The following is a 142,295-nucleotide window of genomic DNA, read 5'->3' as shown; positions in this document are numbered from 1 at the left end:
AACTTGTAATAACAAAGACGAGGGGAAAAAAATATCTAGTTAATACATCTTATAAACCAAACGCAGTATAACTCTTCTTAATGCTTCTTCACCCGGTTCCTGAAAAGGTAAAACTGTAGGGGGGTGAGAACCTAACCACATGGTCTCACCACAGAGTTTCAAAGTTGTCATAAGAAGATATTCAATAAGAAAACTGTTTTCAAGCTCAGTGATTATCAATGCCTTAGGAATCTTTTAAAAACCGATAGGAAATCGTTCAAAACCTTTTCAAAGAAACAATGTTTAATCTTTTAGAAATCCGAAACCTTTCATTTCTTAGAAGAAAATCTCAATCAGAAACCAACCACATAATCAAACAACACAATCATTAATTCAGCACCAAAGTTTATTCTCAAATGTAGCACGCCAGGACAAACACAGACAAGACAGACAAGGAAAGCACAAGTAGGTAGCAGTTACAGCAAATAGTTCAAGTAGCAGTTAAGAACAGTTTAGCAATTAGGCAAACCAAAACAAGTTCAAACCCAAGCAAAGCATACAAATGCATATGATGCATGCCTGTCCTATGGCTGATGAGGCTCATCTGTCGGTTATCCAGCCAACCCGACAAGTCTGAATTGTCCTTAGACTGTCCCCCGACGTGCATCCCCAAGAGTCTATGCATAGCTTTTTCTCAAATAATCAATAATACTCAATGGGGGTATCATTCCCGGGAATTTATATAGTGCCCGGTCACACTTACGTCGTAGGGTCAACAGAGTATCGAGTTTTCAACCTGGTACACGTGGTGGCAAGCCACGGCACTTAATCCAGGGAACCTCGTATCTCAGATATTTCAAATTCATAAGCCATATAAATAATTCATTCATCATTCATCAATATCTAAGCCATTCTCAATATCATCATCATTCATCAATCCATATCCCATTTCTAAATTCATTTAAAAATCATATTTCAAATCAATCCTCATCATCCTTCTTCCCGTTAATCAACAATCTCAATTCAAAACATAATTCTTTCCTTTCTAAATAAATCAATCTGAAACAAATAGCGTTTAAGAACCAAATCTTTTTAGACAATTACTTCAAACAAAACTTCCAATTTTATAAAATTTCGGCAGCATCTCCTCTAAAACTCGGACACTGCCACCCTTTTCGGGTCCCATCCAAACATTTCTCAAATCCTTTCTCAATCATTTCCAAATCTCAATCACTTTCCAAAATTCAACCAATTCCAGTATCAAAGTATTTTCAAATCAGAGCAATTCCAATAATAAAACTCTTTTTAAAGTCAAACCAGCTCAAGTATTAAATTATTTATAAAATCAGACCGACTCAAAATCAAACCACTTTAACTTCAAACCAAGAAAAAAACCACTTTTCATAATAATCAAGTAAATGACTTTCCAAATCCATTTCTTATCAACAACCGTAATTCACTCAAGCAATCAAACACCCAATAATTCAGTCCAACAAACCATCATATCCACAAGACAAATATAATCACAGAAATATATCTTTTTGCATCAATATCTATTTATCACAACTCTGTAATATAAATTAGATTTTAAGAAAAACCCCTACCTCGATTAACTGAGTCCGCGTAACTTATCGTGATAATCCCCTTTCCTTTTAATTCATGGCAGTAGCGATAACGTTAATCCCACGAGAATAGCAACAACTCTGGCGCCTCTTATAGTAATCGCATTATTACAAATTGCATTATTACAAATTGCAATTACAGTAGTTGAAACTGTTTCAAGAAACCCAGACAAAGACATATACAAAAATCAAATCAAAACAAGCATGGAAAAGATAGTAAAATATGTAAACAGCCTAGAATCGAAAAATATACCCGACCCGAATCATTAAGAACAGCTCTGGTATCTGCTCCCAGCGACAGAAAAAAAAAACAGAAATCAAACCCGGGCATCCGTCCTAACGGCAGTAACATCACTCCGAGCGATTAAGGCAGCAGAGACACCAACAATAATAAGAATACTGGAACAAAATAGAAGCAGAACAAATTCAAGAAAGGAAGAAACAGTTACCAGTAAATCTGGCCTGGTTTCGGCGACGACATATAACTAAGTAACTCACGAAAATAGAAACCCAAGAAGACAGAGGCTTTAGCTGTGGTCTCCGGCGACGCAGCAGCAACCTGGGTGCAACCCCGGCGGGCCCAACAGCTTCAGTGACAACTCCCGGCAAGCACAGCAACTCTAATCGCACACATAATAACCGAAACTCAATTATATAACAAATACCACCATAAATTCCTCAGTAACTTATAACAGAACGACGATTATGGATGTTCGGAATGAAAAATAGCTTACTGTAATTAGGGGACCCATGGAAACGGAACAGCGGCGGCAATTCCAGCACTCAGAAGAACCGAAACCAGCCTAAACAAATCGGGTCAGTACTAAAATTAGAACCAGATGGGGTTTGGAATGGTAAGAGCGTCCTTCTGCAACTGCAATAGCATTTTTCAGCATCCTTCAATGAGCAGAGATAGAACAGTAACGGCAACTCCCACCACCGTCACCTCCTCTCTTCCGGTGACCAGCTCCAGCGGCAAGGACGGTGAAGGCTTCAGCGGCGACAGCCATGGGAGCTCGGCGCGAAGCTGACAGCGACAGGAGACACGAACGGCGGCGATTCCTCCCGCGGACGCAGCTGGCGGCGCGAATCGTTCTCCCTCTGCCCGATCTCTCTCTCTCTCCTCTTCGCGGCATCGCCGGCGACGATGGTGACGGAAGCTCGTGCTCCTTCCTTCCTCAGCGACAACGACGCGGCTCGTGGCCCTCGTGAACGGTGACGATAGGGCGTGGGTCCTCTTCCGTCCCGTTGCGCCTTTCATCTGCGAACCTTCTCTCTCTCGCATGCGGCTGGACTAGCGGCGACGGCGGCAGCAAGACCCTCCGCGCGCCAGCGCGTTCTTACTCTCTTCCCACTTTTTCTTCTCAGTTTCCCCCTCTCCTCTCTGTCCCTTCTCTGTTCTCCCTCTTCTTTCTTTTTCTCTTTTTTTTTTTGTTTTGTTTTGGTGAAAGGGGTGAGTGGTTGAGGGTTTTGGGATGGTGGTGGCGGTGCTGTTAGTATTAGGAAGCTTAGGGTTTAATTTGGGAATATTTGGGTTAATTAGGATTTGGTAATTCTAATCAAATTAGGGTATATTTTATTAATTCGAAATCTAATTTAATCCCTTGAAATTACTTTAAAAAAAAAATATTACTTAATTATCAATTTGCTAATTAGATTTTAATCAAGTATCTTAATTTAAAATTAGAGATGATATAATTTATTTTTATGAAATTAAAATATTAAATTCTAAAATCTCAATTATTTAAACTAAATCATATAAAATTTATTCTTTTACGACTGCTAAATTTTATAATTTAAGTATAGAAAATTATTCAATAATAATGAAATTAAGTAAAATTTATATTTTAATTATCAAAATCTGATTTAATTATTTTTAATGAAATAATTTCTGAAAATAAAATCTCTAATAAATAAATAAATTTAAAATTGGCTCATAATAAAATTTTTTTCAAAATTTTTGGGTCTTACACCCTACCCCACTTATAAAAATTTTCGTCCTCGAAAATTAGTGTATTACAAAATACATTACATGGTTAACACTCTGTAAAAAGCAAAAAAACTTTAGCATTCATATTTATATAGTTTCAAATACTTTGTTTACCACATAGCATAAAGATATAAGGGTAGGAGTGCAATCGCAAGACAGAAATTACAAAGCAAGCTTGATGCAAATGACGACGTGGTTCAAACATGTAGTGGTAAGACAAGGTGGGGATAGGTCATAAAATAGGCTGGGGTCAAAACGACGTGCTTAACATTCACTCACTGATCTCGCACCAACTCAGATATTCAACTATTCAACTTTCAACATAACTCATCTCTACCATTCTTAATCGTATTTCATCGATCAATTCACCCGAGGGTTCTCAACTTTGTTAAACACTTTGCAAACCTTACTACTGGTCATAAGTCCCACATCAACATAACTCTTTCTCGTAAAACAAGGTTTCACAACTCCCTGTGATGTCATACCTCTACGAATTTTACCTTTTACGTTCATCAAACGTGTCCTAAAGGACTAATGTGTCATTTACTAAGTCTAACGGTCGCACAAGATACCAAAACTAATCTCGAGTATATTCAGAAGGATAATAGACCATAGAAAAGAAAGAACAGTAACAACGACCGTGTTCGCGAGAATTTGAAAGAATTGTGAAAATCACAAGTAGACAAGGATGAACAAGTAATAAAAAGTGCTGGAAAGAGAATCAACTGATAACTTTAAAGGTAACTCTTGAATCGAAGGAATTTAATAAGACCAATAAGATGAAAAACAATGCAGTATTTTGAAACGAATTCAAGCTGAGACCAGTAAATATGAGGTTTGCAGAAGAAGTATATCCAAACCAAAGACAAAGTTTATAGAACTCAAGAGTATGGTTAAAAATATTTTCAAATGCATTGTTCGTAAAGAATGAAAACTTAAGGGGAAATCATTTCATGTTCTAAAGAGAAAATGGGTAACAAACGTCCTTCAAAAGAGTAATAAAAATATAAATGTGGTATTATTTCAATATAAATTCAAGTGGAAATAGATTACACAAACTTTGTAAATGGAAAGATTAATTTGGCTAAGCGCAAAATTGTACTTTCTCTTCTTTTTTAAGCATGTATGAAAACTATAATCTTGTTGGAAGAAAATCTGAGATAAAGTTTTACTCATAAAAGAAAAGATGATGCATTACAATCAAACAGGTTTAAATCACATAGAAATTTTTAGAGTATAAGGTAAAGGAGTGTAAGCTAAATTGAAAGCGATTTTATTAAAACTTCAATAGATGTATCGCCCCAAAACAAGTTCAAATCATACCAAAGAGAGGCACTGCTCAAGTAAAGCAATTCTAATCAGGGACAACTTTGCATAAAAATAAATCGAAATTTGTTTAAAAAGGTTTAAAACAAAACCTCAATAATATACTTGAAGTCACAACTTTATAAGGATGTTCAATAATATTATTATGTGCTAAAAAGGAAACTAACTCATTTGAAGAAAGGGACTTAAATTAAAGGATTTCAATTAGGATTCATAAAGCATGTCACTCATAGAAACAAAAAGCTTAAGAAGAAACTTAACAACTTAAAAAAGTTGATTCAAAACTTAAATTTCTTCAAAAGAATTCAAAACCTTCTTAAAAATGGTTCAAAACAAAATTCTGAAAGTATATTTGAAATAACCACCTCGCAAGTATCATTTAAGAAGATCACGATGTGCTTAAAATGAAATCAACCTATGGAAGAAAGGACCTTTAAATTAAGGGAATTCAAACAAGAACTCACTGGGTATAGATTATCAAATGAGTTTCCAATTGGTCTAAAGGAATACAAAACGCGCCAGGAAGAAAACTCAATCAATAGAGAATTCTCAAGAAAGAACCTTTGACTAAAGAAAGACAAGTAAAAGGACAAATGGTGCATTAGATAGAAACGAGTTAAAGTTGACTCGGATGAGAATGAGATTCACAAAAAATGGAAAACTAAGACTAATGATGACGTTAAAAAAATAAATAAAAGAGTAGTTAAAAACATAATTAAATATGACATCCATAGAAATAAAAGTTTAAGAAAGAAATTGATCCATTCATGAGAATAAAGACATGAGTCCAACATTTTTTTTTGTAAGAACAACAATTGCATAAATAATATAGTATGCTAAACCAAATTCGAATAAAAAATAAATTAGGTAAAGCTTACCAAACAAAACCAACTAGAAAGAGACAAAAACCTTTCTTTGAAAAATATCTAAATATATAGTCAAATCAGGATATTCGTAAAAACTGTAATAAAATTGTTAGAAAATCAAATTGTATTTGAAGTATATATACATTTCCATAAATCAGTGAAAAAAACAGGCGAGGTATTGGAAACAACTAGTTTTAAACTATATAAGGAACTTTCAACATTTATATAAAGAAGTACACATCAAATTAAAAGCGGTTGTATATTTTAAATCAAAAACAGTTTTGTTAAGATTTAAAGAATGGCTGTAATTATTATAAAAAAAGAGGAAAACTAAATTACAATTTATTTACAAGGGACTCGAAAAATGAACTTAAAAAGGTGTCCTGCATCAAAACAGATTCAAATGTATATATAAAAAAAAATACATGATTCAAAAAGAAGTGCCTAAATAAAGAAGGTAAATACACCAAGGGTTTTAAACAGGCATATGCAGTTAGGATCAAACAAAAGCGTACGTGAACGAGAGTAGGATTGAAAGATAATCTGTTCATTTTCCAAGAAAAGTATCGCAGACAAGAACCTTAGAGCATACCAAGCAGGAACAAGATACGTGATATTCGCAGAGTTCAAGAAACCTAACCGAGTAACCTCGAGAATTAACTCCTAACGTTCCCAAAACCCGCAATTCGCATTACCCATGACTCGCATATTGTCTATGATAACCCATTAGTGGTTACATATACATAATTCACTAGTGTTAAGCTGGCCAAACTTAATACCAGGGATTATGCAATGCAAGACTAATGGCATTATTCAATAGACCGTCATGTGCATAAGCTCTAATTCTCGTTATTCAAACAAGACCTACTACATGACAGACTCTCAGAGTATGCAATTGAAGCATAATCGATCCATTCTTCAGGCTCTACAGGAAAGACCGCTCTGATACCATAATGTAACACCCTCATTATCAGAAGTCACGCTTCCGGCTGCGCCACTCTGATAGGAAGAAGTATTACGACTACTTTATATACTAAATACTAAAATAGGAGCCTGTGACTTGACACTGTATCGCTGATTTCTTAGAAAACCAAAAATAAACACTTTATCTTTAAGAAAAAAAAATACAAACAGGCATAGATTCATATACAAGACTCCTTACATAATAACTCATAATATACATATAAAAGATACAATTCCTATCCCTCTTACAAACTTGTAATAACAAAGACGAGGGGAAAAAAATATCTAGTTAATACATCTTATAAACCAAACGCAGTATAACTCTTCTTAATGCTTCTTCACCCGGTTCCTGAAAAGGTAAAACTGTAGGGGGGTGAGAACCTAACCACATGGTCTCACCACAGAGTTTCAAAGTTGTCATAAGAAGATATTCAATAAGAAAACTGTTTTCAAGCTCAGTGATTATCAATGCCTTAGGAATCTTTTAAAAACCGATAGGAAATCGTTCAAAACCTTTTCAAAGAAACAATGTTTAATCTTTTAGAAATCCGAAACCTTTCATTTCTTAGAAGAAAATCTCAATCAGAAACCAACCACATAATCAAACAACACAATCATTAATTCAGCACCAAAGTTTATTCTCAAATGTAGCACGCCAGGACAAACACAGACAAGACAGACAAGGAAAGCACAAGTAGGTAGCAGTTACAGCAAATAGTTCAAGTAGCAGTTAAGAACAGTTTAGCAATTAGGCAAACCAAAACAAGTTCAAACCCAAGCAAAGCATACAAATGCATATGATGCATGCCTGTCCTATGGCTGATGAGGCTCATCTGTCGGTTATCCAGCCAACCCGACAAGTCTGAATTGTCCTTAGACTGTCCCCCGACGTGCATCCCCAAGAGTCTATGCATAGCTTTTTCTCAAATAATCAATAATACTCAATGGGGGTATCATTCCCGGGAATTTATATAGTGCCCGGTCACACTTACGTCGTAGGGTCAACAGAGTATCGAGTTTTCAACCTGGTACACGTGGTGGCAAGCCACGGCACTTAATCCAGGGAACCTCGTATCTCAGATATTTCAAATTCATAAGCCATATAAATAATTCATTCATCATTCATCAATATCTAAGCCATTCTCAATATCATCATCATTCATCAATCCATATCCCATTTCTAAATTCATTTAAAAATCATATTTCAAATCAATCCTCATCATCCTTCTTCCCGTTAATCAACAATCTCAATTCAAAACATAATTCTTTCCTTTCTAAATAAATCAATCTGAAACAAATAGCGTTTAAGAACCAAATCTTTTTAGACAATTACTTCAAACAAAACTTCCAATTTTATAAAATTTCGGCAGCATCTCCTCTAAAACTCGGACACTGCCACCCTTTTCGGGTCCCATCCAAACATTTCTCAAATCCTTTCTCAATCATTTCCAAATCTCAATCACTTTCCAAAATTCAACCAATTCCAGTATCAAAGTATTTTCAAATCAGAGCAATTCCAATAATAAAACTCTTTTTAAAGTCAAACCAGCTCAAGTATTAAATTATTTATAAAATCAGACCGACTCAAAATCAAACCACTTTAACTTCAAACCAAGAAAAAAACCACTTTTCATAATAATCAAGTAAATGACTTTCCAAATCCATTTCTTATCAACAACCGTAATTCACTCAAGCAATCAAACACCCAATAATTCAGTCCAACAAACCATCATATCCACAAGACAAATATAATCACAGAAATATATCTTTTTGCATCAATATCTATTTATCACAACTCTGTAATATAAATTAGATTTTAAGAAAAACCCCTACCTCGATTAACTGAGTCCGCGTAACTTATCGTGATAATCCCCTTTCCTTTTAATTCATGGCAGTAGCGATAACGTTAATCCCACGAGAATAGCAACAACTCTGGCGCCTCTTATAGTAATCGCATTATTACAAATTGCATTATTACAAATTGCAATTACAGTAGTTGAAACTGTTTCAAGAAACCCAGACAAAGACATATACAAAAATCAAATCAAAACAAGCATGGAAAAGATAGTAAAATATGTAAACAGCCTAGAATCGAAAAATATACCCGACCCGAATCATTAAGAACAGCTCTGGTATCTGCTCCCAGCGACAGAAAAAAAAACAGAAATCAAACCCGGGCATCCGTCTTAACGGCAGTAACATCACTCCGAGCGATTAAGGCAGCAGAGACACCAACAATAATAAGAATACTGGAACAAAATAGAAGCAGAACAAATTCAAGAAAGGAAGAAACAGTTACCAGTAAATCTGGCCTGGTTTCGGCGACGACATATAACTAAGTAACTCACGAAAATAGAAACCCAAGAAGACAGAGGCTTTAGCTGTGGTCTCCGGCGACGCAGCAGCAACCTGGGTGCAACCCCGGCGGGCCCAACAGCTTCAGTGACAACTCCCGGCAAGCACAGCAACTCTAATCGCACACATAATAACCGAAACTCAATTATATAACAAATACCACCATAAATTCCTCAGTAACTTATAACAGAACGACGATTATGGATGTTCGGAATGAAAAATAGCTTACTGTAATTAGGGGACCCATGGAAACGGAACAGCGGCGGCAATTCCAGCACTCAGAAGAACCGAAACCAGCCTAAACAAATCGGGTCAGTACTAAAATTAGAACCAGATGGGGTTTGGAATGGTAAGAGCGTCCTTCTGCAACTGCAATAGCATTTTTCAGCATCCTTCAATGAGCAGAGATAGAACAGTAACGGCAACTCCCACCACCGTCACCTCCTCTCTTCCGGTGACCAGCTCCAGCGGCAAGGACGGTGAAGGCTTCAGCGGCGACAGCCATGGGAGCTCGGCGCGAAGCTGACAGCGACAGGAGACACGAACGGCGGCGATTCCTCCCGCGGACGCAGCTGGCGGCGCGAATCGTTCTCCCTCTGCCCGATCTCTCTCTCTCTCCTCTTCGCGGCATCGCCGGCGACGATGGTGACGGAAGCTCGTGCTCCTTCCTTCCTCAGCGACAACGACGCGGCTCGTGGCCCTCGTGAACGGTGACGATAGGGCGTGGGTCCTCTTCCGTCCCGTTGCGCCTTTCATCTGCGAACCTTCTCTCTCTCGCATGCGGCTGGACTAGCGGCGACGGCGGCAGCAAGACCCTCCGCGCGCCAGCGCGTTCTTACTCTCTTCCCACTTTTTCTTCTCAGTTTCCCCCTCTCCTCTCTGTCCCTTCTCTGTTCTCCCTCTTCTTTCTTTTTCTCTTTTTTTTTTTTTGTTTTGTTTTGGTGAAAGGGGTGAGTGGTTGAGGGTTTTGGGATGGTGGTGGCGGTGCTGTTAGTATTAGGAAGCTTAGGGTTTAATTTGGGAATATTTGGGTTAATTAGGATTTGGTAATTCTAATCAAATTAGGGTATATTTTATTAATTCGAAATCTAATTTAATCCCTTGAAATTACTTTAAAAAAAAAATATTACTTAATTATCAATTTGCTAATTAGATTTTAATCAAGTATCTTAATTTAAAATTAGAGATGATATAATTTATTTTTATGAAATTAAAATATTAAATTCTAAAATCTCAATTATTTAAACTAAATCATATAAAATTTATTCTTTTACGACTGCTAAATTTTATAATTTAAGTATAGAAAATTATTCAATAATAATGAAATTAAGTAAAATTTATATTTTAATTATCAAAATCTGATTTAATTATTTTTAATGAAATAATTTCTGAAAATAAAATCTCTAATAAATAAATAAATTTAAAATTGGCTCATAATAAAATTTTTTTCAAAATTTTTGGGTCTTACAAGTAATGTAAACGGGATGAGAGTACATGAAGAGTACACTATATTTATAAAGCATTTTTATCCTTCCAGCTAATTTTTTTATCCATACCAATTCAGCGAAAAATTCTGATATGATCTGATTTTTAATATGTAAAATAATACCTATAAATATATAATATTTAATTTGATAACTAATTTTTAATGTATATATAATGTACCATTTTCATAATTCATCAATTTATTTGGTGAATAACCAATTAAAATCTACTATCTCAGGTAGTTAATGTCTCTTGTATATATAATGTAATTTTTTTTATCATAATTATTTTATCTTCATATTTATTAATTTTTCTCTTATTATTTTTTATATTTACAAATATTATATTCTTTTAAGAGAAAAGGATAAATTAGTCCCTGACCTTTTAACCCGCGGACATTTTCATCCCTGACCATTGGAAAATACTTTTAAGTCCCTGACGTCCCTAAAAATTAGACGGATCAGTCCTTCCGTCCATAAGCCACCGTCAGACCTGACAGAAAAGGCTGACCTGGCTCCCCCTCTGCTTACCTAGCTTAACGGCGTTCCCATGTGGCACGTTAGTGGGATGGAGCTTTTAAAAAAGGGACACATAAGTCTCTGTCACTCAAAACGACGTCGTTTTGTGTGCTGTCCCTTATATACACTCTCATCCCTTTCCTTGTGTACAATGTCTATTACACCCACAGAGTTTTTACAGAATTACATTAAACCCTAAGGAAGACCAAAGATCAAACGCAGGAATACTCTGGTTCTCCCTCCAAAAAAAACCACCATCCAGACTGAGAAGGTTCCGGTCTGCATTTGTTGTCGAAGAGGGAGAACCATATACTCTGTTTCTCGTCTTCTTTATAGAGATTCCCTTCGTCATCAGTGATTCTTTCAGTTTTATTTCTTCTTTGTTGAGATGCCTGCTGATGAAAAAATCGAGTGTTCTTGTTCTCCGCATTCAACAAGTTCACACGAGATTTTTGGGCCCATTTAATCTCTTCTTGATAGAAGAGTTCGACTAAGTCTGCCTGTGCCCTTTTCAAATTCAGAATTGTTTCTTCAATTTGTGAGTGAGATGGAACAATAAGCTACACCAGGAAAAGAGAACAAAACAGAGATGAACAATATTCTCACTTCATATTAATATTAATATTTTCATATTTTAGGAATACATAGAAAATGAGTGATTATAAACAAGGTTGCGAGAACTGGACCGGTCAATGAACCGGTAAGGCAACTGGTTCAATGGTTCGACCGGGGTTCAACCGGTTTAATTAAATATTAAATAAAATTATTAAAAATTAATATATGTAATGCTTGATCACTATCTAGTTGTTCTATCTTCAAAAATAAAAATTTCTAATTAGTAACAACTATAATTTACAAACACAAATTTACACAAATTAAATATTAATTGTTGAACAGATTTACAGAATTTCTAATCACATCAAGAAGCAAAGAATACATGCAGCACTAAAAGTTCAAAACAGAAAATTATCAATTACATTCGGCATTAAAAGTTCAAAAAACAAATTCAGAAGTTAGAATCCAAACAATTAGACAATTAAATCAACAATTAACAATCAACAAAATTAATAAGTACCACAAAAAATTAACAAAATTATTTCAAAAGAATTAATTCAAATTGAAAAGAAAAGTGAACCTGAACAAAATCACTAAATGAAGTCAATCAAAATAGAATGGTTCTCAACAAGCAACTAGAGAGGGCTAATTCCATAATTTCTAGCCTTGAAGATGCCCACAGAATTATGTTGTAGTTGCTAATCATTTTGTGGCTGTTCCATCTAAATTCAAAATGACAGCAATCTAGAATCCATAAAAATATATTAATCCATATAACTCATACGACATTCATTCAACATAATTAACAGAGCATAATCGAATTTAAATTTTAAACCCCAAAATTCAACAGAGCAGTATTCAACAGAGCAGAAATAAACAAAACTCAATATAGCCAAATCCAACATAGCAGAATTGAATTTATATACCGAAATTCAAAATAAACAAAATTGAAAAAAAAAACAAGAATAATTAATAGAATAAAAAAATTAATTGAAAAACAGAACAAGAACCCATGAACAAGAACTCAGAAGAAGGAAAAGATTTGAAAAACAGAACAAGAACCATGAACTCAAATCTGTCCAATTCATACAGTTTTATCACCAAATAAACGAAATTAATTGAAAGAAGGAAAAGATTGAAGTACTGACTACTGAGTACTCACCGCGGGAAGGCGACCTTCGACCCGGACGCGACGGTGACCTTCGACCCGTGACGGTGATGCTTTGCTCCGGCGTTTGTTGGAGGTGACGGTGGTGTTTGTACTTTGGAGGAAGAAGGTTGAAGAGAGACTGAGAAAGTTAGGGTTGGAAGGCAGAGTATTACCGGCAGCGAGTAGGGGCGACGATGGAGGAGGCAAGCTCGGCGACGACGATGGAGGAGAGGAGCTCGACGACGACGAAGAGGGACTGTGGGACGGCGAAGAGGGGCTGCGACGGTGGGTCTGCCCGTGGTGGCTATGGTGTCTCTTGCGAGAGTGTGAAAGTTGAGAGTTGAGAGTAGAGACTGAGATTAGGATTAGGGTTGTGCGTTTAGCACTTTAGCTTCTCTCTTTTTTTTTTAACCTTCAAAACGATGCCGTTTTGAAGTTTAATATCCAAACTAAAAACCGCTAAAAAACTGGACGGTTCTCCCGGTTCATCGGTTAACCGCCAGTTCGACCGGTTTTCTCACCGGTTTTTTACAAGGCGGTTTCTGACCTTATCCGGACCGGCTAGGTGACCCGTTTCCAGTTTTTCCGGTTGAACCGGCTGGTCCGGTTCGGTTTTCAGAACCATGATTATAAATATTCTTCATATATGGATGCATCCTCAATCTTCTTAGCTGAGATGCTTAAATATTTTGGTGGAGTGAAACATAAACATTTTATGAGAATGATCTTTAGAAACATTATCAGAAGGTTATATTATATCATGATTCTTCTTCATTTAAAATCAAAATAAGGGTAATCCTCCAACTCTGAATGATTATTTAGTTCTTAGCACACACACATGCAAGCTCATGCGTTGATTGAAAAGATTATATATATATATAAAAAAAAAAGACAAATGAACATTACATGTAAGGCAATGTCATTGACAAGCATCCCCCTGCAGAAACATTCTTCACAAACTGCTCCTTCAGTTTCTTGTTATTTGTAAATATATATGCAGCCAGAGGCTTTGTTCCTAAATTGATCAGATCAAAACTTTCTCCCAATTTATTCACATGTTACCCAAAAATCATGTATCATCATTATTGATCTTCCAAAGCAGCACATATCAATTATTGATAACAAATTGCAAAAACAATGTCATATAAAACAGTTATTTAGGTGCCTTGATTAAATTATTCCTACCGTGATGATGGGAAGTAATGGACCAAATATCTCGTCACCCATGATCAGAGAATCATGTGGAACATCCAATAGTAAAGTGGTTGTGATTTACAATTCTGGATATATCTTTTGATTCCAACGGATTCTTTCCAAAGAAGTTCTCCAACTCAGTCTCCATTCTTGCAATGCTTTGTTGCACTTTCCTAGTTTCTCTTCAATCTGATCATAGTTCACAATCCAGCTTCTTTTGATAATCTCTTTGCATTCAGAGTCTCTAAGCCACATTCTTCGAATCTGAAAATATATGGCCTCTTCCTTTTTAAGCTCTCCCCATGAACATCGATTAGGATTGGACAATGGTCTGATCTGTATCTTTGAAAATGCTTTTCCACTCTTTCTAGGAATGCTTCCTTCTAATTTATTATTGCCACTGCTCTATCTAGCCTTTCTTGAATATTTGCTTCCCCAACCTGATTGTTAGACCAAGTGTAAGCATATCCTACAAAGCCTAAATCTAGTAATTGATTCACTTGAAGAGATTCCCATTTACCTGAGTATAAGTCATTGGCAGACAACAGTAGCAATAATGGTATTGTTAGACCAAGTGTAAGCATATCCTACAAAGCCTAAATCTAGTAATTGATTCACTTGAAGAGATTCCCATTTACCTGAGTATAAGTCATTGGCAGACAACAATAGCAATAATGGTATGAGAAACAGCTCCGAAATAAGGATGGAAAATCATAATCTGTAAGGTTGGGGCAAATGGGTTCTTCGGATGCAAAACCTGAAAAAGGTTGATGTCATTTCCCATTCTATCTGAAATCGAAAAGAATTGAATGGGGAAAAACACTTACGGAGCTGATTCCAGCGGCGAAGAACGGGATAGGACCAGGCTTCTGGTCAGGAGAAGCGGCAGCTTTTGCAGCGCGGTAAGCTTCTGGCGGCATGATCTCATAAACAACGGAGACATTAACTCCAGCCTTCTCCCAAATGGCCCCGTCCTGGAGAACCCTGCTAATGCCGCCACCGCCGCTGGGCCTGGACCAAACGTCATCCTTGAAGTTGGCCATGCCGTCGGCAGCCTCAAGGGCGGTGCAGACGGGGTCCTTACAGAAGAGGAGGAGGAAGAAGAATGGGTTATTTAGGGCCAAACGGGAGACGACATAGTTTTAGGGTTGAGGGACTTATTTGTCCAATTTTTGAAACTATCCTGTTGACTCATCAGTCCACGTGTGTATCTATGACGCCAAGTCATCAGAGCGGAGCCAGGTTAGCCTTTTCCGTCGAGTCTGACGGTGGCTTATGGATGGAAGGATTGATCCGTCTAATTTTTAGGGACGTCAGGGACTTAAAAGTATTTTCCAATGGTCAGGGACAAAAATGTCCGCGGGTTAAAAGATCAGAGACTTATTTGTCCTTTTCTCTTCTTTTAAAATTAATTATGATTCACTTTTAAATGCTAAAAGATTTTGAATGTCATGGATAATAAAAAATAAATAACTTTGTTAGATAAACATTAAACAAGAGTAGCTACATGATTAATCTCAATCAAAGTCAAATAGAAGTAGCTACAGTTTCTTCTTTACCGAGAATTATGCAGGCTTGAGACTTTTATTCCATAATCAAAATAGACGAGTTAGTAAGAAGATTGGTGCTTAAAATTTTTATACTTATAATTCTATAGAAGTTTGTGAATTGAAAGTAATACTACATATTAGACATTTATATATAATAGTTAAATACAGATTTTAATTTATCTCAAAAAAATATAGAATCTATAAATGACAATTATGAGTTTATCGCCAAAATATTAACTTATTTCTTTTGCATACTGATTTTCATGTACATTATATTTAATAGTTTGTGCCTTAATGTTTTTATTATACAAAACTTTTTAACATTTACGTTAATCAAATAAATATTTCATCTTTTAGTTATTTTTAATGACATTCGATTAATAGTTAAGCTAATTTCTTCCACAAGAGTTATACACAAATTAATTGAAAAGTGTGTGTTAGAATGGCACATTTAGTGGTTGAATTGCTATAGATAAAAAATTAGCTGAGAGTGCAAAAGGATAAAAATGTTATATAAATATCGTGTACTCTTGATATACTCTCATTCTGTTTAGATTGCTAAGCTTTTAATAATGTAATTCACAATTTCTTTCAATTTCATTATTATAGTTATGTTTTATTAAATCTTCATAATATCAGAACTTCTATAGCTCAATATCAAAAGGATGCAGTTCCAACGTGAAAACACGGTAATTATCTGAAGGAGTTAAAAGCTCCATGTAAAACTCATTTCCTCCATTGAAGCAACTATTAGCATTCCTATACATTCTTCCTCATTCTTGAGTTCTCTGCCATAGAAGTTATAGTCCTGTGTTAGTAAAGGAATGTTATTGGATTGAAGGTGCTGAAGATCAGTGGATTGAAGCCACCTGTGTGACGCTGATGCTGCACTCCGGTTCACTAAATATAGTTTTATATATAACTATTGAAAAAGTTCCTCAAACATATTATTTAAATTTAACACAACCAATCTTAAACATTCAAAATAGTGTATTAAAGAATTTTTCCTAATAAAGGCATGCAACTATGTGTTTGTGATATAATATTTATCTACACATCATTGTTAAAAAGGTAAGAAAAAACGATAGAAAAAAGGTTTGAGTGTATTCAAGTTATGTAAAATGATACAATATATAAAGGTATTTATACCTGTTAAGAGGATCGGATCGAAATAATAAAGATGTAATCTTATAATAAATATTCAGATATGTTAAATAATTCTAATAAATGCTAGTTGATGCTAATATATTCTAACAACTCCCACAAACTCAAGTGACAACCTGAGTTTCAAACTTATTTAAAACAACAAAATAAAGAAAAAAAACTGTATAAACTAATGGGACGAGTGTAAACTACCAGACCAGAACGTAGAAAAAACTATCGGAACGGAACACAGATGAAACTGTCGCAAGGAAGCGCAGACAAAGCTGCTGCAAGAAAACGCAGACAAAACTACCGCAACGAAAGTGCAGACAAAACTGTCGCAACGAAAGCACAGACAAAACTGTCGCAATGAAAGCACAGGTGAAACTACCGCAAAAAAAAGTGCAGACGAATTGTCGAAAAGATGGCGAATTGTCCGAAAATTTCCGAAAAGGTGCGAAAATGGCAAAGAAATGGTAAAATGCCAGAGGATGACGAATTATTGGAAAGTGACGAAAAATATATAGTTTCTTCATGAGAATAGGTAAGCAATGGATGACAATGGTGTTTGATTCATTAGACTCAGAAAGACACAAAATAGAGAGGATAGACTAATTGATGAGGTGAAAAAACAGTAAAGGAGTGACAAAAGGTAAGGAAAAATGGCAAAGAGGAAAAGTGTAAAAAATATGTGATTTCATGATAAGAAAAATAACCTATTCTTTTCAAGAAGGATATCATGGCTCTGATACCATGTTAGAAAGATAAGAGAGAACAATAGAAAAAAGGTTTTAGTGTATTCACGTTGTGTAGAATGCCACAGTATAAAATGATATGTATGGGTATTAAGAGAATGAAAATAACAAAGACGTAATATCCTATAATAAATATTTAGATATGTTAAATAATTCTAATAAATACTAATTGATCCTAATATATTATACCAATTATAATATAACATTTTTCTATAAACTCAAAGTGCCTATTAGGGTTTGACCAAGTGCTATGCTAGGGCTTTCTTAGTGTCATATTGACGGCAGTCAATGACACAAATTTTCAATCAAAAACTCATATCACTCACTAATCAGATTGGAATGACAACAACAAATAGGAATCCTGATCCACACTTAGTCAACAATGAAAAATATGAGGAGGATGCAGTGGAATTTGTTAAGAAAGATTTTTCTAACAGAGTAAACATCTGTTCTAAAAGCTTGTTGGGCAGAGTTTTTGCAATAAAATGCTTCTCCATGGAACTATGGAAAACACATTGCGCACAATCTGGAATAAACCTGAGGGCTTTAGGGTTGCAGAAAAAGGAGGCAACCAGTTCCAATTCTTTTTTTATGAGAAAGTAGATGCACTGAGAATTGAGAGGAGAACCTCATGATTATTCAAAGATTATATTTTGCATGTTAGGAGATGGACAGAAACAGATGCATTGTCAAGGTTGAAGATCACGTTGTTCCCAATGTGGGTTCAACTCTGGGGAGTACTGGAATGCTATAAAATTCTGGACATGGGAAAAAAGCTAGGAAAAAAGTTGGGAGAAGTTCTGGATGTTGGAATATTTGATGTCCGGGAAAAAGAGTCTAGAATTCTTAAGGCAAATATTATGATTGATGGAGAAAAGATCGTGCGAGATAGTTTGAAACTAAAAAGCTATGACTAGAAAATGATGGAAATTGGCTTACAATATGAAAGGATCGGAATATTTTGCACGTATTGTGCTCACCTTGGCCACGGGCCCAAAGTATGTGGTGCTCTATTAGAAGACACAGCTGCGAACAAAATCAGAGAAGACATGGTGGGTGAATGGCTCAAGGTGGATTAAGTGGGAAGGCGGATTACAGTGAAAGAGAAACCAAACCCAACAAGAAATACAAATCAAGCTGCTAGCAACTTCCCCTTCTGGTCCCTTCACCTGTAAACCCCACGAAATAAATAAATAATTAGCTAATAAATTAATTATTATTTAAAAAATTAGTAAAATCAATATTTATAATCTAGAGGAGTAAAAATATTAAAAATATGAATTTTAACACTAACTTTAAAGATTTTGGCACAAAAGTGAACCAACAGATCGAACCGAGCCCAAGATCCACTTATATAAACTTAATTACCAACCCTTCTTGCCCATTGCTTTAGTGGAAGCACACAGAAGGGAAAAAATTACGTTAAAACCTAACCCCAACGTCTCCAAAAATTCAATCGTCCGTAACTTTCAATCAGAAGCTCCGATTGACGAGTCGTCAGCGACCACGTGTTCGTCTCAGAATTTTCTTCAATTTTGTCCGAACAAAGTGGTAAGAAATTTGTATTTCTCATCTAGTTCTTTCCTTCCTTAATTTTGTAAATTTTGAGTTTGGATATTGAGGAATTGAATGATTTTGATAGTTTAGGTGAACTCAAGTAGTGAAAAATTACTGAGTTTTGTCCAATTGATCTATGGATAAGGTAAGAAATTGTTGAACCCTTGTGAATAATTGAATTAGTGAACTATATGATGATTATAGGGATATTGTATGAATTAGATTGTGTTCTGGTTGATTTGAAGTTCAATTTGGCGGTTTGGAATGAAATCTAGGTAATTAAGTTTGAGAAATTGACGTTTGGAAACTTGGAGCTTGTGAAAAGATAGGTTTTTTAGGTATCCCAAGCTTGGGGAGAAATTGATCAAGGTATGATTTTGGTTTCTTGTAGTTAATGTTTAATGTCACATGAAGACTTAGGCTAGAAGACCTTAAGTTAGGAATAAACTAAATGAATTATTGATGGATTGTATATGGTATGTAATGTGTGATTCAATTTTGTAAACGGTTTGCTATTGGAGTTTGTTAGTTTTTGGAAAAGATTTAATATTAGAATTGGTTTGATTTTAAAATAATTTGATATCGGAAATGATTTGAATGACCGAGAGGTGTTTGGTTTGGTGGTTGGGACCCTTGAGAGGTGGCAAAAGTCTAAGTTTTAGAGGAAATGCCGCCAAAATTTTTATGAAAATTGGAGGCTTCATTTGAAGTGGTTATTTAAAAAGATTTGGATTTAATGATTCTATGATTTGATTTTGAGTTATTAAGAAAATGATTACATTTTAAGTTTGATTTGTTTAGAAAAGAATGAATAAAATTTTGAGTATGAATTTTGAGTTAAACTCAAAATGGTCCTTGAGATTGGCATCATGCACTAACATTGTCCTTGAGATTTTAATTGCACAAATTACGTCTCTGAGATTGACAAAAGTGCACCACGTTAGTTCCTGACCCATTTTTCATTAACGACGTGATGACATGGCTTGATGATGTGGGCTATTAGTGACACGTGTCAACCAGTGACACGTGGCATGCTGATGTGGATGGTTGTGCCACGTGTCGCAATAGTATTCGTTCACGTGTCATCCATTATGTCATCGTTGTAGATGAACTAAATTAGTCCCTCACTTTGTATTAAGTGACTCATTTTAGTCTATGAAATTGAATGTCGTGAACCAAACTAGCCCCTTCACCAATTTTTTTCTCAGTTTTTTAAAAATTTAAAATTTTTAATATTTTGGATGCACTAATTTCAGTTCTACTTTTTCACATATCGTTTAAATACAAGTGCTTTTTTAAAAAAATTTAAGATTTTTATTATATAATTTTTTCTATAAAAATTTAACATTAGTAAATTTTATAATATATAAATATGTTGTTATAAAAAAAAATTATATGATTGATTGAACACATTTTTCTTCAAAAAACATGTCTTTTTAACAAGAAATCAAGAATTAAAATACACATTTTTTCGGTTTTTATGAAATACATGTTTCCATTGTGTGTAAATAGGCTAGACTGAAGGTAATTCAAGCACCCTCACTACCATTTCCGACATCTTCAATCTAGACAAAAGAGGTTGAAGATGGTAGTGGAGTGCTTGAAATGTCTTCAAGTCAACTCCAAGATGGCGGAAAAAATATTTTATAAAAGTACTTGTATTTAAATAACATGTGAAAAAATAGAATTGAAATGAATGGATTCAAAAATATTGAGAATTTTGAATTTATAGAAAAAAGGAGAAAAAAACTAGTAAAAGGATTAGTTTGGTGCACGATATTTAATTTCAGAGACTAAAATGAGTCACTTAATGCAAAGTGAGAGACTAATTTGATGCATCTACAATGATGACATAATGGATGACACATGGAGGAATACTGTTGCGACACATGGCACAAAAAGACACATGGCCAAATAGCATTGTAACACGTGGCACAACTATCCACATCAGCATGCCACGTGTCACTGGTCAACACATCATCATACCATTACACGTGGCCAAACCATGTAGTGACACGTGTCACTAACAATCCACGTCATCAAAGCCATGTCATCATCTCACTAATGAAAAATTGGTTAGGGACTAATGTGGTGCACTTTTGTCAATCTCAAGGACGTAATTAGTGCAATTGGAATCTTAGGGACGATTTTAGTGCACGACGCCAATCTCAGGGACCATTTTAAGGTTTAACACTATGAATTTTTTATGAATGATGATGACATTGAGACTGATTGTTGACCCTCTGTCGCAAGATGTGATCGGATACTTTAACTCTTCGGGTTTCCCCATGGGCATATATATATATATATATATATATATATGGAGTTTAACTTCATGGAATATTGTATTATTGAGCTTGGAGTTTGACTCTATGGATATTATTTTTGAGCTTGGGAATGTGCGCACAGAAGGACTATCCAATGGTTAACTATCAGGACATGTCATGTTGGCTATATAACCGACAGATGAGACTCATTAGCCATAGGACAGGCATACATCATGTGCATTTGAATGTTTTGCTTGAGTGTGTATTGTTTTGGTTTGCTTAATTGCTTAACTTTGCTTATCTGCTACTTGTTCTACTTGCTGTAATTGCACCTCTATCTGTGTTTTTCTTGTTTGAATCATATGTATATTCTTCTAAGAGACCCTCTCTTGGCAGAGGAGTGAAGGAGGGTTGTTCTACCGGTGATTTGGGAGTTTAGAGTTGACAGAAGATGCAGAGTTAGAATACAGTTAGGATCCTTTAGTTAGATTACCGATATTATTGGTTTAGAATAAATTTTAAGATTAATTTGAGTGTTAAAATTCTAGGAATGCTTATTATTTTTCCGAGACCTTTTATATTAACTTTGCGGACACCTTTACCATGCTGAGAACCTACTGTTCTCATTCCATACATATTTCTGTTATTTTTCAGATGCAGGTCAAGAGGCACCTCGTTGAGCATTTGGAGACCCTCCTTACAAGTGAAGAACTATCTTTTGACTGTTCTAATTTGTTTTAGGCTATGTATATATGTATATAGAATCTCCGCATGTATGTTTTGTATTTTTTTCCCTACTAGAAGTTGACTTGGAGAAACATGTGTTTATTCTGTAGTTTGAGTTTCATTTTGGGTTGTATTTATAAATATAATTACATACTCTGGTTGGCTTTAGCTTCGTAGGTCGAGTTTGGAGCTTGATATCTGCATTTTGGAACTCCAATCAGTATATTATATTTTTAGCCTTCTTTTGATTTTATCTATCCATTTTACGATTATCCATGCGAATGTGACACGATTTTCTGTTTTTACTTTTGTTTAGCTTATTCTCCAAGGCTCCTAGATATGAATTCTTTCAATCATATTTATGTACATATTTTATTTTTAGAGGTCGTAATACCTCGCCACCTTTGCTTTACGACTTAAGCGTAAGGCTTTGTGTGGTAGAGTATTATATCACCCAATGGTGGATATCATCCATGGAAACCCTTAAATCCAGCCCCACCCGATGGATCCATCCCCAACTTCTTGCTATTTTCCTTTGGTTCATGTGGAAGAAACGAAAATCTTGGATTTTTTTAGCACAAACAGCCCTGCAGAAATTGTCTCTTTAGTCCGCAAGTTCTGCGATGAAATACAATAACTTTTGATCTCTATTTTTAAATTGGATAATACCATTCTCTCTTTCGTTTAAGAAAACACTTGTTCTTATCTTTATTTACTGAAGTTTTTGTTTGGGTTAATACCCTATTTTTTTTTTGTAAATTCTGTGGTACCTATAATTTTGGTGCTGAATTTGTCGAATTTGTCTTTTATGGTAAGTTTTAAATATTAAAAAATTATTTATTTTTATATTTTTAATTTAAATATTAATTTTTATCTTTTTTTAGTAAATTAGGTAAGTATATATAAACACCATAATATGTATTTTTTTTTCTTTAATCTTAATAGTAATGGACAATTGTACTTTTTTTTTCTATTAATAAAAGTTTATATCTTAAAAAAAAAAAAATCTACTCTACCACATGTAAGTCATTTAATCCATTCCTTAATTATTACTTTAACCATCGAAAAGAAAAAAAAAACTTTTAAGTTGTATCTTAATTTTAAAAGTCTGACTTTACCATTCTCATGTATATAATTTTTTTTTTCCTTTAAAGATATATTTTCTACTCAGTTTTGCTATGACCAAATTTTTTTGGGGAAGTCAACTAAAATCTCAAGTGTTTCAAACACATTAAATTCGTCGTTTACTCATGTTCCACGTATTAGTGTTTTTAATTTTGGTAGTAATAAAGTTATATAATTGTGTAAGATTGATTAAATTTGAATTTTCCAACGCCTATTATACCGTTGTTTGGATGATGTTTAAAGATACCTTCAATCACCTAAGTTTTTTTTCATTTCTTTTTAAAATTTAACAGAAAGGAAGATTCATTTGACCTTGGTTTATCTTTTGATTAAATTATAGATAAAAATAGGTTGCCATATATAGCTTTATTCATTCTAATCATTATGACTCCGAAATGAATCATTAAAGAATGGAGAAATTTAAAAAGGTGAGGAAAAAGGTGAAGAAGAGAGTCCCCAGGAAGCAAAGGGGTTATGGTGCTCTTTTCAATTTTGATTTACTTGGAGGGAACAAAGTGTGTTAAAGGCAACAACAGCAGAACTAAAAATGCACACAATAAGAGATTTTTTTCTTTTTCTTTAAAAAAAATTATTCCATTCTTAAACTTTTAAGAAATTATAGACATTCAAATTGAAGTTATGGTTCAATTATAAATACCAATAGTGCGTTAATGGGAAATTATTATCCTATTTTGTTTTTTTTTTTTAAATATTATGTAATATAAAAAAGTCATTAAATAAATTATTATGATTTTATGTATAAATATATATATTATTTTAATATATATTTTATACGAATAATTAATTTTGTGATTGATTTTTTTGTATTTGTTTGTTTTTTTAATTATTTTAGACAATCTTTGATAAAGGTTTTTACATAATAATAATAAAAAGAGATTTGTCTACGAAATTGTTAGCGTAATTTGTTTTGTTTGTTTTGTTGTAATTAATTTTTAATTTTTTATGTTTTAGTATGTAAAAGTAACTTTTTCAAGTCTCTCCATAGTCAATTAAAAGGTTGTGAATTGTCGGATTCGAATCTCCTATCTTTGATGTAAAAAAAAAAGGTAACCTTTTTTAGTCCACAATACAATTGTCTTTGATGGCATTAGTAAATCACCTACATTGGTTGGTGTTTTGTTGTTTGATCTCAAGGTGTTTTAGTTATTGTTTAATTATTCGGTTCTTATTATTTTTTTTAGATATTCTTAAATTCTACGAATTAAGAATTAAAGAGAATATAAGCGATAATCCAAAATAAACAAAATTATTAAGAAAAGAAAAAAACGACAATAAAATTTATTTATCAACTCCAAAAATAAAATTGAATAATATCTTTGTAGATAGAATTTTTAGTCCCAAATCCTTCCAAAACTCTCTCTAGTCTCAAGCCGAAACAATTCAGTGTTGTAGACCTTAATAGCTGTTTCTTTCCGTTCTTCATTAATTAAAACTGTACGAGATGTCTCTGGTATGGTTTGAAGGGTGGATCGGGAATTCGCGGATTGAGCTGGAGCCGGGTCGCTTGACTGGAGCAATGGGGGTGGTACCTGCAAAGACACTCCGACGCTCAAGTCAGAATGGATCTAAGAGGTAGAAAATGTGAGGGATGAATGAATACCTGGGGGAACCTGGGTCCTCTTATTTATAGGTGAATATCTTATCTTATCTTATTTGGTTAAGATAAGAGAGAGATATTTGGGTTAGAGGTTTTGAAGGGCCGGAGTTTGGGCCTTTGTGTGGAAGCGGGTTGTCCCCGGGTTACCGGGTATGCGGGATCCGTGGATCGGATCCGTAACAAAAACCATGATATTATTATATTTTTTTATGATTTTAATTTCCTTCTTTCAAATTTAGGACAAATCATAAATCATATTTGTTTTTATTGTTTTGTTTAATCTCATTCTGACGTGTTATTATGGATAATATAAAATAAATTTAATATAAAAGTACTTTCAAATATGTTAAACACATAAAACAATAGTATAAATAATAAAAAATTTGCTAATTCAATTCAATATCAATATAATATATAGAGAATGAATATTGTCACTCCAATTTTGATAATGTCATTTATAAAAAATCATAAATAGAAAAACATTATAAAGAATTAAAGTGAAATGATCTTTTCTTAACTACGAATGAAATATATATTTACTATTTAAATTGCCATGATCATTCTTCAATTTTTAATGTCTAAATGATTGTGTACTAAATTGCCATATACTGAAAAGCTGAATAGTAGCAAGGGTTGGTTTGTTTTTTACTGCATAACTGCATTTACTCCCTCCAAAAAATTAGGAACCTGAAAAAAACTAGGGTAGTGTGGGTAGAGTCTTTATGAAAGAATATGGTATTTTCTGACCCTATGATAATGATATAGCGACTCAATTTAAATTTGGGATGCTTATAGAATAATGCTAAGAAACTAAAACCAGTCAAAAACCTGTAAAATGCCTTTGGATGACGTGGATGGTACTTATGTTACGCATTAAGATGTTTTTTCTACTAGGCTGCGTTTGTTTATAGAGACAGGACACTGAGATAGAGACACAGAAACATAAAATTGTGTTTGACAGAAGAGACATGGATAGAGATAATGTGTCCAGAGACACTGAATTAGTGTATTTTGTATCCATCCTGACAGAAAGGACACAGAGACACTAACAAGGGATACAACTTATTTTTTATTTTTTCTTTCATTATTTTTGTTAATTTTTCATAATTATATTTTTTATTATTATATTTTTCATCTCAAATTTTTTGAATGGAAACAATAAGAATAAATTGGATTTTTATAATTTGTTCTAGTTTATTGCCAAACAGAATACAAGAACACAAAATTTTGTGTCTCTATCCATCAATGTCTTATCCTGTCTTGTTTTCAGTGTCTTGGAAACAAACGCAGCCCTAAGTATCAGAATGTTTCTTTTTCATACTAAATGAATGTTCTTTTATATATTTTATAAATTTTTTTATATACTACGAATCGAGATTGTTGGAAGTTCCGTGATCCCCGTCCCTATTTTTTCAACGTATCATTTAGAATTTTAATTTGGGGTGAGAAGCAATTAATATCAAATATTATAAATTAAAAATAAATAAAATTAATTAAATATAATTATAAATTAATTAAGTTGTTTACTTTTTTACTATCACCACCTCTTGGTTCCGTATACTTTTCTTATAGTATATGAACTAAAGTTATGGAAAAAATCATAAAACTATTGTTTTGAAACCCACAAAACAATTAGTTTTCTGATAAAATAATATTTCGAAAAGTGCTTTTTATTTTGTGGCATTTAAAAAATTAGTTCTACTCGACAAAGTCACTAAAAGTGAAGATTGAAGTATTGAACTGTCAATAACCTAATATTTGAAAAGAAAAATCTAATTCACTCAATATTAATAAGGTGAAATATTACAATCTCTTATTTATTTTCAACTTTTAGAAATTGTTTTTCAGGAATGAACATATTAATTTATTGTAAAATTAAACTTTATTTTTGTATTTAATTTGAAGCTTAGATAAAAATCTTTAATTTGAGGACTTCTAGTAACAACCAACAAGGAGGATCTTTTGCTTCTTATGATTGAAATTTACTTTGCCGATGTTTTCTTAGGATTCAACTCACTCTTACTACCAACTCCAAACCCTGCTAGGTATTTAATATCATAGAACACTTCGAATATCAATACCACATGCAAATTTTAATCAGAAAAGTTAGTAGCAAAAAAGAAAATAAAGCAAAAACTTCAAGTAGTAAAATGTTGTTTATTTTAATATAACGTTGCAAAAAGATACAAAATATAATAATTTATATATACGCATCCCCTATCAATTTATATGCAAATTTTCCACAATGTGAGTATAAATTATATCAATTTATGTATTTAAAAATTAATAAAATAAAAAAATTAATATGTCACCCAACGATCGACTAAAATTTATTCCCTCCAAATTTTTTGTTATTAGCATTTGTGGTACAAAGATATTAAATTAAGAAAAACTCTTGAGACCAGCAATTTTTAGTATATTTTATTATTATTTGATTAGTATAAATATTAATTTTTTTAATAGATAAATTTTACTAATTTATTTGTGTAAATTCTGTAAAATATGAGTGCAAACTATATTGATTCATGTATACAAATTTTAGTAATAAATATAAGTACAAACTATATATTTTTTGTGTGCTAAACTACTGTAAATACAAGTGCAAATTATTATTGACTAAGTATTAGCTAAAAATAATAATATTTGTTGGCCATATAGCAATTTTCTAAAATTAAATGTTAAAAAATAAGAGATTTATTCGATAAATATGAACCAACACAAAATTCTAATTGTTAGTTTGATAATAATATACTAAATATTTTTTATACTCGTATAAAATTACGATTAATATTGTTAATTAATTATATATTTAAATTATATTTTAATTAATAAAAAATACACATCATTTATAAAGAAAATATAGAGTGAAGGCATACCAAAATGTATAGTTTACTCTAAAATTGCTTCAAAAAACATTTGTATAAGAAAATGTGAAAAAAAAAATGAAATAAGAAAAACGTGGAAGGTAGCTTTCATGTATTTACTGAATACATCCTGAAAATTCAGAAAATTACAGAAATTGACCCTTCATGAGTCCTCTCCTTTCCGTTCTTCCCACTCTCAGGTTAATTTGAAACACAAAGCATTAACTCCATTTCCATCATCATTCATTCATTCATTACACTCTCACGCACAATTCGTGAAACACAAACGCGCTTCTTCTTCCTCTCTCTCTAACAGATCCCTCTGCCTCACCACTCAAATGCACCTCCATTGTTAACCACCCCTCACCGCCGCTAAACGACGCCGTTTCACTTAACCTTACATGCTTTGCTTCTTCCGCCACCTAAGAACTTAACCTTCTTTTTCATGCTTATGCGCCACTCTCTGCTTCTCCAAGTTAAATGTAACTTATTCTTTCTGCTTTCAATTCTCAAGCAACAACTTCCGTCAGCTTCTTCTTTCTTTAGTTTTACTGTTCCTTCTGATCTATTTTCAATATTTTAATTATTATTTATTTTTTGAATATTAATTATTAAGTAGTGCATTTTTTCATTTTTGTGTGTTTTTTTGTCGGCAGCTGATTGTAAACGAAGATCTGGAATCTTCTAGAAGCAGACTGCTGAGTTTGGATCTGTGTTTTTTCTCTCTCTCGAATGGTTCGAGTAGAGAGAATTTGTTAGGGTTTTCGATTTTTCCGTTAATATCTGTTTGCTGCTTTGTGTGCCACTGATGACTACCAAACGCGCCTACAAGCTGCGTATCCTTCAATGTGTTTATTTGATCTGTGAAATTTCAATTTCAGCTACTTACGTTTTACTAGAATATTGAATAGATCTCTGTGTGCTTGTGTCTCGAGCTGCATTGTTATGTTTATAGTTTTGTTTTTGTGAGTTGTGAGGTCCTTGATTAGTTGTGTGCAGAGGAATTTGTGGCGCATGCTTCCACTGTGAACTGTCTTAAAATTGGGAGGAAATCGTCTAGGGTTCTTGTCACTGGTGGTGAAGATCACAAGGTCAATCTTTGGGCCATTGGCAAACCTAATGCTATACTGGTTTGTTCTACTCTTCTCTACTCTTTTTTCAACTTTTTCGTTTTTGGATGTATTCTATTGTTTTTAATAAAAAATGTGGGATGTTTGTTTTTATCTACTGTGAGAGCTGTACTTTTTTGGCATTTTTGCAGAGTTTGTCAGGGCATACTAGTGGGATAGATTCTGTAAGCTTTGATTCCTCTGAAGTGTTGGTAGCTGCCGGAGCTGCGAGTGGCACTATAAAGCTTTGGGACTTGGAGGAGGCAAAGAGTATGTTGTTGCTTGCTCATTTCCTTTAGCAATATGAAAACACAGATAAAAAGAGATATAAGTAGTCTCATAAAACATTATATTTATTTTTAAAATTTGTACTCATACTGATACACTGTTGTTTGGATTGTGATGTTTCTTTTCTTTGGTAGTTGTTCGTACTCTTACTGGTCATAGGTCCAATTGTACATCAGTGGACTTCCATCCTTTTGGAGAGTTCTTTGCATCTGGTTCTCTAGACACTAATCTTAAGATATGGGACATCAGAAAGAAGGGTTGCATCCATACTTACAAGGGCCATACGCGTGGGGTAAATGCAATTAGGTTTACTCCAGATGGACGATGGGTTGTTTCAGGTGGAGAGGACCACACTGTGAAGGTTAGAGTTGCTTTCCCTTTTCTGCTATCATCAAATTCATACCAAGGTTGTTATGATCAATTAATTAAGACTAAAATATCTATTTAATCCCTTAAAAATATATGTAATGTTAGTTTGGTCTTGAAAAAATATATATTTTTTTCAATTTAGTTCCAGGGCCAATTTTGTGTTTATTTTTTTGGGATTAAACTGATATATAAAATGCTTTTTAGAGACTAAACCAATAGCTCTTGTATGTTATAGGGACTAAATGTAAAAAATTCTTTTAAGTTCCCCTATTGATGTCACATGTATTTTTGAGGGACAAAATAGTTAGTTTACTCTAAATTAAATAATTAAGTATGGAGGTATGAAGTTCTAAATTACGTTGGACCGAATATATAATAAAATGCATTTTGGTCACATATCACAATGATTTGATGAATCACAAAATGCTGTATTTGTTGCATATGAGTGAACACATCAAAGCAAGGCAGAAAATAACATGTATGATACAAATGTTCGGTGCTCAAGAAATCTTTTTATAGATCAATATTGCATTGGATGAGTGGACACATTATATATGAACTATGATTAGGAATGAAAGCATAGAGAGAAAGTTGGGTTTGCACTTATTGTGGAAAATATGGTACAAATACACCTTTGGTGGTTTGTTCATGTTAGAGAATACATATAATATAATGCCTGTACATAAAGAAGAGATTAGACAGATAGGAGCTCAAAATAGAAGGGGAGGCTAAGACAAAATTAAGGACCTACATACAAATGAGTTGTTTATAGATATAGTTCACAATTAGATATAATAGTTTTTGTTTGATCCATATAACCAGTTACAAGTTAGAAGAAGGCTTTATTGTTATTTTATCTGTTGTGCATTTATGCACATTAGTTAAAAATTTCAGCGATGGGATGATGTGTTGAACACTGGGTAATGAGTAATGACGCTATGGCCTTTCACATCTCGGGGAATAGGCTTATATTTCTCTACTGCACTTTGTTGTTTAGAAGACTCTGTTGATTTTTTTTCCCCAATATACTTCTGCAGTTATGGGATCTGACTGCTGGAAAACTCTTGCACGATTTTAAGTGCCATGAGGGCCAGGTCCAGTGTATAGATTTTCATCCCAGTGAGTTTCTCCTGGCAACAGGTTAGTCTTACCTTTATGACATTATGTTTCACTAGCTGGTGGTGGGAAGCATCATGATCCTACTTAGATAAGAAACAGCATGGATTGGTTCTTATTTGAGCATGACTTGTTAAATTAGGTGTACTGTCATAAATGCAGTTTAGCATAAGCTAATAGCATTTGGGTAGGCAATTCAAGTGTAATTGTTATTTTGTTCCTTTCTTTCTGTGCCCAGGTTCTGCAGATAGGACAGTTAAATTTTGGGACCTTGAAACCTTTGAGCTTATCGGTTCAGCTGGTCCTGAGGTACTCTCTGTTTTTTAGGGCAATTGTTATTTACTCTGGTAATGGGGGGTTTATCATGCAAGTTATATTTAAGAATTTTTGGGTAAGCTTAAGTATTTATATTATCTGTACTGTAGACAACTGGAGTTCGTTCACTTACTTTCAGTCCTGATGGGAGGACCCTACTTTGTGGTTTACATGAGAGTTTGAAGGTACACTCCATTGTTAGTTCATTCATTCATTTGATGTAATCATTTATCAAGTTAACAATGTACCACCTTCTTCTGTGTAGGTTTTCTCTTGGGAGCCTATAAGATGTCATGATATGGTGGAAGTGGGTTGGTCTAAATTGTCAGATCTTAATGTTCATGAAGGGAAACTTCTTGGTTGCTCATACAATCAAAGTTGTGTGGGAGTCTGGGTTGTGGACATTTCGGTAAATAAATTTACTTTAACACACAAGTTGCTGCATCTAATAATGGTTGTATTTGATAAAATTTCATGCTAATGGACCATTTTACATTTGACTTATTATCCAGCGCATTGAACCATATGCACTTAGTAAAGGAAACAAACTAAATGGGCATTCAGAAACTAAATCTTCAAGTGGAAATATGGCTGTACTGAATGAGATCACAGCTAAGCCTAGGCTATCTGTTTCTCAAAATCCAGATCCATTACTAAAGGAAACAAAATCTCTTGGAAGGTTGTCAGTTACTCAAGATCCAGATCCCTTGAAGGAGGGAAAATCTTTGACATGTATATATCCTTTCTCTTCTTTTTCTTCACTGATGTTTTCTTTTGGTGACTTTCTGGCATTTGCTTGATTGATTGTTTGTTTAATACCTCCATGATTCCAATCCATTTGGATACTATGGCCCATTATATCTAAACTTCCTCATTACTTTCATTTATGGTTTGCATGAAGCCACAGGAAGTGCACCAAGTACTCCTCAAAGGATCAATTTGAACTCTGGTCCCAAGACAGCAGCATCTGGTGGTTCAACAGCAGTGATTAATGCAGCTCAGAAGAGGAGCTCTTTGAAGTCTCATATAACATCCAATGTACCACTTATCAATAAACCAGATATTATACCTGTAATTGTCCCCAGAACTAGCGTGAGGCCAGAGCTTATAGTAGATTCCAGAAAAGAAGCCGGTATTGTTGAAAGAACAATGCCATTCTCTTTGCAGTCAAAGGCAGCAGATATACGCAAGTCTCCAAACAACAGAGATGATGTGGATAAGTCACGCCTCAGTCCTGTAACTGAATCTGCAGCTTCTAAGGGTAGTGAATTAAGTGGTTTTGAAGATAAAAATAATTTCCCAGTTGTAGTAAACTCAACGCAAGGTATTCTTATTTCTCAGAATACGGCTTTAACTATCATACCATGTTGCAATTGACACATTTAATACTTGATAAAGCTGAGTGTTGTTAATCAGCTTTGTATCTTGTACAAAATCCTCCATGTACAAGGTTGCTTGTTATTCAAGGATCAATATTTATGGAGTATACCTGATAAACATAGTTGGAAAATGAATTTGTGCTCAACATGTCTGTCCCAACAAAACGACCTTGTCTTTACGTGAGTTCTTTGCTACAAAGAAGAGTTCCAAATTCCAAAGATAGATATTAACTTTTACTAATCTATAATCCTTTCTTAATATACTTCGAACCACCATTAGCCCAAGACCAAAGATAACATGCAGTTATTAATTTTGCCATAGAGCATGGATGATTGCCGCTGTACCATGTTGTGCTTAGTATAATGATTGATGATCATTTGTTAAACTTTTATTCTTGTAATCTGTTTGATGGAATTTACTGATGTGATTTCTATCTTGCTCTAGATGAATCTCGGGGGCAGAAATTGAGTAGAGACATATCTTCTGTCGAAGTACAAAGAGGAGGTATGCTTGTAGAAGGTGTTCATATCATATATATGTATGGATTCTCAATTGACACTCTTTAAAATATGTAGGGAGAATGCGCTCACTTCTCAGTTTGGAAAAGAGAGAACGATCTCTGAATTATGAAGGACCTAGGCCAGGAATTTCACACAGGAGAATATCATCTGTACAGCTTCCTTTCAGTGGGGTATCATACTGTTTCCTATCAACTCTTCTTACCTTAGAGATGATTATCAGTGGATGATAGCATTGTTAAGAAATACAAAACTTAAAAAGAACACAAGATATATAGTTTTTGAAGGAGTATGGATATACTCAAACTTACATGTCAGCATTTGCAAAAGTTTTCATTATTTTGGGCGAGCATGCAAAATGTATGCAATATCTTATTGAATAAAGAATCAAGACAATCTTGGTACACTTGCAGCATTCATGGTTTTAAAAGAAATTTAATATCTGATGTCATTGTGTTGGGGATAGATTTCTTAGCCCTGGCATTTGTTATAGTGTGTGTGGGCCCCCGTTTTTTTTTTTGCTTTCTTTTCTCTCATTTTGATTTCCTTGAGGATATAAGTCCCTAATTTCTCAAAGCTAAACAGAGAGAACCTTCTATATCCACTGAGAAGGCCACAGTTTCTGCTAGTGATGAAGATTCTATTGCTGATGTGATGGAACAGCACGATCAATTTCTCAGTTCAATGCAGGCTCGCTCAGCCAAGTTACAAGTAGGTATCTGAACTTGTAATCATGATGAGTTTTTATTAAGTCACTTGAATGTGCTTTGACTTATATATTAACTATCTTGTGCCCCTTGTGATCAAGAATCTTTGCATGTCATTAAATAAATTGTCAATCAATCTGGGTTGGATGAAGCTAAACAACAAAGAGCAAAAAGTGATTCACCTTTTTATTTCTTCATCTCTTTGGATAAGAAAAGTAAATAAATTCAAGTAACAGAAACTACAAACATAAACTTGCATGTGCATAAAAAGGTGTCTCAAAAGAAAAAACCATTCTTAATTAGCTGTTACCTAAGCAGTGTTTAAGATTATAGGAGCCTAAGTCAATTTTATCCAGGATGTAGTCTGTAGTGGTTAACATTTTTCTGTGAAATTCTACTATACTTTATAAATAAGTGATTTCTTACCCTTCTCTTTATATGGGTATTGGTACACTTAATCTAATCAATGGTTTAAGATTTGTTTTCAAATTTTTTAATTTTTAAAAACAAATAATTTTAGTTGATGGGACACACGGCAATTTTTCAACCACGCCAACATAACAGTATTGGCACCCTGCAATTTTTTAAAGTACTATAATAATCCCTTTTTAATAATAGACGGTTAGACAACAAATCACTGCAACCAACTGAACAATTTTGAATTTTTCCTCTTATTCTTTTTGTGGTGGTTTTTTTTGTTTTGGGGGGGGGGGGGTTGAGTTAAATGTTTTTTAGGTTCTATACTTCCCTATAGAGTTCCTGAATAAGAACAATCCGTTGTTTTCCTACAAAACCTATTCCCTTAACAAAAAAAATGTTTTCTGTAACAGAAATAACGTTTTCTTTTTGGGTTTTGCTGTTTGGGGAGAAGAAAAATGGGGGTTTGGGACTGAACCAAACTTATTACTGGTTATAAATTTACTTACTTTATAAGGAACATGTTGCAGGTGGTCTATAGATGGTGGCAAAGAAATGATGTTAAGGAGGCCATTGAAGCAGTGTCGAAGATGAATGATCATGCTGTGAGCATTTTCAGTCGCTTTCCAATGTTACTATATGTGTTCTCACTTGTGGTATTGATGATCATATTATATTTGACCAAATTCTTGATACTCAAGATATTAATGTATTATGGTATTTATTCCAGGTGATTGCTGATGTTGTTAGTGTGATAACGGAAAAAATGGATATCGTTACGCTTGATGTGTGCACTGGTCTGCTGCCACCACTGACTGACCTTCTACAAAGTCAAATGGACAGGTAAGCATCTCCTCTTCTGCCATCTGATTCAAGGCAGCACTTTTTATGCCGTGTTGGACAAGTATGGTGCAGTGGGATTAGATCCTTTTACTTCTTTGAATCACTTTAATGAGAAAAGGGAAAATATAAAGATACAGATATATGGTTTATGAAATCAATGCTTTTTGTGTTATGTCAATTTTATCTTCCTTGTTTCCATCATAGCTAAAAGATGTCTAACTTATATCTCGAGTGTTTGATCATTATTATAAAATTCTGCAACCAACCACTGGCAAAATAATTTGGAGTTATATGTTAGATCAGCTGTGGACGCATCACGCGAATCATTTTACCCTTTTAGTTTTTATTGTGGTTACAATATTGTTATCAGTTTTGTGGTTTTAAACTAAAATAACACCAGGGATTTTCACATTTGCTCTATTTGCATGCATTTATAACATAAAACTATAAGATTTTGTTACATGTTATTGACAATCTGATATTTGTATGTCTGTAGACATCTAGAAATATCGTTAGAAATGCTATTGAAGCTGGTCAGAACTTTCGGTTCTATGATTTATTCAGCCGTATCAGCTGCACCATCCGTTGGTGTTGATATTGAAGCAGAGAAAAGGTGTTAATTTTACCATCTTGGTTTTCTTATTTCATGTCTTGTATATATTGTATATCGACTCAATCTTTTTTCTTTTTTTTTTTTTTTGCTTCTTAATGAGGACCAGGCTAGAACGTTGCAACGCATGCTTTGTAGAGCTTGAAAAGGTCAAACATTTTTTACCTTCTCTTACAAGGTATGCATTCTACTTTGTTCATTTTCTTTTCTTCATTTTCCTTTCATTAATACTAATTGCTAATACATAAAAACAATTAGCATGAAAATCCTATATCAAGCATTGGATAATCTTATCGTTTTTTATTGTCTGTAGAAGAGGAGGATCAATTGCAAAGTCAGCGCACGAATTAAATCTGGCTCTTCAGGATGTTTCATGATTCCGTGTATTCACTTATTTCCTCATGTGCTGCTCAAAAGTTTCAGGGGTGCTAATAGGGGTTTGTGCATTTTAAAGATTTCAACCTCTACATAAGTCACCGGATAGGTTTTGACTGCACTTGGATGAAGCAGCCCTGTATTGGTTAGGCCTTCAGATTCATGGCAAGTGAAAACACCAATAATTGGTGCTCACATTCATGATAAGAGTGGAGGCACAGTTAACTACTGATTCTACGACACAAGCCAAGGCTTTGAGACATGTCTTGTCACTCACCTCTGCTGATGGCTGCATAGTTCTGACAACTATAACCTTATTTGTCATCTGCTTGATGTAAAGATCTCACCCCAGTTTGACGACTGACCTCTATTGTGTAATGCAAAAGATACTCCTATGAATGATCTAATGTTATTTGAGAATTTGTCATGATTTTTGTAGCGGTTCTTGTTAAGTGCTGTTCATACATAATTTGAGTGGTGGCGATGTTCATATGTCTTATTTGTTATGCAGATATTCTTGTATGATTTCAATGCATGAAATCACAGCTTTTGGTTCTATCTTTTTCAGGCGAACTCGAATTTAATTTCTAATGTATGAAATGAATTTATATATATGTACTTTGTTTATCGTTGCCCCCGAGTCCCCGACGAGTTGCTTTGATAGTATACGGGTTAATTCAATTGCTCGAACATGGGTTTTTCATTAAGTAATCTTCAAAGTAACGGCAAAGGTTTTAATAAAATGACAGTTAAAATTAGAGTAAATTACCAATTATGCCCCCAAAATTGTAAAACGCTGACAATAATAACCCTAATATTTGTAAACGACAATTATACCCCTGAAAATTTTAAAAACGCTACAAATATGCCCAACCGTGAAGTGAGGCCTTCTCCGTTAAACGGAACATGGTGATGTGTCAAACGGGAATCCAACGTGGCATCCTCACTAGGCCATCCGTCCCGTTTCAGGTTTTCCCCTAATTCGTGAAACCCTAATTGTGCAATTCCTAGTAAATGACCAGGCTAACCTTGAGTGAAACAATCCATTTAACTATGATAATTTTGGACGCGGGAAACTGAAGAGTTTCTTAGTGTTGGTCTCTGTATCTCTTCGTCTCGTGTGTCTCTGCATTCGCGTGTTGAAGTTGTTAACATCACTTGCAATCTGACGTTTGGCATTGATACTAGGTGAAGAAATCTCCATTGAACAACGAAGGTTTCGGTAAGCATTCATTGTTTTCGTTCTTCTTGTTATCAGGTCGTTGGGGTTTGCATGTTGTTGGTGATGAAGTGAAACTTTTTTCTGATGGTTGTGTTCATGTGTTGATTTATCTGATTGTTACTTCTTTCATGTTTTTTGTTAGATGGCAAGTCATATCACGTTTGTATATCACCATCGGGGTTGGTTAGAGAAGGATGCTGATGGTGTGGTGAGGTATAACGAAGGTTTAGTGAGTGTCATCGACAGGGTGCATGTTGATACATGTAATCTGTTCCTTGTTGAGGGTTTATTTCTGGATTTAGGTTATACTAGGTACAATGAAGTGTATTGGTTGGAGCCGGGGATGGATTTAGCTAATGGGCTACGAGTTCTGAGAAGGGATGCCGATGTGGTTAAGTTGTGTGATGCTGCACTGAAGAATAAAAACAGGGTGCACTTATATTTTGAGCATCCTATTGACGCCGATCCAGAGTTAGTTGATGTAGTCGAGGGACCTCCTTCAGAAGACCAGCAAAATCATGACCAGGATCTCCCACAGAATGATGAACATGGAGGAGCAGATGATACAGAAGTTGATGGAGCTATTTCAGAAATTCAGGAAACTCATCAAGATGATCCCACACAGTACGAGGAGCAACAGCAACAGGAGGGTGAATCAGTGTTGAATAATGGGGGGAATGATCAATTGGAGAAAGGTGACGTAGGTACTGATAACGTACCCATTGAAACTGAGGCTGCAACTGTTGAGAATGAGGCACCCAATCAAGGAAGTAACCATGAGACACAAGTTGAACCAGAAGAGGGCCAATCTCAGCGTCAGGAAGCTGAAGGTCGGGGAAGAAAGCGCAGGAGGAAACATGGAAGGCCCCAACCGTCTGGTAGAGCGCAACCTGATGCACAGGACAATGGAGACGAACTGCCAGGTTAGAAAATGTGTTGTATATGTTTGTAGCTTAAAACATGCAAATATTCATGATTGTATTGTTAATTAATTGTAGAGAATAGGGTGAAAATTGCTTATATACTTACCTAATCATATGAATGCATCACAAGGTCGTAGGCATCATCCAAGACCTCCTCCATCAGGTCAGAAGATCCTACCACCCAGGGAGGAGAATCAGGCTCCAAGGGTGGTTGTTCCTAACCAAAATGACCCTGATGGTGGGCCAACTGAATATCAGTACCAGTCTGAGGAGTTGCAGACCCCGCCTGGTTCTGATTCTGAGGATGAAAATCCAGTATTCCCTCAGCACAATCCTGATACAAAGTTTGGCAAAATTAGACTGGAGTTAGGTATGGAATTTGGGACGATGCAGCAGTTTAAGGATGCAGTCCGGAAGTATAGTATTCAAATGGGCAGAGAGGCATTTTTTCTGAAGGTTGAACCACATAGGTGCAGGGTTATCTGTTACAATGAAACGTGTCCATGGGAGGTTTACTGTGCAAGGAGAAACCAGCCACCTAGTTACCAAATAAAAACACTTGTTGATGAGCATACATGCCCTAGGAGTAATAGAAGTAGGTCAGTCACTTGTAAATGGGTTTCGGAAGAGTTGATAGGTAAGATTAGGATCTGTCCCAATTTGTCCCAGAAAGAGGCTAGAGATATGTTCAAGGTGGAGTTCGATATATGTGTTGGAGAGAGGATGATGTTTAGGGCAATGGAAAAGGCTAAGGATGTCATTGAGGGCACAGAGAGGGAACAGTATTTGATGTTGAGGACTTATTTGAATGAGCTCCGTAAGGCCAACCCAGGATCCAGTTGCCATATGGGTACATCTCCACAACCGGAAGGTTTGCCTAAGTTTAGAAGTCTTTACATATGTCTAGATGCTTGCAAAAGGGGATTCAAGCAAGGTTGTAGGCCTTTCATATGTCTTGATGGAGCATTCTTGAAGGGTTACTTTGGAGGACAGCTGCTGACTGCCGTTGCCCAAGATGCGAACAATCATCTATTTCCAGTTGCATATGGAGTAGTTGATGCAGAGACAAAAAAAAATTGGAAAGAATTCCTTGAATATTTGTTGGCAGATATAGGGGACCATCAGCAATTTGATTGGCACTTCATGTCAGATAAGCAGAAGGTTAGTTTTCAATTTGTGTTTTCAACTACTTTATTCAACTTATTACTCAAGCTATGGTATATAGTGTCTAACTTACTTAATGACAGGGCCTAATTCCTGCTCTGCAAGAAGTTATGCCAGGGGTTAATCACAGGTTTTGTACAATGCATATGTGGAGGAATTTCCAAAAGCGTTGGAAAGATCTGGAACTTAAACAATTGTTGTTTCAATGTGCAAGGGCGTTGACTGATCAGGAATTTGCTGAAGGTATGGCTGCAATAAAAAGGATTAATACAGCAGCCTGGGAATACTTGTCTGCATATGAGCAAGGAACATGGTCAAGATCAAGATTCTCTACCTGGCCAAAGGTAGATAACATAACAAATAATAATGCAGAATCACTTAATGCAACAATGGTGGGTTTAAGAGGCAAGAGCATAATTACCATGCTGGAGGATATCAGATATTACCTGATGAAAACTATGGCATTCCACAAAGATGCATTAATGGCCTACACGGGCAAGCTGGCTCCTATCCAAACGAGCAGGTTGGAGAAAGAAAAGAAGGAAGGAAATTACTGGGAAGCTCAGTGGGTGGGAGATGATGATCACAATGTGTTTGAGGTAAGAAGGCATGGTCACACACTTCGGGTCAACACTCAAGAGAGGACTTGCACCTGTAGAAAGTGGCAACTGACAGGCCTGCCGTGCTGTCATGGAGTTGTTGCAATTCAAAGAAAAAATCAAAGGCCAGAAGATTATGTCCACCATTGGCTGACTATGGAGGCATATAACAGAACTTACCAATTTCATATCAACACAGTCCCTAGTCAGGAGTATTGGGCTGATACAGAGGGGCTGCCATGTCTCCCTCCACCTTATAAGAGGCCAATAGGAAGACCTACAAAAAAAAGAGCTCGACATGAATCAGAGAGGCAGAGTGGTAGCCAGTACAAACTTAAAAGGAGTTATGGCAAAACAAGTTGTAAACTTTGCAAAAAGGTAAAAAATAATCTAACTTGCTGTTGAGTATTGTCATATATTGATGGTTGGAATGATGTTGTATTCGTAGGTTGGGCACAACTCAAGAACCTGTCCTGATAAGAAGTCGCATGTGGCATCTGAGGAAGATGCAACCGCACAGCAATCACCTCAAGCAGGTCAGGCAGATGGAGGACATGTTCAGCCACCAACTCAACAAAATTTGCCACATATGGATTTAGAGGACATGTCAGACTCCGAACAAGAGAGGTTTTGGGAGGAGACCATGGATGCAGTTGAACAAGAGCTCACACAAGGCCATCCACATTCTGAAGCTGATGAAGAGGTATTACATATATCAATCAATATTGAGGCAGTCACTTGAGAAGTTATACTTAGACTTATTTTTTTGTAGGCCAATCTCAACCTATCTGGTTCAACAAGTCAGTCTGCTGGAAGGAGATCTCCTAGGACCAACCCTGGGAGGAGAGCAACCAGATCTAGCAAAGGTCCTGCATCAACTCCTAAAACTCCCTCCAATACTACTGCTGCCGCTGCTGCTTCTTCTAGCAGGGAAGGAATCAGGGTAAAGATGCCTATTATGAGGCCCCCATCAGCTCCATGTCCAGCAGCCACTCCAAGGCCCACAGCTCCAAGTCCAGCAGCCACAACAAGGCCCACAGCTCTAAGTCCAACAACCACTCCAAGGCCCAACCCACCATTTAGGCCCACACAAGTACGGCCCGTTGGACCTACTTCAACTGCTGTCCCTGGTTTAGGAGTTGCAGAAACCACAAGGACTCCTGTGGTGTCAAATGAAACCATGAATGGAGCTAGTAAAGCAACAACTTCTAGGTTCTCTAAGTTCATGCCAAATCAGTCTGGTTGAAAGGGACTTGCATATGTGATTAGTTCTTCTTTTGAGTTATGAGTTAAAGATTAGTTGTTATACTGTTTCTACTTTTTGAGTTATATGTTGTTCTTAGCATTCATGGCAATTGGCCTTTGCTGCACAATTTATGTCTTTTGGTGTCTGAAATTAAGACTAATTAGTGAGTATTGAGTATTTTGGTTAGAACAATATGTGTTAAGGCTAATTGTTATCCAGATCAAACTTTTTGGTTGGAACAATATGTGTTAATGCTAAATGTTATGCAGATCAAATATTTTGGTACTATTCGTATTCTTTTGGCAGTGTTTCATTTCTTAAACCTATCTCAAATTAGTTAGCATATCTGAGTTGTCCTTTTTTACTTATCTGTATTCACTCTATTCATGTTATTGTCAGTATTCAACTGGGTGTAACACACAGCTCTAATTCATTAATAAGCAACAACAATAGCTACAACAATGTCAACATAAATTCCACAAAACAGTAACACATAACATCCATTGTTTGTCCTGCATGCATCCCTCCTCCTATCTAACTAAACAAATCACACTCAAAATCAAACTCAGAACAACTCCACAAAGAATGATGCATAAAAACAATTCAACTCTCTTCATGTGCTCCCTCATCATCTTTCCATCTCTGTAAATGGTCTCTGTCTCAAGACTGGTAAATCTCCCTTTCAAGACTCCACATTCATGGCATACTTGTGTTCCATTCTTCGAGATTTCCTCCAGCCCAACTGATTCCTCGTTGGTTTCGTCCATCCACTGAAAATAACGACACCCAGTGTTCTTCGTCTGCCCAGCACAGAAGCCATTCATCAAGCTCAACTCTCAATAGGGAATGGGGACAGATTCAGCCAAAAATTCATACATACCTTCCACAGAGGACATCTGAAGAACCATCTCCCTGGATTTCTCCTCGTCTTCGACTTCAACGCCACCACTTGAAGACGGCAGAAGCATGTCCCGTCATATGGCTTGCTCCCATGTTCGTCGAGCCCTTCAGAGTTACTATTTTCCACTGACTGTGTCCTTCGATTGTTATGGGACAAGCCTCTGCTTCCACCATGCATGATAGTAATTAGGGTTTATGTTTGTAATGAATTGGGGAAAACATTCTCTCACAATCCGTATAAAGAAGGAACGACACAGAACGCCTACTGAGGATGCCACGTTGGATTTCCGTTTGACACATCACCATGTTCCGTTTAACGGAGAAGGCCTCACTTTACGGTTGGGCATATTTGTAGCGTTTTTAAAATTTTCAGGGGTATAATTGTCGTTAACAAATATTAGGGTTATTATTGTCAGCGTTTTACAATTTCGGGGGCATAAATGGTAGTTTACTCTTAAAATTATTTATTAGAATGATAAGTTTTGGATGAGCAAGTAAATTCTGCCTCTTTATCTAGTAAAAAAATAAAATAAAAATTTTCCCATTCAACAATATCCATTTATCTCATGAAGACTGCAACAATTCTTGCTGGCTATCTATCACTGCTCATTACACTTTTACACTTCTGGGCACCCAATTAGTCATATTAGTGTAATGAAACGGCTCTGCCAACAGTAGTAATGCAGGTCAAGTATTCAGACCAAAACCAACGGATGGTGCAAAAACCTTGGAAGATGATCCCATTAATGTTAATGTGACTGAACCTCCGGAAAACTTTTCTTATCTTTGAACCACACCCAATGTGAGATTGCAAGTAACCGAACCAACAACTTGCTTCAGATCTTGAAGTATTTGTAACCATAATCAGGGTTTTTCATCCCCTCTTCCCAATCACCCATGCACCGGCCACCAAATACAACCTGCTGGATACCAAGGTACCTGGTATATATTCATCCATAGATAAATTTAATGCTCTTCAATTTTGAGTAACAAACAAAAGATTATGATCCATGGACATATACTCTACATATGTTCATTATCTATTGTTACTTTTTTGTACATACCCAGAGTGGAGTATGTACTAAAAAGTAACAGAAAAATAAATGAAAAAGAGTATTGCATTTGCATGTCATTTAGTATTTAAACTTACTCTGAGCTTAAGCCAGTAAGGCAGTTGAGAAGCACATCAAGACCAAAATAATCAGCTGTACCCAGGTCCACCCTGTAAGAAACATGTTTTAAATCTTTATCAAATTACATAATTCATGCCAATGGTATGCCTGACTCAAAGGTAACAAGTAAGAATAGGGCAAAAATTTTCATACATGGTGTTAGACAAAAAATATTACAAAATTTGAGTAAAACACATGGGTTCCATGTATCTAAAATAAAAACAGAGTTCTAGATGTTATACCAAACACGTCCCCAGTTATCCTGGAACTCTACGTCACCAATATCATGGAAAGATGACGGCATCACTTTGAAACCCTTGTCTGCATCATATAGAGGATCATACTCCATTGACGAATTTGCCATCTGCCATGAATTGAAGATGCTTTAATTCTTTGTTAAAAGGTAACAGCTATATATGATTATTCGTTAACACAAGCTGGATGATGCCCTAGCTTTTAATCATGTTGAAACTACCATAAGAACTGTAGAAGATAATGCAGAACACATTATGACATGATGAGTGATCAAAGAGATGACCGTGAACGACCAATCTTTGAGTCCAATACTAATGATAAGTAATACATGTAACTCGTCCAAGAAAAAGAGGAAAAAAAGAAATAAAACTAACACAAGTCCAATAACACTACCAAGGTAAAGATAACTCGAAGCTACTAGAATCCTAACCTGCAAATTTGAAGAATTGAAGGCACCGAGGCGACCCAAGACATACCATGATTGAATAACCTGCATGTTTTTTTACAAGAATCAGATCATATGTAACTAGCTAGCTAGTAGCTACACATCCAAAATTCGAAAATCTTAAGGAGCGAAATGGAAGTATGGAACACTTACACTACCAAGTAAATTAACATCCTTATCAGATGGTGATCCATAGAATTCAAACCAAATATGTGAATCAGTTGGATTGAAGCTGCAACAACCAAATAATCAAATTATGACAACTAAAACTAAACAAACGAAAAAACTCCACATCTTACTTTGCATTCATATGCATAGAGATTAAGGAAGAGATGAAGTTGTTAACTTACTCTCTAAATGAAACTTTGAAAGCAACAACAGAACCCGTCTTAGACTTACGAAAGTCTCTACCTTTCTTCCGAACTCTATCTTCAACCTACAATGTTAGTGAAGAAAAACGAACCCCAGAAATAAAAAAGTGATTTTGAACTCCAAAATGAAAGAAAAAAAAAAGATTGAAACTTAGTTGTACCCGTTTGCGCATGAGTTCGGGGTTTCCGATGCTGTCTCCAAGAACAGCACGGAGCTCAGTGTCGTCTTTGCAAGCATCTTCGAGAACCTTAGCCCAAGAGGGGTAGTTATGAATGCGCTCATGCTCTCTTTGTTGCTTCTCTTCGCGGATTCTGAGAAGCCTTCGAGTTCTGGCGCTGGTTCCTGAGCCTTTGATAGTCACCCCTTCATCTGAAGAAGAAGAAGAAGATGCAGAAACTGAAAGGAGAAGAGGGCGTCTCATAGGAAGAAGGGACGAATTGGAATGTGTGTTAGTGTTGGGGCAGTGCCACTGCAAGGGGCAGCTACATCTGGAAGCCATAGCCATTATCTTCCTTCTTCTGTCAAACTATCGCACTCTTTTCTCAAATATCTACCTGCCTCTTCACTTGGAAGTTGGAATACAAAATAATATTTTCCATATCGGATAAATTTTTTTTTATTCATAAAATAACTAATTAGCTTTCAATATTTTATAATATTATATTTTTTAATAAATATATAAATAATTTTTTTTTTACTTTTTAAAATCTCAGACAATTTAATATTTTAATTATAATATATTTTTATATATATTATGAACTAATTTATCTTATTTTATTAAAAAATAATTATCTAATATTTTAGAAATTTGTCAATTTCTTTTGTTATTAATTAATTTATTCATTAGAGAACAATTTGATGCAGTACTTCAACTAATGAGTCTTAACTTAGACTTAGACTAACTTATATAAATAATACTTTGGTACATCAAAATAAAATTCTTAATATTCATAATAATGTAATATCAAAATCAAAGTACTCCACTACTCCACTACATTCAATAGGATAACACAAGTTATCATATCTCAAAATGCAAGGGTAATAATACATGTTTGTTTATTTTCATACCAATCCGAAATTTATAAGTATTCCTCTTATCAACAGAGAATACAAAAACCTGCTTTTCTAAAGCTAATAGGTTAAATCCTTCATCTTATGGAAGAACAGACACCACAATAGTTTTAATAATAAATAAAAGCCAAAACATAACCCTTCATGAGTTGGTGCCTCTCAGGGCAAATAACACATTTCAGCATCATATCTTGGATTGAATCATTTAACTATGCAGATCTTAATAACAGAGGCAACTCCAATGCGATGTAGTGCAACAACTGCATCACCAGGCTTGCAAAGCCCTTTTTGAGTTGCAGATTTAAGAGCAGCTTCAAGAATCACTTCTGTAGATTCTGCATCAGTGGCTTTTGCAGATCCCTCAGCCAATACAGGAATCAAGCCTCTGTATATTAAGCTGTGCCTTGCTGGTGTCTCATCACTGATGCTCCAGTCGAATGAGTCAGTTGTCAAAACCGGAACCACCACTGACAATATCGGAACAGCCGGCCTATACTTGGCGACCAACTTGGCTGTAGTGCCACCACGTGTCAGCACAACGATGAGTTTGGCTTTGGCCTTGTTCGCCGTGCGGACGGCAGATGATGCAAGACTTTCCAATGGACTCATCGGTAGAGGAGTAGCCCTTATCATCTCCTTGAAGATTGCATTGTAATCTAGTGATGATTCTGCCTCAATACATATCCGGGCCATGATTTTCACAGCGATCTCAGGGTAAGCCCCGGCTGCGCTTTCACCACTAAGCATGACACAATCTGTTCCATCAAGAACTGCATTGGCAACATCAGTTGCTTCGGCTCGGGTTGGCCGGGGAGACTTGATCATTGATTCAAGCATCTGGGTAGCAGTGACAACAGGTTTTCCAGCATGATTACACTTGTATATCATCATTTTCTGCGCCAGGAAAATCTTTTCTACTGGGATCTCCATTCCAAGGTCACCACGAGCAACCATGAATGCATCGGTCTCGCGCAGAATATCATCAAAATTCATGACTCCCTCCTGATTCTCAACCTTAGGAATATTCCACAACATTATTGAAAAACTCAGGATTTGGCAATTAAAAGAACAGCAAAGTTAGCATATGGAAGAAAAGCAAACTCACAAGTATTTCTTCATAAAATGCAAAACACAAACCAGCATGCAACTTTCTTTATAACGAAGATGAATGCGAGATGAACTCAACCAAAGAAACCATATATTAAGCAGAAATGGCTCACATGTAAACATAAGACCTGTCTAGCATAAGGTTAGTACGACAGAAGTCGTATAAGAACACAACAAAGTACCTTTGACATCAACATAATATGCTTTGCATGTTGTCCAAGAACCTTCCGGACATTAACAAGATCTGAACCCTTACGAACAAATGAAAGAGCAATCATGTCAATCTTGTTAGGGACACCCCATTGAAGAATGTCTTCCTTATCCTTCTCAGTAAGAGTGGGAAGATCCACCACAACACCAGGAAGATTAACATTTTTCCTCTCACCCAGCATGGCAGTGTTTTCACAACGGCACTTAACAGTACCAGCACCCGGATCACAGGATAAGACAGTGAGGGTGATTGTTCCATCAGAACACAATATGACATTTCCGGGCTTCAAATCAATAGGCAGCTTCTTGTAACTCATTGATATCATCTCTGGATCACCCTTAATAGTATAATCAGTAGTAATGGTGATTTCTTGTCCTTCCTTGAGTTGAATAGGTTTTCCATCTTTTAGAAAACCAGTTCGAATCTCAGGGCCCTATAAAAATCCAGCAGAAAGCAGATGTACATGGAACAGTTAATAATTTATTGCTCAAGAATAAAAAGTTCTTGCTATAAGAAAACACACTAGTACATCATATATTTTTTACCTAAAAAAATACCATTAGCATTAAAACAGATCGTGGTCTAAGCTGTTCTAATAATTCCGAACCCCCAAAATGCAATAGACTGCAGAGCCAAACAAGAATTTAGAGGGGGAAAACATGAGAAATGGGTATAGATATGCTTATCCTTGGTAGTCTCCTGATTGCAGGGATGCTATCCTCTTTCATGAACCAAAAAAGAATCGACTATGCTAAGTATACACCAAAGTCAGCTACCAATAAAAAGTACATGTTGGAATACAAATTCAAATTGAAAATAAATTAAACCACATATGTACAAATACATTGGTGGCTGATTTTAGTAGCTGATATTGGTGTTCAAATAGCATTTTTGAAAAGCATTACAATATCTTGACTAAAATGGCTATCCTTCAAGGTTAAGCCGAGCACGAACATAATGAATCAACAACAGGAAATGCATGTTTACTTCAGCAACCAACTCAAAAGTGTAATAAAATTCCATCAACAGGACCATTTCACTGCCCTCACAAAAACTGCTTAACTTCCCGAAAATCCAGAAGGGAGAATGCAGTCTAGAAAAGCAGTAATAGTAACCGCTTTTATGTATATCCCACTCCACATTTCACTTAATCATGTCAATTACAAACTGAGCTACCCATAAAGCAAGTTGGTGTATCTCTTCAGTTGAAGCATCAGAATCACTCAGTTAGTAACCAAGTCTAATCAGATCAAGCAACCAAAACATCAATATTAACAACACCCATAGAACAAGTATAACCAAACAAAATTAAAAAACAGCACAAAGAATCTAAAAAACTTAACAAGCATATCAATCATCATAACTAAATGAAAAAGAAAAAAAAAAGGAAAGAAAAGTAGACCTTGGTGTCAAGCATGACGGCACAGAGGATACCAGTGTTGTGCATGGCAATCCTAAGAGTATCAAGAGTCTGCTGATGGTACTCGTGGGTGCCATGGGAGAAATTGAACCTGGCAACGTTCATGCCAGCCCTTAGAAGCTTCTCGAGCATCTCGACGGATCTGGAAGCGGGTCCAAGCGTGCACACGATCTTCGTCTTCGGAACTCGGCCATCGTGTGGCAACTGCTTCAAGATCCCTTCTATGTCTATGTTTGACATCTCCTCACTCCTAAACACACACAAAAAACAACAAAAATACTATGTAAGTAAGAGTAGTGAACAACTGAACATGAATATTCCAATAGAAATAAAAGTGCATACCTTGTGTTTGTTAAAATGCAAAGTGTGTGTGTGTGTGTGAATCTGGGAAGGGTTAGAGACTTGGAGGAATTAGGAAGGGATTGATATTTGTGTTTGCTTGCTATGTTATGATGGTGAGGTTGTTGTGTTTTGTGATTGGGGGCATTGCTTATAGTTAAAAAATAGAGAGAAATAAAGTGAAACTGTGAGTTCGAGTTAGGGGTGGTTTTTTTTGTGATTTTGTGGGCGTATGTTTGGTTCAAGCTGAAAGTCACCTCAGTCACCGGTCATTCCTCCATTTCGGAATATTCTTTTTTTTTTTTTTAATCTTCATTTTCAAGGAAAAGTTTGCGGATGCTGTTTTTCATAAACGGATATTCCTTGGATAAATTATTCTATATGTAATTTTTTTTTTTTGGTCAAAATTCTATATGTGTATGTATGCAAAAATTTTAGTATGTTAATGAACTGCTAGGAAAACATTAACAGTCTAAAGTTGCTGTTAATAAATTTGTATATATATTTTTGTGCTTTGTGTCATGGTTACATGATGTGGCGGTAGTATTGGTATGGCATGAGCGTTATTTTGATTTTGAAAAAGAAGGCAAAGGAGAAAAGCCCAAGACTGTGGGCTGGAGACTAAGGAACCCCACTGATTTGGACTGTTGAATCTGGATGTTCCACGTTGCCTTCGGTGTGCGCCTCACGGTTTCTGCCCTTGTAAGTTGCAATACTGTTCGTCACTCACATTCTATATGTTGACCCTAACTAGTTTATTATTAACCAAAACTATGATGCCATCATCACACTACTCGTGGTTTAAACAAAAATAAAAAATTAAAGTAATGTGATATAGTGGCAAAAATATTTGTCTCAAACTAAAGTCACACAGGTTCGAATTCTAGTAGTGGTGGTTAAGTTAATGTGTATCCCGGGGATCAGGTTTTGCTTTACTTGCATGTGATGTTAGCAGATAAAAAATTGGACGGTGCGAGTAGGGCGAGATTTATCGAACAGTCTGACTTGTTCACTACAATACGGATCATGCGTGTTGTTGAGGGAAAATAAAAAAAAAATTCATTCATACAGAACTAGAAAGGTCTGATACGCTTCATGTAAATTTCAGATATTCCCTCCATGCAAAACGGACCCTCCGATGTGCTGACAAAAAAATTTCAACAATAAAATTAGAAGATCTAATTTCTTAACACCAAATCTGAACAAAAGCTGTCCCACAAATTGGTCTACCACCTCTAACATTCATAACTACGCACAACACATTCACAGCTTCCATAACCAAAAAAATCAGCTTGTGTTTGTATGGCCGGAAAAAAAAATTATTAATAAAATAATCAAATACTGATAATAAAAATAAGAGTTGAATAAAAAGTTTTTATTTTTAATATTTTTTTTTCAAATATTTTTAATATTTAATTTTATCCTGAAATTTTTTATTTGCATTTAGTTCGGTTGATTTCATCATTTCATTAACAAATCATTAACATGCCTACTACAATCTTCTGTAAATGTTGCCTTATTATACAGGGAAGTGGGAACAATAAAACTAACGTAGGCATAACATGTTGTTTTCTAGACACCTGTTGCTGGTAAGAGGAATCCACATCGATGATCTATGTCATTCCCTAATGACAATTTTGGTGTTATCACAGTAGGATTTTTCATTCTTTAAATGCATAACAAGATCCTTTTCTTAAGATATGAATGAAGGATGACACTTTTTTATGACTAATTTTTAATCTCTATTTAAAAATATTTGCCATGTCTATAGAAAATATAGCAATTTATTAGGTGACACTTTTTTATAACTAATTTTTTAATCTCTACTTAAGATTTGAGTATTTTTTTTAAAAAATAACATCTAAGATACACAATATAATTATCAGAATATAATTCTATAAGTCATTACTAATATTTTACATAATAATATAATTAAATATGTTATTATTAAAAAAACAAACAATTTTTTTTAAAAATAGATATAGAAATAAATATATAAAAACTAATTTGATAAGTATAAAAATTTGAGTGTATAATATTAAATTAGTTAAGTAAAAATTATTAGGGAACTAAATAATTAAGATATAAACTTATTACATAATAAAAAATTTATACATATAAAACTATTAAATTACATAATATTTTTTATTTTCTTAGACATATATCTCATATATAGACATAGTTCTTTAAAATTTTTAGATGGCTGAGACCACAATTGTCTTTTACGTGTTACAATAAAAGATAAAAATAGAATAAAAATTAATAAAAAATAAAATTCACATTTTGTATTTGACTGAAATTCAAGTTAAATTGCATATCTACAAATTTATAAATTTAAACCATGAATTTTGTTTTTGAAAAAAAGTAACTTATATATAACTCTCTAACATGACATTTTAGTATAAATTTTTTATATTTTAAATTTTAAAATAACAAATAATTATAATAAAAAAATATAAAAATCTAACCAGATTTATACAATGTGATTTTAAAAATATTAGGGCATAGCATTAGTAAAATTATTATTTCTCTTTTAATAATAATAATAATAATAATAATATAAATAATAACTAGAATAATAATAATAATAATACTATTCAACAATACTGTTTAATAGTTATTTTTATTTAAAATAAAAATATTTTTTTTATAAAATTTTAATATTTTATAAATTTATACTCTCATATAATTCATGCCATAAATATATTAATAGTAAAAGTTTACATAAATATTACATAATTTAGTTCTTTTTTTTTTTTTTAGATTATTCTCATCATTAATAGTTCATGACATTTTATTTATTTATTTATTTTTGGTTTCCCACGATATCCCCCAACCCGGCAGGTCAAGGACTAATCCGTCGCGGTATTGAACTCCATTTAAGGGTTTGCCGCTGGCCAATGGGTTGCTGCATGCACAAGGCGGGATTCGAACCCCCAACACTTGCTTAAGCGGACTAGTGAACTAACCACTAAACCAACCCAACTAGTTCATGACCTTTTATTGATCCAATATTATAATAGATTTTCACACTAAGCCCAACCATTAAAGTTTTGGAATTATCCACTCAAAAAATACTAACAATTTTTTTTTTCAAAAAAAAGGCCCACATGATATACACATCATTTTGGTCAGTTTATTTATTTTTTTTGTCCTGCAATAATCACTAACAATAAAGGTCTATCACTCTAATTAATAACTTCCACCTAACTATCTACATATCATATGTTTATTGGTCAATTAAAACTTAACTACTCTTAGCCACTATAACTTTAGCCACCAAAAACCTATCCTTATCATTTATATAAGATATTTCTGTTACTAAGCATATTAAAGTGCCTTTGGAATGTCTTTTAGGCTGCGTTTGTTTATGGTGGACAGGACACAAAGACATGGACAATACATATGTAAAACGTGTTTGGGTAGAGAGACATGGACAGTGAACACAGTGTCTCTGAGACACTTTTTTTCATTTTTGTGTCCACTTTTAAACGAAGGACACTGGTGGACACGGAAATAAGAAGGTGGACACGGATTTTTAATGAAAATTTTTTCCCTTTTTGCCCATAGTAATTTTTCATTATTCCTCAATTACCCCCTTTTATTATCTTGTGAAAAACCTAACCTAAGCTTTCTGCCGTCGTTTCCAATACTCTCTCTTCTTCTTGCTCTCTGCTTCTACTCTTGATCTTCTTCTTGTGAAAAACCTAACCTAAACTTTTCTGCCGGCGTTTCTAGGTACTCTCTCTTCGTCTTGATCTCTCTTTCTACTGTTGATCTTCTTCTTGCTCTTTCTGTCGTGATTTTGTACTTCGTTCTGTTCTTCCTCTTCCTTCACTTCTTTCACAATAATATCTTCTTCTTGTTCTCTGTTTCTGTCTCTCTTTCTTCTTCTTCTTCTTTATGATTCTGTATCTTCTTTTTTGTTTCCGATTCTTGTCTTGGTTTTTTTTATCTTCTTCTCTTTTCTGGTTTTTCATCTTCTTATCTCTTTCTTATTGATTTTTTTGTGCAGTTAATCTAATACCAATATTTCTAATAGCCAATTACCACTTGTTCCTGTTACAATTCTTGGAAGACTGTTCTTCTCTTTATCGGTCACATAACCAGGTATTACTTTGCATCTCTCCTTATTGCTTCTTATTTTTGTTTTTTTTTTCTATTCAAAAGAATTTCGTTCTGCTTTATTTTCATTTTTTTTGTTTTTAATTTTTTTATGATTTTTCAATCTGAAAATTATATAAAAATAAGAGCTACATTCTTTTCTTTGATAAAATCTCAAATGTTTACCATGATAGTGTGAATGAATGAAAAAATTATTTTGAATTTTAATATGTTGATGTATTATGTTCATAATAAAAGAATGAATAAAAAAATTGTATTGAATTTGTCTCTTATTATTAGTTTGAACTAAAAATTAATATAATTAGTGAGTTTTGTTGCTGTTGCTCTTATGGCTGCTGTGTTTATTGTTGCTGATAATTTTTAGAATGTGTTAATTATATAAGTTATTTAGGATTTTGTTTTAATTTTGCATTAAGTTTATAGAGTAGAATGTTGATGCAGATGGAGATTGATTTGTTATTGCATTGAGTTGTTATTAGTGCAGTTTTTTAATGCAGAATTTGACTTTATGTTTGTGCAGAATTTAAGATTTTGTATCCTTTTTGCATTGAGTTTATAGTGTAGAATGTTGATGCAGATGGAAATTGATTTGTTATTGCATTGAGTTGTTATTACTGCAGTTTTTTAATGCAGATTTTGACTTTATGTTTTTGCAGAATTTAGGATTTTGTATCCTTTTTGCATTGAGTTTATAGTGTAGAATGTTGATGCAGATGGAGATTGATTTGCTATTGCATTGAGTTGTTATTAGTGCAGTTTTTTAATGCAGATTTTGACTTTATGTTTGTGCAGAATTTAGGATTTTGTATCCTTTTTGCATTGAGTTTATAGTGTAGAATGTTGATGCAGATGGAGATTGATTTGTTATTGCTTTGAGTTGTTATTAGTGCAGTTTTTTAATGCAGATTTTTATTAGTGCAGATTGATTTGTTAGTGCAGATTGAGTTTTTATTAGTTGCTTTTTTGTCCCACTAAAGAGAATACTAATCCATGCTTCCAAAGCAAGGCAAGGATACTTTCTTCTTTCACATTTTGACTAAATTAAACAAGAAAGTTAAAAAAAGTGTGAATACCTATATCATAATTATCCTGAAGGGAAAATTGAGACGCACTTGCCAAATACCTATATCATAAGGAGTATGTTTATTTCTTCCATTATAAATTTGAAACAAGAAGAAATGATTTGTGTTGTCCATAACATAAAATTTGATGAAACAAACCTTTTTCTTTAATTTGCAACATTGCTCAACATAGGAAAAAAAAAGAATGCATTATAAATGTAATAATGAAAACAACAAAATAAGTGTCTTAAGCAATTATCTCATGAAGGATGAGGAATATGAATAAATATTAAATAATGGTACAAAATTTCGACTGTGGTTTGTCATATCTGTATTGCTATTCTGTTTTTTTTTTTTTTAAAGGCTGGCTTATTCAAAGCAATACTCCTAGTTGTAGCATCTTCAGTATCAAACACAGTTTTGACTAAGCAATAGCAATAGCAATTCAAATAGGAAGTTTGTAAACTACAAATCCTTTAAATTTCAATATATTCAAAATCTTAACAGCAATGATAGTTCAGCTTACAAATTAACTTTACAATACCCTACAGCACCATTGTGCATTTGTTCTTCAATGAATAACCGTATCATTAAAAACCAAAAAGGACTATTGTGAATTCAAATTGACAAGACTTAAATAGCTACATCGGAGAATCGCCACAGAAAGCATGATCACAGGTATTAAGTGCTAGAAATAAGGAACAATCTCAATGATCAAGGTGGTAGCGGCAATGGCGGCACAAGTAGGAACACTGAGACCTCCAGGACCAACAATGTCTTTGATTTCGGAATGTTCCAGATTATGCTTGTGTTTCATCTGCCACACAGAAACATATGAAATAGACATATGCATTAGAATAAGAATTAGAATTAAGAAGAAAAAAAAAACGAGATACAGAAAGACTCACAGCATTTTCAATTGATTCAAGCCTTTGTTCAACCTTTTCATCATGGAAATGGCGCAATGAATACCTGAAACAAGAAATTAACCAATCTTACCATCATTGAACCCAATCAAATAATCAAATCAGATGATATGAATGGAAAGCACTGAGAAATGAAGAGACCGATCCAAACAGTGGCAAAGGAGGCAATGGAAGTCCCAACCATGAAGACCATGTGGTGTCTCTCGAACGCATCCTGAAAGAAACAAGAAACACAAAACGACAATTGAAGAAGCAAAAACGACAATCAAAATGAATATATAGAAAGAGAGTGAAAAATTGACATTGGTGAGGAAGAAGGTGTTGTTAACGGAAAACGAGTTGGAAGCGGCGCAAGAAACAGGCAACGTCGTGGAGAAGAGGAAGAGTTAGGGTGGCAGCCAAGGAGTGCAACACAGAGACAGAGACAGTGAGAGGTGGGTATAAAAATTAAAATTAGATGGGCCTATTTTAGTAATTTTACATTATATTTTAGTCTTGTTTATATGTATCCAAACAGAATACTAGACATTACATCAGTGTCTTGTCCATTGTATCCAAACACAATACATAAAGAGTAATTTTTAGTGTCTCTGTCTCAATGTCTCTGTCTCAGTGTCATGTCTTGTCCTGTTTACAAAAACAAACGCAGCGTAGAGACAAAAATAATCTTAAGAAAAAAGGTTATTGTTAATTCACTCTAATTACTTTATGTATAACTAATAATCTGTCGTTTATCACTAAAAATAAAGGGAAAACGAGAGAGTAAAGTTTTCTGGTGTCTAGATTATTTTTAAACACTAGAGGAAGACTCATCTTAATGATTAAAGAAAAAGAAAAGAAGAAAAAGAAAGACCTAAAAAATATTGAAGACTTAACGATTCAATTCTATATGTTCATATCTCCTTTTCCCTTCTTTTGATCTTACCTTCGATCACGAGTCTTAAACCTTGTTTGTTTATGATACTTTAATTTTGAGCTTTCTTTGAATCTCTGTATAAATTTTACACGTTTAGAGAGATAATGTGTCCGATTGGAATTATTCATTTATGTGACTAATGTTATTTAATGCTTGGCCATAATTGAAGTTGGATATAGACATCTATTGATTCTCTTTCAACTAGATATTGGAAAAGGGAAATTTGATTTTGATTTGGATAAAACTTGTTCAACTATACACTCAATTAGTTTAGGTGTGTCGATGGCTGGTTAGTTGGATGGAAACATATATATTAGTCTTGTAAAGCAAATATATTTAATGAAAATACTCAACGAATCTAATCATTCATAATGATAGTCATACACAAGAGTACTCATTATATTTGATGAAAATACTCAATGCCAGGCATGTCCGTAGAAGTCCATGCAAAAAAGTCTATATTGTCTTTGAGGATGTTAACGATCCGTGCTTTGTTTTCTACAAGGAGAGATGGCCCTTTATAAGTAAATTTTTGTTTATCATTGTTAAAGGTTACCTTTTCGAGTTCATCGGCTAATGTTAATTAGTCTCTCTCGGAGATCTTGGTCAAGCTCAACTAGCTTGAGCATATCAGTGATGTTATATATAGGTCGGTCGCTTTTTAATTTTGGCGTGTAAAATCTTGAGACTTATATTGTAGTAGGATTGGACTTTTTTTTTTATCGGAATGAATAGTTGTTATCTGGTTATTCTGCACATAAAATTTAACACACAAGTGAACAGTAGATACAATAACACCAAATAAATTTAAAGAAGGTCTACTCAAGATAATGTTGTATGAGCTGGTACAGTCGACGATTAAGAATTGAACATCTTTTGTTTTTGATAATGGTGGTTCATCTAGTGTTGTTCTGATCCAGGTGTAACCGATCATAGGTACCCTTTCCCCTGAGAATCCTACCAGTTCTCCGGGGGATGGTTGTATTGATTTCGCGCTCAGCTTTATATTTTTGAAGGTGGAAAAAAAATAATACGTCGGTGCTGCTACTTGGATCAAGGAGTACTTTTCTTACCAATAGGTCTCGAGCCTGGATGAAAATCACCACTAGATCGTCTAAATTAGCTAAAGTTGCTTGATAATCTGAATGTTTAAAAGAGATGGTAGACGTTGCTGCCTTCAGTGCCACCTCGGATGGGATTCCTTCGACCACCAGTATTGCTCGATACGTTCTTTTTCTTGCCGAACTGGATAACCCTCCACCTGAGAATCCTCCTGAAATACAATTTATTATCCCTCTTGTTTGAGGTGGGGAATCAGTTTTCTCTTGTACGCCTGTTGTATAATTGTGGGAGTTGTTGTTTGTTCTCGGACGTCCTTGCTGTATACTTCCGTCTACATATTTGTCCAGTAATCATTGTCTTGCCAATCTTTCTAAGAGATCTTTGGTGATGACACATTCGTCAGTTGTGTGACAGAACTTTTGACGAAAAGCACAATGTTTGAATTTATCCACATGTTTTTGGTCTTGGTACGTTCTGGCCTTGGTCGGTGGTTTGATGATCTTCGCGTTAAGTATCTCCTTGATAATGTCTTCTCTTTTAGTATTAAATTGGGTGTAGGTATCGAACTTGGGGGTTAACTTGAAAGGCTTTTTATGGTCCTTGTTGTTCTGAAATCGGGGGAGCTTTTCTTCATCTCGGCAAGGTTGTTGTCTTTCTGTACACCGAGCTTCATGAAGATCTTCAATCTCCATCTGACCCAAGGCTTTTTCTCTGAATTCTGCTAATGTCTTCGGCTTAGTCATGACTATGGTCTCTTGGAATTTTTTCGGGCGGAGGTGAATGCGTGTAAATGTACCTCAGGATTGAGGTCCGTGATCTCCATAGTTGTTTTGGCAAACCGAGTCATGTAGTCTTTTAAACTCTCATGTTATCCTTGTTTGATAGTGCTAAGATAATCCGACCCATGCACACATATTTTCGAGGCAGTAAAATAGTCGATGAGAGATCGTGCTAACTCCTCAAAAGATGAAATTGAACCTGCAAGCAACTTAGAAAACCAAAGTAATGCAGCACCATCTAAAAAAGTTGGGAAAAATCTACAAAGTATAGGATCAGAAGCACCATTAAAAAACATTATTGATTGGAATTTTTTAAGGTGGATGCAAGGGTCTCTGAACTCCTCGTAAGACTTCAACGTAGTAGGTAGTACGAAGTTCTTTGGCATCTGAAATTTTACGATGTCTTTTGAAAAAGGATTTGAGATCGTCAGCTTTTCTTTCAGAAGGGTGACCTCCTGAGGGTCATTATCCCGAGATCGTACATCATTCGAGAGTTCATTCTTGGAATTTCCAGTACCACCCTTGCCATTTTTGGCTAGCAGATCTGCCATTTTCTTGACTTCGGCTTTAAGTGCGGCGTTCATGGCTACTAGTTTGTCGTGAGTAGGGGGTGGTGGTTGAGGTGTGGCATCGTCGGCCATAGTCTAACAAAACAGTCGAGATGAATGTGGGGTTATTTAATTTTGGGTCCCACGGTAGGCGCCAAATGTTCTGCACCAGTTGATGATGCAGTCGACATGTAACTTAAATTCGGGGCACAAGTTTGCTTGGCTTCAGAAATTTGTCAATTTTTTCACCGATCAAGACGTCAGGGGAAGGACCTACACGAAACCCCCCGACGATAAAGTCAGTGAAATTACTTGAAATAAACGATGGAACCTTGCAAAAGTGCTTTTGTTATTAGCTTATCTCTCGTACCCCTTTACTTTGAGTCTTTCTCTTTTTATAGATGATTGGTCTTATGACTTTTAGTAACAGTTTTATGAGCTATTTTGCTGGTTAGTTAAAGTGGTGAAAATCATTTAAGTTTAAAATAGTTGTTCCAAAATTATTGTGCACGTATGAACTCTATCCAAATTATAATTGTGTAGCTGTTAAACCCAGGTATTACCGGTATAGTCCAATTGGTACGATTACTTACTAAATTCACTTAAAACTGGCTAATTATTTGTAGCATTTTGTGTCTTAATTTTAGTTTATTTTCCACAAAAATAAAGACAATCTTATTTAAAAAAATGTGGAGAGACAAATCCAATAATAAATAAATGATAAAATTATTTATTATAATATTGGAAATAGTTAAATGGAGTGGAAAGATAGCTGAGCAGGGAATTAGGGTTTGGGCCGCGAAAGAGAAAGAATCCAAGAGGATGGCCAAGTTCAATGTGGTGCAGAAGCAGAGGAGAGCCTCGATCGCCGAGAGGAAGAGGAAGATTCACGGCGACCCTGTCACCGGAAAGCTCAAGGTCAAGGACCAACCCTCCTCCCTCTCCGGCAAGCGCAAGCGCAAGCTCTTCAAACAATGGCGCCGAGTATATACACTCTCTACTCTGTTCTCTCCCTCTCATCGGAATTTAGTTATTCTGAGTTCGTTAGTCAGTTATTCTGTTGTATAATTGTTAGTTAAGCAGTTACAAACTCTGTTTGTGGTTTTTTCTAATATCTGAAGTTGAGTAATCACTGTATTATTATTGATTTATGTGTTCATTGGAATTAACTTCAGGAGCAAAAGGTAGCCTTGGAGAAAGGCTTGGTGAGCATGGAAGATGTGCAAATGGCAGTTGCCGAAGCAGGTATCGATTTTTGGCTTCAAATTAATGTTTTTTTTTTCTTCTCGTTTTGGACGTGTATTTTTAACTGGATCATTGTTTTGGTAGCATAACTTTGGCTAGCATAGTAAATAAATGTTGTGTTTGATTTTCCTTCCAGCTGGGGAGGCCAAAGATACTATTAGTAAAACTTCAGGAAAATTTCACTTGAAGAAGAGTTTGAAACTTAAGCAACTGAAGAAGCACAAAGGCAAAGGTTAGCTTTCATGCTTATTGATTTTCGTATGTGAATGTTGCGAAAGTCCGAATGCAAATGGCACTAATATATAAAATTTAGTGCATAACATAGTGACAACATACAAGCTCCAAGTTCCATAAAACTCAAAGTGAACATTCTTAGGTTTTGATAGAGGCTGCAGTGTTGTATGCATACACCAAGCAAGAAACAATTAAAGTTTTATACTAACATGATTGATCTCAACTTGATCATTCCCATCTAGTTATCAATGAAAGGAATAACTACACGGCTCATGAACTCAAATTTCTAAACCTCAAGAATACTAGTCCCAACTTCAAAGGTCTTCTCAATGAATGTGTCGTGGTTTCGTCACACCTTTATAATGCTTCATACTTCCATGGTAGAGGACAAAGATATGCATGCACATGGACCAATTTCTTTTTTGGACCAAGATTGTTCATTTTTTTAGTATCTATCTCCCTTGAAATTGTTGATATAAGGTGCCCACAATAGGTGTATTGATGCATCCCCTTGATGCTTGATACAATGTAGGAATTATATGTATAGGAAGTAGTTGTACCTGAAGTTGTACCTTTACAAACAAATATAGCTGTTACCTAGTGATAAATACTTAATTCAACAGAGATCAATCCTTCTTAATCTTCTTGTACATGGTGTGAAAGGAGTTTGAAATCAAGGGTTAAAGTAAAATGGTGAAGCCCATATGCAATTCACTATTTGTTTGGATCTAACTCTCATTTTGCTGAATGTATTTTTTGTGGCAAAAAAAGCCTTATGGTACTTGGTGACTTCACAAGTTTCTTTTATGCCAATTTTACCGTCATTCCTTGATGGAGGATAGCTCCTCCTCTCATGAGTAAATTTCCCCTCCCTTGCAGCTGGTAGCTGACCCATGCTGGCTCATTCTAATGCATACCCTAGGCATACCTGATCATATGTGAGGTTGAAATAACAAAAAAATGCACCTGTTTTGAATTTTTGATAACTATGTACTTGTTACGCGTTTGAGTTGTGGTCGTGAATATCATGAATATTTTTCATCAATCACTTGCATAACTGCATAAACAAAGTGACGTGTTCTATCCTGATCACATGGTAGTATCTCGTTGCAAACTATGTAGAATAGTTGGTGATTACTTTGTTGGACTATGTTAAATTAAGTGTGCTGGGGTCTGGGAAGTTTGGCAATTTATGAGTAGTAGCGAATAGTAGTTCAGTTGTATTTAAACATTCTAGAAAAAATTGTCAAATTGTTGACCAAATTTGTCTTTTCATATTGTCTGCTTTGTGATGTTTAATTGATGTCTCTGGTGCCTTTCATGCAGGGAAGAACAAAAGAAAATCTAATGTGTCTGCTGCTGCTGCTGCTGCCGAGACTTCGGCTGATGCTATGGTGGAATAGACATGAAAAATATTTTATATTATTTTTTTTTCTTACTCTTGTTTTTTCTCTCTATCCTTTGTTTCCCCCTTTCATCTTTTTCTTTCCTTTTTTTTTTCCATGGTAGTTTAGTGCAAGAAGAGGCAAAGTTAGAATGATGTAAAATGTTTCAATCCTTGAATTTTGATATGGTCTATATATATTCATATATTTTCACTGGATTGACCTATGGAAATCAGAAGAGTCGATCTGTCTAAACCTATAAGAAAGAGTTATCAAATTTCATGGATTTCTTTTTCCTTCAAAATTTCTAGCTCGTACATTTTACTGCACCCTTGCTTAAATGTATATAAATGAATGAGAGAATGCCAAATTTAAATAATTTTTTTTTTGGTGACAGCCAAATTTAAATATTTGAACCATAATACTTGTAGCATACTAAAATTAAATCAATTAAATTCAATTCTTTTAATTAGTTATTGAAAATTAAATATTTCTAACCTTGCAATAATTCAATCGTGTCTACTTTATAGTTTATATTTTACATGGGAAAATATTAGAAATCAAATTTTTTAAGTCAATAATTAGCATATATATTTTTTATTTTTGACTCTATCTAATGATAATTTAAACTTTTAAATTTGGGGGGTCTTTGATTTGGGGATAGGATTTATATAATGTAGATGCCAGTTTTAATTGAATAAGGGCCCTTTAGAGTGAATTACGGGCCTTGAATATTTGTTGGGTTTGTCTCGCTTTCACATGAGAAAACCCAACATCAACACGTTGACCAAAAATTGCCATCATCAATACGTTGACCAAAAAATCCCGTCATCAATTTATTTTCCTGTATCACGTGAAAGTTGAAATCCAACACATATTTTTCGTACATAATACTCTTTTGGAGGACAAGAGTTCTTTGTGGAATGTTGATCTGTAGAAAAAAATGGAAATCATGTGCTTGAGGAAAACAAGGTAGTAGTTACATGAATGAAAATCTGGTGCAGAATATGCATTGGTGGACAAATATCTGTATTCTCAACACCCTTAACATTTCAGCTTTTTAAGCAATTGAAATAAAAATAAGAGAATATTTAGGTTTTTGGTTTTACTGTAATAAATGGTAAGGACCTTTTCTAAACATCAGATTTTGTGGCTAAAAACATCAAGTATTCACAACCACAAGGTGGTGCAAAACATTTACTCTGAAGAAAACGATTGTGAACATTGGCTTTAGTCAACTTCTATTGAGCAACGGACCATAGCAAGCTTAGATTTATGGTGATGTATTGACTTATGATTTTATCTCCCACTCATTTAAATGATGTAATTTTATCATGTGAGAGCATGTATAAACTTGGACCATTTTATTAATCACACTTTCCAGTGGCACATGCCAAAGTTTGGTTCACTTTTTAGTTTTAGAAGCTAAAACTTGAGAGCACTTTTGGAGTGTGGCATATCATAATCTCCAATAAAAATCATGGTTACTCACATTGTAATTGTACCTAAAGCCTGCCATTGTAAGATCAACTAGTCTCAAAACTCAAATGGGTCACATAATTTAGCTTCCTCTCTCTTTCAATCCTTGGCTGGCAACTCTTTAAATCTCACATTACAATGCCCTTTTGACAGAGTGGTATACAACTATTGTGGTTGCTCAATGTGGGGTCCTGTAGCTAACACATTTTTATTGTAAAGTTGCATGATATTAAATTTAAAGCTGAATCAATACACAAAAAAGCTAAGGTTTTTGCATATCCCAAAAGGCTAAAGTCACCATGTCTCTAGAATCTTTGGTGCTCCCCACTCCATAATTAGAGGAAACAATTCTACCAAAAAAAAACTTCAAAAAAATTATAAATTAAAATTACTGTCAAATAGTTAGTTAGTTCACTTGCTTAAATAAATATTCGGACTTTGAATCTCCTCATATATACAATAATTTATTAGTCATCAATAAACTCTTAAATAAAATTCAGACTCGTAATAGATTAATTTTTAACCTGTAAAATTAAAAAATACCAAAAAAAATTATATATATATATATATATATATATATATTATTTTTGTTGCTAAAAAAAGAAAGATAGAATGTGGAGTTTTTAATTTTGATATTGAATTTATAGTAATATTTTTAATAATGTGTGAAATTTAATGTGTTTTTTTTCATATAGAGATCACAAATCTGATCTTCTAATTTGTAAAGTTTATTTTTTTTTAATTTTTAAAACACAAAATTTATTCCTCCGATTTGTAAAGTAACACAAAATCAAAGGTGTGAATTTTAATTTTGTAAAATTTTTAAAATACAAATTTGACTCCCAATTTGTAATTATTTTCGTATTAAATTAAAATACACCATTTTTTTTATAATCGAAAATAATAAAATATTAATTTCCATATTAAAAAAACAGCCTACAAGGTGAGATGCTTTCATATATCTTTTTTATGTCCTTTCTTTTTTGGACATTGGAGAGTAAGAATAGCTTGGGGATGGGTATCATTTTAGTGAAAGCGAGTTGCATTTGGATTTTGTAAAAAAGGAAAATAACAAAATTACTATCTGAAAACTGAAATTAACGTTATCCATTATTTAATATTGGAAGCACCGTTAATTTCTCTTCTCTTTTAGAATTGGAGCATATTAGTTAGGGAGCAAATGAAAACTAAATTATATTAAAAATAAGAATAAAAAAAATGAGGGAGAAAAGAGTTGTATTGTGTTGTTCCTCCGTTAATTTCTCAAAATTTCTCACTAAATTTAAATAAAGGGGAAAAAAATGACAAGATGAAATCCAACGGTCCAGATTCACTGTGAAGCTTGTTATATTCAATTGTGTTGTGTGTTTAGGCTCACTCAGAGACTCTCTCTTTCTCTCTCTCACGTTCGCTCTCTCGCTCTCTTCTCTTCCCTCCGCATTTCCAAAAGGTAATCATCGATCTCTCTGCTCTGAATCTGATTTCATGTCTCATCGTTTTGTCATTTCAATCCATCGGAAAAACCGTTGTCGTTTTCGTGAATCAGCATTCGGTGTTTTTATCTGTTCGTTTAGCATTTTTAGTGCAATGTGCGTGAATCTACGTTTTCAGATTTGGATTTGGATTGGTTAATTAGGTCATAGTTGTTTAGATTTGTTCTGGATGTGACTAGATCTGTCATGTTAGATTGCATTGCGTCATCTTTCTAGGTTGATTTGTAGCTCGAAATCGAGGATCGCATTCTCTGCGTTTGGAATAATGTGACTATGCATTAGAAGAACTGAATGAAAATTGAAATTGGACCTGATTTACATATTATTAATTATTTTGTGGATATTTTTTGAAATCAATATCTCGATAACTGTATCTGATTTGTCTTAATTCGGGAGTGAGTAATTGATGTCTTCTATGTTGATTTTGTTTCTTTTTTTGAAAAAAAAAAATGATTCAGTGAAATACGAAAGGGGAAATGTGTAATTGGATGATCGATCACTCATGCATTCTTATTATTTTAATTTAATTTAATTTATTCAAATGAAAAAGAAGGATAAATGCATTATTGGTTGATAGATCACTCATGCATTAGCTTTTCCCAGATGCTAACTTTGTTTGTAGAAATGGTGCATTTGTGTTGATGAATGTTGGTTATTTATGCAGCATATATCATTAAAAGATGGCAGAAGCCGAGGATATTCAACCTCTTGTTTGTGACAATGGAACTGGAATGGTTAAGGTACGATATAGATAAAATTGTGCGTTTGGATTAGCTTATTTTGTAATCAAAAGCTGATAGAATTTTTGAAATCCAAACAAGATGGATCTATTTTTCATAATGTTTTTCAAGTAGCTCTTTTTTGGGGGCATTAACATTGCTATGGTTAATCCGAGATAAGAATGAGAGAATGGATTTGCAAATGTATCTGTTTTCAGGCAGGGTTTGCTGGAGATGATGCCCCACGTGCTGTGTTTCCCAGTATTGTTGGTCGTCCCCGTCACACTGGTGTGATGGTTGGCATGGGCCAAAAAGATGCTTATGTTGGTGATGAAGCTCAATCCAAGAGAGGTATTTTGACTCTCAAGTATCCAATTGAGCACGGTATTGTTAGCAATTGGGATGATATGGAGAAGATTTGGCATCATACCTTCTACAACGAGCTTCGTGTGGCCCCCGAAGAGCATCCAGTTCTGTTGACTGAGGCTCCTCTTAACCCCAAGGCAAATCGTGAAAAGATGACCCAGATCATGTTTGAGACTTTTAATGCCCCTGCTATGTATGTTGCCATTCAGGCTGTTCTTTCACTGTATGCTAGTGGTCGTACAACTGGTAAGCAATTCTTGAAAATTGTTCGGTTATGATTTGGGTTGGGTTGTTGTATTTTGACTTTTGAGCATATTTGCAGAGCTGAGATTGTGACATGATATGACAACATGCACCTACCATGGGATAAACTTGGTCATAGAAAATTGTTTAAAACTATAAATTTCTTCCTCAACCAAGAGGTGCATCTCTATTGTGGATATATACATTGTTCCATAAATGATTTGTTTTCCTTCTTTTTGCAGGTATTGTGTTGGATTCTGGTGATGGTGTCAGCCACACAGTCCCCATCTATGAGGGTTATGCCCTCCCACATGCTATCCTTCGTCTAGATTTGGCCGGTCGTGACCTGACTGATTTCTTGATGAAGATTCTGACTGAGCGTGGTTACTCATTCACCACCTCAGCAGAGCGTGAAATTGTGAGAGATATGAAGGAAAAGCTGGCTTACATTGCCCTTGACTATGAGCAAGAGCTGGAGACAGCCAAGACCAGCTCTGCAGTGGAGAAGAGCTACGAGTTGCCTGATGGACAGGTCATCACCATTGGCGCTGAGCGTTTCAGGTGTCCAGAGGTCTTGTTCCAACCATCCATGGTGGGTATGGAAGCAGCGGGTATTCATGAGACAACATACAACTCCATCATGAAGTGTGATGTCGACATAAGGAAGGACTTGTATGGTAACATTGTCCTTTCTGGTGGTACAACCATGTTCCCTGGCATTGCTGACAGGATGAGCAAGGAAATCTCCGCATTAGCTCCCAGCAGCATGAAGATCAAGGTGGTAGCACCACCCGAGAGGAAATACAGTGTCTGGATCGGTGGTTCCATCTTGGCATCCCTCAGCACCTTCCAGCAGGTTTGTCCTGTTCTTTGGTTCTTCATTTTTCCCTTCGAGATATATGCCATTGATGTGTAGGATTGCTGAAAAGTGAAAATTTTCCTTTTGATTGCAGATGTGGATTGCAAAGGCTGAGTATGATGAATCTGGACCATCAATTGTTCATAGAAAGTGCTTCTAAGATGTTGAAGGAAGAGAGAGACTGCTGTCTTGTTCCTCAGGAAGAAGTGCCGCTTTGTAACCCTTTTTTATATTCTAGCTTTTGTTATCCGTTCATGTTATTCTCTGGAGTGGATTTGGAGAAGGCGAGGAGTTGATTTTCAAAATGGTCCAATTCTTTTTAAGTACTGTTATATATTTGATAAGTTCTTTTTTGACATTCATTATGCGTATGAGGTTAGCTGAGACTATCCAGTATCCAATGAACTAAAGCTTGCGTGCCCTCTTAATGCTTAAATTATATCCTCCTCCTTTTTGAGTTTCGTATTTTTCTCTCTTGGCAAGCAAAGGCGCTTGGCTAATGGCAAATGGCTATTAGGGCTAAGTTTGATATCATTTCTTCTGTGATCAATGCACAAATTAAGAAAGTTCAAAATGGAAACAAAGATTTGAATTATACAATGACTTCTTGAAATGCTTGCCGTATATGTTTATACCTAGTTTCCAAGGGAAGTAAATCTGGCAAATAATTTGAATTAAACTATCCCTACCCAAAAATAAAAATAGATTAAAGTATATAGATATTAACTCAGATAACATACAGAGAAATATGAGCTGATTTAATGACCAGAAGAAGTGGCAAACTGTTTCAATTTTGATTTGCTTAAAACAGCCTCCATGCACATTTATTATTTAAATGACAAGTTACTATGAAAACATAGATGTTGAAATAAAATTTGAGAGGTTGATTACCCATTTACTGCCATATACAATATACTCAATAGTTTCCTTTAAGAGCTTGAGGGGGAAGCCTATGCAAGAAAGGATCATCCAATTTTTTTGGGCTAGTCATACCAACTAACCATTATCCTTATTTGCTACGCCAAGTCTTTATTACACGATTGCTTCACGTAGCACATTATGAACACCAACAGAAGCAAATATGAGTAACTGAGACTACACTCCTACTCAGTTGCTACTTACTAGTGGAGTAAGGTTGAATACCAAATAATACAAAGAGAAAGAAAAAGGAGATTGACAAAGATCTATGCCCTCCAATTTTCAAGCACTTCTCAAGTTTCTGGAAGGATACAACACATTAAAGGGCCTTAAAAAAACACATTACTGTGTCATTCATAATGAAGCCAGAGAACCTGCGTGATAGAATTCTGTTAAGTAGATTCTCTAGCTTCATTAATTCAAAAGGAAGGAAAAAGAAATTAGAACAACACCAGTAAAAAAAAAAAAAAAGAATAAAGCTATGTATATCCAAATAAAACAATTATGTATGATTTTATTTTTTATATTAAAAAATTTAGATAAATTTAACGCCGATCATCCTACCAGAATTAGAATATACTTTTTTTTATGTACTTACTAATCATCTATCAAAATGATTTGTATGACAAGGTGAGAATCAAATTTATCTCCTTATGAGATTCAAATCTATTCCTTACCAAGCTTTTCAAATTTTTTTTGGGTGGATACTATGTATCACATATTTTAAACTTGATTGATCAGTACTCCAATACACATGGGCTCTTTTAGGTTTCAAACTTTATTGCCATTAATGTAAATATTTTTAGAAAAAAGAATAGGTAACATCAAATGAGTAGTTCCTAAAATGTTAATATGAATAGATAAAGATAGGTGAGCATGGAATAGCATGTGCAACCATGGAAATGCCCCCATTAAAACAAGTGTTGGGGACCGCATGCATAATGGTGATGCTCTCAATCTCATAACACCCATTTTCCATTTATTTTTCAAATTCGTTGATTAGTTGCATAGGATTGCTACATTGAAGAATCTTATATACTAATGACTACTACTTATAATGGATTATATTCACTTATTCTGTATTCAGAGAAGACAAATTGTTTTGGGAAAATTAGGAAATCAAATTCTTGTTCACATGGATGAAGCATTCTGGGAAAATAGTGGATTTGGGCTGTTTGGGTTGCTTATTTGCCCACAAGTTTTGTTTTTTCAAAATGCAAAAAACTTTTTTTTTGTTTCTTATGAAGCCCGTTTAATGCTATTGGTATTTTGAATTATTATTATTATGATCCAATAGGGTAGCTCTTTAATTGCCAGGCCCAATTAATTTCTGCTTGGGAAAAATCTAGAGTGGTTGCAAGGTAACATTTAATTTTGAGACACTTGCATAAAATGGTTTAACGAATTTTAGATGGGATACTTTTGTTAAGTTAATTAAAAAAATAATATGTGAAGCATCGTTTTTGAAATGGTCAAATTTAAATTAAAAGGTAAAAATTCAAGTGCAGTCGACTTCAGGTGAAGTTGATAGTTGAGAGCCATTAGATGAAAATTTAATCAAATCAGTCAAATCATCTAATGGCCCTCAGTTATCAACTTCACGTGAAGTTGACTGCACTTGAGTTTCCACCAAATTAAAATGTCACATTTTCATCTACCTTAATTTATAGGCTTTAGAAAAAGTTTAGGTGACTACTAAGTACTAACACATTACTGTATTTGCCATGTTAATTGTTCAATGATCTAAATAATGACATTAATACGTAATCTATTAATATCTTATTCGTGGTGTAATATAAAGGACGGAGCTACTTAATAATTTTGATACGTGTTAATTAAGTATTTAACTTTTCATGTGTATCTAGTTTTTTCCCCTTATTTTCATGGATTCTCAGTTTTTTAAGTAAGTTCTTTTTTTTATAACAAATTATTACGGGCCAAAGTTGGCACTAGGTATCGTTCGTGGGGACCTATAGTAACTTTTAATGTTTAATCAATTATTCAGATTGCAAATGGAAACAAACCGAAAGTGATGACTAAATTGAAATAAATTCTTTGGTTAAAAAGGACACTGTATGCCCCACCTTTATACACAACATGTTTATGGTTCAATAATTCACAGCCGAATTCTGATGGTATATTTTATTATTGTGTTTAATTTGAAGTTTTTCCTTTGATATATTCTCAGTTTTCACCATGTATTGTAAAAGAAAATAAAACATACCATAAAGTTTTTGTTGGTTTAAATTGTTTAAAATTTATTTTCTTTTAGTAGTTAAATTAAATCTTCTAAACTGAAAAAAGGAGTATATTCTAAATTTAGACACTTTCCATACACACATAGTTGAAAGTATTACATATGATTTATCTTTTCTTTTTTCTTTTGGGCGGTGAATTTCATAAATAAACACATCTTGTTAATAATTCAGAAAGAATATAGAGTTGACAATGTAGCTATAACATTAAAAAATTAATAAGGATCTTAAAAGATGAATAGTGAAATCTAAGTTGTATAGTTTAAAACTTTACGAAAAATTCAAATGTACCGAAAAACACCGGTGTTCCAGTTATTTTAACCGTTGATTTCAATTAATATATATTATATATATTTTTTATAATTCAGATCAACGATTAAAACAACTAGAACACCGGTATTTTCAGTACACTTAAAACTCTTCCAAAACTTTAAATTGTTACCTTTGTATCAAGGGTCTTAAAAAAAAAAACCACTTTAACTCCTTTATAGGAGAAGCTTCTTTTTTTACAATAATGGTAATGATAAGCCTTTAATTTGGTCCATTTTAAACCCTAAGGGGCGCTGATCCTTATCATAGTGATTCATATATCCCAACCTTTTGGCATTTGTTATATCAATAAAGCAAGCATGCGTCCTATCTTTATAATTATGCAATAATGCAACACCTGTATATGAAATTATATTTAATTCATGTTTACTCTTAATAAAAAGTTGTTACATAAATATCTAGTTAAATATTGTTATATAATAAATGTATTTAATTTAATTATCTATTATCTTCAAAGTTTTATACACCATTAATGTACAAATTATTTATTGTGTTATGTCATTAAAAATATAATTATTTCAATTTTAATATTCATCGTATGAATAATTATTAAAATGTAATTTTAATTAGATGATTATATAAAATATTTTATACATAATATATCAAAATTAGGATTTTTCTTACACTTGAGTAAATAATAACTAATTAAGTTTTATCAAATATATATTTAGTAAAAAGGTATAGTAACCAATTAACTGGAAATTATAATTATTAGGTATATATAGCGGCGCGTTAGTTGATTATTGACTGTGCAAAGAATATATAAAAAGGTAGAGGATAATATAGTTGTTTATTTCAAAAAGATATGAAATGATTATTTATACACCAGATTCAAAATACACAAAGCCTCTTATTAACAAAATAAATAAATAATTAATAAAAGTGATATCAAATTTTGTAGCTAGGGATGTGTGTGATGTTGGCTGATGATAGCTACGTCATTCCAATATCAAATAAAGCCTAAATTTATGGAAGCTTGTTCTAAAATTATCTTCAACTTGCATTGTTTGGAGAACTAATTGGCGGGGCCTCTGAATAATTAGTTTTATTGGTGGAGCTATTTAATTTGGGAAATGGTTCTTAGATATTCATTTTTTTTTTTTACATTTTGCCAAAAATTAAAATTCATTTTTAAACCAATTTATTGTGCCAATCAAGTCCTTGTAATTAGCTTAAACACTTTTAGGTCATGTATGAAACAAACCACAATAATATTCATTACCGAAACCAATGATTAATCTTCTCTCAATACCTATATATACATATCTTTCTTTCTTAATGTTCTATTTAATTTATTGTAATTAAAAAAGTATAGGTAAACAACTCTTAATCAATTAAATTTAAATAAATGTAATTAATAATTATTAATTTTGTATTTTAAAAAAAATAAAATTTAAATAATTACTAATTAATAATAATTAGTTAATATAAAGTATAATTTAAAAATATTTGTTTACTTGTTATTGGCTAAATTCTTGTTAGTTACTTAGCAAATTGATTGTAATTTAACTTTTCCTTATGATATTATATATAAATTAAATAGAAAAGCTAAGTTAGCAACTTAATTATGTACAATAATTGTCCATTGCATGTCACATGAAGCGATTTATTTGTACTGGTCTTTACATGCATAATAATAGACTTCTATATATAGGTTATTGTGATATGATTTATGAAATTACAAACAAAATTATACGGATCTCCTACATAGATCTCTGAAAAGCCTCTTCATAGGGTTACTTATAAGAGAGATTGATATTCTGAAAGACACAGACAAATAGAGCAATTATGATTTATGAAGAATAATATTTTACTACTTTGTTACTTTTTTGTTGGTTCTTCTTATTGGCTCCAATAAATTAAACTATGAATATAGGACAAGTTGCTGTTTTTATTCTTATTTGTCAATTATGTCTTTTTACACAATTAATATCTAGCTACCGATACATGTGACTAGGGTTTCTCATAGTGAATGTAAATTATGTATTATATTATTTTATGATAAATTATTATTTTAGTTTCTAATATTTAAGTTAAGTTTTAATTTTGTCATTAATTTTTTAAAATTTTATATTTTTATTTTAAATGTTTTATTTTATACTATTTTAGTTTATTGGTAAAAATAATTTTTTTTCTTTTGAAAAATACAATTTCTTCCAAATGAGAGTGACAGAAGAATAAAAAAGATAATAACAAAGGAAGAAGTTAACTGTGATAAAAAGATAAAAATAAAATGAAATAAAATATTTGAAAAACAAAATAAAAGATAAGATATTCTAAATGTTTGAGAAAAAAAATTAAAACTTAATCTAAACTAAATTAGTAGTACCTATACTTTATTTTGGCTGATTTTTTTTGTTATGGAAGCTGTGAATGTGTTGTGCGTAATTATGGATGTTAGAGGTGATAGACTAATTTGTGGGACAACTTTTACTCAGATTTGGTGTTAAGAAATCGGACCTTTCGATTTCATTGTTGAAAATTTTTTGTAAGCAAATCGGAGGGTCCGTTTTGCATGGAGAGAATATCTAAAATTTACGTGAAACTTATCGGACCCTCCGAGTTCTGCATGAATGAAATTTTTTTTATTTTTTCTCGATAACTCGCATGGTCCGTGTTGTAGTAAACAAGTCGGACTGTGCGATAAGCCTCACCCCACTCGCACTGTTCGATTTCTTACCTGCTAACACCACATGTAGGTAAAGCACACCTGATTCCCATAACGGAGTCCTACCCCATTCTAACCTCCATAATAAAATTAAAAAGTGCTTTATTTCTATATGATGATCATAAATAAATAACAATGCTATCTCATCAGCGTTTTATATATTAACTACACAAGCACAATTATTGACCATGTATATACAGCTAGCTAGCATGGAACATCAAAGTTTTTGTTTCTCTCTTAAAAGTGAAACCATGGTTGAAACTTGACACTAACTAGTCACATTCAATGACATTAACACATTCATGGACTCTTCTCGATACATGCATCATACACCATTTGAAATTGACACAACAAAGTAGCATAAACTAAAAATCAACTTGATTTCAAACTTTGAATGTTGTGGTCTGAAGAGTTCACATATACAACAACATTATTTAGGGTTCCTCATGCATACTGTTGGTATTCTAATTGGAGATGCAACAATAAGTTTTAGGCGTTCTTATATTTATTTATATGGCATGTTTAGCCCTTAACAATGATTTGTTTTTCCCCTCCTTTACTATGGTTATAAATTTATATCAGGTCCCTATAGTTTTATCAAATTTTTAATTAAATTTTTATTTATTTTTTAATTAAATTTCTATACTACTAGAATTAAATGAATATTTGTTTGTAAATTGAAAGTATTTATAACTAAAAATCTATTAGATTTTTAACCGTATGTATTTTAAGAAAAATATTATGTTAATTTTAATATTTTTAACATGAAAATGACCTAATTACAAAATTAAAAGCAATATAAAGACCTAATAAAAAATATAAAAATTTAATAAAATTATAGAAACTAACAGAATAATAATTAAATCTTTAATTCTTTTATATCATTCGGTGTAAAAATATTTTTTACTCATAACCAATTATCAGTAGAAGTAATTAATTTTTAAATTTATTATTTAAAAAATAAATCGCGTAATTCTTGTTGAGAATGATTTTACCACGGTCAATAAATTAAAATTAAATTTTTCTTTAATTTCAAAAAAAATATCTCTTTTTGTAAACATTATATGCTATGAGGGCAGTTTAAGCAGTGTTGTTGCACAGTAACAGCATACAAATGAAGATGAAATCAGTGTAATAATTTTGTCTTACAACAATATTATTAATAATAATTAGATATATATGAGGATTACATGATAGAGCATGCATGGACATTTTCATCGCTGAAAAAGTCAGCAACTTTGTCTTGAGGATCATGAGAAGAAGGAAAAGCTTGATCAACATTGCGGACATAGCCAGAGGGAGCCCTTTTGGAATAAGCACCGGTGGCATAAGGATAAGAGACAAGGTGCTGCTCCACATATGGCCAGAACTTTGCTCTTACTTTTCCGGTGCTCCGAACTCTCTTTAACACCTTGTTTGGATCTACATATCCACTCACTACCACATGGCTTTCTTCTCTGTTCACTTCCACTGATTTTACTCCTGCCATGTATCCACACAATTAATAACTAATTATGCATAAAAACATCATTATTTGCTAATCTATACAAGTCTATTATGGGTAGTTTAACATGCTACACCTTTTTTTTAAATATCTATCATAAAATTATTTATTCTAAAAATTTTAATTTATAAAAAAAATTGGTAGAAACTCCGGTGAAATCGACTTCACGTAAAGTTGATACTTGAGAGCCATTAGATGATTTGATTGATTTGACTAAATTTTCATTCAACGGCTCTCAGGTATAACTTCACATAAAGTCGACTTCACCTGAGTTTTCACCAAAAAAAATATATCAATAAATAGTTAGGTATTTCGGTTAAATTGATAATTTTGATGGTATTCATATATTTATTATTTTTTATTTTTTTTATAATTTTAGTAAGTGTTTAAAAATTTAAATAAAATTAATATTAATTTAAAAATATTAGGATATAATATTAATTTTTGGTGTCACGAAAAAATTAAAAAACAATATTAAAATTTTGATGCAGAAAATGAAAGAGAAAAAAAAAATCCATCGTATAACATGTTAGGTTAATGTCATTATAATAAATATATTAACATGTAGTTTTATTAACCAAGTTATAGAACTATATAAAAAGTAATTAATCATCTCAAAAACAATCATGTTATTTTTAACTTTAACCTGTTATATATTGATTAGTGAAAAGAAAATTAAAAAAGTTGAATATTTGGTGATATCAGAAGTATAACACAATAAATGCTCCTGCAACTGCATGGCTTCTTGTCATGCAATGCAAACAAGTTTGAAGAGAACATAGAATGGAACCTTTCATTGAAGTAACTGCATTTCTGACTCTTCTTTCACAACCATCACAGTCCATTTTCACTTTGATCTCAACTGTCTGAAACATATAAAACATACAATAGTTATATATTATAAGGAAAAAAATCATCACAACTCATCATGTTTTAGGGAAAAAAATTAACAAAAAAAGAAGTGAAGGAAATTAAGAAGAAAATGCAAAGTTAAATGGAAATTAAAGATTTTTATTTATTGGGTGTATTATTTGATGAGTTTTGGTAGCATACCTGCATTGCTTTGTGCTTGGACCTAGTGGTGGTTACAGTGCAAAAGTTAGAGAGGTAATCAAGTGCACCCATTTTTCTTTCTTTTCAATTCCTTCCACAAATGAAAAAGCAAAGCAATAATAATAAGGAAGGGGGAGAGTGGTATGTTTATATTTATAGGAGGCAAAAAGGGGTTTCATGAATGCTAAAAAATTAAAGCAGTGTCAATTATAATAAAATTATATTATTGTAAACCCTGAATTATTGATGGGACATATATGTCCCTATGCGCATATTCTAAGGTATGTGTTTCCAGATAATATAATATATAATATATAATGAATTATGAGACTCTTGGCCCTATCTTTATATCATATATTCATTCATTTTTTTTAATATGTAGAAATTAAATCTGTATTTCAAAATTTTTTTAAAAGTGATTTTGTGTTGTCTTTCATTATTTTTGTTCAATGAGAGCGTCTTTAATTTCTTCTCTATAATAATTCAACAGGTATACATATTAAACCTATATAGTCTCTTTTTTATATGGAAAACTCTAGGGCCAACAGTTTTGTTGAATTTTGGCCAACATATGACCAGCAAAGAAAGATGAGTCATTGGATGAAATCTCACACCATTAGATCATTATTGATGGTTATTTGATGACTACCAATCACAAAAGTTACTGGCCCCTAGCATTACTCTTTTTATATATTATAATATGGGTAATGCTAGGTAGACAAAAAAAAAAACAAGCAGAACTTTCTTTATTTAGCATTCATTAATTATCGTGACAATTAATGAAAGCTAAATAAGGACAGTTATAACTGTTTTTGGCTAATATTTTTTTTTTTGTTACCAAACATTTTCCTTATAATATTTAGGTGAATCCAATTAAATGGAGCATATATTCAATGAGCATTTAAAAAAGTGTTTAAAATTTAATTAAAAAGTACTAGTAATTGTTTCAAATCTTTAGTGCTTGTATGTATATCAACTCTATCTCATTTCTCATCATTTATGTTACATAATAAGATCATTATGTAATACTCGCCGCTAATAATCAACCGTACCATTCCACTACAAATTACAAAATTAGTTTTTATAGTATGCTAGAATTGAATTCTTTTATTTTCTCTATCGATGTTTTTATTATATTAATTTTTTAAGCTATAACATAAATAAAGATAAGTAGATTAATTGGCAAATGTAATTAAAGTTGAATTATTGAAGTGATAATAATTAACCAAGATTTCACATAATTAATCAAAAAACGGTTCGTTAATTTAACTAAATTATTTCGCATATATTCATATCTCAATTATTGTTTTTATATGAAAATATTTTCATACGAATAATAATTGCTTTAATCTTTTACAGATATTTCCATTTTATTTTCCTTCATTATTATATGTTTGCAAAACCTCTTTTAAAAAGCAACCTAGTATGAATGTAAATTATTCTACATGGCCGAAATTGAGAACTATATTCAATGCTATCTATTATGAAATTTTGAGATATGATTTAAAATTCTATCAAGAAAGAAGAAATTAAACACCAGAGCGGCGTAACGGCAAAAAACCACAAATAGTTGTTGATGGAGTGGATATGGATATGAATATAATTAATGTAATAACTTTAATTTCCACAATAAGGATAAATATTGATATTGATTATTGTTATTGATCCATCACCGTCCCACCTTCAATGAAAATAGTAGAATATATAATTGTGACCCTATTTATTATGTTTTGTTACTTTCCTTTGAGCACTTAAATAATATGCTAGTCCATGATCACACATATCTTGGTTGACTTGTTTGGTGTTTGATTTTTTCTTCTTTGGCATTTGGGCAGGTGGATGATTTTCATGGAATTAATATCTTTGCACAAATTAATATTGCTTGTCTATAATACAAATGGACTTAGAGATGCCTTTCTAATAAAGAAAATTAAAAGCTATTTATTGATGGTTAGTTATACATAATATCATACAAAAATGAACGAAGAATGGGGAAAAAAGATAAATGAATCAATTGCCTAAACCGGAAGAACGTAATTTGAAGTAGTTTCTGGCTCCCCAACCCATTCCAAAAAGATGTGCAAGAAATGTTGATTAACCTGCATTTCTTGTACTTCAGAAACATTAGAGGCAATTAAAAGTTTTTGCCATGCTGGGCCTAGTTGGGCTACTTTCATCTTCCATATTGTTTTCTATCTATATCTACAGCAACTCAGCAAGACCATAAAAAAAGGGAATACCCTGAGCAAGGAGAGAGAGTAGGATTCGGTTTTCTGTTTGGTTACTATTTTGTATATATCTCTTTTGTATATTTTTTATAATTTAAAAGATAATTTTTTTTATTTTTTATTTTACTCTTTATTAATAACTTTTAATACTTTATATATATAACATTCCTGTTAAAAATACTGGGGAGCACTATCAATTGCATCGACCACCAACGAACGAGGAAGGAAAACAATGCTGCTTTCTTTTTTATATTTTTTGGAGTTAATAATGCTGATTTGTTGTGTGCTGGAAAATCACATCTCCGTTTCTAACCTAAACTATACACTAGTTTCTTTCTTATCAGAGTTTTTAAGTCTTCAACTCTTCAAGGTTTGCTAAAAGTGAGTTATAGGATTCTCTTTTGCAAGTACACGTAGAGATAAAAACATTAAGCAAACGCATACATAAGGTGATAAGCAACCAAAATATAGAATAACATTAAGATAGAAGAATATCCAGTATTGGCTCACAATGACTATTTAAATGATCAAATCCACAAAGACAAGCACACATATACCACGACACAATAGAACACACTGCAACTAGACCCTTTATTTGAAATCAATGACATAAGCAATGAAACAGGAACACAATGCAATTAAAGCATGTCAATCTTCCTCTGACTCTGATTCCGCACTTTGAAGCCAATCAATGAAAGGTTTGGCATTCTTCCATATCTTAGAGTCCTTGTTAATGCCCTTCGTCCCAACTTGATACCACTGCAATACGTTCTCTTCCTCCAGTACATCAGCATCATACAGAGCCTTCAAAATAAGGGCAACTTCCTTCAGAGCACTGGAAGTAGACTTCATACAGAAAGCCTCAATTGCACCAAGCAACAGTAACTGTGATCCTTCCTCCATAGAGACTGCAGCGGCAAGGTAACTCTTCTTCTTGATCACTTCTTTTCCAAATCCTTTCTCGATGCCCTCAAATAAGGCCTCAAATAGAGCATTTGTCTTGTCTTGAGCAGATGCAGGAAGTGCTGCCAGATGAGACTGCAAATCCTTTGCCCCAACACCTTTATTCAGCATTGCCTTCAGTTCAACAAGTGTACTGTAGTTAGTTGAGTCACCATTTTGAGAACCATTGCTTGCCTTGGTTGCTGTTTTTCCATTCTTCTCCGGCTCATTTGTGGAGAGCATGACCATATCAGCTGTTACAGCACTTAGCTGTTCTTGAATGCGTTGGCGAGCAGCCTCTAGTGATGTATCTGTTTGCCATTGGATGTCATCATCATCTTCCTGAGAAGCATCTTCTTTCTCATCCACTTGACTGTGAGTAGGAGATATATGGTCATCGTCGGAGGCACTAGCTTTCTTCTTAGTGGATGGCTTTGTAGAGCCATCCTTCACAGTAGATGAGCCTTTCTTCTTAACCTCCTTTTTTATTTTCTTCTGCTCCTCATCAGCCATCTCACCTTCCTTCAATCTCTCCTTCTCAGCTCTTCTCATGGCCTTCTTGTCTTTGGATCCTTTCTTTGTTTCCGGAGGGTTCTTCAGAATAAACGTAGTCAGCTTGTCCCTCATATCCACATCCGACACAAAACCACAGGCAGCACATTTCAGCTGGATCATTTGGCTCTTGGTAATCAATATCTCCGTTTCGGGGTTTCCACAACCATAACATTGAACAAATTTCTTGATGAAGTTCTCAAGAAGGCCAGCAAGTTTTGCAGTGTCGTGCGCCCCATTAACATGAGAAGTACCAGATTTCTCATCAAACTTTGACTGGGCTCCAAGTTCACACCCAAAGTACTTGGTTGTGTAAGAGGCTGGCCTTGCCAATGCCTTGGCAATGTCAACCATATTGACAATATTTGTCTTGATGCCATTCCCTCTACCCTCGATTTTTGTAATCATTTTGGGCATCTTATACCTATAGAAGGCATCATCACTGTTTGCAGCACCAATGTTCTGTAAGGCCATGATGAAAAGTTGAAAAGATGGATAAACAAACAATTAGGTTGCAAAAGTTGGAATTCCAAGTATGATGACCAGTGGCTTGTTATCAGAGGGATCTTTGTGCAATCAGAGAAAGCTGCCAACAACGTACTTCCTGTTGTTGCCAGTGCAGCTCGCAATGCATACAGCTTGATCTTGTTGACAATGAGGGCTTATTCTTTTTTCTCGAAGAAGAAAAACGTTCTCCTAGCAATTCAATTGCTCCCAAATGGGTAATGGCCCGTTCAAACATGAAAGAGTTCAACGTGACACCTTCCACCTTGGAAACTGCTATCGCAGAATGCAGGAGTCCTATGCCAACATTAACAAGGCCAATATGCATAATGTCAATAATTAATACCTAAAGTATGTTGCTATCTCAACTCAATTTCCACTTTGCATAGCTCCAAACTATGGTTAACTTTTTCTCAACAGAACGGTTTGGTGCTAAGCAAAACGAAAGCCAAACATTCTATCAAACAGATAAGCCACAATAGATACTAATTATTAATATTAATTATTAACACAACTGCAAAGCAATTAACAAAAGAAACAAGCAATCATTATAATCTATACATGTTTTCATCGAATTAAAAAAAAAAAACTAAACTAACTAGATAACATACAGATCGTTGAAATAGATAAATCGAGAAACATAAGACATGCTAAGAAGATTATTATTCTGAACCGAAACTGATCGCATCAAAGTCAATAACGTAAAGAGATGAATATTAATGATGATTATTGATGAATAATGACGGACTATGTGACTTCAATTAGATCTAGGCATAGGAAATAGAACGAAGAAAAACAGCGATGGAATTGAATGAAAAAGAGAGAGAAAGGGAACTAGGGTTACCTGCAAGGCTGAGGGGAGATCGAAGAGAGAGAGAGAGAGAGAAGAGAGAAGGGTTCAGAGAACAACGAAGAGAAGTTGCTGCCCCTCAAATCAATAAACAAAGAATGAATGTAACACACGCCTACGTCTCCTTTTTATAGGTCTCTCCGAGTTAACAACTTGATCTTTTTTCATCTTTATTTTTTTTAAAATCTTATAAAATCTTTATCATATCTATAAAAATCTTATCTTTAATATTGTGTAATTTAAAATTATCTTTAATATTTTTTTTTATCAAAAATAGGAAAATTCAAATCTACAATTTCTTAGATAGTTAGATGAATATGAAGAGATTATGTCATTTGAGTTATAACTCATTGACAAAATTATCTCTAATATGATCATATATGATCAAGTATTTGTATAATTTTTTACATAAAAATACATACAAATTACAATTATCGCGATTTAGTTAGGGGGTTTCAGGGTTTCACTTTAAATAACAATTAACAATTCAATTAGGATTGGATTTTTTCTATATGAAATTTAATGTCATAACAGCCCTAACAACTTAACTATGATAGTTACCCCCCACTTTATATTAGCTAAAATTAGTTACAATGCTTAAGGTCCAGTTTGGGTAAATAACTTAAATAAGTTCTTTTGGAAAAAGAGCTTAAAGCATAATGACTTTTATTAATAGTAGCTTATAAATAAGTTATTTTGTGTTTGGATTTTTAGTTATAAAAGTACTTATTTTGAAGTTATAGTGTTTGGATAAATAACTCAAAAAATAATTTTTTTTTTACAAAAGAGGATGAATATTAAAATAACGATGATAACAAATATTTTCCAATATTGAATGTTGATTTTACCTAATCTAATCACTAATATTGTGCATGATATGGTAGGTGAAAATAAAAAATAACTATAAAATGTGTCAATGTATATTTTGTTGCTGTTTTTTATTTTACTCCTATTAGAACTCCCTTCTCCTTTATTGAGGTCAAGAACTTGCTATAATTAACTATGAAAATAATAGCAAGCTATAAACTCACATGTGAAAAAAATAAAATTAAAACTAAAATTTCATACCACAGTTAAATACAAATTTAATAATAAAAAATAGAGTGATAAAATGGTAAAAAAATACTTAGAAGGAATATATGCAGTAGGTTGTTCTTCAGATGCAATATTGTCTGAAAATGAAAATGGTGGTAGAGGATCAATACTTTCATCAGATGAATCATTACGTGAAAATGATGGTGAGGTTTGGAACATTGCATGAGAATGATGGTGGAATGATGGTGGAAGGCCAATGCTTCTAGCAGACCTTGAGTGAAAATGGTGGTGAAGAGTCAATATTTTTCAGAGTAGATTTTTTTTGTTTTGAAATTAATTTAAAAAAAAAAAAAAGTGGTAGAATGACTTATCAAAAAGCCGAGAAGTCATATATTTCTACTTCTTCAAAAAGCTGTAAATTAACTTTTCGAGAAGTTAAAAGCTTTTTTTAAAATGGTGCCAAACACGTAAATTATGACTTTTCATAATCCAAAAGTAAAAAAAAGTAGCTTCTGCTACTTCCCAAACGGGCTCTAAAAGTTGAAGCTAAGTAGTTGAATTGATTAAGCAACTACTGACAATTAATCCATACTTTCGTATTTAATACCTTATTATGTCATTTAGTTTAAGGTTTTAACAAATCAAAAAAGCAAGATAAAACATCAACGGAAAGTTAAAAAAGTTTATGACTAATTGATTGTACTTATAAATATTTATGGCAATGAAGTTTCTTGCTTTGTTGGATAACTACATTAACTAACTCAAATTTATTAAATTTTGAGGGAACTTAACATCTAAGTTAATATAAAATAAAATAAAATAAAAACTCATAAAGTGACCATCATCATGGTATAAAGGGTGAGGGTGTATACTTTAAATTACAGACACAAAAAAAATTTATGCCAAGTTGAGAAGCTCACTTCCTAAAGAGAATCACAGATGTTGAAAGTTTCTTATACATAATAAATCATACAAAAAATGGACAAAGAAGAAAAAATAATTTGACTAAAAGAAAATGAATCAATTTTCCTAAACAACTTTGTGTGTGACAAAACCATGTCTCATAATTTCTTTAGCTTCTGGCCCCTCAGTCCATTCCAAAAAGCAGCTGCAGTTACTACCTTTTTTCCTGGAAGTTGAAGTTCCAACACCTGAAGGGTACAACATCACTGAATTCAGAATGAAGATGTTGAATTTGAGGGTATAATTGATTGCAGACACAAAGATATGCTAAATTTGTGTGAAAAAGTGCATTTTCATATTATAAAACAGCAGTATTTCCTCAATGCTTGTTAATCATGAAATGAAGAAAAGAACATTACAGTATCTTCAGAAGTTTCAATATATAAATACAGAATTACTAAATTAGAGAGATTCTGTGTTGAGACATTACCATTACAACCAACACTAATTGTTATTGTAAAGTGTATATTGTTTTTATTAGTCTTAAGATGCAACATAGTGCAATATGACTGAAATTTCATCAAATAGCAACTTTTTTATCAGCGCTCATGAATGAACTATACTAAATATTGCATTGCGATTTTCCTATTAAAGAAGATATAAAGTAAACCAGCTTCGGCTAAGAAACTTCAATCATGATTGCGAGACATACCTCAAGGTTGGTGCCCTTTCCACATGGAAACACCAATGCCCCCTCGACAAATGCAATGTCATCTGCTTCATTGGACGGTACGCTTTCGTGACTGCGAACTCGGGTGGTTATAATTTTCATATCCAAAGTTTTCTGTTCACCATTTTTCTCCACTACTTGAACTTTCGCTCTTGTTCCCGGCCATCCTGAAAACGCACGAACCTAAAATTGTTTTATGTCACAACTGCAACAGTTCAATTAAGATCATGAAGTTTACCTTATTATGTAGAACCGATGCTTCTTGATCAAAGACTAGCCACGACTCATCTTGGCTTATCTGCATAAAGTAGCAAAACCAGAATAAGAGGGATATCTTATATGCAACATCAAAATAAAGCCGATGAATCCTATATTATCTGATATAATATCGATGGGACAACTCATATCTATTTCGGACCAAGTAACAGAAGCAGGACTAACACTACCTTTGGAGCCAGTGTAGCCTTGGAATGATCTTGAGGTTGTGCATTAACACTTGCTGATCCATCAAATATAGAAGGAAGTTCCCTAATCAGAAGTTCGGAACCTGTTTCATCAAATGAAGATATGAATTCATTCGGTAACCAAAACTTGCAAATGTCTGAATAAGAATAATTACTACAGCATAGGAAAAATGATCAGTGGAATGCAAAGCATAACTTGCCTTTATAAAAGAGGAGCTCAAGCAAATTGGGTGCCTACATAGATATCTAAAGATTTGTCAAAAGCAAGGAGAAAAAAAGCAGTAGCTGCCTTGTACCACAATGACTGGACAAAAACAATACAGCTACAAATAGGAACAACATGAAAATATTACAGTGTACTTTTTGTATATATGTTTGTGTATTTCTGTCAATATAAACTTAGCAAATTTCATCAGTAGAAAATGTGAAGGCCTAAATAAAACTTACTATATGTTCTGATTTAATATGGTAAAAGAGCAAATAACCAATACCATGAACATAATATGCACCAGCATCCAGTATTTCTCACTGAAACCAACTGCTAAAGCTCTCAAAACAACTAGGCCTAAAGATATTAAATATAAGGGCATTAATCTTTTCCATAGATAAAGTAATAAGCTCATGGCATCACATTGACAACTTTTGTAGCACAAAGAGAAGCCAGAAAATCATACCTTTATTTGATCATCAACTTCAACGGTTTCGCTAGCAATAATAGGTCCAGCATCCAGTTCACGGACAGTGAATGCTAATGATACTCCAGTTTCTTTAACACCATCCTAGTACAAAGACAACACGTAGAACCAAAAACAGATTTTGTGAAATAAAGGAAGTAATTGCATTCGGAACTTGAGGATTGAACAAAATTGACACAAAGAAAAACCTGTAATGCTCTTTGAACAGGTGCAGCACCACGATACAGTGGCAACAGGCTAGGATGAATATTGACAGTTCCTGAGATATTTGCAAGTGTAATTCAGAAACACTTATATTTATCAGACCTCAAATCCATTCAATGTCAGCTATAAATTGTTCAAGTAACTTTATTTTGGACGTTTCCCAATTAAAATGTACAGAGAGGTTCATGATCTACAAATTACTGGTAAATTGGTATCACAAACATCAAGTCTTATAACTTAACAAAGCCTTTTCCGGGGTCGGCTACATGGATCAAAGACATCATTGCATCGTGTCCATGCATTGGGATACAACGAAATTTTACATTGGCTATCACAGGCCTAACAACCCTAGCACCGTACATAGATCCAAAGACGTTATTCTGTCATGTCCATGCATTGGAATGCGACATAGTTTTACGTTAGCTGTCGCAACTCGCAAGCTTAACAATCCTACTCATTCATCAGGGCTTGGGACCGGCCTATGTAAACATAGACTGGGTAGAATCAAGTCTTATACACCAAAAAAAAGTGCCAGGAATCCTAATAATTTAACAATTAAACGCAAATTGAAATGGCCCATGGAGCTAATAACTCATACTCATAATCAGACACAAAATAAAGTCAATGACACCATGGCAGCAGCAAATAAATTAAAATAAAAGAAAAAAACAAACCCAATGCCGGAATATCTAGAAACTTGGTAGGCAAAATGTTCCCATACGCGGCGGTAACACATAACTCCGGCTGTAAAGCTTTCAAATTCGACAAGAAAGCATCCTGTATTAAAGTAATAAACAATGCCTAATTATTTTGGAAAAAAAAACGGAGCAATACAATACACAGTTAGTTAGAGAGTTAGTTAGTTAGTTACCTCTCCGGCTCGTTCAGGAGTGAAGATGAGATCGGAAGAGAAGCCTCTATCAAGAGCATAACTGGCCAATGGAGAGGGCATCAGTTTCTTACCCCTATCCCTTCTAGCAGCTGGCTGAGTAACAATAGCTGCAACCTGAACAACAATAACTATTACTACCGATGAAATAGTAATAGAATATGGAAGAATGAAGAAGATTTGGGGAGGAGGACCTGGAATGAAGAATGAGGGGAAGAAGAAGCATTGAGGAGGGCATCGAGGACAATAGCTGAGACCTGAGGTGCTCCCAAGAGAACGAGGGGCTTCTTGTTGGAAGAAAATGAGAGAGAGGGTGTAGTAGTGCTCTGTAGGCAGCATAATCGTCGAAACATTGTGTTTGTGAGTGAGAATGAGGTGGGGGTGCAAAAGCCACAAGGCTCAAGGCTAATCCATCTCGGGTGTTCAAGCGAGTACAAAAAGATATTGTACTGCCCTCCTGGGCCTTGCTGTGCATCCTAATTCAACTAAATTTTTAAAGTAGTTCTTACAAATTTTTTATTTTTATCATTTTAATTTTTTAAATTCAAAATATATGGTACGAATTTGAGATTTAGTTTTGGATTCTATGTTAGTCTCTAAATTCTTTTTAGTACTGAATCAGCAAACGAAGTGCTGAATTGACTCTAATTTTTCACATTGGACCATAACTAAACGAACAAAACAAAAATAAAATCATCCTGCTACTATCAATAATATTTCTACTTCTGCTAACTCTTGTTTATGACTGTATTTAATGGAAGTGTCTTTGTGAATATGTCTAATAAAAATATCTTTTTTATAGCGATGTCTAATGAAAGTGTCTTTATAGATGTATTTTTTGAATGTGTCTCTTTGTATATGTATTTAAAAAATAATAATTAATTATTATTGACAATAAATTAATAGATAGTATATTGGTACCCTATATTTTTTCAAAATAAAAAGACAAACAAAAATTTATATGATGTGCAAATCATTTCATCTCTTTTTATTTTCCAAAACTATCTTGTTTTTGTCTTGTTTAAGCACCAAAACAAAACGATATTATTTAACTCTGTATTTGATGTGATAAGTTAGAATTAACTTGTATTTCATTAGTTGATTCAACGTAAAAAAGACTTCATGGACTAATATAATATCAAAATTGAATTTCAAAAACCTGTATAATAAATTTTGAATTTAAAGACTAAAATAATAAAAAATGTGAATCAAAGAGACTACTGTAAAAATTTAGTTAAGCTAATTTATTCAATTTTATTTTTAAGAGTACATGATATGAAAGACCAAAGAAAAGGAAATGGTATATGTTTGATATTTCATAATATGATATTCTAAAAAAATTACTCTCGTGTGAGCATAACTAAATTTAAAATTTTGATAAAATCTGATCCATTAATGCTGAGAATAAAGATGATCGTATGACTTGAGATAAATTACTTGAAATTTAAGTAGACTCTAAATGTATGTAATTCACATATAGTTAAATAATTGATTATTGTATAACAAATAATTTAGATTGACATATATTTTTTTAATAGATTATTTATAATATAAGCTTCTAATATACCGTTTGTTTTTCTTTTAAATTAATCAACAAAAAGTTATTCAATGGTATAATATTTACTTAAATTGACGTAGAAGTTCTTTGATCCAAAGTTATTTCTTTTTGTCAAACTCTTTTTTGTGTAAGTATATTTAGGGGAATGAATCTTCTTCAGTGAATAAAAAACTGGATGGTGTACAGTGTTTAATCTAACCATTCACCACATTCTCTCTCTTATTTATTTCTGGTCCCACTATTAAAATCAAAGGTGAGAGATTGCACTTTATTTTGTCAAGTGTTGAAAAAACTGGAGAGGATCCATTTCCGTATATTTAAGGCCATTTGAAAAACTTTAGAAGTAACTTTTTTTAATTTTTGACTTATGAAAAGTAGTAGTATTAATGTCTGGTGCAATTTTCAAAACCAAATTACAACTTTCTAAGAAGCTATTTAGGAGTTTATAGAGAAGTTAAAAAAAATTACTTCTCTCATAATACTTCTACTTTTCATCACATTTCTATAAAATAAGTACTTCTAGAGTTAAAAATCCAAACACAAAATAACTTATTTATAAGTTACTTTTAACAGAGTCATTTATTGTTTAAGTTATTTTATCAAAAAGAGCTTAATTAAGTTGGTTACCCAAACTGAACCTTAGTCTTGTTTTTAGAATCTTTTTTTCTTTTCATTTTTTTTTTTTTGACAAAATAGACTCCAATATAAAGAAAACAACAATTTTCTCAGATTATGTTCATATAACAAAATACACTAAATATGAGGATACGTATTATTAAAGGCTTTAGAAGTTGAATTTCAACGCTATTTCTTTCAAGTTTATTTAGAAAATGTTATATTTTCATCTTCTATGTGATTCTTTTATGCAAGTGGAAATTTTTTCAAAGAAAAAACTAAAATCTAGAAATTCAAGTTCGCCTCAAATTTTTTACGTATCTCCTAAATAATTATACAAATATCTAAAAAGATTAAATCAAATACGCAAGTCAGTTTTCTACCATATAAAAAAAATAGTACTCGTTTTTAGAAAGCCAAATGACATTTTCCTAAATAATTATACAAATACCTAAAAAGATTAAATCTACTCGTTTTTAGAAAGCCAAATGACATTTATTTATTTTGTAAATTATTTTATCGAAAAATGAATCTTGGAATTCCATTGCCATTTACAAGGGCCAGGTATCTATTTCTCGTGGTACTAGAATATGTCGAGATCCAGTCAAACTAAAACAAATACAGGTGGCTCGAACCTTGATCACCATTCACAAAGCTATATACTTATATCATATAGTCACGGTGGCACATATTCTCTTCCCAATCTGACATTGGTTTTATTACATGTTTGTGAGCAGCACGCACAATCAATTCCTTGCTTGGGAAGTAGGAACCAACGAAGGAGGAAAGTAAATAATCATTTGGAATGGTAAAGTTCATCCATGCATAAACAACCAAAAAATAAAAAATAAAGACGACAACACTGCAGAAGAATATCCAGTTTAAGTCATAATAATGATAAGTTGATAACCAAAACATAAAGAGGCAACAATAATACTAAAGAGGAGAATATCTAATCTGACTGATACCAAATCCAGACACACAAGCACACACATGACAAGGTTCAGCAACACAGCACACTAGGCCACAATACAACATGACCCTTTTATTTGAAATCAAAGAACACAGCAATGAAATAGAAGCACAGCACAGTTTGAGGACATCATTCTTCCTCTGATTCTGATTCCGCACTCTGAAGCCAATCAATGAAAGGTTTGACATTCTTCCATATCTTAGAGTCCTTGTTTTTGCCCTTCAATCCGTCTTGGTACCACTGCAATATGTTCTCTTCGTCCAATAGATCAGCATCATACAGAGCCTTCAAAATAAGAGCAGCTTCCTTCAGAGCACTGGAAGTAGAGTTGAGACAGAAAGCCTCAATTGCACTAAGCAGGAGTAACTGTGACCCCTCCTCCTTAGAAACTCCCGCAGCAAGGTAGCTCTTCTTCTTGATCACTTCTTTTGCAAATCCTTTCTCAATGCCCTCAAATAAGGCCTCAAATAGAGCATTTGTCTTGTCTTGTGCAGATGCAGGAAGTGCTGCCAGATGGGAATGCAAATCCTTTGCTGCAATACCTTTATTCAAAATTGCCTTCACTTCTCCAACAAGTGTACTGTAGTCATGTGAGTCACCATTTTCAGAATCGTTGCTTGTCTTGCTTGCTGTTTTTCCATTCTTCTCAGGCTCATTTGTGGAGAGCATGACCATATCAGCTGTTACAGCACTTAGCTGTTCTTGAATGCGTTGGCGAGCAGCCTCTAGTGATGTATCCGTTTGCCATTGGATGTCATCATCGCCATCTTCTTCCTGAGAAGCATCTTCTTTCTCATCCACTTGACTGTGAGTAGGAGATACATGGTCATCATCAGAGGCACTTGCTTTCTTCTTAGAGGCTGACTTTGTAGTACCATCCTTGGAAGTGGAAGAGCCTTTCTTCTTAACCTCCTTCTTGATTTTCTTCTGCTCCTCATCAGCCATTTCACCTTCCTTCAATCTCTCCTTCTCAGCTCTTCTCATGGCCTTCTTGTCTTTGGATCCTTTCTTTGTTTCAGGAGGGTTTTTCAGAATAAACGTAGTCAGCTTGTCCCTCATATCCACATCTGACACAAAACCACAGGCAGCACAGTTCAGTTGGATCATTTGGTTCTTGGTAATCAATATCTCCGTTTCGGGGTTTCCACAACCATAACATTGAACAAATTTCTTGATGAAGTTCTCAAGAAGACCAGCAAGTTTTGCAGTGTCGTGTGCCCCATTAACATGAGAAGTACCAGATTTCTCGTCAAATTTTGACTGGGCTCCAAGCTCACACCCAAAGTACTTGGTTGTGTAAGAGGCTGGCCTTGCCAATGCCTTGGCAATATCAACCATATTGACAATATTTGTCTTGATGCCATTCCCTCTACCCTCGATTTTGGTAATCATTTTGGGCATCTTATACCTATAGAAGGCATCATCACTGTTTGCAGCACCGATGTTTTGTAAGGCCATGATGGCTTCAACAACGAAATTTGCAAAGACAACCAAACACGGTCAGGTAGACGATGCAGAAATTCCAAGTATGATACAAGTTGCTGGTAATCAGAGGTCCGCTCTTTGAGCAATCAGAGAAGGCTGCCAACAGTAACAATGGAAGGTAGCGTGTTGTTGCTGGTACAGCTTGTAATGCATGCAGCTTGATCTTGCTGGCAACACAGGCTTATCCTTTTTCCTCGGCGAAGAAAAACGCTCCCCAAGCAACTCAATTGCTCCCAAATGGGTATTGCCCCGTTCAAACATGAAAGAAAATTCAACGTGACACCTTCCACCTTGGAATCTGCTATTGCAGAATGCAGGAATCCTGAGGCAGGAACAAGGATATATAAAGATGTTAATACATTTATCATAGAGGTATTTCATTTCGTGTTTGTATTCCACTTTGCACAAACCATCTTTAGCAATAATTGTTATTGTAAATTGAACGGTTTGGGGCTATGTAAATGGAAAACCATATATGCTTTTTGTTTTTCAACAGAAGCCAAGAAAACATACACGCTACCAAATCAGTTACGTTAGAAAGCTAACAAAAAGGAGCTTCATAAAAACCAATCAAACAAACAGATAAATAAATAAGCAATAACTATTAGTCTATTACATTTGTTTCTTCCAATAATAATCATCATATATATATATATATATATATATATATACATCATCATCATCATCATCATCATCATCATCATCATCATCATCATCATCATCATCATCAACAACAACAACAACAACAACAACAACAACAACAACAACAACGAGGCAACTTGTAGATCGTTGAAACAGATAAATCAAGAAACATATAACATATTAAAAGGACTGATTCCCAAAGAATGGTACTTGTTTAATGGTACTTCGATTGAGGTCAGTGGAAAAATCATCAAACTAGATAATGTAAGGAGAAAGGTAAATCATCCATTATAACGAAGAAGTATGCGATTATGTCCAAATCATACGATGCAAAAGCGCAAGAATCTTAAGGTATGTAGAACTATGAACGAACGAAAGCAATAAGAAAAAGAGGGGTTAGGGTTACCTGCAATGTTAAGGGGATATCGAAAATTGATGGGAGAGAGTAAAGAGAGGTTTCAGGAAGCGAAAAGACGAGAAGCTGCTGCGGCTCAAATCAAATTAATCACCCAAGGTGCAACGTCTCCCTTATATATGACCCTTCCAGGTTAGTTATTTTTATTTCTTTTTTTAGAAAAAACATAAATAATATTGCACTCTGATAATTTTTTGTTTTTTGTTTTTTTTTTAATCATATATTTTAAAGCAAATTACACTTACACCCTATAGGTTTATTAAAATCACACAGTACGTTTTTCTTTGACCAATACACACTCACATGTAGAGTAAAGTACTAATTCGTCCCTTGTCTATTTGTATGAATGACAATATAATCTGATAAAAAAAACAATTTATTTTGATGTTTGATTTTGTATTTTGTCTGTCAATACGGTCTTTCTATCAATTTCGCTATTAAAGAATGACGAAATTTATATTAAACGGTTGAGGTGGAGGAATTAGGATAGTGAAGTGGATATGTCTACGTGACTAATTAGAAATGAGAGAAACTTATCTATTTTATTTCACGTGAGCACAAACGACACCATTTTACTGTCTTAGAAGACGATTCGTTTCGCGCCTTATAGCTTTTTCCATAAAATTCCCTTGACCCTCTCTGACAATATAAAAAAAAAAAAAACCCTAGCAAAGGAACCATCTTCTCCATCGAGGTATTGGTGAATGTGCGACATTATAAGGAAGCGTTGATTGTCTGTGCTGACGGAGCCTTTCACGTTGAAGTTCATGGAGGTTAGATAGACGACACTGTTGAGGTAAGTGTCGATGCCCCTTTTTTTCTTTTTGTGTGTGATTTTTAGTCTGATATGCAATTATTGTTATTTGTATTCAGTTGTGGTCTAGAGTTTAAAAATGTTAAAATATTTTTTTATTGTCATATTCTAAGAATTTTTTGTATTTAAATAATATAAAAGTTTATTACTTTATTTAAAAGTCATTATTTATGTAACAAATTAAAGAAAGTTCGAACAAAGTCTTAGGATTGGACGGAAAATGATAGATAAATTTCTATCCTTTTTAATAAGCTACGAGAACATTTAACTTTCATTTCATCACATTAAACCTTCAACTTCAGTAATTTAACGAGTTAACGATACACATTAGTAAATTTTGTCACTTTTTAACGACGCAAATGACAAAAAAACTGTGTTGATAGATAGAACATAAAATCAAAGACCAAAATAAATAAATAAATATATATATATATATATATATATATATTTGTCAAAAATCATATTATTATTTGAACAAATTGACAGAGACTGTATTATTTTATTTTATTTTATTGAAAAACAAAATATTTTTGTTAATAATTAAAAAAAAACCAAAAAAGTGTTTTGTGACCGTGAATTTGACAGGAAAAATAACTTTTATTTAATCTATTTTTAACACAATTTTAATTTAATGACACAATAGAAATATATTAATTAAATAAAAAAATAATGTAATGATATGAGTAAGTTTAACAAACTCCAACATATAATTTATCTACATTTTAGACTTTTTCAGTTAAACAAAATAAAAGATATATTTATTAGATTGTGAGAATCTGAAATTTATTATGCATATATCTTTTACCATAATTTATATAAATCATTACAAGGTGATGACGTTACTATTTATTCATAAATTGTTTTATTCTATCACGATTTACTAAAAATATTATTATTCCAAGATATATACACAAATTAGTAATGGGAATTGAAAATGAAATGAATTATTTTGGTGACACTCCTAAAAATGTAGTTAAAGTTATCTGTAAAAAAATTCTAATACTAAAATCAACATGTATTTTTGTAGAATTAACTTAGAATAAAAATTATTTGAAATGGAAAGATATTTTATATATGAGCCAAATAGATAATCATTTTCGACAAGAAGCTCTTCTTATAATCTTGTGGCGATTCTCTTTTTTGTTACGGAAATAATTGCTCTTGGTGGGAGGTTAAATTTAAAAATGGCAAAATTTTTCGAGACGCAATCTGAATATTTGATTGTAGGAAATATTTTTTCCCAAAAATAAAGGTGGATGGAAAAAATTTTTCGAGACAGGCGTAGAATCCGAGCAAAAATTTTTGCTCCGTTTCTGCTATTTCTCGAAATTTATAAATTTATTTAATTGTCTTTAATAGTTTATTTTTCGTATATATTTTTTAATTATTTCACATACCATATATAGAGAGAAACCCTAAATTTTTAATCCTCATTTGCATTACCCTTTTTCAATTCAAAGATCTACAACGTCATCCATATTCTATCTAACTTCTCTGCAACCACCCCTCTCAACCTCACCGTCGCGTCCCCCACCATGTCAGTTCGAAAGAAGTCGTCCTCTACCGTTTGACGTTTTTATATAAAATCATGCTATTTTTGTATGGAATAGATACTTGCAATTCTACTTCTATATAAATTAATTATCAGTCATAAGTCATAACTATATATTGAATAGATGGGAATAATGGTTCGCGGAGAACGGAGACCCACATAAAATGGAGATAAGAGCAATATTCCTCCACGTGAAAATCGGAGACGGGAATGGAGATGGGGTTGGAGAGCAGGAAAACATCCCTCGTGCCTGCTCTGCTCCTTTGCCATCTCTAGTTGGATCTCGCAAAATGCACAAAATCTCCTGGAGTGGGAGATTCCTACCCTTCTCTCGAAATCAGGTCAAGGAACCTAAGTTATTAGTCGATCAGATAAGAGTGATCCTATCGTATTTTTGATCCAGGTAGAGTGTATGTTGTCTTGAATCTATTTTGGACGGCTTTCATAACTCATTTTTACGTAGAAACATAAAGCGGTGTGTGATTACCATTTAGGTCATCTAAGGAGAATTTTGCATTATTAATGCTTAGATCTATGTCAAAATAATTATATTTTGTTAGCTCATAAATAGTAATAAAGTTATAAAGTAGTGTATATTACAAAAGCAACTAATTGTGAAATCTTATCACAATTTATTTACAAGTTTAACATTATCTTTTAGCACATAAATAATAACAGGATAGCAAAATTTTGAAATTTTACATAAAATCTACTAACTTGACACAATTTATGTATAAAAAGACAACAAAAATTTAATATCCTACCATAATATATGTAATAACTAAATAATAAATACCCACCAATAGAATTTTATCATGTAAAAACTAGGGCAAATAACTTGATTAAACCATGTTCATTTTAATATGTCCTGAATTTTTCAAACCATATTTTTATATAAATCGAATTAAATAAATTCAATTTAGCGAAATAGGTAGTAAATTGAACCTAAATGATTCGAATTAGGTAATAAATGAAGTTCAATTAAAATCGAATCAAATCAATTCGATTTAGATATGAACGTAAATATTTATGAAGAACGTAAATCAAATGAATTAAATTCGATTTACACATGCAACCAACATTATAGTAAATCGAATTTAAATGTTTCAATTTACAAACCAACGAGGTATTTAAAACGAGCTGCTATACGAAATTTTGTAGAAGAGTGAGATTCACAATGGCTAGTGATGAGAGTTTTGTAGCTCTTGTGCACTATAGAGGGTCCATTAAGAATAAAACGCGATCAGAAATTAAATTCACTGACAAGGACCCGCTGAGTGTTTTTCTCAAACCTTCGACAAGTTTCGCTGAGTTTAAGAATACTATACTCCAGAGACTAGGACTGCATGGCGTGAAACGGGTGGAGAAGTTGTTCTATCGAATTCCGATTTCCGTGTTACGCAATGATGTAAAGTATGATTCATTCATTATTAGCAGTGATGAAGATATGCAGGTGCTGTAACACCCTAAGTTTTATACTATCGTGGAGGTCTTTAAAATAAGGTGCCACACTTGATCAAGAAAAAGAATGACTTAATCGTTACGCAAAGAAGGAGTAAATGCGCGTAGAGTGGAAAATGAGTAGCACTAAAACGTTGGAATTTGAATAAAAGTGAAATAACATCTTAACCATGAGTATGTTTCAAAATACTTATAGGAAACTAAAACAAGAAAAGAAACTAATTACGTCCTAAACTAATCTCGTCGAAGAGGCTCCCATACTTGCATCCTATCCTATCCTTGATCAGGACTCTTAAGTTATTCACGAATCGAGGTACCAAGGGTCTCCCTCCAACACCCTTTCGCACAGTGAAGACCCGGTTCCGTTGCGTGGGATGAACCAAAACTCGACGGGGTGCCGAAGTGGGGGAATAGGGCACGTATTCCACCCTTGGACTTCCGCAAGGGTTCAACTCCTCCTCTGGATCCTCCTCCATGGTGTCTTCCTTCTGGCCAGGGTTGTCGGATTCCTCTTCCTCGGTCTCGGAGTCGGACTCGAGGTGTACCACCTTAGGTGACCGCTTCCTAGATGTTGAAGCGTTCCTATCTAGGAAGGTTACGACGGGCAGCTGGGGTTCTTCTTCCACGAGTTCTCGACCTAAGTAGATAGTTTAGACCACGGTAGTAGTGGTCGCAACTACCCACGCGTGCTTCGAGGGGTCATACTCAGAAGTTACCCTCGAGGGCACTGCGTCGTCTCTATCCGCTGTGCCACGTTCCTCTGGAGACAGTATGGGAAAAGAAAGGGAGTGAGAACCTAACGTCTCAGTAGGAGTGCTATGCAACACCTCCATATCCATCTCCAGCCCACGTGCAGGATTTAAAAAAAAGGAGCGTATAACATGGCATGTAATATGCATCTTTCTTGTAAAAGATGTGTGCAAAAAAAGGAAAGCATATAGGAAAATAGAAGGATAACATCTTAAGTAACATCAACATAATCATAATTAAATCTAAAAGAAAAACATAGAAATCAAACTTTCATTCATGCCTTCTCCTTTCTTAATTTATAACTTTTATGGAGGGTATTGAGCTCAAACTGGTATAAGTGGGAGTCCCCTTCCCTTACCGAAGGTTCTTATCCCAAACGTTTTGGCGATCACCTTCCCTTACCGAAGGATCATCTCGATCGATCACCTTCTCTTACCGAAGGATCATATCGATATCTTGTCTTTGGGGGTCATCTTCCCTTACCGAATGATCATTCCCTCAGTTTAATTTACAATCAAGGTTATTTAGACATACACAAGAAGAGAGTCATATAAAAAAGATATATTATTATATAAAATTGATGGGATAGTCCCCTTCCCTTACCGAAGGTTTTTATCCCAAACGTTTTTCGATCACCTTCCCTTACCGAAGGATCATCTCGATCGATCACCTTCCCTTACCGAAGGATCATATCGATATCTTGTCTTTGGGGGTCACCTTTCCTTACCGAAGGATCATTCCCTCAGTTCAATTTACAATTAGGTTGTTTAAACATACACGGAAGAAAAATCATATAAGAAGAGATCATGCAAAAAAAGGGACAATTGTGATGATAAAGGGATATATGAAAATCATGAGACTCTAGCATGTGTATGGATTTTCTAATTAAAAGATCTTGGTAATATAATAGCATAGATTGAAAGAGGTCCTATCAAAGTGCGGAAAATAGGGCATTTTAAATAATTGCACAAAATATTAAAGAAATTATGTATTCTCGATCCTAAAGGAATAATATAATGGTGCAAACGATCATATAGGTGTACATAATAAGAATAGAGTATATTAAGTATTTGAATAAAATATTTAAGAAAGCATGTACTCTTGACTTTAAAGGAGTAATAATAACATAATGATATGCACATAATAGAATAGGGTATATTAAATATTTGAATAAAATATTTAAGAAAGCAAGTACTCTAAAGGAGTAATAATGACATAATGATATAACAGGTCACATAGATGCACATAATAGAATAAGGTATATTAAATATTTGAATAAAATATTTAAGAAAGCATGTACTCTTGACTTTAAAAGAGTAATAATAACATAATGATATGCAGATAATAGAATATGGTATATTAAATATTTGAATAAAATATTATAAATAATAATATAATAATGTAAGAGATCATACATATGCATATAATAGAATATGGTATGTTGAACAAGACAGTATAAGAAGGCATGTACTCTCGGCCCTAAGGGAATATTAATATAATAATATAGGAGATTGAATAAGCATTATAAGAAGGCATGTACTCTCGACCTAAGGGAATATTAACAATATAATCATATGAAAGAGCACAAAATGAGTATAGTGAATAATTGAATGAACATCACAAGGAGACATATACTAATGATTCAAGAAGACATGAATGACATGGTAGACAGACATGATCAACATGAATAAAAGATGAGTGAAAGATAATTAATGCCATGATAACATTCGTGAATGGAAGAAAATAAAAATGGAACATAACACATGCCAAGCATTTTAAAAATATAATTCCCTACTCTTTTTCCTAACGCTTCTTTGAGCTTGCCTTTTGTGTTTGCCGGCAGAATATTATTTCTTTGTAGAGAGAGAAAGGAGAGGATTAGTGTTTGAGAGGAGTGATTTTTCTACCTATGGGTGCTCCCCTATTTATATACATTTGGGGATAGGGTGGTTGGGATATTTTAAATTTCAAACGGAGGGTGGTTACTAGGTTCCTATCCAAAATTTCAAAATTCTAAGCTTATCTCCTAACTGATTTTCAAATTTCGAATTTGAAATTTTGGTTTCTAGAAGGGGTGGTTGTTACAGGTGCTGTTTCATTGTCGCCGTCAGTTTCCTGAGGTGAAGACTCCGGAGTTGTTGGCGAAACTTGTGGATGTGGCATGGATCCTCGTCAGCAGTGTCAGTGATTGCACCCGAGCCAGATTTAGTGGCTTCACCATCGTTTGCCGTCAATCTGAATCGAAATTGTGATGCATTAGTTGGCGAGGCTGGACCGTTGGGAGACGGTGCTTTTGCGGTGCCCAGTTCTCCTCCGTGTGTTCCGGTATTCGGAGAGGTTGGAGCACCCGATGGGGTTCAGGATGATGATGATGATGATGATGATGATGATGATGATGATGATGATGATGATGATGATGATGATGATGATGATGATGTGGAGCCCGCAACGATTGTTGCGGATGATAGCGAGGAGAAGACACCACGGACGACTCCACCTGTGGGTGGGGGAGCATCTAGTTCAGGGACTAATTAGTACCCCCCCCACTTCTCTGCTCTAGACTTGGATGCCATGGCACCTCAGGAAGATCCATTTGTACCTATTGGCTTCGGGGCAAGAGACTTGCAAAATGCAGGAGGTGTAGCTGAATTTTAGGTCGGCCAGCAGTTTCAGGATAAAGAGGAAGCCGTGCTTAGCGTGAAGACCTATAGCATTCGCTGCGGGGTTGAGTACAAGGTGTTGGAGTTGGATCACCGCAAGTACTATGGCAAGTGCAAGGAGTTCGGGAGCGGGTGCGTATGGCTAATCCGGGTCAGCCTCTGCCAGCGCAAGGGGATTTGGGAGGTAATACCCCGAGCAGCTTCTCAAACCACACCCACGGTGGTCGGCCACCCTCTATAAATCGTGGAAAGTCTGTCAGGCATCTGCTAACATACTGACCGTCGATCGGGAGACCAAGGTGCAAGGTTGTCAAACTCGCGAGTCTAAGTAAACTCGTGGAGCTGACCTAGACTCGACTCGCGAGTTAACTCGTAGACTCGTACGAGTTCACCTGTTATGAAGTTTATATATATATATATATGGGTCGCTCTACTGTACAGATGCAAGTTGGTACAGATATGCAGATATTCTTTTTAGTTCACTATTAGATCGACAGATAGAAATTGGTGTCAGGGCTTGTCTGGGTGATGGTGGCTGTGGCTGAGTCAAGCCTATCCATTGCTAGTGTTAGTTGGTGGATTTCTGGATTGGGTTGTGGCAGCATTGGATTGGATGTTCTAAATAATGAATTGGACCTCAAATGTTTGGATTTTGTTAATAGAAAAAAAAAAAGAGAAAGCAGCCCATGTTAGCAATCAGCAGTAATAATGGAGCCTCAAATGGAAATTTATGCTGCCTTCATGTCAATTTATTTTTTTAATACTTTCTAATTCTTTTCATATTTATCTGATTTAGAACCATTTATTTTTATTTCGAGAAATCGAAATGATTTAAAAAGTTCATTTTAAAATAGCAAAATTTATATCACATTTAATTTAAATTGTAAAAAATTTTAAAGATTGAAACACAAGAATAGAAAAATTAATATAAAGTTTATATATAACTTTGCAATGATCTATATTTTTAGATCTACTACATTAAGATATTAAGTTCATAGACATAATCCTAATATTTGTATGAGATTAATGAGATAGCATAGAAACTTAATTGTGTTAATTTTTTTAAAATAGTTTTATTAGTCTTTTATTGAATAAATGACCATTTATATCAATAAAAAATGAAAATACTAACATATATCCACACTAGATCGAAACTAAACTTGTATCTATGCAAGGTGTTTTTCGTGTGATAAAAGTAGGGGGTGGCAAAACGGGTCGAGCTCGTCGGGCCGATCCACTTAACCCGCTAAAAAGGGCGGGTCGAGCTAATATTTTGGAGCCCGCAAAATTAAAAAAATCCGCCAAATCCGCACTGCCAAAGTGGCGGATTTTTGCGGGACGGGACGGGCCGGTCCGTGAGGCCGAAGACTTTTTATTTTTATTTTTTTTAATTAAATAATAGAGTGATTACTATTATGAAATTAATAATTATAGAATTTTTAAACAATTTTTTTTATTTTTTGTTTTTATTGTTCTTTTAGTTATTAACTTTATTTATTTTATTTTACAATTTCGTATATATGCTCAAATTATGTGACTTATTTTTTAAAATAAAGATGATTCTATTGGCAAATATTATTTTAAACAATTTTATTAAAGTTAAAATTTAAAAAAATAGTAAAAAAATTATATTATAATTTAACTATTTTTTATTTGTATTTAATTTTTTAATTATTATTTTTTAGTTAATTTTAATGAATTTTATTTTAAAAAAAAAAAGTCAAGCGGCTAGCCCGCCAATCCGCCATAAAGAGAGGCAGGCTAGCATTTTGAACCCATGTTAGTTGGCAGGGCGGACCGGTCCGTCCCGTTTATAGGGCGGGCCGGCCCGCTTTGCCACCCCTAACAAAAGTACCCTACGTGGCACTCCAACCCTCCAAAGACAAGGTACTTTTGTCACACGGAAGGCATCGATGACAAGTTTAGTTTCGATCTAGTGTGGATACATATGTCAACGTTTTCATCTTTTATGTGTACAAATGGTCATTTATTCGTCTTTTATTTATGTTCTTTCAAAAATATAACTTTATTATCTTATTACTATTTGTTTCTTAACATTATTACTATCTTATTCTTATTATTATTATTATTATTATTATTTGATAAAAATAAAATATAGATAAAGAACCAGTTTACCAATCAATTTTTTTTATACATTTTACTTCAGTAAAAGTATATTTATTCAGCATAAAAATAATTGTCATAAGATCTTTTATTTTTTGAAAATGCTTATTTTGTATTGAATAAATAATATGAAATATATATATATTTTTCAAATATAGAAAAATAAATAAATAAAATAAAAATATTATTTGAATATTCTAAAGAATAAAAAAACAAAAAATTAATCATCTTAAAAAAGAAAGACATAAAAAATGTTAAATAGTAATAGTTTCCATTATGTTGTTAAACTTAAACTACTACTCTACTTCCCTTATTTTGTTTCATGCATTATATATACTTTGCTCCTAGGTTCAAATTTTTTATATTCGTCACGGATAGTATATGATCCAATAATATGACATAATATAAAATATAATATTTTTTAAAAAATAATAAAATTATAGATAATTAAAGACATTTAATATAAAATTAAAAACATAATTTTTTTAAAAATTAGTCAAATAAAAATATCTAAAACTTTTTTTTAACCATTAAAATTTAACTTATCTAATCAATTAAATTGCGTATTAGTTTACTAGAATAAATCAAACAAGAGCCGAAGTATATATGTGATCCTATTCCCCAACAAACCAATAAAACATTCCAATTTCCAACATTAACTAAATGTCTAAATATAATACTGATACTAATACGGTGTCCGAAAAGAAAGCTATATTAAACTAACATATAATTATATAAGCAATAGGGAAGGGAAATAATAATAATAATAATAATAATAATAATAATAATAATAATAATAATATAATAATAATAATAATAATAATTATCCTAATTATACTCTAATAATTATATTCAATTAATTAATATACATAATATTAAATTATATGATATTTAAATATCTAATCAAATCAATTAATTGATATAATTAATCTATTATAATAAATTATATTTAATGTGTTAAAAGAAATAAATCAAAAAATACTTTTAGAAGCATGTCACGTCAACTTTATCATTAAGTGCAAAAATCTAATTTTTATATAATAGAATAGATAGATTTGTCATTCGGTAACTTCATTAACAATTTTTATTTAAATACTGACCAAACATGTTTATGAAAATTTATCAATTTAGTTATTAAGTTATACTGAAAATATAGTTTATGTAATTGAAAAAATAACTAAATTAATAGATTTTGATAAATATATCTAGTTAAAATCTAATTATTTATGTCAAGTATTATGTATGTTGTTAATTAATATTTTTATTATCAATTGTTGACGAAAATTGTTAATGAAATTACTGAAGGGCAAATATGATTAATTTGTAATATTTAAAGGATCAATTTGATGGAAAAAAAATTTTAGGGATGAATTTAAAGAATGTCCCGCCTTTCAGGGACTAATTTGACTATTAACTCAATTAAACTTAGGTTTAATTACTCTGTTGGTCCTATAATTTTGCGAAATTTTCAATTAGGTCCCTATTCCTTTTTTATTGTAATTGGGTCTCTGCACTAATTTTTTTTTCAATTGAGTCTCTACAGAATTTAAAGAATGTCTCGTCTTTCAGGGACTAATTTGACTATTAACTCAATTAAACTTAGGTTTAATTACTCTGTTGGTCCCTATAATTTTGCAAAATTTTCAATTTGGTCCCTATACTTTTTTTTCTTTTAATTGGGTCTCTGCACTAATTTTTTTTTCAATTGAGTCTCTACACCATTTTTTCCCTTTTATTTGAGTTCCTGTACCAATTTTTTTTAGATGGGTCTCTATACAATTAAAGAAATTACTACTAAGAGGGATCTAATTGAAAAAAATTGGTACAAAAATCCAATTAAAAAGAAAAAAAAAGTATATGGACTTAATTGAAAATTTTATAAAACTATAGAAACCAACAGAATAATTAAACCTTAAATTTAATCATTCATGTAAATTATATCTATTTAAATTTCAAATTAAAAATTTTATAATTCAAAATTTTAAGTTAAGTGAAGAAAATTAAATTAACTGAGCGAATTAAATGGATTGATCTGTTTAAGTCCGCTTCATTTATAGGCCATAATTTTTTAACTCGAAGCATAATTTTTCTAGAATTGAAGAGAGTTAAACTCATTTAGAATTTCTTTATATGTAAATGCATATTAATATTAGTTTTTTACACAAGTCTCTTAAAACAATTGTATTGCTGTTATGTTTATTTTATTTTGTTGATTCAAACAACCTAATAAATCTTTTTTCAATATTTTATATTAATTTAAATGTTACAATGTAATATACACTTTATATTTTGACTCTACAATAAATTTAAAATTTATATTATTATGATAAAAAATTATAATATAACATAATTTTTATTACATAAGTACTTATTCAATAAAATATCATAATAAATTAGAATTTATATTTATACAAAATATAATTTTTACATTCATAAATATAAATACATATGGCAAAAAAAAAAAAAAAAAAGTGATATGCATAGCATCAGTTAATATGATCCAAAAATAAGTGATGTCCAACAGCATTTTGATTTAAGTGATGAAACCCACACAATATTTTAATAACAAAATAATAGCCCAACAATGATAAGCCCATCCATGATATTTCTTTCCACCAGCTTAGCTTCAATATGGAACTATATAAACGAGCCCTGCAAACACTGCAAGCTGCTCAGAAAGATGATCAAGTTGTCCCCCAATTATTAGCATAGATCCACATGTCACTTTTGTATTCAACTAAAGAGAATATCTGTATATATACATCTGTACCCTATAATTGTCCATATTTTAAAATACACATTCAAATCAACTATAATTATTCTTTTACAAATACAATATAGAACACACAAAATTAAAAATTCTAAATCTGTAATATTAAATCTTTAATTAAACATTGAACAATATCAAATAATCAAATTAACTTTAATCAAAATATTAATTACTAATCATCCATAAATGGATGAACCATCTGGCCATCTAACATAAACGATAAGCAATAGGCTAAAATTAGAAGCAATAAAATTAAAAAAAAAAACTAAATCAAGAAGTAAAGGCTCAAAAAAAGGGTAAAAGGCATACAAAAAATAGAGGATGCAGAAGAAAAGAAGGGGCAAAGTCCTAGCAACAGCAGATCGAAGGCAAGGGTGTAGCAGGCAGCGGTGGTGAGGGTGCAGCAGCAGCACGAAACGATGGTGACAAAGAGTCATGGATTTCACGACGGTGCATACCAGAGCAGAGATAGGACCGTAGGAGAAGTAGTCGAACTCGTGAACGGTGATAGCACGATGGAGTTGCGGATAGTGGAGATATGAAGAAATACAAAACAGAGGGCAACATAGGTAAAATTCATAAAGACAATAGCGCAAATCAGAGCAGAGATAGCAGACACAGGCGAACAACGGTGGCTTGACGGGGAACAACGACTGCGGCAGAACATGGAGAAAGTGAGACTTGAGAGAAACGACGCAAATGAGTGAGTTGTGGGTGAGTTTTCTTTCATTCTTTGGGAGTGTTATCGTAACCCTAATAAAAAAAAGTATTTTTTTTTGGATTCAAAATAACGTTTTTTTGAGCAAAAATGAAGAAAAACACAAACTCACTAACTCGATCCTAAACTCACGAGTTTGTCCGAGTTTGACCGAGTCTAGCCGAGTTTACTCAGGATAGAGTCTATGTCCGAGTCAACTCGATTCCATATCTAAACTCGTAAACTCGTACGAGTTTACGAGTTAACTCGAGAGTTTGACAACAATGCCAAGGTGGTACGCTACATCCTGTAGGGTTATCGTGCACTCCCCAAATGGCATGTGAAATGTATGCGTTTCAGGGCGCCATCTCTCTACGAAGGCGCTGACCAACGGCTCGTCCAATCGAAACCAACTTTCGTTCAATCTTGCAAGATGGTACAGACCAGCCATCTGCAAGTAAGGAACGATCCTATCATCCAACATCATATCTGCTGCCATCTCATGCTGCTGATGCATCGATGGGGCTGCATAAGAATAAAAGCTGACTACTCATATTCGTCACAAAAAACCTCTCAATGCATCAAAATTTCTAGTTACCACAACATTGCATGCCATCACTTTGCAAACATTTTTACAATGAATCCCTACCAATCTTTTATAGATAGAAACGCTAACTACTACATTACTCACGATCCAATTCTTCGTATTAACAAAAAAATTACTAATATGAGATAAAAACATGTTCTTTTTTATTAACAAACATAAAAACCAGTACTTAACCCTGTTCATTACTCTACAGCTAACCCTATTCTATAGTTAATAACTCACTAAGTTTGACATGAACTAAATTCAAATATCTCTTTCTGGATTTATTTTAAAAATCCCACACTAACAGTTCTAACTAACTACTAATTTATTTAAAAACAAATTAAATATTAAAAAACACTAACCTCGAGGTGGACGGCTCCAGCAATATGCGCGACTCCATCCAGTCGATACAGACGATTCAGGTCGTCCTCCATGCACGCAGATACGGTTGTTCCTGGGTTGCTTTCAGAGAATCTCGGAACTGGGTGGTGGGGTTAGGGGTGGGGTATGAGGTTTCTGTGTTCGAATCAAGTGACTTCGATTTGTTTATATAGCGAACAACCAAGAAAATCGAATCAATTTGATTCGAATTATGCTTAACGCCAAATGCATGTAAATCGAAACAAGTAAGTTCGATTTACAAAACCATCAAATTGAATCAAGTGGTTTCGATTTACGTTGGTTTTGAAAACCGTTGGCTAAATTCGATTTATTCAATTTCTTATCACGAACGTAATTCGAATTGATTTGATTCGATTTGCATTCAAATTCTTTTTTCACTTAATTCGAATCAATTGGATTCGATTTACTACGTGTTAGGCTAAATCGAATTCACTCAATTCGATTTATATAGAAATCAACATTGGGACTTTAACGTTGTAATTTTTGGTTTGGGACATTCAGGACATATTCAAATGAACGTGGTTTAATCAAGTCATTTGCCCTAAAAACTAAAATCCAAATTTGATACCTTTTTTTTTTTTATGTTTTCATAGTATCTCATAGTCTAATATGTTAATGACTAATTTGTCGTGGATTTAAGTTTTATTTAACAGTGTACGTTAACTGTCTATTGACCAATAAATAATCATATGCACAAAATGAAATTTAACCCCTCAACATTTATTTATCTGAACGAATGAGTTTATTAAAAAAAAATTTATAAGAGGAATTTGAATTTAAATAGGTCCAAGCCCAAGAAAAAATTTTGAATTTATGGAGTTGTTAAGTAAAAATTGGGATATGTTATGCATTTGGATTAGAGGAGAAGTTAATATTATTGTTGATTGTCTAGCTAAAATAGAGACTAATAGCGTTTATCATCGGTCGATGTGGATACTGGATTCAACCAAATGATGATCTCAAACAGATTTTGTTAAAAGATTCTGCTGTATAATTTTCTGGTATTGCGTTCCTGTTTGTTTTAGTTTTTGTTACAGACACAAAAAAAAAGGCCCAAGCCCAATAAAAAAATTGAAAATTCATGAACTGTACACTGATGACCGAACATCCATCGTGGGCAATTCGGACATTGCACCACCCTGTCTCCACCTCCCTCTGCCCCCGCCCTAGCTAGTAGCTAGGTAGCTCGACACTTTGGCACCTCACTCTCAAGTCTCAGCTCTCAACAATCGCATTTTCCAACTATGGCGTTTTCCGCAGCCGCCAAACGCCTCTCTATCACCACGAAGCACCTTTCCACTATTGCTCCGCGCCGTTACCACTCTCTCTCCCCCTTCAAATCTCCTTCTTTCGCACAATCTCAGCGCTCAGAATCGAACTCGCTTCTCTCGCATTTCACCTTTCTCAGAGGCTTCAGCGTCTCCGCCTCCGACCAAATGAACCTCATCAAGCAACTCAGAGAACGAACCAGCGCTCCCATCAAAGACGTCAAAGCCGCACTCGTCGATTCTGATTGGAACATTGGTAATTATCTCATTTTTATCATTATTCTTTTGATAATTAAATTCGAATATTGATAGATATGATTACTGTGATGAAACATTAAGATTAATTAACAAATTGAATGCGTATGGTTACTTCTATCTGCTTGTTTGCGTTGTGTTCTGGCCCCGTGTAGTTAGTTATAACGGAATAACTGAAACTGTAACGAACATAACGAACTGGTTCTGAGTGATCTCATGAAATGAACGTGATGGTGTAGAGGAGGCTCAGAAGGAACTGAGGAAGAAGGGAAAGGTTTTGGCCTCGAAGAAATCGTCTCGGACCGCAGCTGAAGGTTTGCTTGCCCTTGCTCAAAACGACTCCAAGGCCGCACTGATTGAACTCAACTGCGAGACTGACTTTGTTGCGAGGAATGAGATTTTTCAGCATTTGGTTAGTTTCTTTGGAATGTGAATTGCTTCGAACTCGCTGTGGTTTTTTCCAACATTGACCACTTCTTTGTGACTTATAGGTGTTGTTATATGAATTATATGAATTTACTGTATAGTTGATCCCTGGGTTCTTACTTTCTTGTAGGCATTGTCTTTGGCAAAGAAAGCTTTGCTGGTCGAAAACACTTCCCCACTGATTTCTGGTTCCTTTCAGGTTGGACCCGGGTCTTTGGAGGTAAGTAACCAAAATTTGCTCTCGCTAAACCCTAATTATCAGTAATTCTGTTTATTGATATTATTCTGTAAAAGACTTTTCCTATGTTTTGTCTATTGTGCTCTAGGGGTCTTGCAATGCTTTCTTACTTTTGAGAATGTGTGTACCATGATGCATTTCTGGGATGGGTTAATTTCAAAAAATACCGAACATATCTTTATTAGTTCAATTCAAGACCATAACAACCATACAACAATAGGCCAATATTCGAATCAATTTGATATTTTGAGTTTTTGATCCATTGAACTTACCTATTGTGTATATAGTTTAGTTATCTGATGTAATTTCTTTTAGTCATTCTTAATCTGCTGTTGAAATGAAAGCCATTATCATATTCATTTAAATCACTTACTTTCACCAGGAGATGACATTGAATCTTGAGCATCCCAAAATCAATGGAGAAACAAGTGTTCACAATGCAATCACGGAAGTGGCTGCAATGATGGGGGAAAATGTTAAACTTCGAAGAGGTTATGTGATGCCTGCACCATCTCAGGGTATTATATCTACATATCTCCATACCAGTCCCCAACCAGGTAATGGACAACTGTATGGATGCAAAACAGCTGACATAAAAGTTGTGAAATAAAACTATTACTATTTTATTTTATATCTTGTGCTAAGAAACTTGACTCTAAAAGGATCCTAACTTAGTTGGGTTTAATTAGGTTTGGGTCGCATTGCTGGCGTTTTGTCTCTTGAAGTAGATGAGGGTAAAACACAAGTGGATGCTATTCAACGTGTTGGATCAGAATTGGCCATGCATGTAGTGGCAGCGAAACCATTATTCTTAACAAAAGAACTTGTGTCCTCAGATGCATTAGAAAATGAACGAGAAGTTCTTAAATCTCAGGTATTTTCTGATTTCTTTTGGAGTCAAGTATAGGTCCATGCTCAATAAAATGGTTCATAATTGCTAGCCATAAGATTGGTCTGTTGTAAGTTTTAATCTTTAAGAATTACGTGGAAATTCATTATTATTTCAGTGTAATGAATTGAGTTTAGGTCAACGAGCCCTTCAACTATTGTATCAATTGGTATGAAAACCTCAGTGATCGCATAGATGCAGCTTGCCTTTTGCAACTGCCCTAGGTTTCATTCAGAGGGTTAATTTAAGTCTGTATTGTCGGGTCTTGGTGCTTTAAGCTGGTTTGTAGTTTAGTATGGTGTAAATAGATCTAACGGGCATAGTTTGGATTCAGTTGGCCAAACTGACATCTTAACCAGTCTCTCTACAGACTATGGTCAGCTACACCCACAAAAGAATGAGAACCCCTTTATAGTATAGATGACTAAAGATCCTTTTTGTCACTCTGATTTTTTCTTCTTCTCTTTCACATTGATGCCTTGAAGAGTTAGAGCATTTCGTTAGTGGATTCAGCAAGTGTTGTGGGTTGGACCAATTCAACTTCTTGAATGAACCAATTTTTGAACAGCCTTTTAGAATTCAGAATTCAAGAAATTCTGTTCAGCAGATGCCATCTGCTCAATACTTGTCTCGTGTTGGATATCTGATATCTCAATTTTATAGTTGGCCTGCTGACTGTTGCTTTCCTTTGCGGCATTATAAAATCTGAACAAAAGCTTGAAGTTAAGATTGTGGTCTGGTATTCAATATTTCAGGCTGAAGCCTCTGGTAAGTCCCAAATGGCCATAGAAAAAATGGTAGAAGGACGGTTACGCAAGTACTTTGAGGAAGTTGTGCTGATGGAGCAAAAGTTTATTGTGAATGATACAATGAATGTTAAGGTATGTGAGGTTTCTCTATGTTTAATCAGGATTGTTAAGAAAGTTGAGGCTATGGTCACTTTATGATTTTGATTGGTGAAAGAAACAAAATCTACCCATGCATCTGTTTGGTCAGAATCTAGTATCCTCTTTTTTGAAAAACTAAAAATAAAAGAGAATTTCACCATCTTCTTTTACAGTTTAACAATAAAGTGGGATAAATGCCATTATATGTTGGCAATTACCATTTAAACTTCAACTATAATTGTGTCTATGACTCTAGTAGCAAAATAGGAGAACTTTGGTTACTTCATTATTACACTCTTGCCGTTATAAAAGAAACTATGGCTTGGTCAACTACAATGTAAAATAATAAGGGAAAAATGATGGTGGACTTTATGCATAAAAGTTTCTTCTCTTCCTTTGAATTTTCATAGGTTACTTGTTCCTATCAACATCATTCAAGTCCTAAATCCTTTCATGGAGGATGGATGAAATAAAATCTAGTATTTTTAATCTGGATCCAATTATACCCAATTGATCCAACATGACCATAATTTCAGCCATCTAATAAAAGGAGCAAAGACTATTTTTTAGCTATGGTGTTTTCTATTTTCAATATTTTACTTATTTTGTGTCTTTTAAGAATGGAGAAGGATCCATCTATGGAGTGTATGTTTATTTGATCATTCATTAGCTAGTAATTTTTGCACACTGCAGACGGTGTTGGATAATCTATCCAAGGAGGTGGGTTCACCTGTGAGGGTTGTGAGCTTTCTCAGAATGGAAGTTGGGGAAGGAATTGCAAGGTGAAACCTGCACACGAATTTTCTTTTCTTCTTATTTTAGTGTATACTATCTACTACTTAATGCAAATAAATAAATAAAATTGCTGTACAACTTTTGCTTTGGAGGTATCCATGGATGATGTAGTAACAGGGTATACTTTGAGTGGGCGTTGTTGGACTTGTCTCTAGTAACGTGATGGCTGTTTTCCCTGTTAATGGATTTTAACTAATCTTATGGTTATCCACAATTCGCAGGCAAGAAACAGATTCATCTGAGCCTGTTGCTCAAGCTGCCTAATTCAAGATGATGCATCTGGTTTGTTGTTACGGTGTTTACCCTCTAGCTGATCATGCTTTGTGCATGCTCATCTAACCATTTGTCTTCCATGTGTTAATCCAGGGAAGCTCCAAGAATATTCCATCTGTTGAAAATTTTGGTCCACAGTGGAAAACTTCAGTGGGTTTCTTAAGAACTTAAGATTGTATAAGTATATTCTGAAATTCTAGTGCACTCTGCTGATCTATAATCCGTAAAGGCCAAGTAAGAAAGCGTAGTTAAACCCCATTGGAATCATTTTCAAATTACAAAGTTTTGTTTGTGTATCCTTAGTTGAGCTTCCTAATTTAAGATACAAAGCTTACTAATAAATTGATATGTTGAGCTACTCTCTAGATTGAACCAAAAGGCAAAAGCTTCTTTAGAAGCAGACTTGGTTTAGTTTATATCTTTATATGAAGTAATATAAAGTTTCAACTTCTTAATCACATTATTATTTTTATTAAGCATTTCATGGTTCATTCATTATTAAGATTAGATTTTTGAAGCATGCCTTTCATATTAACATGCAGCACATTACGCCATTATCTAGTTCTGTTAAGATGTGCCATGTGCGGACCCCCCCCTCTTTTTTGTAGGCCTTTTAATTAAAGTGGATATTCTCATGATGACATCTTCACATGAAGATAACATTGTGGACCATTAGATGAGTTAATATGTTTGACTAAATATATTTTATTAATGATCTAAGGTTTTATAATGTCATCTTTATATGAAGATGTCATCATATGAGTATTTTCCTTTAACTAATACAGAAAACAGTTATTTACAAACATTTATAAGTTTCGTGTTTATAAGCAGCATTTGAACTTCATGCTTTGAGTTCTAATAATTCTCATGAAGATGTTAAAAAAAAAAAAATCTGAGCTGAGCGACGAAGAAAAAGAAACCAGAAAGAGATGTTTCTTATACAAGTATTTGAGTCGTTGTCATTATTGGATTTCATGTGTTCGAAAGGCATATAAGGTTTTCATAACGAAAAGGACTTGCAATCTAACCCTATATTCTTATGTAAAGGCAGGCACAGTGTTTTTGCCAGTGCTGTACCAATTATTATTATTCCTCGCTTGGAAGTATTGTGGTATATGTATATATTGGTGTACATATATATAAATTGATGAGATTTATTCTGATTTATAAAAGCCAGGAAAACTAACTTATTCCGAAACTTTGGTGATGGACTGGTAGCATGGGCTCATCACTGTATCACGTGACGACATTATAAGCAATATAATTGATCCCCTTAAGAAGGCAACCTGAGATTTCCTTTCCATCATACCACACAACTCACTCAATTTTTTTTTAAATATTTAAAAATAAAAAAGAAAAACGGTTGTGCCACTGCCATGTACCTGCAAAAAGAATAAAAAAAAACTTATCACCGCAAGAGTGTACGGAACATTTAGAAGCTAATCAATCATGACTTGAAATAATGGGTCCTCCTCCATGACATTGCCAGGGAGGCCTTCCACTCACGAGAATGAATTGGAGTTGGCATCCAATAATAAACATAAACCGTATATAGATATTCAACATATAATCATCACAATAAAAAAACCATATTAATATTCTTTTCAATCATGCTCTAATTCCATGTATATTATATAGAAAAAAAAAATGTATTAGAAAAGAAGTTTCGCCAAATATTCAAATATTTTTATCAACCAAATCTAATTAAATTAGTATAAATTTAATAAAATCATTTATACAAAATGCATGAATAACGCATTTCATTTTTTTCACTCTATTACTGTTGTTTTTACTTTAATTTTTTTTCTTCTTTTTTTTCCTTCCTATGTTATTATAGTATTTATTATTTTTTTTCTATTATTTAATTTTTTTTGTTTTTCATATTTTTATTCTTCTTAAGTAGGTATAAATAAAAAACATTATGAGGTGGTGAAACACGAAAGAGAATATAAAAAAAAAATGATGATAACGATAATAAAAAAGAGAAAGATGAAAATTTTTAATTGTGCAAAATTTATCAAAAAAATAGCACTAAAATTTTTTATGTTTGACACAAATTTCTGAATTTTGATATAAATTTTTTTAATGATGACACAAGAATTTTTTTATCTAATTAAAAGTTATCACAAATAAAAATAACACTGAAATTTCTTAAAAATAACATCGAAATTTCTCAACTGTAACAACGAAATTTTTCCTAACATATCTTCTTCTACTTCTTTTTCTTCATAATTTATCTTTTTCTTTTTCTCCCAATATGTTCTTCTTTTGTATGTTTTGTTATTAATATAAAATTAATCTGTATCTTCTTATTTTAAAAATAAAGAATTTTATATAAACAAATTTATTTTAAAATTAAATTGTATACTCCTAAATCCTAAACAATAAATTATTTTGCAATGTAGCGTGAAAATCAATTTAAATTATGTGTTTATCGTGGTATAATTACGGTGTTTTATATAACAAATTTTAATAATATTTTTATTTTATTTATGTATTTTATATAAAAAATTTTAGTATCATTCTTTTTTTTTCTTCATCACCATCATCATTTTTTGTGTTATTTTATTCTTTTCCTTCATAATTTTTTTAAAAATATACAAATAAAAAAATAAAATAAATAAAAATAAAAAAACGTACAAAAAGAAAACAATACTGATAATAATAATGAGGATTTTTTTCAGAAATAAAATAAAAAAATCATATTTCTTCAAACACCATTTTTAAACTTTAATTTTCTAAATACGATTTTTTTTTGTTAGAGCAAGTTCGCCGCACCCTGGCGAACATTATAAAAATTATAGAGTTGGTTTTATCCTAGCGAACTCCTCCAACTTGTTTGAATCCCACGTTTTTAATCAATTTTAATCCATTATCATCATCTCCAAATAGTATATAGATCTACAAATAGTATATAGGAGTACACAAAAAAAAACACAGACAACCAGCATGGCTTCTTTAAGAATTTTTTTAATTATAAATTAAAAAAATAAGCCATATTTAACAATGGCAACTATTATCATCTTCTCCAGAAATACACTACTTGTGTATTTCTGGAGACGATAATAATGGTTGTCATGGTTAAATATGACTTATTTTTTTTAATTTATAATTAAAAAAATCCTTGAAGAAGCTATACTGGTTGTCTGTGTATTTTTGTGTACTCCTATATACTGTTTGTAGATGATGATACTATTTGGAGATGATGATAATAGATTAAAAACGTGGGATTCAAACAAGTTAGAGGGAGTTCGCCGTGATAAGGCGAACTTGCTCTAAACAAAAAAAAAATCGTATTTGAAGAATTAAAATTAAAAAAAAAAACAAAAAATCAAATGAAAAAAAAAAAAGAAAAAAAAAAGAAAATGATTTCATTGAATTTAATTACATAAAAATTTGATAGTCTGGAGTTACTGTTAGGAAAGTTGGAATATGGAGCCAACCATTTCGTGAAGCTGATGAGTTGCTACCTCTTACAAACACAAGCAAACCGACACCGTCTCTCACACTCACACCGCAAAATAATAAATGCCACGCAAAACTTAGAATTGGAACTCTTTTTTATTGTAAAATGGTCATTGGTCAATTCCGTGAGTTCACATGCAACTTTATGGTTAGGAAATAGGAACAGAACATAGAATATTCTTGCTTGTTTTGTGCTCAAGCCACCTACGACTAAACTGAGTTAATGGGACCTGTGTTGTCAAGGTAACTTTAAACCACCTACGACTATGAGCACAATAATCATAATGAATAATGATGAGATAGATAGGACTACGAGTTCCACCACTTGTTTGTGTTTTACGCGTTCGTTGATTCACACACAAGTCTTACATAGCCACCCATCATATTGTCTCGCTTGCTAAAACAAACTAAACAAATGCTATTTTTTTTTGGGATAAAAATTTAGATACAATTAACTTTATATAAAATGTGTACAATTGAGGTTTAGGGATATCCGATTCAGTATTAGTGTTATCTTTTTCCATCAGTTGAAATTTTTGGAATGAGTGATATTATGACATAGTATCAAAGCTCTAGATCCAAAAGATCAAGAATTATCCCTAGTAATCGGATGGTTATTCTGAATAGTATAGGTGATGTTCATATTTTAACTTATATATATTCGGGATAGTATGAGTGATGTTCATTTTTTAACTCATATAACTCATTGTACAAATATTCTATTGGCTCCCTAGCAGGACTCTATATAAAATTAATAATTAAAAATTATTAGATAATAATTTTGGTTAAATTTATTAAATTATTTAATAGTTTTTAATTATTAATTTTATATAAAATTAATTATACTTAAATTTTTAATTTTTTTTAATTGTTTCAATAGACACAACGTTAACCACTTAAATTTATATTTATTGAAAGGAAAAAAATTGGCATAAATAAGTAGATGCATAGTATGTTAGTTATTATTATGGTGATTATGGTAGTTAGGCAATTGTAAAATACTAGATAAATAAATTATTTTTATAATTAAATTTAATCAAAATTTTTATTTGTTTTTATGCATCTCCTTCTTATTCTTCAATTAATTTTCACTGTATCAATAAATTATTGAATCAATATTCAACTTGATTATCAAAATGACTTGATCACATAGTATCATTGTAAAAAATGTTAGTAGTATTTAAAAATATTACTAAAATTAAAGTATTTTTTAATATCTGAAATACTTTTAAATTAAAAAAATAACAATATTATAAAATTATAAAAATATAACCTTAATTTAATATTTTTAAATGTTATTAAAGTGATATAACATAATAATCAGGGACGGATTTAGAGGGGGCGAATAGTGGCCTCGGCCCCCCAAAATTTTTAGAAACTATATTTATATATGAGATATGTATTTAAAAATATAAAAAAGTATTATATAATTTAGTATTTTTATATGTATTATTTTTTATTATGTGATAGATTTATGTGTTAATTATTTAATTCACTAATATTTTTCACTTAACTAATTTAATATCATATCCTCAAGTCTTTGTAACTTTCAAATTAGTTTTTATATAATAATCTCTATATCTATTTAAAAAAAATTATTTGTTTATTTTATATTAACATATTTAAATTTTATATTATTATATTAATAATAACTTATGTAGTTATATTTTGGTAATCACATTATGTACTTTAGATTTTTTTTTTATAAAAAATACTTATTTTTCTTCTAAATTTACGTTGTTGAAAGAAAAACTTTTATAAAAATATCTTATATCTTGTATTCTATAAAGGTATTGTGTCTTTCAAATAATTAATAATTTATCATTTATTTTCAAATTTTTAAAATTTTTTGAAAGAATTAATTTTAATTAATAAGATATGTGATCATTTTTAACTAAACATGCTATAAATTATTGGTACTTTATAATTTTATAATGTACTATTGATATTGTTATATTTTTTTATGTAACTATCATATTAAAAATAAAATTATGAAAAAAATTTATATATATATATATATATATGATAATTTTTTTAAAAAACTAACTCTAATAACTATATGTTAATTATATTTATGAAATAAAAAAAAAATTTATCTAAAATTTGCCCCTCCATACTAAACTTTTTAGATCCGTCTGCTCATCATAAACCCCACCAATTAAGTATCTATTGAATAAAGGTGACGATGTATTTGATTTTTCCTCTTTTTTTTTTTTCCCACGATGGTTGGTTACCTCTACACTCCAAAGAATTATTTGAGATAACAAAAACGCTATTACCTAATACCTACTGCTACTAACTTGAACAACTCAAAATTGATTTTTTTTTTTTTAATTTCCCATGTTATTTGATTATAGAAGTCAAAATCATTTGTTGCTTATGTGATTGAGGTGAAGTATATATATAATATTGGAAAAATTTCAAGTGTACCGGATATACCGGTGTTCCAGTTATTTTAATCGATAATTTCAATTAATATATATTATATATATTTTTTATAATTCAGATCAACGGTTAAAACAATTAAAACACCAGTATTTCTGGTACACTTGAAACTCTTCCTATAATATTATGTTAAAGTTATGCATTAGATAAATTATTAAACATAAATTATTTCATTTCAAAATCAATTATGGTTAAGTCATTTTTAACAATTAGTTTTACTTAAAATTCACTCTAGAGTATAGAAACACAAATACATATTTTTTAATGAGTGTATTTGATTAAACAAGAAGCGTGACAATATTACCAATAAAATATCTCTCCCTATAGGCTATCACAAACCACAAAATGGCAATGAAGCTTCCATTGATCTAAACCCATTCTATTATTTTAATCACTAATTGTTCTTGTGGGTTGGATTTTTAATCTCAACGCGGACTCTCACTATGTCAACCTTGTAATAACAACTGGGCACTGGCTACGGTTGAAAGGTTCTAATAATATATATGAAACTTCTAAATAGACTTGTTCACACCCTATACACACCTTCTTAGGCTCTTATATAAATAACACCTTTTTGAAACTTGCAAGTCTCAAAAACACACCTTGTTTGTTCCAAAGTTTATAACTTGATCCTCAAAAACCTCAAAAAACAAAAAACCCATCTCAAATTTCAAACTTTTTTCTTCTTGGTGTGTGTGAAATTGCAGAATCACAAGCATGGGGAACTACATATCATGCACCTTAGCAGGACCAGGAAGCAAGAACTCAAGGGGCATAAAGGTAATTTTCCCAAGTGGGGAAATCCAGCAGTTCCAAGAACCAATCAAAGCAGCAGAGCTTATGCTTGAGATGCCAAGCTTCTTTGTTGTGAACACAAGATCTCTTCAGATTGGAAGAAGGTTCTCAGCACTGAATGCTGATGAAGAACTTGAATTCAGCAATGTCTATGTAATGATTCCAATGAAGAAACTAAACTCAGCAGTCTCAGCAGCTGATATGGGTGCCTTGTTGATCACGGCAAACGCCGCGGCCAAAAGGGCATCTGGTGGTAGAAAGGTTAGGATGATCATGCCAGAGTATGATGCTGATTCGAGGGAGAATGATATGAGAATAATGGAATCACCATCACAACCAAAGTTGAACTTGGATGATATTGAAGAGTATTCTAGCCCTGAGGTTATGCACAGATTGTCCTTGTGCAGGTCAAAGAAGCCATTACTTGAAACCATAGCAGAAGAACCTGTGTGTTCAAGATGAATAGGGTAGCAGATGCTAGATGGAGTTTATGAAAGAAAGTGATGGTGATGGTGAAGGAAATTATCATATATGGGAAAGAGGTTAATTATGATTGGAATTGTATGTATTGCCAATACTAATATTTAAACCAGATAGTATTAGTCCATTCTTTTATTCAATTGTTAGATTTCACTCTAAAACTTTCAATTCCTTCTAGGCTTTTGCTTTTAATTCTAAACAGAATTGTAACTTGTAAGACACTAGTGTTCAACCTGTATCTTCTTTTTCTTTTTTTTTTTTCTAATGTGGTATTCAAATTTTATTACCACATCTGATTTGAGAAATTGTAACTAGCTCTCTTAATACAAGGTTTTTGTTTTCTTTAAAAAAAATAAATAAACAACGGCGGCAGCAACAGCAACAACTCAGGATCTATGTAAGTTTATTAGGGAATACCACCCGAATTTGCGAGTACCCATCCCACACCGGGGTGGGTTTTTAACGGGGTGGGTTTTTGGGAGGGGCGGAGCGGGGTCGGGTTTAGGTAATATCCGCCCCGCTATATATATAATATATATAATTTTAATATATAATATGTATAATATATATAAAATAATTAGTAAATGATTAATAATATTGTATTATATTTAAATTTTTACTTTAATTTATGTTATGTATGTGATGATGGTTATATAAATTTTGAAATTTAATTTTATTTATTAGATTTTAATAATTATAGGGGACAGGCAAGGCGGGTTAGGGTTCAACGTTTTACTACTTGCGGGTAGAAGTGTGGCGGGTTCTATGCGGGTTGTTATACGGTAGGGCGGGGTCGGGTAGAGCAAAAATCCGTCCCTACCTGCCCCGTTACCACCCCTAAAGTTTACCCACATTACTTTTAAGACATGTTTCTCTTTATACTAATGCCATGTCAGCAACATTGCTTACTTGACAAAATTTTAGAATCAACCACTCAATTTTTGCCAAATCACCTATTATTTCCAAATCAGCAAAAAAAATAAACTATACAAAAAAATAACTCATTAAATGTAACAAACTACACAATAAATTTATAATCCTCAATAATTAATTTCTATAAATAACTCATTAAATATAATAAACATCCATATTATAAATGTCATAATAATATTATTAATCATAATAAATTTTACGTTACAAATATTCAAATTTCATACTATTTGACCTACTTATATAAGTCTCTTATCAGTTATCACTATTCCTTCAAATAACACAAGAAATTTATTTCTGAACTACATAACATCTCAAACTTACTTAATGAAGTATCATTCTTTGGACAATATTACCAAACAAACAAACAATTAGTTTATCAAAGTTTGCGTGATTCGTCTATAAAAAACATTAACAACCACAAACAAAGAAGAGCCTCTTTACTTAGAAATGATTATATTAGATGAAAATGAGACAACTACATTTGTGGCACATGTAATCAAACACCACAATATCCAACAATAAGATAACCCTATATACTTTTCATAATCTCATCTATCAAATTATTAGTTATCAACCCAATATTTATTTCATATCAAAGTGCCACAACAATTTTTGTACTATTTAATGGCGAAGAAAAAAAAAAGTGTTGGGTACAACTGCTTCAAATCTAATGACACTCTAAAAAAATAATGATATTGAAATACCATCCCAATTGAAAATTTTGTGCAACCTTACACTTATATTTGAAGTCAAAGTAAATAATTTTAATATAAAAAAAGATTGTCAACAATACACTGTTATCAAGACATTTGTTCCAATAAAAAACGCGGAACCTCAATACCCATTACAACAAATAAAACAGGTAATACTCCAGAAAAAATTCACTTATTCAAGACATCATTTTTATTTCTAATTTAAATTATTCATTGATTATAGGAACCAACTTCGCCAACACTAATATCATCAGACGAAAATCACATACCCATCAAGAGATTAAGAAGAAAGAAAATCATACAAATTCAAGACACATTTTCGGAAGAAGACATACATGCAAAGATGGAACAAACAATACAATAGAAAGTGCATATAACTCAACAATTCATAAAGAATATGCCTTCACAAGAATCTACGACAGAAAGAAGAAAGCAACAACTCTAACAACAATCAATAAAGAAAAAGGAGAACGAGCACTACATAAGAAGATTAAGTCCATCAACAAAAGCAAATGAAAAAATCAAACCACCAAATAAAAATATCAATTTGTACAATTCTAACATCCAAATCTTTTGTACTACAAATTATTTTAAATAAAACACCTTTCAAATTTAACTTTAGTTTACACATATTTAATTTAGTTCTATAAAACATAGCAATTTCTAATATTTATTATATACTATCATTAATTTATCGTCCCGCGCGGTCTTATTCTAAGTGACAGAAATTACTGTTAATGCATTCCCATAGAGTTACAAATCCACAGGGTAACATAGATAGAAGATTCATTTAATTGTTGATTAACAAATTATATGACACAGACACGCTATAGAGATTACAGAGAAATGATATACAGATTCATATACCCTCTCATTTGAAGGGTGAGTTTCTATGCAGTTTTGTTTTGTTTGCTTATATTTTCTCTTTGCTCCTATCAGTGCTTATCTTTCCATCCATTAATGTAATGAGTTTTCCTATACAGGGTTGTCACAATAAAAACTTCCATCTTGCTAAGCTTAATAAACAAGTCATTGCCCTACAGACAATACTAAGATTTTGCACTAAAATATGCCTTTGGTAACGTTATAATTAGTTTCCATAATCTCCCTAGCGGGAAGGGAAGCCTTGAAGCAACAAAATGGCAGTTTCTACTGTTGGCAAGTTGGTTAAACAAGGTGTTGAGTTGGTTGACAATTGTAAGTCAATGCAGCAGAGGTGCAGTGCAGTTAGTGCAGCTGTTTTATAAGATTTTACAATGATGAAGAGCAACCTCTATATGGTAATTACATTGTTCTCTATAGCAGAATATCCTTAATTTCTGAGATTCAATGCACTGATTTAGATAGTCTCCAAAGAAGACAACAATCTGTGATCCATGCAGCAGTCAGCAAGGATTGTGAAATTATTATCCTAAAGGCTTGACACTATCTAAAGGAAAACATATGATATAGTGGACTTAATAGAAATTAAAATTTTTGTCATGCACTTGTTGCTTAAGGACAAAACCAAACTCCTCTTGGTAATCTTGTACAGCTGACTTTACAACAATCTTTTTTAAATTTTTCTCCAAAATCTGACCATTCAGCTTTGATTTTTTCCTGGTTTTCCTTTGCCAAGTCATGCTCATGTTGCAAACGTGGTACTTTCTCATTCATCACATCCATTTGAGCTTTGAGTGCCTTTCCTTCCACATAGACATCTCTCTTTCTCTTTCGAGTCGTGTTCTGTTCTTTTCGAGAAGCCATGATGTTAGCATTAGTAGTTCTGATTTGCTTTTCTAGCTCCTCTTTCATTTCCTCCAAACGTGCCAACTTTTGCCGCAGTTCTTTTTCTGACGCCACCGTATCATTGAACTGATTCTTGTTATTTTCAAGGTCAGATTTTAAGTTATCAGCCCTCAACAGCTCTGAAGCAGTGGACTCAACTTTCATATTTGCTTCAATGTAGCTACTACTACAATGTGCAAACACAGTTGAAGCTTCAGATATCAATGCTCTCATTGCACCTGATAAACCATCATTAGCAGACAAACTGGAGAGATAATCTAAGCTGGTTTTCATGATGCTGCAATGTTGAGCATCCAAGAACACTGAAGCATCATTATTATTGGTGATGAAGTCTAGTGCTATTTTCAGTGCTTCCATGGTCTCTTCATTTGGAGAAAATGGAATGACATTGGTCTCAGCATCAAGAGAAGCATAGAATCCTTCCATTTCTAGATCATCAGCATCATCATCTGTCGTCGTTGGCAGCACAGTGCAACATGTTTTGTGATGAAATTCTTCTCTAATAGCCATTCCACTTAATGAAGAGGGAAATAATGGAGCTTGAAGGTTTTGTGTCTCAGCCAAAAATGGGGATTGAGAATATTCTGCCAGTATATTAGCAGGGTGATCCAGCACTGCTTGGGCTAATACACAAAATACAAGACGAAAAAGGTAAAGCGAAGTCAAATAATTTATTTTAAAAAATTCAATGCATTTAAATAGAATATTTTACTTATTAAGAGTTAGGAGTTTATATACTTGTTTGATGAATGACATTATCAATCAGAGTAATAGGAGCTTGTCAACTCTTACCAACTTCTTAATACAGTTTTTTTTTTTTTTTTTCAATTAAGACATGAGCAGCAGGAAAGAAAATATAGTCATAGTTGAGGAGTGTAAAGTGCAAACCAACTTTGGCCAAGTGAAGAACAGAAATTATGTACAAGTCAAAGGAAAGAAACCTGTCTCTTCATCTCTAATGTTGTAGCGTGTGGATGTTAATTGCATTAAATTTGATCTCAGGTGAGAGTCCAAAGGTTCTTGCCAACATTGGCGCAGGGATAACTCCTTGCTATACATCCATAAATCATCATTACTTTCTGCAGGGATTCAAGCTTTATGAAATGCCCAAATATATAAACTACACATAAGACAAAGTTTAGGAAGAATAATCAAGAGTCAATTAACTCTTCACTTTCTCTCTTTACAAATCTCTTTATTAGAAATTAGTTATATGAACATCTTAAAAATAAAAATGGATGTCAACACATGAGCACACAATCAAGACCATAAAAAGAGCAAAAGATAGAGAGGGATTGAGATGTCTTGGTTTTGAATGTTTAAAATAAAAATTTCAACTGTTTACCCCTATCATTAGCAGTATCATTACTTGCTAAGCTTAACAATGTTGAACCTGAACCATTATCCCTTTCTGAAGATGCATGACAAGGCAGGTCAATGTAGTCTAAGCCCAACCTTAGTGTACATAAATCATCAACACATGGGCCTATAATGCAAAGCACATGAATAGTCACAGTTTATATATGCTACAAGCAGAATAAACCTGGTTGAGTAAGAAAATGACAAAATTGATCAAGCACCTTGCCTATGCCGGAAATGACAAAATGGACCCATGAAAATGAAAATGAACTCATAAATGAAATGGATCAATGTAAATTACCTTGCACACTGGAATTTGGTTCCCTGCTCACATGATCATTCAATGAAAAACTCATTCCTAAAGGAAGATCCAATGAAAGCCTCCTTTCATGTGATGCCATATACTTCTGTTGTTGCATATTTACCTGAAAATTTCCCATGATCAACTCTTCTTTATGCAACAGAGGATCAATAAATTGAATATTCGCCATGCTACTTCTATCTTTGTGAAAATAGATTCCAAGTTTCTTGATAGCTGGTCCCCTTTGGCCACAAGACTTAATTGTACACACAACATGATTCCATTCATTTTCTAAAATCACTTCATTCACTTTGGACTTCATCAATTTTGGATCAGTAATAAATATATGATCCACTAATTGATTGGATGTCTCCACTGATTCAAGATGTTCCGCTTGACCTCTGCTGCTGTTGATGATAAACTCCGGACAAATGTGTGTACGCGAAAAATCAACCGCAGGTCCAACAAGAACACATAAAGAGATTTCAGGAAGCTTGTTGTGAAACCAGAAAGAAATTGAATCATTGTTGCTACTATGCTCCACCCACTTTGGAATGCTACTACTTGGAAGAACAAAATCCTTGGCTCCATCCTCATGCAATTCCTGTTGGTCAAATACATTTCATACTTTTAACAATATGTACTGCTTTAGTTCCAAAGAAGTTTTCGTTTGAAACAAATTGATTACTAGAATTACTAGTCTGTACAATAGATAGTTATTTGAAACTGGAGATAATATTAAGAATATCAATTTTAAATGATCAAGTCCAATACATAGGGATAGAGGAACCTTGTTAAGTAACATGTTTTTGCTGGGGTAAGTCAAGGATATGCAGTTTCTTGCAGAGAAATACTTTATGTTTGGTGGAATCCCTTTAATTTCTCGAAGTTCTCTGCAGCCATTCAAACTAAGTGACCTCAAGGAGCAAAGTTCTTTGAGGCTTTCATCAAGAACTGTGAAATTATGCTCTGACAGGTCTAAATCTTCCACATTGCGAAACCAGGTAAGATAAGTTGTAAAAGATTCATGGAGCAAATCTGGTAGTTTGCAGGCAGAATGTTTTGCCTCCAAAGGTGCCATTGGACTCCCTTGTTCTTCTTCAACATCTACTTCAGACCTCTCAGAAGTCACTTTCTCTTCATCTGGAGACATGACAATTGGGGAACTTAGTGCTGGTGGGGAACTTGCTCCATGTTTTATCATACTTGAATGGCTAATCAAACAAAACCTTTTAATAGCAGATGGCAATTCTTTTATCAGAGTACCATCCGAATAAATTGTTAGTATATTCTTTAATTTCCCTAACATTTTTGGAAAATGTTCAAGACTAGAGCACCCTGAAAGACAGAGATGTACAAGATTGGTCAACTTGATAGATGGAAATCTCTTAAGCCTCCTGCAACCTTGAGCACTCAATATGCTAAGTCTATCTAAGAATACAATTGATTCGTGAATTTTAATTAAATTCAAGCACATATTCAATGATAGGTTTACTAAATTTGGGACTCCGGATATATCAGGTATCTCTTCTACATTAGAATGATCAAGATTTATGACCGTCAAGCTCATGTACTGCAACAAAAAAAAAAGGATGTCAAATAATGAAAAACCTTAAAGATTTTTATTGTCATATGTAAAGGTTTTGGATGAAAGAATTTTAGACTTGCCTTTTGCTTTTCAAGAAACCTAACTGACTGTATACTCTTGCCGGATAATTGGAATATGACAAGTCCCTCCGGATGAAAATCAAGTGGTAAACAAGGTGAAGGATATTCCTCCCAATTCAACACTCTTAAACAATTTGGAAGATACTTGGGACCTTGGGAAAAATAAGTATGCCTAATAAATAGTGTTTTGAGATTTCTCATTTTCTTGAAAGCCTCTCCATCCCATCTTATTACTTTTTCAAACTTGGGAAAATCCATATGTATCATTTCAATTTTGTCAGATCCCTGTTAACAGAAAACAACATTACATGTATAAATTATATGTGTTTAAGGACTTTATTACAAACATTTAGAAAAATATAAGATCCTACTAATTCTATCCAAAGAAGTCAGAGAGCTGAAAATTTTAAAGGGATAATAAGAGCACTTAACTAAACCATTCATACTTATCTTACCATATTCATTTCAAAAACTTGAACTATATCTTCGAGGAGCCATAATCGACTACGCTTCCCAGGCTTTTTTGGTGATTCTTGACGCACAATTTCTCTACCCATGTCTTGAATGAGGGCATGCAAGATTATTCCACGATATGCATCCATTTTTATTAGTGATTTTTCAACCAACACTTTAAGTCCATATTCCAAGGTGTCGACATTATGATGAGCACAAAGTATCCTTTTGACATCTTTCAATTCACATCCATTGAAACAACAAGCAATATCAAGAAAAATTTCCTTCTCAAATTCCTCCAATCCATCAAAGCTTACCTTAAGCACATTTTGTATCTTTTTATTGGGAATTCTTCTGTATTGATCTAATGCAGATTTCCACTGTTCTATACTTTTGCCCAGAAAGTTGGATCCCATAACTTCCAAAGCCAATGGTAGGCCAGAAGCATAAGTTACCACACTGCTCAAGATGTCTAAGTAACTTGGATCAACTTTGTTAATTTTTAAAGCTTTGAAACTGAGCAATTCTAGAGAATCTTCATCAGTCAACTTATCTAACTCATATGTTATTCTATCCTCATACCTTGATAGCAAACTTGTGTCCCGAGTTGTGATGATAACTCTACTACCAGGACTAAACCAATCAAGATTTCCAGCTAGAGCATCTAATTGCTCTTGTTGGTCAATGTCATCTAGAATCAAAAGAATTTTCTTTCGTTGGAGTTTTTGCTTTAACATTGATATTCCTTCTCTAACACTCATCAATGCAACTTTATTTTCTCCAACTAGTTCAAACAGAAGGGTCTTCTGCAGATGTTTTAATCCATATTTATTTGAATTCTCTCTTGTATTTTCATGGAAACACATATTTTCAAAACATAAAACTGCAAAATGATTGACAAGCCAATTATACACTGCCACAGCCAGTGTTGTTTTACCTATTCCACCAATTCCATGAATCCCGAGCACGCAAACTCCATCACTAGACCCAACATTCAAAAGGGAAATTACATTTTCCACTTGGGAATCCAATCCAACTGGGTGATCTACAATAGGTAAAGTGGCACGTTTAATCTCTATTGATACATGTCCAACAATCTTGGCAACAAACTTGTGCTCATATCCATCCCTGCCCAATAAGAATACTTGTGTGTGAAGTCATACATACACTAATGCAATATGACCATGTTTATGATAAAGTAATTAAGGATATTATTTTTTTTGTTAAGATATAAATTTAGTTGTTAATTAGATTCATATATAGATTGTTCACCGAGTATCATTAGTTTTGTTTTATCCTCATGTTATTAAATAATCCGTCCTTGTAATAGCCCATCATCTTTAAAAAATAGACACTTTTGCAATCCTTTTCCCAGGATTCATACATAGTTTGTTTTGAATTATCTCTTAAAAAGGATAGCAGAGAAGTTAAGAAGGCGGGTACCCGTGTTTGAAATGATAACCAGACAAGTCTGCTATTTTCTCCAAAGCCATTTTCCATCTCTTAAGCCTCTCCACATTATTAGCCTCATGCACAGCCAATGCTTCTCCATAAGTCCCTGTCTGCTTCCGCACATGAGAAGGATCCACGTCATAGAAAACAGGAATAATCAACCTGCCCTTTCCCTTAACACACTCAAGAATCTTGACAAGTTCATCCAAACAAAATGAAGAAGAAGCATAATTCTTAGAGAGCACAACGACTGCGGCCCTGGACTGTTCGATTGCAGTGAAAAGAGAGGATGCGATCTCCTTCCCTCTCCCAAGCTCCTCATCATCAATGAAAGTCTTGATTCCCCTATTTGTGAGAGAGTAATAGAGATAGCCAGTGAAGCCAGAACGGGTATCCTCACCTCTGAAGCTGAGAAAAGCATCATAGGTGAACGGAAAAGTAGTAGTGAAAGGAAAGTAGGAGGAGGAGGAGGAGGTGGTTGCCATGATATTACATATTAGCTCGCTACAAACACCAACTACAAGCAAAGGTTTAATCTTGCAACACTTCCTCTATCTTGCCTTTTTTATTTTTATTTTTTTGTTGAAGAAAGATGCCACTAACTTAAACCAATAATTAATGTCTTATCTTTTACATCACGTAAAGGTTACAGATTGTTGGTAGTTACTAGGTAACTAGTATTAGTATTACCAAGAAGTTTCGCTATGTGTTTTCTAACATGGTTGAGTTGACCATCAATTGACTTGCACTGAAGAGACATTAATAGTAATAATAAGAACAGAGAAAAGTAATAGTGTCTCGCTTAGATATAAACTTTAAATAAGGCAGAATGGTAATTAATGGTTAGAACAAATTAAAGAAGTAATCGATAGTTACATCATGACTACCAAGAAAATCTGCTAACAATATATAATGTAATAATTCGTGACTTCGTGTTTAATTGAGAGATGCAAATACAAAACAGTACAAATTCAAGGGGCACTATATATGAGATTTACATGGCTATGTACAAAGTAGCAGCAAGTGTAAAATCAAATACTATAATCCTGAAAGAATTATATCAACATACCCTAACTGCAAAAATAATCATAAGTCTTGGTCAGCAGCGGTGAGCACCAGTTAGAACCTACTTTGGCATATTATTTCAACCACCTCACCCATGGCCCTTGTGCCTTTGATTTCTAAAAGGCGCAGAGCCAAATCTTCTTCGTCGAACTGTCTTAATCCCTTGCTCACTCTCTTCAACACACCCACATCAAGTTCCTCGATCCACAGAGGCGCGCAATTTACAATCAAGCTTATGAACCCGGTCATATAAGCACGCCAGGTCGCATAATCACAGCGCAGTGATACTTTACTGTTCATGGCGTTGGCAAGAAAATCTAAATGGATCCCAAGAATCTTTGGTCGCCGTCTCGATGTGGGCGACGAAGAGTCTATACCCCAAGCAAACATCCCACTTAGCACAGCAAAACATGCCAGTGCATAGCCTCTCAGCATGGCAACCTTTACTCCAGACTCTCCAACTTCCTGCTCAAAATCTTGAGTTGATAAAAACCAGGAAGGGAATGTTTCGGTTAACAAAGATTGAACCAAACCTGAACCACCAGATATCCAAAGAAAGGAAGCCCCCAGAAGTGCGGCATGCTTGACACGTGTCATTGATGCAGCAAGAGAAACATGTCCATATCTCATTCCATGCTTGGTCTTCTTTATCTTCTCCTGTTTACCCTTCAGCAACTCGCCAGTTACTATCTCTCTCACCGAAAGCATTAGAAGAGATAAAATCTCTTCTGTCAAGAATATGACGTCTCTAATAGACCTGTGAACTCTTAAGTAGAGAATCCCAGGGGCAACTGGGGACATCCCGCCATAAATGTGAGAACCAAAGCCATGACCAAGGAGGGCACCAACACCACCATTCTTATAAAGACAGGCAGAATCAAGCCCTAGGGTGGATGCAAAGCAACTCTTTAGGAGCTGAACTACAGCATCCCTACTGTGGTGGAAGACGGTTCTAGAAGCAGAGAAAACAAAAAAGTCACTCCATCGCTTTACCTTCTGAGCCCACAAAGAACCTACAATGGGCATGCATGGCCAGGGGCAACCAGCAGAAAGGGCAATCAACGACGGGCCAATCAACACAAGGATGCGCTCAGTATTTTTGTCCAGTTTATATGTTATGGTAAGGCTTAGAAAAGCTGCCAAGGGCAAAGGAAGTGTAGCTGGAACACTGCCATCTACATGCAATAGATCAAAATATAAAGTCAACAGATTGATTTTAGTAGAGAATAAAAACAAATTTTAGGTGTGCACAAACTCAAGAAAAGTGGATATTTCTAGGATAATCATACATCTCTTTGCTAATTGATAATTCATTCATCATCCATGAACTACTACCGAAGAGAATTACGTGTCAAATTAATTGAGTTCAAGGGGAGTATGTAAAGATCACACTAACCTATAGCAAGGCTTGGGACATCAACACCTGTGGCCGCTAAAATTTTCTTGATCTGTTGGTCCACGGTTGATAAATTTGCTGCAGGGCTAGGCCAATCAGTTCCATTCATAAAAGCCGGCTTCCATAGACCACGTGTAACTTCAGCTGATAAGTAGCTTACAGTTGTAGCCAAAGTTGCCGGAAGAAAATCAGCAAGATCTTTGAGACCTGGGACAAAAAGCAAGTTCATAACAATTATAGAGCTTATATTAACAAACTTAATCAACAAATAAGCATTGCCAACCATGTATATTGCATTTGCAAACGGTTAGGAAATGAGAGTAGCGAACAGAGAAATGGATTTCAATAACTGAATGATATTACAGTAGATTGGTTTAATATATATATACTTCACCTGACTATAACTACTTGTCTACTTCAACTAAATTTAATCACATGCCCTAATAGTAAGTTCTTATATTAAATATTAAAAGAAAGTAATCAAACAAGTTATTCCATGCCAACTCAGAAAGAAGCAGGCTTATTAGAGAAAATAATTATGTGAATACAGGATCAATTTGATGCACAAGCATCCTGCATTATGTAAAGCAGGGGAATTACTACATCTAAATGGTGTAATGTAGAGTTGTAGACTACCTATTGTCAGTGGTTGATTCTAGAGCTTGAACTTGCAACCCTAAAGTCACACAGAAACAACTTAAGCATTGCTTTAAGGCTCCCTTTCAAATAAATTATGTGAATGCTTGAAGAAAAAGGTTTTGGCTCAAGTGTCCTAGATATGGCCAAAAAGATAGTATATTAAAACATGAAAAACAGTGCCCAGTCAACCAAACAAGAGAGAAGCTTATGGTCACAATTGTTACAACACCAACCTAGAATCCTAGAAATTTTAGGCTTAAATATATTAACCATATGATGTGAGGACCTGATTTCTGAAGGTTTCCCTATCAGTTTTGTATCTACACCTACATTGAAGAATATCAATATGGCTGAATATGATAGGAGCCGGAAAAAAAACCCAGATGAACAAGTTCACAAGCCAAAGCAGCTTTAGAGATAAGAATTCAGTTGAGCAAAATCCAAAAGCCAAAGCAACTTTATGAGATAAGAATTCAGTAACATACGACATAATATATGGCCAGCTTCACAAGATATGCTCTCAAAGAAGCATTGCATGTCTTAACACAAAAAAGCATGGTTCCTTAAAGGAGCAATAGTCAATTATTAAATTTATAGTACAAGACCTTTTACAGCCACCACTTCTACACTTTCAGTCACTTTTGACCTCACATCAAATGTGCCTATGATGCAATAAAAAATCATCATCATAACAATAATAATTCATATTATTAATATAACCATCTTTGGATTATATTCAATTCTCCATGCATCATCAATGTGACAGATTCAACCATCTTTGATCCTTTCACAAAACACCCTTACCCCTCAATTCTGCATTCTCACTTGTTAAGGCCTGAATCACTATAATCCTGAAATAGCTCACAATTATACACAATTTAAAAGACATGAATACCTGTAGCCAATTCACGGGGAGAAACTCTTCCATGAGCACAAGCTGTAAGAGCAGCATCAAGAACGAACGGAACTGCTTCAAGAATATCCCATGCCGGCACCTTGAGTTTCATCAAAGCATCATCCAGTGAAGAACTAGATGAATTACTGCTTCCTGAAGTTGAAGGAGTCAACGACTGACCACTTCTATTTATTTTCCTGAACATTATGCTCAGTAGTGAATCAGCAATCTGATAAACAGGCCCTCCAGGAGCAAGAGCAGATCGGGTTGATGCGATACATTCTTGATGTTGTCGATACCAAGTTTTTAATTTTGGAAACGAATCCATAACTATGGGCTCTAGAGAAAGACTAATCATTTTTGAAAATCTCCTGCTGCTTATCTGATCTTTTGGTGATTTCCCAAACTCAGCTAAGCCACAATTCCGAACCAATAGAAGGTACTCAGGACCTAACTTCGATCCAAATGCTGGAGATGCTGCACCCGCCATTACATGTTCAATAGGTGGATGATTGAACCTCCACAACCTTAGTAGTAGAATAAATGCATTAGAGAACACTGCATGACAAGAGTTCTTTTCTCCACTTGCAGAACTCCAGGACACATTAGGAACACATGAGCCAAAAACCTCACATATTGGCATTAGCGCAGCTGCAAGTAGAGGAACCTAAAAGATGGCAAAACTAATACACAGTCAAGAAACAAGCTGAGTGCTTTGTGCAGCAACAATAATGGTTTCCCAAGACTTTTGATATTCCCCTACTTTTCTTAAGTAAAAAAGTTATTGTAGCCTATTTTTCATGCACAAGTCAGAAAACAGAAGCTATTAAATTTGGACATACCGCACCATGGAGGGAGAACATCTGAACACTGTCTACGGATGAAGTTCCTACCAGGAGGACATTCAAAAATGGTGCATGGCTGATCAAATGGCTTTCACTTCCAGAGTAGTTGGGAGGAACTGCAAGTGACAGCAAGTTTATGATGAAAAATATGATGTGCTCCTGCAGACAACACACTCATTGTAATCACATAAAAATAAAGGGAAGGGAACAAAGTGAACAACTATATCAGAGAGAGAGAGAGAAGGGGAAGGGGGGGATGGAAAATTAGTCTATGGCTTGTAAGGCTGTCTAAATCCAGAAAAAAAAATTGGCTTCAGGATTACCTGCACATTCCAACCACGTACTAGTGATGCCCCACAAAGAACAGTAACAGCAGATAACTTCTCTTCATCCGAGCCATTTCTTGCAAGCTCAAATATTTTCTCAATCTCCGCTAAGCTTCCATTAAATCCACGAGCTTAAATTCAGTTGTATTACCACTAGTAAATATACAAGAAAAAGCATCGTGTATGTGTATATGAGTATGTGGGTGTGTGTGCGCTTGCATATGATTTCAGGAAATGGAAAGGTACAACCGAAGGCCAGTTTCATTAGGCAATACCACAGCTGATCAGACCCACTACCACTTTCAAGCATGTGTCCCCATGAGTAAATGCATACTTTAGGTCATTAGGTGTATGTGTCTTAACTAATATCTATAAATCCATCTTTCTTAACCACAAAACAAGTATTTTCCACACGAAATACACCCTTATATCCAGGATTTCTAGGTCTAATTAGGCAAATAGACTAGTAACTACCCTGCACAGGCTGCATCAAGAAAAGGTACAATTTAACAAATTTGGTATTTCTTTTTTCTTTTATATTAGATGCAATATAATTATGATACTTCGGTATTAGTTCAATATTATGTATTTGACTTATCACATTATCATCTTTCTAATATTATTATTTTGGAACTAAATATTTTTTATAAAGTAATTTACTGATGAGACAAAAGAAATACAGAACCACAGGATCAGTCACCTTCCTAATAGCTATATGCCTATATATAGACATGTATCAAAAGACCTCTCTAGTTCCTCTGAATGGGACACAAAGAATCTCTTAGAAAGGGACAAATAATACTGACATGAGGTAGCAGAATACCTGGAAGCAGGAGTTGCCACTAGGACATTAACCAACTGAGGAGTTAGTGGTGATCCCTTCACCAATGATGACCAGCTAGGTAAATGGTTAGGAATGCTGTGAGGTAGTTGATTGTAAGCCGCACTCACATAACCGGGCCAAAAATAAGCTGTAGTATCAATCAGTTTTCTTGCAATACAGGCCTCGACAATCAGATGCCACAAGTTACCAGCTACAAGAAAAAGCAAAAAGTAAGTTTCACACAGGTGGTGAAAATTGGAGGATACAAACATGAAAAGGACTTGTGTAACTACCAGGGACGGATTTACATGTATCGGTAGGCATATGCCCCCATTGATATTTTAGGGTTTATTACAAAATATATAGGAAGTTATATGTTTGACCCTATAGTTTGTTTCATTTTGTTTGTCCACATATTAATTTTATTTTACATTAAGAGAACATTATTTACTAAGATTGAGTTATTATTAAGAAAAAGATACATAATTTAGTTGAATTCATCATAAGGAGATCAATGTAAGAAATTTATTAATGAGTATCCAAAAGTTTTTTTCAACAATTCATAAATAATTTTTTTAGGAAAAGGATAACATTTAATTTACATTCATTAGTGAGTACATGAGACTTGTTAATAATAAAATATTTTTTATCAAATGATTATTGTTCATTTGTTTTCTCATCTTACATTGTATCTATTTTCTTCAACTTCATTTTTTCCCCTACAAGTTAGTTTTTTTGGAACTGTCAAACTACCACATCTAAGGGAAAATGAAAAGAAGGAAACGAAGAAGTACAAACACTGACAGCAAAATTATAAAAGAATCCCACAGAACCAAGATAAAATTCCAACCATTAAATTAATGAAACTGAGAAGGGTCTGGACATATCTCAAGCAAAAGGATACAGAGCAAATTGCAACTATTGTCATGAGTTCCTTAGGTAACAAACACTTTTTACAGATTCAAATTCTGGAAGTAATTACTTACAGTAGTTTGTAGGCAACTCATTCACGTTCATGGATTCCAAGTATCCATTACCAACAGCATGCCCTGATACAAACATAGCAGCTTTGGCAGCAGCCTGATTGGCTACCGAGGTAACAGATTGAGGAGGATTCAGTAAACCCTCATAATTACCCAATAGCTGTAAACAGGTTACCAGTTCCTCACGACGCTCTCCCAAAGCCTGGTTGTCCTTACTTTGATTAGTAGGGCTACGTACAGCTTCTTCCATCAGTTCACCTTCCTCTTCTTCGATGATATTAGCAACCACAAGGGTTGTAATGCATAATAGCATACACAAGCAAGTATCAAGGCGGGGTACTGGACCCTCACTTGGATCCCGCTCCTAAATGAACACCAAAATGACAACAGAATTATATGAATGGATAGATTCCAATTGCATGCAGATTTGCATGGTCAGTGACTGGCATTCAGTCCAGAGCCAGTAAATCAATTAAATTTAAACCTGCCAACCAAACAAACAAAAAAGTAGTATCCAAATGACAAATGACATACTGTCTTGTCTTCCTTCCCTTTTTTTTTGGAAGACCAAATATATCATATGACCCCATCTTAGACATGCCTGAGTTAGTCTAGCATTTCATACACAAACTCCCCATCCACAAAATCATAAAATCATGTTTGTGTATTTCCTTCTACAAATCCCTTTCACCACATAAAGAAATCCCTGCCAACCAGCTAATTTTAGATTATCAACATCCGTAGGATCAGTACTTACTCTTTGAACAAGTCGTAGTGCTGCAATCCATAATCCTAAAAAAGCCTTGTGCCATGCAGTGCCATTAACTGCTTTTAAAGCCTTCACCAGACCTGCAATAAGCAAATACCACTTACTAAGAAATAATTATACTGAAAGAGAGGGAGTCTTATGGATGGAAACTATCTTAAAGCCTAGAAGAGTTCAATAATCATGATTTACTCATACCAGAAAGAACTTGAACAACACTAGTCTCTGCCACATTATCTCCATCCATTGCATCTTCAAGAACAAGATCAATAGGAAGCCAAAGCAAAGACCAAGTGTCATTACAGGATTGAACAGATCCAGCAGCAGCTGCCATGACTGCATTAAGTTCCAATTTACGTGTTGTTTTGAATTCAGGAGACAATAGTTTAAACCCTTTATTAGATTTCAAATCAAAAGGTAAAAGGGAGTCAGGAGTAACATGCTTCATGTTCCTCAAAACTAATGAATTTGCTGCAAGCCTCTGTAGTTGTTGAACAAAAGCCACCCAATGATTTGGCCTACAATACAAACATTAAAGATCAGCGCCCCCTCTCTCTTTTTGCTGTCTAAACCACTAGAAAAAAAGAAGTCTACTAAGCCTCGGTAATCTAGCTCGACCTAATTCACTACTGGAGATAAATCTTTTCCAGTCCTAATTTCACCTTACTTAACAAACAGGAAGCAGAGATGAACAATCTGAATCAACATAAAAGATTAGGTTGGAATACAGGCTTGCTTCAATCTACACCAAGACAAGGCTGAGATCATCAATTACTCACATAGTAATTAAAGATGGACCATTGATCAGTGGCACGAAAATAAATTCATGCATATGGTACAGAGGTATGACAACCAATCAGGATTAAGTGCAGTCATTAGCTGATGACAGAAATTCTCCGTGGCCAAACAACACAACTTACTTATCTTTTTATTCACACATCATTTCGTACCACCAATATTGTCGAGCCATTTAGCATTTCGATTAGATAAGACACATTAATGAACAACTCTAGAATGCAAACCAAGAGATAACAAAACACTAACACACCACCAAAATTTGAGTCATGATTAACACTAGTGCCTCTCTCTGAATGAATATAACAAAATATTTTTCTTCACCTTCCTCTGTGTAAACCCACATTTGAAATCTATTAACCATTTAAACCTTGTATCATCTAGCTCAAGCTTAATTGAGCAGACTCACTATGGGGCAAAGCCATCCTTTTACTAGTTTTGACCTTCCCTAAGGAGAAAGGCATGATCAACCAACTCTTCATATTTCAGTTACAGTGAAAGAAGGCTTCAATCTATATGAAAGCACTCCCTTAAACATGACTCACAACTATAAAACTCCCACAATCCAAGCCAAGTGATAAGAAAGTATGAACAAACCACAAACAACTAAAGTCAACTCTGTTTACTAAAACCACTACTACTCTGACTAAACTTCCCAAAATCATGAAATGAATTCAAAAAACAAGAAGCAAATTTAACGAGTAAATGATCAAATTAGTCCCTGAAAAATCACTCGTTCTCCAAATTGGACCCTGAAAGATTTTTTTAATCAAATTCGTTCTTTAAAGATTTTAAATTAGTCATGTTAGTCCTTCCGTAACTTTGTTTGTTGATGGTGTCAAAATTTGCTAATGTGACACGTTAAGTGACATTCCAACATACACTTAGAGTCTTAATTTACTATTAATATGATTAGTTTATAAAATTAGATCAAATTAAAACCTAATTATGGAGAGAATTTGAGACATTAAAATCCCTCAATGGACACCCCAACACACCTAAAAATCTTAATTGACTATTAACATGATTAGTTTATGAAATTAGATAAAATCAACTCCAAATTGAGGAATTCCAATGTCTCAAATTCTCTCCATAATTAGGTTTTAGTTTGATCTAATTTCATAAATTTATTATGTTAATAGTCAATTAAGACTCTAAGTATATGCTGGAATGTCACTTAATGTGACACCATCAACAAACAAAGTGATAGAAGAACTAATATGAATAATTTAAAATCTTTATAGAACGAATTTGATCAAAAACCAATTTGAATAATATAACTAATATGACTAATTTGACCATTTACTCCAAATTTAACTAAAACTAAAAGCTTCTTACATGTTTCGATGAACCAGCGAAAGTATTCTCGAAGTTACTTTGTCACTCATGAACCTCGCAATTGTCTCAATAGCCATTGCCGTATTCGCCCGCTGCAAACCCTCTTTCTGCTCGGAAAAGTAGCTCCCGCCATCACCACCACCGTCACCACCCAAACCTCCATTATTATTCATCCACCACCTAGGCTTGTGCTCAAGCAACCCTTCATCTTCCAACGACGCCTCCACCAACTGCCACACAACCGTAAAAACGAACCTAACAATAACAACACCGCCAGCGCCGCCATCCTCAGATTCGCTGCAAGTACCGTACACCTTCGACAACTGAAGAACAGCGTCAACGGAATCCATAACGGTACGGTAGTTAGGGGAAGTTATTGTGGAGGAGAGAGAAGAGAAGGCGTGGCGGTTGAGGAGGTCGAGGTAGAGGCGGAAGGCGGAGGGGTGGAGGCGGCGGCAGGGGATGACCGCGGAGGAGAGGAGAGAGAGGACGAGTAGCGGAGGAGCGATATTAACGGAAATAGATTTTTCTAGAAGCTTCCACGTGATAGGCACGTGATTTTCCCAGCAGATGTGGGAAACGAGACGGTAGGCTAGCTCCGGCGAGGGGAGGCGGACGGAGGCGGCGTTGAGGGCGGAGGTGAGCTGAATGGACCATAATAGTGGGTCCGTGTTGTGATGCTGCGCCCACTTGGTAAGCTCCAATACACCCTCCCACACACTGGCACTACCACTACGACCCCCACTCTCCGCCATTACAATTAGATTTTTTTTTTCACACTCTTCAATTCTTTCTTCTCTCTTCTTTCTTATTCTTATTCGTGTTCGAGTTGTGTTCTGAACACACTTACACAAAGAATCATTTACTGCACAGTGCTACTATTTTCTTCTTCCTTTTCTTTTTCCCCCTCTTTTTCTTCTTCTTCTTTTTTATGGTGTTGACTGAAATTTTCGATGTTTGAAGAGTCAACTTTGGGGGCGTGTTCCGTACGACAACCTTCAAACGACGTCGCTCTGTCCGGCCGCTTCACCTCGGATTTTTTTATTTTGTTTCTTTATTTTTTATTATTAATATTTTTTAAAAATAGTCTCCTTTTTAATTTTTATTTTGAGGAAGGAAAATATATTATGGAGTGTGTGTGGATCCGACCGGATTAGATTTGGATTAAATCTCAAACTGATTCGATTTGAATAGGATATTTATGTTTTTCGGGGATTATGTCCGATATGATGAGTACAAAAATAATAGAAATAACTAAAGATATATGAATAATTTTTTTTTCAATGTTTTTAATAACAGCAACAACATTTAAAATTGTCCAACATTCCAATGACAGGAAGCAACAAGTAATAATACAAGTTGTGACATATCAATATTCTAAGAATGTAGCACAAATAAAAAATTAGGCAACGGATTCATTACCTTTTTTTTTTTGACGTGGGAGTAACATTAATTATCATACAAATATTTATAATTTGGCCCTGTTTAATCCTCATAGAAATATTTATAATTTGGCTCTGTTTTTTTTAATTTAATAATTAAATTACCAAACACATTTAATAATTAAAAAAGTTATTTTTTTTATATTTTAACATATTTTCTCTCTTTTTAATCACAATTTCAAATAGGATAAATGTCTCTTTATACCACTATCGTACCACATTTTTCATATTTTTTTGTATTGTTGTACTTTATCTCAATTTCTGCATTGTCGCCGTTCTTACTCATCTAGAATTTTAGAAGATTGCTTTTATTGCCAGAGCTGCCGCACCACGATTCTGCCACAGTTGTCACATATCCAGTCCACCTCTGCATTAAGTTTCGATATCACCGTTATGTTCCTCTGCATCATCACTAACTCCAATTTTGGACTTTCTCCTTCGTTCCTACCCTTACTAATTGCTCCTTTAAGGTTTTATTATGAAAATTATGTGAATTTGGATACTTTTGTTTTGGTAGGATTTTACAGTAAAATAATTTATGTAAATACCAAATAGATAATGCTTGTCAAGTTATGAAGTTAAGTATCTATGAAACAATTTTTTTTATCAGTAAAGATTGATGAATAGTTCAAAAGTGTTCTTTTTAAGTGACAATGGCATAAGATGGTAAGCATTAATGAGAAATGCATTTTATGGCTTTCACTTGTTTGGTGAAACTTCTGCGTTTTATTTTTAGAACATGAGTTTTATCATTCAACAAGAAAGCAAAACAAATAATCATAATCTTTATTTTACTATTCAAATTTTAACTAATTTTTCGCTAAATTTTTACACTACACAATCTACGGTAAATTAGGAATTAGAAAAAAATTGTCACATTATATACTTATCTTGAAAAACTTTCTTATTTTGACATCTAAGTGAAAAATAATATCAGAATGTAGTCTATTTTTGTTGACTATATTTTAGATTTGGTGGAAAGCCAACAAGTTAATTGTGAAAATTTTATTGTATGTTGGCACTAATTCTTTTTGGTGGTGAGATTTTTGCTCGAAAAAAATTTCAAGAGTGACAATGTTAGTTGATACAACTGTTACGAATCCGACCTCATAAGTCGGCATTATGACCATAACTCGTCAAATTTCGTAACACCTCGGCCGTTACACAAGTCAACAAAGATAACGCCCGACCAAACGTCATCATTCATTAGTGACCTAGTAACTGCCTCTCAATTCGGAAGATCAACAAATATGTAACCGACCAATTATACTCCAAATATAAAGGTATGGCATCTTCTCTTTAAAGGGACATATTGAATTCTCAATACTAACTTAAGTTTCGGAGTGCCTTTGCAGGTACACTCTCCCCTTGTTTCTTGTTCACACTCTGCACGATTGGACATCTCCCCAAGCGTAAAGCTAGGACTTTCTCAAGACTCAAAGATCGGCACCGAAGATAACAACTCGGCGCTGACTCCCAAAAGCCGAGCTCCCCTCCAGGTATCCACACAGGAACAAATTGGCGCCCACCGTGGGCCGAGAATATAATCATTTCTTTATATCATCGGCCTCGACGTTCTCGCCTACAGCCACGGCTGAGCAACTTCCACCTATGACATCTGAACTTCTTCAGATGGTGACTGAGTTACGACAAGCCAACCAGCGCATGGCCGAAGAGAACCAAAGAATGGCAAATCAGATTGCTAATCTAAACAATGCTCGAATTGAAAATAACAATGATCGGAAAGAACGAACAGAAGAAGCCGAGCATCAATCAGGGCCGACACATGTCTCCAAACTACTCGGCACGAAGAAGAGCAGCCTGAGCACAATGAGGAAGCTCGGCCAGAAGACGAAGATGACAACCTAGAAAACTCCCCTGGGCCATTCACGGTCAAGGTGATGAATTTTGTGTTACCTAGGAGGTTCACTCTGCCAACCACCCTATCCTCTTATGATGGGCTTGGTGATCCGAAGAAATACATAAAAAAGTTCACCTCCATAATGATAGTAAACGGTGCATCTGATAAAGTTTTATGTCGTTGTTTTCCATCTTACTTAGACGGTCCTGCACTTGATTGGTTTTGTTTTTTGCCTGCAGGTTCTATTTCTCGTTTTCGAGACCTATCAAAGCCCTTCGAGGAGCATTTTGCTGGATCAGCCATCTATCTGCATGACTCCGATTACCTGAACACAATCAAACAAGGCCAGCATGAAAGCCTCAGAGACTACATGACGCGCTTCACAAAGATAGCCATGAGTATACCCGATCTCCACCTCGAGGTAGAACTCCACTTAATAAAAAGCGGACTTCGACCAGGAAAATTCCAGGAGACCATTGCCGTGGCCAAACCTAAAACTATGGCTGAGTTCTGTGAAAAGGCGAAAGGTCAGATTGACATCGAAGAACTCCGACAAGCTCGAAGAACAGAGAAATCGCAATACAGAGACGACGACAAAGCACGAGATAGCAAGAAGAACTTCAAACCAACTCCCCGATATGAATCTTATACTCAGTTCAACACCAAGCGTGACGACATCATCAAGGAGATCTTGAATTCAAAGTTGATCAAGCCATCAAGAAAAGCCAGTAGCTATCCAGATTCAAAAGGCGCAGACAGATCAAAATATTGTTCTTTCCATCAAAAGCACGGACACACTACTGACAAGTGTGTCATCACCAAAGACCTTCTGGAGCGGTTAGCTTGGCATGGTCATCTCGACAAGTATATCGGCGGCCACATACAACGACGCGTACCTCTCACTGGTGACCAAAGCTCAGCAACACAGCATGGCCGAGATAAAGATCGACCGAACACCTCCCGACCAACCAAGACGTATTAATAACTGTATTTCTGGAGGTTTTGCAGGTGGAGGGGCAGCAAGCTCGGCAAGAAAGCGGTCTTACCGAGCTATGCTTTCCATAGAAGCCGATCAACATCAACATCAGATACCTCCACATTTTTCTCAGATAACATTTCAGACATCCGACCTTAACACCAACGTAACAAACATAGATGACCCGGTCGTGATTTCCCTGCAGCTCAAAATCTCCTAGTCAAAAAGGTTTTACTGGACCCTGGGAGCAGTGCCAATGTTCTCTTTTACTCCACATTTCAGAAGATGAAGCTCGGCAACAACATCCTCCAACCTTCCACTGGAGACCTGGTCGGTTTCTCAGGTGAGAGGGTCCCGGTTGTGGGCTTTGTGTGGTTCCAAACCACACTTGGTGAGGTTCCCTTATCAAAGACTTTGGATATTCAATACTTAGTCGTTGACTGTTTTAGTCCTTACAATTTGATACTTGGCCGACCTTTTTTAAATAGGTTCGGCGCTATTGTTTCTACAATTCATCTCTGTGTTAAGTTCCCTTTGCAGGATAACACAATTGCAACTATTCACAGCGATGCCCGAGAGGCCAGAGAATGCTACAACAACAGTTTCAAAAAACCAAATCAAAGTACGCAAGCCCACGTGAACAGTATCAGTAACCAAGCCGAACTACCAGTCCTAGCCGACCTTGATCCCAGGGCAGGAAGCCTAGAAAGACCAACCCCGACCGAAGACCTGCATAAAATCTATTTCACAAATAGCTCGGAAAAGTTCACTTATGTGGGATCCAACTAAGCTCAGAAGAGAAGGCCTTATTCAAAACATTCCTACAACAAAATGCCGACTTGTTTGCTTGAACCCCAACTGACATGCCAGGAATTGACCCATCTGTCATATCCCACAAACTGGCATTAGATCCGTCTATCCATCCTATAGCACAGAAAAAGCAAAACCTCGGCTATGACCGCAAACAAGCTTCTCTGGAAGAAACCAAGAAGTTCATCCATGCCGGCTTCATTCAAGAAATCATGTTCACAACATGGTTGGCAAATGTCATCATGGTGAAAAAACATAACGGTAAATGGCGCATGTGTGTTGATTTCACCGATCTCAACAAAGCATGCCCCAAAGACTCCTATCCCTTACCATCTATTGACTGCCTAGTTGATAATGCCTCTGGTTATGAAAAACTTAGCTTTATGGATGCATACTCTGGCTATAACCAGATCCAAATGCATCCATCCGATCAAAGTAAGACAGTCTTTATTATTGAATATGGAAACTACTGTTATAAAGTCATGCCGTTTGGCCTTAAAAATGCAGGTGCAACATATCAACGCCTAATGGACAAAGTATTCACCCAACAGATTGGCAGGAACATTGAGGTCTACGTTGACGATATGGTCGCCAAAACAAAAATCGGCAATAACCACCTTGATGACCTCGCAGAAATCTTCGGTCAAATCAGAAAGGACAACATGCGGTTAAACCCTGAGAAATGCGCATTTGGCGTACAAAGTGGCAAAATCCTCGGCTTCATACTCAGTAGCCGAGGTATAGAAGCAAATCCAGAAAAGTGCCGAGCTGTCTTGGATATGACAAGCCCCCAAACTATCAAAGAAGTCCAACGGTTGACAGGGAGACTTGCTGCACTTTGTAGATTCTTACCTTGCCTAGCTTCTAAGTCTTTATGTTTCTTCCAAACTTAAAAAGAAAAAAAGAAATAGGCTTTTCAGTGGAGCGATGAATGTGAACAAGCATTCACAACCATCAAGAAAACTCTTTCAAAACCACCAATTTTACAAACCCCCCCCCCCTTCAAGGGGAACCATTATTCTTATATTTATTTGTGGCTAACTGGGCTGTAAGCTCCGTTCTTATTGCAGAAAGGAAAAAATAGCAGTTGCCGATCTATTTCACCAGCAAAACACTACAGAATGCTGAACTTCGCTATCCGAGCATCGAGAAGCTGCCCTTAGCTCTTGTCTTCTCGGCAAGAAGACTACAGCCATACTTCTAGAGTCATGTCATCCATGTTCGGACAGATCAGCCTTTGCGACAAATCCTTCATAAACCAGAGGTGGATGGCCAACAAGTAAAATTGTCGGTCGAACTTTCCGAGTTCGACATCAGATACCAAGGAGGATCATCTGTCAAATCTCAATTCTTGGCTGATTTCATTGCCAAATTCCCAGTCCCAGACATCACCGAAAGTTCCACAGAATGGTCTTTGTATGTAGACGGCTCCTATAACCCACATGGGTGTGGCACCGAAATCATACTCGACAATGGAAATGGCAACATCATTGAGCAATCGCTACACTTTTCCTTCAAGGCGAACAACAACCAGAGTGAGTATGAAGCTCTTATTGCCGGCCTCAAATTAGCCTCCGATCTTAACATAGCCGAGCTTAAGGTATACTGTGATTCCTTGCTCATTGTCCAGTAGGTAAACGAGATGTACCAGGTAAAAGACCCTTTATTATCCAAATACCTTGCAATTGTTCAAACTTTACTTTCAAAATTTCACAAATGTGACATCGAACATATACCTCGGGAGCACAATAGCGGAGCTGACATCCTCTCTAAACTCGCCAGCACCCAACAAATTATTCCTCCTTTCACTGATTTACCTTAGTCAAACCCAGTATAGAATTAACAAAAGTTCTAAGTGTGACGCAGGATGCAGACTGGAGAACACCATACATAAACTATCTTCGGACAGGGATCCTGCCAGGCGAAGTCGAAAACATTCGACACTTTTGCCGACAAGCCTCATTCTTTACAATTTATAACAACTTCCTATATAAACGAGGATTCTCTCGTCCTTTACTAAAATGTATTTGCAGATCAGAAGCCGATCTTGCACTTGCTGCGACACATGAAGGTATCTGTGGTACACACCTTGGAGCCCGAAGCCTGTCTTCAAAGATCTTCTGAGCCAGTTTCTATTGGTCGACGCTGCAACAAGATTGTAAAACAAAGGTCAAAAGCTGTGACAACTGCCAAAAACACAGTCCGATCACACACCTTCCAGCCGAACTCATTCACTGTTCCGAGGTGATTTGGTCGTTCAACCAATGAGGGCTCGATACCCTCGGTCCTTTCCCCTTAGCGGCTGGACAGGTAAAATTTTTAATAGTCGCAATTAATTATTTCTCAAAATGGATCGAGGCACAACCCTTAGCAAAGATCGCCTCACAACAAATGATTTCCTTTGTATGGAAGCATATTATCTGTAGATTCGGCATATCTCGGCACATTATCACCGATAATGGCCGCCAGTTTGTCGATCAAAAATTCATCTCCTTTTTGCAGAACTTAAAGGTCAAACAACATTTCTCATCAATAGAGCACCCACAAACAAATGGGCTAGCAGAGGCCACGAATAAGGTCATCCTCCATGCCTTAAGGAAGAAACTCGACGACACCAAAGAGCTTTGGGCCGAACTCATCCCAGAGATCATATAGGGATATAATACCACCATCCACTCAA

At 34.0% G+C, this 142,295-nt stretch overlaps 13 protein-coding genes and 2 long non-coding RNA genes across 32 annotated transcripts in view; 5 read left to right on the top strand and 10 right to left on the bottom strand.

Moving 5' to 3' along the window:
- The window catches only part of LOC112751466 (uncharacterized), a 3,507-nt gene extending 135 nt beyond the window's left edge, over nucleotides 1-3,372 (bottom strand). The window contains exons 1-5 of one of the 7 annotated variants that reach the window (XR_011872574.1): nucleotides 2,336-3,372; nucleotides 2,051-2,221; nucleotides 1,855-1,955; nucleotides 1,584-1,752; nucleotides 1-113 (exon numbers count right to left, since the gene is read on the bottom strand). The exon at nucleotides 1-113 is cut by the window's left edge and continues 135 nt beyond it. This is a non-coding gene — a long non-coding RNA (uncharacterized lncRNA). Of the gene's footprint in view, nucleotides 114-1,583; nucleotides 1,753-1,854; nucleotides 2,001-2,050; nucleotides 2,222-2,335 lie in introns of all 7 variants that reach the window. The other 6 variants (XR_011872576.1, XR_011872575.1, XR_011872577.1 and 3 more) reach the window with 6 other exon arrangements.
- A 3,489-nt stretch (nucleotides 3,373-6,861) lies between these two features.
- LOC112751465 (uncharacterized) lies at nucleotides 6,862-10,108 on the bottom strand. 8 transcript variants are annotated; one of them, XR_011872569.1, is made up of 5 exons: nucleotides 9,331-10,108; nucleotides 9,095-9,216; nucleotides 8,851-8,995; nucleotides 8,580-8,748; nucleotides 6,862-7,109 (listed from the first exon to the last, which is right to left on the bottom strand). It is a non-coding gene; the product is annotated as an uncharacterized lncRNA (long non-coding RNA). The 8 variants fall into 8 exon arrangements; XR_011872566.1 differs by having other exon boundaries at nucleotides 8,856-8,950; nucleotides 9,046-9,216; nucleotides 9,331-10,100; XR_011872573.1 differs by having other exon boundaries at nucleotides 8,856-8,950; nucleotides 9,331-10,096.
- Nucleotides 10,109-27,758: 17,650 nt separating this feature from the next.
- On the top strand, nucleotides 27,759-36,269 carry LOC112751464 (katanin p80 WD40 repeat-containing subunit B1 homolog KTN80.4). 2 transcript variants are annotated; one of them, XM_025800616.3, is made up of 19 exons: nucleotides 27,759-28,090; nucleotides 28,265-28,444; nucleotides 28,608-28,738; nucleotides 28,870-28,987; nucleotides 29,140-29,366; nucleotides 30,412-30,514; nucleotides 30,729-30,799; nucleotides 30,916-30,990; nucleotides 31,071-31,214; nucleotides 31,318-31,537; nucleotides 31,707-32,129; nucleotides 32,630-32,689; nucleotides 32,761-32,876; nucleotides 33,289-33,414; nucleotides 34,358-34,432; nucleotides 34,558-34,670; nucleotides 35,167-35,283; nucleotides 35,390-35,458; nucleotides 35,594-36,269. In XM_025800616.3, the coding sequence occupies exons 2-19, from the start codon at nucleotides 28,417-28,419 to the stop codon at nucleotides 35,655-35,657; spliced, it is 2,280 nt and encodes a 759-aa protein (XP_025656401.1). In that variant the 5' UTR covers nucleotides 27,759-28,090; nucleotides 28,265-28,416; the 3' UTR covers nucleotides 35,658-36,269. The 2 variants fall into 2 exon arrangements, with proteins under 2 accessions (XP_025656401.1, XP_072073368.1); XM_072217267.1 differs by having other exon boundaries at nucleotides 27,801-28,090; nucleotides 35,597-36,269.
- A 5,960-nt stretch (nucleotides 36,270-42,229) lies between these two features.
- Nucleotides 42,230-44,554, bottom strand: LOC112751462 (uncharacterized). The gene is made up of 7 exons (XM_025800614.2): nucleotides 44,114-44,554; nucleotides 43,932-44,017; nucleotides 43,735-43,813; nucleotides 43,567-43,626; nucleotides 43,124-43,245; nucleotides 42,860-42,931; nucleotides 42,230-42,648 (listed from the first exon to the last, which is right to left on the bottom strand). Exons 1-7 carry the CDS (start codon nucleotides 44,456-44,458, stop codon nucleotides 42,546-42,548), a joined length of 867 nt encoding a protein of 288 aa, XP_025656399.1. The 5' UTR covers nucleotides 44,459-44,554; the 3' UTR covers nucleotides 42,230-42,545.
- A 400-nt stretch (nucleotides 44,555-44,954) lies between these two features.
- LOC112751461 (pyruvate kinase, cytosolic isozyme) lies at nucleotides 44,955-48,654 on the bottom strand. The gene is made up of 4 exons (XM_025800612.3): nucleotides 48,105-48,654; nucleotides 47,745-48,012; nucleotides 46,314-46,775; nucleotides 44,955-46,038 (listed from the first exon to the last, which is right to left on the bottom strand). Exons 2-4 carry the CDS (start codon nucleotides 48,000-48,002, stop codon nucleotides 45,226-45,228), a joined length of 1,533 nt encoding a protein of 510 aa, XP_025656397.1. The 5' UTR covers nucleotides 48,003-48,012; nucleotides 48,105-48,654; the 3' UTR covers nucleotides 44,955-45,225.
- A 9,187-nt stretch (nucleotides 48,655-57,841) lies between these two features.
- On the top strand, nucleotides 57,842-60,614 carry LOC112751460 (uncharacterized). 2 transcript variants are annotated; one of them, XM_025800611.2, is made up of 4 exons: nucleotides 57,842-58,502; nucleotides 58,694-58,763; nucleotides 58,900-58,995; nucleotides 60,324-60,614. In XM_025800611.2, exons 1-4 carry the CDS (start codon nucleotides 58,236-58,238, stop codon nucleotides 60,398-60,400), a joined length of 510 nt encoding a protein of 169 aa, XP_025656396.2. In that variant the 5' UTR covers nucleotides 57,842-58,235; the 3' UTR covers nucleotides 60,401-60,614. The 2 variants fall into 2 exon arrangements, with proteins under 2 accessions (XP_025656396.2, XP_029148475.2); XM_029292642.2 differs by having other exon boundaries at nucleotides 58,107-58,502; nucleotides 59,877-60,614.
- Nucleotides 60,615-62,919: 2,305 nt separating this feature from the next.
- LOC112751459 (actin-1) lies at nucleotides 62,920-65,977 on the top strand. The gene is made up of 5 exons (XM_025800610.3): nucleotides 62,920-63,311; nucleotides 64,019-64,094; nucleotides 64,292-64,685; nucleotides 64,925-65,538; nucleotides 65,636-65,977. Exons 2-5 carry the CDS (start codon nucleotides 64,035-64,037, stop codon nucleotides 65,699-65,701), a joined length of 1,134 nt encoding a protein of 377 aa, XP_025656395.1. The 5' UTR covers nucleotides 62,920-63,311; nucleotides 64,019-64,034; the 3' UTR covers nucleotides 65,702-65,977.
- A 6,865-nt stretch (nucleotides 65,978-72,842) lies between these two features.
- LOC112751457 (heavy metal-associated isoprenylated plant protein 21) lies at nucleotides 72,843-74,588 on the bottom strand. The gene is made up of 3 exons (XM_025800609.3): nucleotides 74,270-74,588; nucleotides 74,007-74,082; nucleotides 72,843-73,194 (listed from the first exon to the last, which is right to left on the bottom strand). The coding sequence occupies exons 1-3, from the start codon at nucleotides 74,339-74,341 to the stop codon at nucleotides 72,899-72,901; spliced, it is 444 nt and encodes a 147-aa protein (XP_025656394.1). The 5' UTR covers nucleotides 74,342-74,588; the 3' UTR covers nucleotides 72,843-72,898.
- Nucleotides 74,589-76,947: 2,359 nt separating this feature from the next.
- LOC112751456 (eukaryotic translation initiation factor 5) lies at nucleotides 76,948-79,508 on the bottom strand. The gene is made up of 2 exons (XM_025800608.3): nucleotides 79,340-79,508; nucleotides 76,948-78,792 (listed from the first exon to the last, which is right to left on the bottom strand). The coding sequence occupies exon 2, from the start codon at nucleotides 78,463-78,465 to the stop codon at nucleotides 77,146-77,148; it is 1,320 nt and encodes a 439-aa protein (XP_025656393.1). The 5' UTR covers nucleotides 78,466-78,792; nucleotides 79,340-79,508; the 3' UTR covers nucleotides 76,948-77,145.
- Nucleotides 79,509-81,210: 1,702 nt separating this feature from the next.
- LOC112751455 (uncharacterized) lies at nucleotides 81,211-84,719 on the bottom strand. The gene is made up of 10 exons (XM_025800607.3): nucleotides 84,460-84,719; nucleotides 84,248-84,382; nucleotides 84,051-84,153; nucleotides 83,361-83,431; nucleotides 83,152-83,256; nucleotides 82,678-82,711; nucleotides 82,460-82,560; nucleotides 82,252-82,311; nucleotides 81,996-82,196; nucleotides 81,211-81,531 (listed from the first exon to the last, which is right to left on the bottom strand). Exons 1-10 carry the CDS (start codon nucleotides 84,616-84,618, stop codon nucleotides 81,442-81,444), a joined length of 1,059 nt encoding a protein of 352 aa, XP_025656392.1. The 5' UTR covers nucleotides 84,619-84,719; the 3' UTR covers nucleotides 81,211-81,441.
- A 2,582-nt stretch (nucleotides 84,720-87,301) lies between these two features.
- Nucleotides 87,302-90,301, bottom strand: LOC112751454 (eukaryotic translation initiation factor 5). Its single transcript, XM_025800606.3, has 2 exons — nucleotides 89,945-90,301; nucleotides 87,302-89,218 (listed from the first exon to the last, which is right to left on the bottom strand). Exon 2 carries the CDS (start codon nucleotides 88,867-88,869, stop codon nucleotides 87,541-87,543), a length of 1,329 nt encoding a protein of 442 aa, XP_025656391.1. The 5' UTR covers nucleotides 88,870-89,218; nucleotides 89,945-90,301; the 3' UTR covers nucleotides 87,302-87,540.
- Nucleotides 90,302-104,867: 14,566 nt separating this feature from the next.
- LOC112751453 (elongation factor Ts, mitochondrial) lies at nucleotides 104,868-109,261 on the top strand. Of its 2 annotated transcripts, XM_025800605.3 has the most exons (9): nucleotides 104,879-105,296; nucleotides 105,535-105,707; nucleotides 105,852-105,941; nucleotides 106,342-106,516; nucleotides 106,649-106,833; nucleotides 107,604-107,729; nucleotides 108,429-108,517; nucleotides 108,752-108,812; nucleotides 108,897-109,261. In XM_025800605.3, exons 1-8 carry the CDS (start codon nucleotides 105,017-105,019, stop codon nucleotides 108,792-108,794), a joined length of 1,161 nt encoding a protein of 386 aa, XP_025656390.1. In that variant the 5' UTR covers nucleotides 104,879-105,016; the 3' UTR covers nucleotides 108,795-108,812; nucleotides 108,897-109,261. The 2 variants fall into 2 exon arrangements, with proteins under 2 accessions (XP_072073365.1, XP_025656390.1); XM_072217264.1 differs by having other exon boundaries at nucleotides 104,868-105,296; nucleotides 108,752-109,261.
- A 6,169-nt stretch (nucleotides 109,262-115,430) lies between these two features.
- On the top strand, nucleotides 115,431-115,970 carry LOC112749298 (uncharacterized). Its single transcript, XM_025797558.1, has one exon. The coding sequence runs from the start codon at nucleotides 115,431-115,433 to the stop codon at nucleotides 115,968-115,970; it is 540 nt and encodes a 179-aa protein (XP_025653343.1).
- A 2,830-nt stretch (nucleotides 115,971-118,800) lies between these two features.
- Nucleotides 118,801-125,255, bottom strand: LOC112751452 (TMV resistance protein N-like). 2 transcript variants are annotated; one of them, XM_072217953.1, is made up of 8 exons: nucleotides 124,647-125,255; nucleotides 123,206-124,331; nucleotides 122,751-123,035; nucleotides 121,873-122,655; nucleotides 121,083-121,686; nucleotides 120,768-120,908; nucleotides 120,364-120,501; nucleotides 118,801-120,045 (listed from the first exon to the last, which is right to left on the bottom strand). In XM_072217953.1, the coding sequence occupies exons 1-8, from the start codon at nucleotides 125,138-125,140 to the stop codon at nucleotides 119,129-119,131; spliced, it is 4,488 nt and encodes a 1,495-aa protein (XP_072074054.1). In that variant the 5' UTR covers nucleotides 125,141-125,255; the 3' UTR covers nucleotides 118,801-119,128. The 2 variants fall into 2 exon arrangements, with proteins under 2 accessions (XP_072074054.1, XP_072074055.1); XM_072217954.1 differs by lacking the exon at nucleotides 120,768-120,908 and having other exon boundaries at nucleotides 124,647-125,201.
- A 284-nt stretch (nucleotides 125,256-125,539) lies between these two features.
- LOC112751451 (mediator of RNA polymerase II transcription subunit 33B) lies at nucleotides 125,540-135,786 on the bottom strand. Its single transcript, XM_025800601.3, has 10 exons — nucleotides 134,527-135,786; nucleotides 132,592-132,911; nucleotides 132,385-132,476; nucleotides 131,631-131,991; nucleotides 130,645-130,855; nucleotides 129,819-129,933; nucleotides 129,493-129,654; nucleotides 128,651-129,317; nucleotides 127,117-127,323; nucleotides 125,540-126,895 (listed from the first exon to the last, which is right to left on the bottom strand). The coding sequence occupies exons 1-10, from the start codon at nucleotides 135,279-135,281 to the stop codon at nucleotides 125,775-125,777; spliced, it is 4,011 nt and encodes a 1,336-aa protein (XP_025656386.1). The 5' UTR covers nucleotides 135,282-135,786; the 3' UTR covers nucleotides 125,540-125,774.
- Nucleotides 135,787-142,295: the final 6,509 nt, after the last annotated feature.

This window comes from Arachis hypogaea, chromosome 15 (genome assembly GCF_003086295.3).
Source record: "Arachis hypogaea cultivar Tifrunner chromosome 15, arahy.Tifrunner.gnm2.J5K5, whole genome shotgun sequence".
Taxonomy (NCBI): domain Eukaryota; kingdom Viridiplantae; phylum Streptophyta; class Magnoliopsida; order Fabales; family Fabaceae; genus Arachis; species Arachis hypogaea.
The sequence above is the reverse complement of the archived record's forward strand: the minus strand, read 5'-3'. Positions and strand labels throughout refer to the sequence as shown.

Excerpts from the sequence above, each read along its gene's own strand:
- LOC112751464 (XM_025800616.3), top strand. The coding sequence starts at position 28,417 with ATGACTACCAAACGCGCCTACAAGCTGC. Across the intron at positions 29,367-30,411 it reads GAGAGGACCACACTGTGAAG|TTATGGGATCTGACTGCTGG; the intron begins GTTAGAGTTGCT and ends ATACTTCTGCAG. Across the intron at positions 35,459-35,593 it reads TTTTTACCTTCTCTTACAAG|AAGAGGAGGATCAATTGCAA; the intron begins GTATGCATTCTA and ends TATTGTCTGTAG.
- LOC112751462 (XM_025800614.2), bottom strand. The coding sequence starts at position 44,458 with ATGGCTATGGCTTCCAGATGTAGCTGCCCCTTGCAGTGGCACTGCCCC. Across the intron at positions 43,246-43,566 it reads TCAATTCTTCAAATTTGCAG|ATGGCAAATTCGTCAATGGA; the intron begins GTTAGGATTCTA and ends AATTCATGGCAG. Across the intron at positions 42,649-42,859 it reads CTTACTGGCTTAAGCTCAGA|GTACCTTGGTATCCAGCAGG; the intron begins GTAAGTTTAAAT and ends AATATATACCAG.
- LOC112751461 (XM_025800612.3), bottom strand. The coding sequence starts at position 48,002 with ATGTCAAACATAGACATAGAAGGGATCTTGAAGCAGTTGCCACACGAT. Across the intron at positions 46,776-47,744 it reads CCGTCATGCTTGACACCAAG|GGCCCTGAGATTCGAACTGG; the intron begins GTCTACTTTTCT and ends GGATTTTTATAG. Across the intron at positions 46,039-46,313 it reads ATATTATGTTGATGTCAAAG|GTTGAGAATCAGGAGGGAGT; the intron begins GTACTTTGTTGT and ends AATATTCCTAAG.
- LOC112751460 (XM_025800611.2), top strand. The coding sequence starts at position 58,236 with ATGATAAAATTATTTATTATAATATTGGAAATAGTTAAATGGAGTGGA. Across the intron at positions 58,503-58,693 it reads TCTTCAAACAATGGCGCCGA|GAGCAAAAGGTAGCCTTGGA; the intron begins GTATATACACTC and ends AATTAACTTCAG. Across the intron at positions 58,996-60,323 it reads GAAGAAGCACAAAGGCAAAG|GGAAGAACAAAAGAAAATCT; the intron begins GTTAGCTTTCAT and ends CCTTTCATGCAG.
- LOC112751459 (XM_025800610.3), top strand. The coding sequence starts at position 64,035 with ATGGCAGAAGCCGAGGATATTCAACCTCTTGTTTGTGACAATGGAACT. Across the intron at positions 64,095-64,291 it reads ATGGAACTGGAATGGTTAAG|GCAGGGTTTGCTGGAGATGA; the intron begins GTACGATATAGA and ends ATCTGTTTTCAG. Across the intron at positions 64,686-64,924 it reads TGCTAGTGGTCGTACAACTG|GTATTGTGTTGGATTCTGGT; the intron begins GTAAGCAATTCT and ends TTCTTTTTGCAG.
- LOC112751457 (XM_025800609.3), bottom strand. The coding sequence starts at position 74,341 with ATGGGTGCACTTGATTACCTCTCTAACTTTTGCACTGTAACCACCACT. Across the intron at positions 74,083-74,269 it reads CCAAGCACAAAGCAATGCAG|ACAGTTGAGATCAAAGTGAA; the intron begins GTATGCTACCAA and ends TATATGTTTCAG. Across the intron at positions 73,195-74,006 it reads TGCAGTTACTTCAATGAAAG|GAGTAAAATCAGTGGAAGTG; the intron begins GTTCCATTCTAT and ends GATACATGGCAG.
- LOC112751456 (XM_025800608.3), bottom strand. The coding sequence starts at position 78,465 with ATGGCCTTACAGAACATTGGTGCTGCAAACAGTGATGATGCCTTCTAT.
- LOC112751455 (XM_025800607.3), bottom strand. The coding sequence starts at position 84,618 with ATGTTTCGACGATTATGCTGCCTACAGAGCACTACTACACCCTCTCTC. Across the intron at positions 83,257-83,360 it reads CTGTTCAAAGAGCATTACAG|GATGGTGTTAAAGAAACTGG; the intron begins GTTTTTCTTTGT and ends TCTTTGTACTAG. Across the intron at positions 82,312-82,459 it reads AGGCTACACTGGCTCCAAAG|ATAAGCCAAGATGAGTCGTG; the intron begins GTAGTGTTAGTC and ends TACTTTATGCAG.
- LOC112751454 (XM_025800606.3), bottom strand. The coding sequence starts at position 88,869 with ATGGCCTTACAAAACATCGGTGCTGCAAACAGTGATGATGCCTTCTAT.
- LOC112751453 (XM_072217264.1), top strand. The coding sequence starts at position 105,017 with ATGGCGTTTTCCGCAGCCGCCAAACGCCTCTCTATCACCACGAAGCAC. Across the intron at positions 105,942-106,341 it reads TTGGACCCGGGTCTTTGGAG|GAGATGACATTGAATCTTGA; the intron begins GTAAGTAACCAA and ends TACTTTCACCAG. Across the intron at positions 106,517-106,648 it reads CCATACCAGTCCCCAACCAG|GTTTGGGTCGCATTGCTGGC; the intron begins GTAATGGACAAC and ends GGGTTTAATTAG.
- LOC112749298 (XM_025797558.1), top strand. The coding sequence starts at position 115,431 with ATGGGGAACTACATATCATGCACCTTAGCAGGACCAGGAAGCAAGAAC.
- LOC112751452 (XM_072217953.1), bottom strand. The coding sequence starts at position 125,140 with ATGGCAACCACCTCCTCCTCCTCCTCCTACTTTCCTTTCACTACTACT. Across the intron at positions 122,656-122,750 it reads GGTTTCTTGAAAAGCAAAAG|TACATGAGCTTGACGGTCAT; the intron begins GCAAGTCTAAAA and ends TTTTTGTTGCAG. Across the intron at positions 120,909-121,082 it reads ACCAAATTCCAGTGTGCAAG|GCCCATGTGTTGATGATTTA; the intron begins GTAATTTACATT and ends TTTGCATTATAG.
- LOC112751451 (XM_025800601.3), bottom strand. The coding sequence starts at position 135,281 with ATGGCGGAGAGTGGGGGTCGTAGTGGTAGTGCCAGTGTGTGGGAGGGT. Across the intron at positions 129,934-130,644 it reads GTGGCAACTCCTGCTTCCAG|CTTAGCGGAGATTGAGAAAA; the intron begins GTATTCTGCTAC and ends ATTTAATGGAAG. Across the intron at positions 127,324-128,650 it reads TCCCCGTGAATTGGCTACAG|GTCTCAAAGATCTTGCTGAT; the intron begins GTATTCATGTCT and ends TTTTTGTCCCAG.